At 32.9% G+C, this 144,179-nt stretch overlaps 5 protein-coding genes across 19 annotated transcripts; 3 read left to right on the forward strand and 2 right to left on the reverse strand.

Annotated features, from left to right (window-relative positions):
• Positions 1-4,324: 4,324 nt before the first annotated feature.
• LOC143085164 (uncharacterized) lies at positions 4,325-21,459 on the forward strand. Of its 2 annotated transcripts, none has more exons than XR_012981257.1 (4): positions 4,325-4,493; positions 6,752-6,826; positions 9,093-9,253; positions 13,484-13,583. XR_012981257.1 is itself a non-coding variant. In XM_076261369.1 (4 exons), the coding sequence occupies exons 2-4, from the start codon at positions 13,515-13,517 to the stop codon at positions 21,186-21,188; spliced, it is 276 nt and encodes a 91-aa protein (XP_076117484.1). In that variant the 5' UTR covers positions 9,099-9,253; positions 13,484-13,514; the 3' UTR covers positions 21,189-21,459. The 2 variants fall into 2 exon arrangements, 1 of the variants encoding a protein (XP_076117484.1); XM_076261369.1 differs by lacking the exons at positions 4,325-4,493; positions 6,752-6,826 and adding exons at positions 20,003-20,110; positions 21,090-21,459 and having other exon boundaries at positions 9,099-9,253.
• A 21,044-nt stretch (positions 21,460-42,503) lies between these two features.
• Positions 42,504-66,502, reverse strand: LOC143085165 (protein meiotic P26-like). 4 transcript variants are annotated; one of them, XM_076261372.1, is made up of 12 exons: positions 66,360-66,502; positions 64,234-64,692; positions 63,647-63,757; positions 57,842-58,102; positions 57,059-57,370; positions 55,767-56,202; positions 55,283-55,531; positions 54,775-54,877; positions 54,331-54,491; positions 53,584-53,772; positions 51,695-51,846; positions 42,504-51,221 (listed from the first exon to the last, which is right to left on the reverse strand). In XM_076261372.1, exons 2-12 carry the CDS (start codon positions 64,669-64,671, stop codon positions 50,913-50,915), a joined length of 2,721 nt encoding a protein of 906 aa, XP_076117487.1. In that variant the 5' UTR covers positions 64,672-64,692; positions 66,360-66,502; the 3' UTR covers positions 42,504-50,912. The 4 variants fall into 4 exon arrangements, with proteins under 4 accessions (XP_076117487.1, XP_076117485.1, XP_076117486.1 ...); XM_076261370.1 differs by having other exon boundaries at positions 55,283-55,540; positions 66,360-66,501; XM_076261371.1 differs by lacking the exon at positions 66,360-66,502 and adding an exon at positions 65,638-65,737 and having other exon boundaries at positions 55,283-55,540.
• An 8,696-nt stretch (positions 66,503-75,198) lies between these two features.
• Positions 75,199-86,376, reverse strand: LOC143085167 (protein zwilch homolog). The gene is made up of 2 exons (XM_076261374.1): positions 85,363-86,376; positions 75,199-78,450 (listed from the first exon to the last, which is right to left on the reverse strand). The coding sequence occupies exons 1-2, from the start codon at positions 86,306-86,308 to the stop codon at positions 77,477-77,479; spliced, it is 1,920 nt and encodes a 639-aa protein (XP_076117489.1). The 5' UTR covers positions 86,309-86,376; the 3' UTR covers positions 75,199-77,476.
• Positions 86,377-91,231: 4,855 nt separating this feature from the next.
• On the forward strand, positions 91,232-102,244 carry LOC143085168 (exosome complex component RRP43-like). 3 transcript variants are annotated; one of them, XM_076261378.1, is made up of 13 exons: positions 91,246-91,268; positions 92,594-92,627; positions 93,503-93,539; positions 94,257-94,320; positions 95,356-95,429; positions 96,900-96,945; positions 97,935-98,005; positions 98,123-98,157; positions 98,505-98,550; positions 99,123-99,219; positions 100,896-101,016; positions 101,816-101,919; positions 102,111-102,244. In XM_076261378.1, exons 2-13 carry the CDS (start codon positions 92,599-92,601, stop codon positions 102,221-102,223), a joined length of 837 nt encoding a protein of 278 aa, XP_076117493.1. In that variant the 5' UTR covers positions 91,246-91,268; positions 92,594-92,598; the 3' UTR covers positions 102,224-102,244. The 3 variants fall into 3 exon arrangements, with proteins under 3 accessions (XP_076117494.1, XP_076117493.1, XP_076117492.1); XM_076261377.1 differs by lacking the exon at positions 98,123-98,157 and having other exon boundaries at positions 97,935-98,040; XM_076261379.1 differs by lacking the exons at positions 92,594-92,627; positions 98,123-98,157 and having other exon boundaries at positions 91,232-91,268; positions 97,935-98,040.
• Positions 102,245-113,228: 10,984 nt separating this feature from the next.
• LOC143085169 (uncharacterized) lies at positions 113,229-142,483 on the forward strand. Of its 9 annotated transcripts, none has more exons than XM_076261380.1 (14): positions 113,229-113,269; positions 124,345-124,411; positions 126,637-126,725; positions 129,615-129,680; positions 132,139-132,210; positions 135,039-135,095; positions 136,280-136,333; positions 137,834-137,875; positions 138,848-138,922; positions 139,996-140,058; positions 140,268-140,481; positions 141,020-141,085; positions 141,512-141,604; positions 142,012-142,483. In XM_076261380.1, the coding sequence occupies exons 1-14, from the start codon at positions 113,244-113,246 to the stop codon at positions 142,294-142,296; spliced, it is 1,269 nt and encodes a 422-aa protein (XP_076117495.1). In that variant the 5' UTR covers positions 113,229-113,243; the 3' UTR covers positions 142,297-142,483. The 9 variants fall into 9 exon arrangements, with proteins under 9 accessions (XP_076117495.1, XP_076117496.1, XP_076117498.1 ...); XM_076261381.1 differs by having other exon boundaries at positions 135,042-135,095; XM_076261385.1 differs by lacking the exon at positions 113,229-113,269 and adding an exon at positions 121,624-121,709.
• The last annotated feature ends 1,696 nt before the right edge of the window (positions 142,484-144,179 follow it).

Below are 144,179 nucleotides of genomic sequence, written 5' to 3' on the forward strand. Positions count from 1 at the left end.
ATACACAAACATACAAACATATATATATATCATACCAATTTCATGAACATTATATGAGGAGGTGGTACCACAAAGTTTTTTAGTGCTTAATAAAGCATTTCTAGAAATGTACATGTCGCTTATAAATTTAACAATAATTCTAATTATATCAGTTTCAACACGCGTATACAAAAATTTAAATCTTGCTTCATTAGTCATATTTGAAAAAGAGGGAACTATTTCACTAATTTTGGAAAACAGTTGGTCTCTAATTATATTTAGTTTTGTACATTTTAAAGTGAAATGAAATGCATCTTCTACTTCTAAGAGGCACAAAGGACAAATTCTTTCTTCTACAGTGGTTTTAGTGTGACGCCCTTGTTCAATTCTAAGAACACTATTACTAATACGAATTTTAGCAAAATGCCCTATTACTTTTCTGTCTATATTTAACAATAAATAGGTTTCCAATTTATAATTTTCTTTAAGCTGTCTATATGTTCTCAGCTTATTACCATGTACTGATTTATTATCACAAAATATATTTTCTTTCCAATAATTAAGATATCTATCATTAAGTTTGGTATGAATTGCATATAATAAACGCCTTTTTGAAATAGTATCATGATTTTTCCAAACATGTGAAAAATTTAATGTAGCAAGTAACTGTTCAATCTTTTTCGCAAATCCATTGGTTAATTGCAGGTTGGAAAAATATACATCTTTTAGTAAACAATTGTTATCAAATTTGATCACATGCAACCAGAAGCCAATTGATAGTTTTAAAGCTTCTATAAAAACTGGATACATAATGATACATGATGATGTCACAAAAAGATATCGGATATTAAGACATTGTTTGACAGGAGCAATATGACGGGTGTCTGTTACCTTACAAATACCCCTGTTTTTCGAGGGTTTCGTATTGCTTGACATGCTTATTCTTCTGTATAGTTTTTTTGAGAAAAATATCAACGTTTTTTGGTAGGACAGGATGTTTTGTCTGTGTTTCTTCTACCAATGGTTTTTATTGTTACCTAATATATCCCCCCACTTTTATAACACTATATTTGGGCGGCTAATGAAGTAAGAAGGTTGGTCTAAATTCTTGTTAAGGTGAACTATTTTTTTTAACGAAGTCGCTAATTAAAAACTTTAAACTTGTGATGATCAATTACAACGGATTTCATTTGAGGGTCTGAACTTGCTTACGTTTTAGTGCAACTATAAAATTATAGCGCTTGAATTCATTGCGGTTTTTGTTGAGCTATTTTTTCACAATCTGTTGTTCGTGAACTAAGATTTGACTTATCGGTTTCTCTTTTGGACAGATAATTGTTTTGTTTTTCGTCGACTTATTGTGTGCATGATTGTTCGTTGCAACAAGCATTTCATGTTCTCTGATTTTTTTTTACCTATATACCATATTGTTATATCAACGAATACAGTTATTTTTTTCAGATGGAAGTGTCTATAGCTTGTTAGTATCTTCTGCTATACTTGTAGCCGCCGGACTATTTGTGAAGTCAAACTGACATAAAAAAAAATCCACTAAAGTTAAAACATATACCTTCCGACTACACTGTTTATATATAATTTATCAATACGACTTGTAACATTATGTTGAAAGATTGCATGTAGATTTTACTCTTTTTGGTGTATTAATGATCCTAACTATTGGTACTAGTTATTTCGTCTGTTTTCTTAATAACTTACACTATGAACTAATAGGTTGCAACTTCATACATTTTAAAAATAATTGAATTCAGATAGGAAGAATTAGCATTGATGCTGCACATAATAATGTACTTACCTTTATTTCTTCAGTCTTATAATCAGATATATAGTCATTGTTTTGAGAGAGAAAAAAACTCATTTATGTTTTGGACAATAGAACTTCTTCCTTGATGTAGAGAGGTTAAACTAGTATATTATAATTTGACGTATCTTCTTCAAAAGTTTGAATAAGTGTTACAGTTGGTGAATTTTTGTAAATGATTCACTATCAGTTTATACGATTTTAATCCACACAACTAGCACTTGGTTGCATAAATATAAATCGCCTTACAAAATGTATAATACTATACCCCGGGTATTACGACTGGAAAAATGCCGGTCAATGTCCCCGGAGATAATTACCCGTTATTTTGAAGCTGTAGGGGTTAAAGACGGGACACTATTTGAATAACTGGTTTTTCTCTCTATTCACTTAACTGTAGAAATCTTTTCTTTTTCTCACAGTAGGGTTGTTATTTTGAAAGGTATGAATCTTATTTGCATCATGATAATATGTTTAGTCTTGGGGTTTTATTAGCATGAGTGCGAAAATTTAAATATCTAATAACTCGAAATTTTGAAGATTTTTTTTAAATACATATATTCATAAGACCAATAATTTTAATATCATTACAATAATTGAATAGAATTTTCCTTAAATGGACATTTAGCTGCTGGATATATATTTTGATAACGTTTTGAAATATGAATTATTTGTAGAACTTTATATCATTTATGAAAAACCTTTGTAACCTTGCTTTTTTAATATCAAGCTATATATTATTATTAAAATGTTTACATACAATAACTGTTCATAATTATTTATATGATCCTGAATTCTATATTTTGATATGAGCTATACTAGTCTTTGAATGGATAAATACTTGGTTAACAATGTAAAGACACAATTATAAGTAAATAATAAACTATGTATGACCCTATTACATGTACAGAGTATTTAATGTTTTTAAACTAAATTATACTAAGGAGGAATGTGCTGCATCGGATGGTGTGGTTTTTTTTTATCTTAAAACTATTAATGTTTGATTTCAGTCAAATTTCATGAACAAAAATAAATAATAAAGTGCTCCAAAAAAGAGAGATATCCGAAATAATGTTTTGCTCTTGTATGTAATTGAAGAAAGAGTTTTTGATTTCAAGTAGAAAACTGTCCAGAAGATAATATTCCCTACCCTTTACACAAGCTCACACATAAGATGAATAGTCGGTGCCAGCCTAGTTGCACATCCAAATAGACCCATCATTTAAGAACATGTATCATGTTCTTGCCGATGTGTTATAGAAGTCTCCGTTTATTAAAATGCTGGGTGTTTTAATATTATATCAAATATAAAAGAAGGTTTACCAGGGACTTTCCATTCAGGATCCTACTTCGTCAAAATTATCTCCCCATTATGCCAGTTCATTTTCACAATCGTAAAAATGGAAGCCATTGTAGCGATGACGCGCTACCAATTTTGCTCTTGGAAACCGATAAATTTATCCACATTGCACCAATACGATCCTTATATGTCAGTTATATTTTAAAAGACAAATGTATCAACTAGCTAATGAGCATCAGTTAATGATCTTGTCTGCATTGATTCAACTTAAAACTATTGTCTGATCGGTTGTTAGGTGGAATTTTCGAAAAATCATAAACATTTAAAAAAAATCTAATTAAATATTTCGTGGAAGGGCAGACTAGATTTTTTTAGTGGTTGAAGACTATAAACCCTAGTTATCACACACAAAAAATTAGAATTTTTCGAAGATATGCATTTTCATCATCCAACTTGTAAGACTGTCGTCAAGTACTTTCAGTAAAAAAATAGCTATTCGAACACACCTTCCCTGTTTGTGTGACTCATTAGATAGGTATTTCACTTGACCCATATATTTCATCTTTTAGTACTGTTATTTTTTTGTGTTATAAAGTCAACCTGTAGCTTTAATTTATAAAAATGATAGAATCTGAAGCGAGACGATGTATGAAATATTCTTACTTTGAACGATATCAAGACAAAATACTCAACTCAAACACGCCCTAACATAAAAAGGTGCACTCGATTTTCTCTTTTCGATACAATTGTTACCTATTTTTTGGAATTTTTTCTTCAGTCACATAATGGAAGGGCAGACACGAAAATTACTGAACTAATAGATCAATTTGATATCTTTTCCGTCCGTGGTAATTTTTTCAAAAAAATCGGAGGTTATGCATTTTTGTCATCCAACTTGAAAGATACCCATGTCGTCGACTTGATATCTAATTGTTTTGCTTAACTATGTACTAGATAAATTGAAAACTTATGCAAATGGTGTTTTTGAAATAAAACACCTCGTAATTGAGAAGAAAATTGCAGTTTTGTTTGTTTCTATTAACTTTTTAAAAATTTGTCACTATAGTAAACAATACAGTAAACATTTATCACCTTCTCTAATAGAGAGCTTCGATTCTTTTGTTCTATTTCAACCTGGTTTCCGACTGTTTCTGTATACAAATCCTTGATTGTGCTTAATTTCCGGAACGCACCCATAATTGAACGGATTTGGTCCCGATGTTTTAATTGTACACTCATTTCCGGCTGAAGAAATGCATGTGCAATATTTTGTAAATATTCTTCAAAATGTCAATATATCACGACGAAGTTGAAATTGAAGATTTTGAATACGACGAAGACACAGAAACATATTATTATCCTTGCCCTTGTGGTGACAAATTTCAAATAACAAAGGTAAATAGCTGGTAAAGAAACACAGAGGACTGGCAAATGAATTTTAATCCTGAGTCTTAGAAGTGTTATAAATGTAATTCATATTTCTAAAAAAAAGTAAACCTTCCTCTTTTGATTATATATTGCACAATTATGTTTTAGAAGCAGTAAATATTTAGGCGTAACTATAAGCCATGATCTTGATTGGGAAACACATATAAACAATATTACCTGTAAGGCAAATAAAACCTTAGGTTTTCTTCGTAGGAACTTGAAAAACTGCACACGTAAAAACCTTACGTACACATCACTTGTCCATCCAGTCGTCCAATACTCTTCCCTTGTCTGGGATCCGTACAAAAAACAACACATCACTCAGGTTGAGCAGGTACAGCGTATTTAGGCAGCCAGGTTTGTCTTCAATGATTATAAAGACAGATCACCTGGAGCAGTTACAAATTTAATTAAATCTTTGGAATGGGAAAATTTAGAATTAAGAAGGAAAAAAGCTAGATTAACTATGATGTATAAAATAAATTGGGGGTTAGTTGAAATTCCTAAGGACAATTTAACAATATCTGATAGACGTACTAGGGGGAAACATAAATTTAGGCAAATATCAACAAATAAAGATTTCTATAAATTTTCATTCTATTCTCGCACTATTTCGGACTGGAACTCACTACCTGAATCAATAGGTATGTCTGACACCCTGGAATCCTTCAAAAGTGGCATATCCACTCTAACATTTGAAGGATCCACAGCAACTTATTATAAACCACAAAGCCACTGTACATAATGTATATATGTTATTGTTAACGATTTTTCTTTGTCATATTATTTTTAAATTAAGTCCATATGTACATGTACATAGCACACAAGTTCCGGGAAGTTTTACACTCCTAACTAGGAGTCTACTCCCGTATTCGGAAGAAGGAAGAAGACAGGCACTTGTTTCTATCCATAGGAAGGTCGACTATCCATATAAATAAATCTTCTATTTATATGGATAGTCGACCTTCCTATGGATAGAAACAAGTGCTGTTTCTATCCATAGGAAGGTCGACTATCCATATGAATAAATCTTCTATTTATATGGATAGTCGACCTTCCTATGGATAGAAACAAGTGCCTGTGTAAAGAAAGGAAGATTTTTTTATTTTTTTTACATCAACAAGAAATAAGAACAAAGATATCATCGAAGAGTTTTCACTATAAAGTCATAAGAAACTGTTCAAACATTATTACACTAGTAGCCTTGGTGGCCGAGTGGTCTAATTAGTTACTACTGTAATCACTAGCCAGTCAACACTGAAGTTGTGAGTTTAATAAGAACCCCGCTTGTGCAGGTGCACTCGACTCAAATCTTAATTGAGTAGGGTTGTCAGTTTCCCTATTGAAGGTTGGTGGTTTTATCCGGGTACTCCAGCTTTCTCCAACAACAAAAACTGGCTGCTTCGAAATAGCCCAAAAGTGGCCCTTAAAAGTTGTTTAAAAACACCAAAAATTAATCAATCAATCAATACACTGGAAACACGTAAATAAATCAATCTTCGACATTTAAAAGGGTGAACATCACAAAGCCAAAATATTATATTATTGACCACTTTAACATGTTTCTGCTGTAAAATATAAAACACATTGTGAAGGTTCACCTCATGGACTGTATAGAATCAAGCGAAATCCTATAGTAGTCAAGGGTTAGAATCCAGTCCCATACGGACTGAAACATTTCAGATACATGCCAATAGAATCTATACAAAATATTACAAAAATGAGGGTCTAGTCTAGCTGCATAAACATAAATGTTGTATTTATGTTCATGATGTTCATTGGTAAGCTAAAAGTGTATGCTATTGAATTGCAGAACTGCATGCAAAAGATTTTTTCATATACACATGATACATGTATTTGTGTTTGGCCAAATACATGTAACTATCAAATCTTTTTTTGAGACCGATCTTAAATTTCAGAATTCTGAACATACAATTGTGATAATTTCAGATAATCAGGAGTTTTATTGTTTAAAATTTTATATTATACTAGAATTAGTTTATGATATGGAATTTTGTCTTAGCAACTTAGCCAATTTAATGTCTGTAAGCTAGCCACACTTCAAATACTTTTGTTTGTGTTTAAAAGTGAACAATGCTACCATATGTTGAAAACTACACATGTCTTGAACAGTTATAAAATATAACATAAACAATAAGGCTTGTACATGTACATGTACTGTCTCAAATCTAAAGACAATGATTATATATGTTTAATTCATGTAGGAAGAATTACAAAGTGGTGAAGATGTAGCAAAGTGTCCTAGCTGTTCACTAATGGTAAAAGTTATATATGATATAGTAAGTATAATTGTCAGAAAAATTCTGATAAACATGGAAAGGAGTAGGTCCGGTAAGACCTCTTTTTGGCCCCAAAATATAGCAGTTTTACAAAATTGTTAAAATGTAAACTTTTTGTTATTTATTGGACAGTAGAATGTTTCTGCTACATAAATATGGGCTGTTTTTGACAATGCAATGCACATATATCGGGTACTAGCACCATTAAGTCGTGCTAAATTACTGAAATCTTCACAATTCCATCATTTTAGTTAAAATTTAGACGGTTTTTCGGGTTAAACGAAAGTGGCCGCATTCGTGTTCATCCTTAATATTGAAATGTAAGTTGTATTTTATGATAAGACATAACATATATAAAGGTTAAGGATGAACACGGATGCGGCCACTTTCATTTTTGACAAAAAACATCAGAAAAGTGACATTTTTCGGCATATTTGGTAGATTTTTTATATTTGAGCTTGAATCAGATCGAGTTTAATGACTAAATCAGTTAAAATCTTTCACATACACTTATTGATTCAAATGAAATAGACACTTAAGTGTTTAAAAAGTGGTCAAAATCTTTCGTCAGATGAACCTGAAATTTGAGGCCAAAATCGGTCCTTACCGGACCTACTCCTTTGAAATATCTTGTCACTGAAAACTAAAGCATCACATCCATAACATACATGTATATAAAAAAAGAAGATGTGGTACAATGTATGGTTGCCAATGAGACAACTCTTCACAATAAACCAAATGACACAGAAATTAACGACTATGGGTCACAGCACAGCCTTCAACAGTGAACAATGAGCAATGCCCACACTGCATAGTCGGCTATAAAAGGCCCTAAAATGACCAATATAAAACAATTCAAACGAGAAAACCAACTGCCTAATTTATGTACAAAAAAATGAACAAAAAACAAATATGTAACACATCAACTTGAAGATAGAAGGAGAAGCACACGACTATCAATGCTGTATAAGATCAGCAATCAGAAGGTAAATGTTGCAGCAAGCCACAAACTCATTCCACAGGACAGGATCTCAAGAAATATAGGCACAAACTCTTTTCAGGTCCCACAATGTAACATGACAACAAGGGAAGAGTCATTTTACCCAAGGACCATCAGGGATTGGAATGCCATACCCTCCTCAGTTACATCTGTCAGCAGCCTTGAATCATTCAAGAGGATCCTGACAAACAAATAAAGTAAAAGCCCTTGTTTTTAATTCCCACTGTTAAATATTTGTATAGCTCCTTTTTGTTTTTGTTTGATATTTTAATCAAAATTATTTTTGCGCACACCCAAAAGTGACAGAATAGTCAACATGATGACGGTGGTCACTAACCGGTAGAAGAAGAAGTAGAAACAAACGACAACCACTAAATTACAGGTTCCTATAAACTTGGGACTATAATCTATAATAAATCCAATTCAGATAGCATCAATTGATAAAATATAGCATCACATTAAAAAAATATAGCATCACATTACCATGATGCTAAAAGACTTTGGGAGAGAATACTGCTACATTCACCCTTTGTTTGTCTATTGATAGACATTAAGGGGAAGAGATGAGATTTAGTAAAAAAACTAAAAGCTTTTTATGTTGCTTATGTTTGAAAAGTTCTTGTCTCAATGTAAGGTGATCAATCTTTAGGAGTAATTCATATTTTGTATAAATTTATAAGAAATGATGCATCTAAGATGTCTAACTGAAGAGTTAACTTGAAGTGTATTTATACTCAGGGTTTCCCCTGGGGTCAATTATTTTTTTCGCCACCTCTTTCGCCAAAACAATATATTTTTCGCCACTTTATTATTTTTTTCGCCAAGTTACACAGATATATTTTTCTTTTAAAATTTTCCTTTTTTCCAGCCCCCCCCCTCCCTAAATAAGAAGTGGTTTTTACAACAAAACGAGGCATCTAATCACTTGGAATTGATCCCTAGTGTAAGGTCAAAAATCTGTCAAAATCTTAACGAGTTCAAGGTGAATTCCGAGTATTGTCTGATCGGTAAAGTCAGAGAAACCCGAAAAAAAGTAAATAAACAAGATGGATGAAAATAAATCGGTACATATATTTCTTTCGCCAAATTCTTTCGCCAATGACGAATTTTAATCGCCACAATTATTGTTTTTTCGCAAATTGCGAAAATGGCAACCGCCAGCGGAAACCCTGATACTGTATAAAGGGTTTTTCATTATACATGTAGTCAATTTGTAGTTAAGTTTAAAAGAAAATTATTTTAATCAATGAATTTCATTTCTTTCAGGATGAATTTCTTGAAGAAGAAGAAGTTATACCTCTTACCACAAAAGTTGAACTTCAAAAAGCCTAAATTGTGTGAAATCATTCATCTTAACAATTTTAAGAACATTGATTTTGTGATATAACCTTGGCAGATTTATACTACAAGTCTTTCAGTATTTAAGCGTAAGCTATTTACATGTACTATATGGTGGATTTGAAGGTTTTTGCTAATTTTTTGCATTACTCAAACAAAAGAAGGATATATTCTAAATTTACACACATTTGTCAAACTTGCTTTTCTAGCAAAAAAATTTGAGACATGTTTGATGATGAAGACAAATTTTCTAATTAAAATTTGTTGTTTGTGTTTCTGTCTATTGTGGTTGGTCTTTTCATTGTGATGATTGAAACAGTGTTGTATATCAATAACTTGGTAGAAACTTCCAAATACAAACTAAATTTATCAAATATCTATTGTGTTTAACTTTCTCCCTGGAGTCGGTTTCACAAAAAAAACTTATGACTAAGATTGGTCTTAAGTCATGAACAATGCAGTAAATTTACGATCAATCTTAGTCGTAAGTTTTTTTGTGAAACCGACTCCTAATCTGACTGTAAGTAATATGATGTGGCCAATTTATATCTTCTTTTTGTATTTTTGTCCAAATGAAGTGTGGTCATCTTTTGCCATCACTTGTCTTTGTCACTCCGGTGTAAACTATTTCAAACATCTTCTCCTGAAACTACTGAACCATTTCAAACCAAACTTAAGCTGAATGATCCTTAGGGTATCTAGAATAAAGTTTGTATTTTATTTTCTGTTTTGGCAAAAAACATGGCAAAAAATAGAACATGTTGGTATAATAATGTTTTTGGCTCTTAACTCAAAAACCAAAGCTTTTAGCGGAAAGCTGACGTGGGGTCAAATTGTTCATTAGGTCAAGTTCTATCAGCCATGAAATTTTCAGATGAATCTAACAACCCACTGTGTCAATTGGTAATTTTAAGGAAATTTTGCAGTTTTGGGTTATTATTTTGAATATAACAAATGATAAGATAAACTGAAAACATAAAAAATGTTCAGTAAAGTAAGATCTACAAATAAGTGTATACTACCAAAATTGTCAATTGACTCCTTAAGGAGTTATTGCCCTTTAAAGACAATTTTTCACAATTTGTTCATCTAGTTTGCTTTCTTTAAAAAATCTTCTCCTTTGAAACTGTTGAATCTGTTTCAGCCAAACTTGGGCTGAATGAGTTTCAGAGTAAATACTATAAATTTTGTATTTCATTTCCTTGTATGTCAAGCAACATAGCCACTTTGGCTAAAATGGAACATAGGGATAAAATGCATTTTTTGCTTTTGAATAAAATATGACAGGTACATAGAATATTTAAATGGATTTTTTTAGCCACTCATTAATATATATTGAAAAGCAAAAATAATCATTGATGAAAGATTTAAGCAAAAAATTACAGGTGATCGGATTCAGGTTCTTGAGAGCCTCTTGTTTTTGTCTTGTTTTCTTTATGTATTTTTAAAATGGACTTGAATTAAAGACAATTTATTATTTTGAATATAACAAATGATAAGATAAACTGAAAACATAAAAAATGTTCCATTTTAGCCAAAGTGGCTATGTTGTTTGACATACAAGGAAATGAAATACAAAATTTACAGTATTTACTCTGAAACTCATTTAGCCCAAGTTTGGCTGTAACAGATTCAACAGTTTCAAAGGAGAAGATATTTTAAAGAAAGCAAACTAGATGAATAAATTGTGAAACAATTATGAAAAGCCTATTGATTTGTGAAATAATAGTTTTATTAATATTATTGAATAGTGATTTGAGTAAAAAAGAATTTAAGATAAATCTTTGGCCTGAAAATCATTTTGAATTCAATTGGTTTAATTAGAATTTACCATCATATAGAGCAGTGCATTCAAATTGTAAAATCCCCTTCCCTTAGAAACTAGCTAATATTTGTACATTTAACAGTAATTATAAAATCCCCTTCCCTTAGAAACTAGCTAATATTTGTACATTTAACAGTACTTGTATTTTATAATTTATTTCCATTAGTAATGATTACAGAATGAAGGAGATTTACCTAAATTTTACAATCTTTTTTTATTCTCTTTGAAGTTTAGTATATATGACCAATAAAAAAATCAACAAAATACTGTGATTGTGCAGTTTCTCTTTGAGGATCAAAACGGGTATAAGCTTGGAAAAAAGTTTTACATTTAATGGAAATTATGAATATTATCTTTGAACTGCAGTGCATTTATGCCTTTTTACATGAACCATAAACAATAACAACTTTTCATTTATCAAAGAAGAAAATATGGAAAAAGTTTGCACAAAATAACCTTTGTCCTATGGTGGAGTCTTCTGTCTGATAAATCGGAATTTAACTGTAACATCTCACTTATAGAAAAATGAAGTGATATTTATTACACATTAAACGTTACTTCTATAGACTTAATTATAATTTTTGCAGACTTATAGACCACTTTACAATATCTGTGTAAATATGAAATTGTAGCTTAATTGATTTAGTTACGCTGCATAAATTGAATTTTGTTTAATCAGTGATGTAATAAATTATAAAGAAAAATTTATGATCAAATTATGATTTGTAATTTTTTTTGTAGTAAATGTTTGAAATATAGGTCAATTATATTAAACTCAAAATTCACAGTAAATTTTCTGCACTTAACATATTTTACATGTGTACAGTTGAATAGAGTTGTCAGTTTTTTAAGTATTTCTGTTAAATTGTAATAAGGTCAATTTGATTTATAATGTTATTTATTGTACAATGTTGTCAACATCCATTTGCAGTTTATTTGGTATACAGGTATATGTTCAATTCATGTTGATCAATCTTTATAAAAAGTTAATATTGTTCATTTTATCCGATGAAGAAAGAGCTTTTATAGGTAATTGCTATAACACTATTCCTTTCCTCTTTCGAAAGTAGTGTAAAACATGTTGAAAAGGACACAAAATCTTGTGGTTGTGTTTTTAGCCCGAAGGGCCAAGTGAGCTTTTCCCATCACTTTGCGTCCGGCGTCTGGCATCGTCCGTAAACTTTTACAAAAATCTTCTCCTCTGAAACTACTGGGCCAAATTAAACCAAACTTGGCCGCAATCATCAGTGGGGTATCTTGTTTGAAAAATGTGTCCGATGACCAACCAAGATGGCCGCCATGGCTAAAAATAGAACATAAAGGTAAAATGAAGTATTTTGCTAATAACTCAAAAACCAAAGCATTTAGAGCAAATCTGACATGAGTAAAATTGTTTATCAGGTCAAAATTTATCTATTTTCAGATGAATCGGACAATCCGTTGTTGGGTTGCTGCCCCTAAATTGGTAATTTTAAGGAAATTTTGCAGTTTTTGGTTATTATCTTGAATATAATTATAGATAGATATAAACTGTAAACAGCAATAATGTTCAGCAAAGTAAGATTTACAAATAAGTCAACATGACCAAAATTGTCAGTTGACCCCTTAAGGAGTTATTGCCCTTTATAGTAGTTTTTTTAACAATTTTCATAAATTTTTGTAAATTTTTAGAATATATTTTCCACTGTAATTACTGGGCCAAGTTCATAATAGATAGATATAATTGTAGCAAGAAGAATGTCCAGTAAAGTAAGATCTACAAACACATCATGATCACCAAAACATAATTTTGTCATTAATATCTGTGTCCTTTGTTTAATATGCACATAGACAAAGGTGAGCGACACAGGCTCTTGAGAGCCTCTAGTTAATTTATATTTTTAATTCCCCACTTTAGAGCACTATGTCTGTGCATCTGTTCATTCATCTGTTCGTTCCTCAAATAAAGAATAGATCTCCTTATTCAAATAAATTGGTTTGCTATTGGATTTCAACATTGAAATTCTCTGATCTTAAAAAGTAAATAAAAATTTACAAAATAAACAGGATAACTGTTTACACATTATTTAAAAAATGCACTTATACATTACTGGGCACATATTGTAAAGAAATATGAACATTGACTAAAAATGTGCAATGCATTATCTGAAAATTTAGAAAAAGTGTCTATAAAGACTACATGTAAAATTCCGACTAAACACAAAAAAGCAGATAACAGCTGAAGGCCACCAATGGGTCTTCAATGCAGCCAGAAAATATTGCACCCAGAGGTGTGCTTAATGCTACAAGTAAATATATCAGGCTCTAATGATTATGAATTTAATATTATGATGTTATAAAAACATTTCAAATGGAAATTTTAAATAATTTGTACATTTATATGGAAAAATGCAAAAAAAGTCAATCAGACATAGGCTTCCCTGAAAATACCAGTAATGTAGCCTTGTTCAAGGGTAGAAGTTGTTAATGTCATACTGTATTTTGTGTTTAACAGGTATATTTGCAGTGAGTATTATAACTTTGAAATGGAACCAAAGAGTACAGAAAACACACAACAGAATTGTTCCTCGGGGAAAGATCCTATGAAACAGAAGGTAATATTCAGCTTTTTTTTTTATCAGAAAATTAAGATATATGTGAGTCTGATTAATTCAATATATTGTACTCATCATGGTAATGATTTTAAATATATGTGTACCTGGAGAACTTAACTTTAAATGTTTACCCTACATGCTTGCAACACTATACATGCTTGAATAAACATGCTATCTGTCTTCATTAGAGAAAGATGGTACCCATACTCATAGAGTGGGTGGTAAACTGCAATGATCTTGTAATATCCCTGTCTTTTTTACATTTGAGTTACATATGTATACCATATAAGGGGTTTTCAAATCTGATGGCAGTCACTTTCTGATTGACTATAATTAAGAAGTTTTATTATATAGATATAAGAAGATGTGGTATGAGTGCTAATGAGACGACACTCCATGCAAGTCACAATTTTTAAAAGTAAACCATTATAGGTCAAAGTATAGTCTTCAACAGTGGTCTCCCTAGCCCAAAATAGAAGGGCGCCGCGCCCTGGGTGCCCTCAGCCGCGCCCTGGTGCCTTCATCCGCGCCCTTCTGCCCTGACGTCTTTTTCCAAAATTCTCTTGTGCCGTTTTGGTAAAATTGCCTTTTGTTTCATCGATTTCTGATCTCCAAGTTAATTACATATATGACACCTGTGTGATTGCCCCCAGGTTAATCATGTCATTACAATCAATTACAATGATAAAGACTTCAAAGGTGTTAATATCTAGGTAATTTAATTAGGACAATGTATCTTTTTGTCATACATTTGATGAATGTGTCAGCGAGTTTAGCTTGGGTCGGCATTTTCGATTTCCAAGTCACAATGGAAGAGTGTATAAATGAAGACTTCATGACTTTAGAATTGAATTTAAGTCATCAAAATAAAACTATGCCTTCACAGAAATGCCTTCCATCTCAACTTGTTAGCGACAAGCACAGTTTTTAATTAACGCAAACGTGTTGGAAATTAATTTTGGAGTTACTTCCCCTGTTTTAGCTTATTACAAATTAGTGCTCTAAAAATATTATCTAGTTTCAAAAAAAGGAATAAAGAACCAATTGAATATATAATAACATAATAATGTTACCTTAAGGATATTAACTGTCTTTGAACATATTAAAAAAAATATATTGCAATTTCTGTTTGATAATTATACTTTTAGCAATCCATGTTCTAAACACACTGGCGTAGCACACGGTACGGTTGGTACGGTTCCGACCGTACCAATTTTTACTGCAGGTACGGAAAACCGTACCAAAAAAATCAAAATACATGTATTAAAAAAAAATATGCTAGAATAGTATGCAAAATTCCATACAATAAATGTTTTACATTTACCCCTGCCTGTTTCTTAAAGAAAGAAAAAAACGTCTTTCAACGTTAAAAGTACTGAGCATGTCAATGTACGTAACCGCAGTACCGTAATAAGTTTATTGATTACCAATTAATGATTAATTAATCGAAATTGTTAAAGATGCTGTTGCGGATAATGTTGGGTGTTGTTATTGGTTCATGTGCCAATCTGACACAGACTGAATAAACTGAAACGGATGGATAATCTGAAGAATGCTATAGCCAGCAACAATCGCCAGCTAATTCGGAAAATCTCCACATGATGTTACTAGCTCTTTAAGTTTAACGCATCAGTTTGGAAACATTTTCAAGGCCGAAGAAGCCAGCAGTTTGGTTTTTTTTCGATTAATTGTTGTAAGTTTTGATTCCAGATGATGTAGATATAAATCTCAAAACAATTGGAAATAGTAATATTATTGTTTGCACAATGCCATATCCTTAGGGTTGCAGGTAAACGATATATGTAATGATTTCACTCTTTTTTTTTTCTTTTTTTTTTAATAAAACCAGCACAAGTCAAGTTCAAAATCAGTTGATTGATTGTTTATTTTCTTAACGTACAGTTGCAAATATTTCGAGCATAATGTCAATTGAAATCAGAGGTGAGGGCTTTTTTAGCTCACCTGGCCCAAAGGGCCAAGTGAGCTTTTCCCATCACTTGGCGTCCGTCGTCCGTCGTCGTTAACTTTTACAAAAATCTTCTCCTCTGAAACTACTGGGCCAAATTAAACCAAACTTGGCCACAATCATCATTGGGGTATCTAGTTTATAAAATGTGTGGCGTGACCCGGCCAACCAACCAAGATGGCTGCCATGGCTAAAAATAGAACATAGGGGTAAAATGCAGTTTTTGGCTTATAACTCAAAAACCAAAGCATTTAGAGTAAAATTGTTTATCAGGTCAAGATCTATCTGCCCTCAAATTTTCAGATGAATCGGACAACCTGTTATTGGGTTGCTGCCCCTGAACTGGTAATTTTAGGGAATTTTTGCTGTTTTTGGCTATTATCTTGAATATTATTATAGATAGAGATAAACTGTAAACAGCAATAATGTTCAGCAAAGTAAGATTTACAAATAAGTCAACATGACCAAAATGGTCAGTTGACCCCTGAAGGAGTTATTGACCTTTATAGTCAATTTTTAACCATTTTTCGTAAATCTTAGTAATCTTTTACAAAAATCTTCTCCTCTAAAACTACTGGGCCAAATTAATCCAAACTTGGGCACAATCATCTTTGGGATACTTAGTTTAAAAATTGTGTGGCGTGACCCGGCCAACCAACCAAGATGGCTACCATGGCTAAAAATAGAACATAGGGGTAAAATGCAGTTTTTGGCTTATAACTCAAAAACCAAAGCATTTAAAGCAATCTGACATGCAGTTAAAGTGTTTATCAGGTCAAGATCTATCTGTCCTGAAATTTTCAGATGAATTGGACAACCTGTTGTTGGGTTGCTGCCCCTGAATTGGTAATTTTAAGGAAATTTTGCTGTTTTTGGTTATTATCTTGAATATTATTATAGATAGAGATAAACTGTAAACAGCAATAATGTTCAGCAAAGTAAGATTTACAAATAAGTCAACATGACCAAAATGGTCAGTTGACCCCTGAAGGAGTTATTGCCCTTTTTAGTCAATTTTTAACCATTTTTTCGTAAATCTTAGTAATCTTTTACAAAAATCTTCTTCTCTGAAACTACTGGGCCAAATTAAACTAAACTTGGCCACAATCATCATTGGGGTAACTTGTTTAAAAAATGTGTGGCGTGACCTGGCCAATCAACCAAAATGGCTGCCACGGCTAATAATAGAACATAGGGGTAAAATGCAGTTTTTGGCTTATAACTCAAAAACCGAAGCATTAAGAGAAAATCTGACAGGGTTTAATTGTTTATCAGGTCAAGATCTATCTGCCCTGATGTTTTCAGATGAATTGTACAACCCGTTGTTGGGTTGCTGCCTCTGAATTGGTAATTTTAAGGAAATTTTGCCGTTTTTGGTTATTATCTTGAATATTATTATAGATACAATGTAGAGATAAACTGTAAACAGCAATAATGTTCAGCAAAGTAAGATTTACAAATAAGTCAGCATGACCAAAATGGTCAGTTGACCCCTTAAGGAGTTATTGCCCTTTATAGTTAATTTTTAACATTTTTCATAAATTTTTGTAAATTTTTAGAAAATATTTTCCACTAATTACTGGGCCAAGTTCATTATAGATAGAGATAATTGTAGCAACAAGAATGTTCAGTAAAGTAGGATCTACAAACACATCACTATCAACAAAACACAATTATGTCATGAATTTATCCGTGTCCATTGTTTAATATGCACAAGACCAAGGTGAGCGACACAGGCTCTTTAGAGCCTCTAGTTTTATAATGTAAGATACCGTATTGCAAAAGGGGATATAATCTTTATCTGGACTCCGGAATTGTTCATTAAAAGTCGGGATTGGTTATGTTCGGGACTTCGTAAGACCTCTAAGGCTTCATACCCCTTTCTGCACTGTGCTTTTCTTTGAGTGCCCTTCCGTAACACAAAACCCGAACAAAAAATCACCATTATTTCACATATATATACTTCACCAGGAGGCGGTTTTCGTGAGACCGCCGATTTATTCTTTCCATTGTTTATTACAATTATTTAGAAAACCTGTAGGAATGGTGTAGAATTTATGTAGAAAGTACACTGTATTTTTAAAAAAGAATCGCGATCAAGGGACAAAAGACAAACCAGAGAACAAATAAGACACACAAGGACAACCAACACCATTCAACATTGAAAACTATATAATCAAATTAGAAACACGGACCCCTAAAAAAAAACTGGTGCAACTAAATGTGCTCCAGAAGCGTAAGCAGGTCCTTCTTGCAAGACAACCGGTGTCCAAAAAATCACGGTAATTGCGACAGGCTCTCTAATAAATGTGCATATGTATGAAAAAATCGTACACAATACATATAAACAAGTTACAAATTATCAAGAACACAGTGATTTATTTCAGTTCTACATCTTGATAGTCGATGCATGATCATTTAAAATATTTATATCCTACCAGGTCAAGATGACCCCCTAGTGTCGACTTAAGTGATTGTCTTAAACGTTCACATTAAAACATTTAACATGTTAACCCTGCCGCAATTTTGCGCCTGTCCCAAGTCAGGAACCTCTGGCCTTTTTTTTTTCTTGTTTGTTTTCAATTTTTGTTCTTTCGTGTGTTATGGGGTCTAGAAAAGTGTGCACCCCCAAAGCACGTTGTTTCTGCACCGGCAATCCTATAATAAAAGACTTCTGAGGTTCATATCATTTACACTCAACGTTTTTTATCATGTATTTTTTTACTATCAATGTTTAACCAGAGTTGGGGTTTGATAGTAAAAAAAAAAATAGATACTATCCGAATTCGGGTTCAACATTGATAGTATTAAAAAAAATATCCGCTAAAAAACGTTGAATGTAAATGATATGAACCTCGGAAGTCTTATATTATAGGACTACCAGACCGGCTGCAGCTTATCGTGTGAGGATTGTCATAGTTTTTTTACCCATTCCCGATCCTCATTCATTTTTCTATTCACTATAGCTCTAAAAATGCTAGCCGCACTTTGATTGTTTTATTTTAAACATTAAAAATAATAATATTAAGATCTTATAATAAATAAACTGACAGATATCACTTGTAAATCATGAATTTTGCACAATGATTTGTCGCGAGGTATAGTATGGCAGTGTTGTTCTCATTCACCAATCTTGCTATGTAAATGACACAAAAATAGAAAACAAACTACAAAACCTGCTAGACACAGACATGCATTCATTTTTTTTCAAATTGTCTTGTAAAAAATGCTGCTGCTCAAAAACATTTGTTAGTGCCAGGAAACACTCAGAATGCAGGATTTAAACGCTATAAACCCCAGAGCTTCTGGGGGCCTTGAGCGGCCCCCATACCCCCTGCCGTAATGCAGCCTCGCTATGCGAGGCTGGATGGACCACTTCGTGTCCCATATGTCTTTTTTGCAGAAACCGTACCATTATTTTTCGGCATGCTACGCCTATGAAACATTGATAAATTAATAATACACAAAAACTTAGACATATTAGGTATAAAAAGCTGAAATTCTTATATAGATAAAAAAAAAAATTCTTTGACAATGGTGAAGTTAAACTATAAAAACACAATATGTTTATGAAGATATACTATATAATTCATAACTACACAAACAATGAAATAAAGACTATAGTTAAAATGCATCTTTATTTAAAAACAACAACATATACAGTAAAAAAAAAGAGATTCCTTAACTCGTGATACACACAGAAACGTAGACAAAAAAATTAGCAGTGCCTTTTCTTATCATAAAAAGTGCCCTGCCCTCCACTGACACCCTGCCCCTTTTGATTTCTAGCTAGAGACTGTTCAACATGAAGCCTTCGCTCACTCCAAGCAGCAATATACCCATATTATGGAATAACTTTTATCTGGTAACCTTGATACTTTAAAATGTGTATAAATAAAATCTGAAAGTGCCTTAACAAAACTTGCAAACAGTTACAAAAGACTTAACCTTGTAATCTCAGTTTTTATGTACATTAACATTATATATAAAATTGGACATTTAAAGGCAAAATGATTCCTTTAAATCATGCCAGTATCAAGCACAGACAACAGGTAGGACAGTACCCTTTATAGAGACTTATAGTTCACCACCATTTATTCCAATCATAGGCAACATATTGATAGTATAAATAACGCCAATTTCATTTGTGTTATAGTGCAACAAAACTAACTGAAAACATATTTGAATCATCATTAGTACTGTACACCAGAGAACATAATTTTACATTATTGCTTTTCAGACTGTATTATTTCAAATTATTTAAACTTAAAGAATGAGCCATTATTATACATGGAGAAAGACCCTGAAATAAATCATCACTGATATACCAGTTAACATTAACTAGAGATTCTCCAGGAATTTGGTATGCTCACCTGGTATCTATTTTATTTTCAGTTATAACCAGTTTTTGGTTTACACCATTTTAATAATGTTTTGGAGCATATGTTTATAGGTAAAATCAGAATCTACAGTTAGTAAACAAGACAGTGATATACAAGGAGGAACAACAGAGCTTCTCAATCCCAGTGTGTTAGAAGAAGTATTAGCAGAAAAGAAACTGGTAATTTATTTAAAGGTCTATGGGGAGATAACTCCACCTCAGTTCTGAACAATGGGTATCACTATCTATATGTTTGAGTTTTGTAAAAGTATGAACAAGTGGCAATGTATAGTCTATGGAAATTTGCTTCCTTTATAATATTTGACTTATATCAGATTTTTCATTCATGTGTGACATTAATCATTTGAAATTGTCCATTTTGAAGAATATCCTGATAACTGGCTCATAACTCAAGCCATATTGTTAAAAAAAGAACAGCAAGCTTGACACATCTTATGATAACTTAAGTTTACTTAATTTTGTATAATTCTAACTTGATTTATCCTTTCCTGACCAGTTGATTATTACCATTTATTAATCAACGTATGGTTCTTTTGATCTCAGCTCTTCATTAGTCAAAATTTGTTTATGACGTCAATTTGTCTTGGTTTCCTCTGAAATTCCTATTGTAACATCATGAAAAAAGGCAACCATGCCTGATGAACTCATGTAAAAAGAACACATCTTTTTGAAGGTGCATTATTACAAACTGTTTGCTAATTATTTATTCTTTAATCTGCTACTACTATGACATTGTTGTATATTTTGTGACTTTAAAGATATTGGAGATGAATTCCTCTATGTAATGAAGTGTAAATTTATGGCTACAGAAAGACAAAAGTATATTGCTAAAAAGTATATTGATTATCCAAACATAATTAAATTTAAGGATGTTATGAATACGACAAAACAATCATATTTAAAAAAGCTATGTACATTTATAAGGCATATTTATTCATGCGTGTGTTCTCCTGGCTAAACTTTACTTGTATTTGTAAATAGTGTACATATTATGTTTTTCTCTAATTTATAACTGCTATTTATTACATGTAACTTTTGTATACCATTGTATTGACGAAGGTTTGTCAGAATAAAGATATATATCTATTTGGATATATACACACAGATATGTAAATGATTTGTTTGTTTTGTCTAACAGGCTTTAATGAGGTCACCAGAAGTGATGAAGTTTTTACAGTCACAACAATTAGAACTGGCAAAACAAAGCAAAGATCCAAACAAAGACGATGATGATTAATTACAATTATATAATCGAATCTTGCACTGTTTAATGTAGCTGACATACTGTATAAATATAGGGTGTGATCGTCCCTTCACAATCTTGGATTGAATGGAATTTAATTTATAAAATGTAACAAAAGGATTTTTGTTTTTTAAACTTTTTAATCATTGGCATGTTATTTGTTGCTAAAACCATTTTCAAAATATTATTTTGAAATACCTCGTATTATGCTTTTTATCAATAACAATTTGTTTTAATTTATGTAAATAATAAAGGGTACCTTGCATTCCTGTGTCGTGCTTGCCCCTACTGCAATCTGTGTAAAAGTGTAATATTGACTGTCCAAAAATTGAGTGAATTTATAAAAAACAAGAATGTGTCCAAAGTACACGGATGCCCAACTCAATCATTGTCCATGGACTGTGAAATAGGGTAAAAATCTAATTTGGCATTAAAATTAGAAGGATTATACTATAGGGAACATGTGTACTAAGTTTCAAGTTGATTTGACTTCAATTTCATCAAAAACTACCTTGACCAAAAACTTTAACCTGAAACTTCCATTTTCATTTTCTATGTTAAGTGGACCGTGAAATTGGGGTCAAAAGTCTAATTTGGGTTTAAAATTAGAAAGATCATATCATAAGCAACAAGTGTACCAAGTTATAAGTTGATTGGACTTCAGCTTCATCAAAAACTACCTTGACCAAAAACTTTAACCTGAAACTCCCACTTTAATTTTCTATGTTCAATGGACCGTGAAATTGGGGTCAAAAGTCTAATTTGGCTTTAAAATTAGAAAGATCATATCATAAGCAACAAGTGTACCAAGTTATAAGTTGATTGGACTTCAGCTTCATCAAAAACTACCTTGACCAAAAACTTTAACCTGAAACTCCCTCTTTCATTTTCTATGTCCAATGGACCGTGAAATTGGGGTCAAAAGTCTAATTTGGGTTTAAAATTAGAAAGATCATATCATAAGCAACAAGTGTACCAAGTTATAAGTTGATTGGACTTCAGCTTCATCAAAAACTACCTTGACCAAAAACTTTAACCTGAAACTCCCTCTTTCATTTTCTATGTCCAATGGACCGTGAAATTGGGGTCAAAAGTATAATTTGGCTTTAAAATTAGAAAGATCATATCATAAGCAACAAGTGTACCAAGTTATAAGTTGATTGGACTTCAGCTTCATCAAAAACTACCTTGACCAAAAACTTTAACCTGAAGCAGGACGAACGAATGAACGAACGAACAGACGAACAGAGCCACAGACCAGAAAACATAATGCCCCTCTACTATCGTAGGTGGGGCATAAAAAGAATGGACAAATAAGTGAGAAAAATCAAAATTTAGCCCAGCAGATCTTTTAATTATTAAGAAGCTTCTGTCAAAGTTTTGTAAATTCCACAATGGTTTGGCAATTCTTAACTTTGAAAATTGCAGTCTGTTGTATGCCAATTAAATGTATCATATATCGAATGTGCTTACATCATTAATGACCCAAACCCCTGTTCACAAATTTAATTTCACTTCTTACCTTTTCTCATTTCAAGGATTACATCTAGGAATAGAGGGATTATGCCTTGTTAATCCTAAATGTTTCCACTTGTTTAATGCTTGTATTTACACAACAACAAAAAACAGTCATATTCAGGCTGGGATGAGGAATACCTTTGGAAAGAATTGATAAACATGTATCATAATATGTCATGTAGGTTTCCATTCCTAAGACTACAATCAACCTAAATATGCATGAACTATTTGCCACTGGACATTAATCAACCAACAATCAATCAAATCTTAGACTACAAAATCACCCTGTCATTGAGTCAACAGACTTTAAATTCAATGTATTACTGCCTAGAGTCATTTCCAAAACTCCTCTGATACATAGTTTTTGTCTTGACTGCAACAAAAGTTGCAGAAGTTCTAAAGGAACTACTTGTGACAGATCATAGATGTTTAATATGAAGTTGTATTACTATTAGTACATGTCAGGTTGACAGATCATAGATATTTGATATAAAGTTACATAACTATTAGTACATATCAGGTTGATGCCTATTTCAAGGCCCTGTCCCCTAGATCATGATCCTGCAACTTTCAATAAATTAGCACTTTTCTGTGATAAGTTTTCTGCTCAAATTAGTTTGATGGAAATACATCAACAATTGTTTAGTATTCTGCTTAAGTAACTGTAAATTCAGTAATTATTGCATACATTTATTATTGTGATTTTGTCATTTTCGTCTAAAATGCAATTTTAATTTGTGCAATATTGAGAAAAATCTTTTATAACAAATTTCAAAATGTGAGTTAAAACTATTGTGATTATAACCCTGTCACATTTTTTGTAATAATAAATACATCACAATAACTTGTGATTTTACAGTAGTATGATAGGAACTACTTGATAGACCATAGATATTTAATATGAAGTTGTATTACTATTAGTACATATCAGGTTGACAGATCATAGATGTTTAATATAAAGTTACATAACTATTAGTACATATCAGGTTAATGCCTATTTCAAGGCCCTGCTCCCTAGATCATGATCCTGCAACTTTCAATAAATCAGCAACTTTCTGTCATAAGTTTTCTGCTCAAATTAGTTTGATGGAAATACTTTATAGTGTCTTTAAAGTGAGACATCAATCTGATACCTACAGAGGACCTGCCCCATAGGTCACGATCCAGTGGCTTTGAATTAATTAGCTATTTCCATTGAACTACTTGTGATAGGTCATTGATATTCCATAATTATTTGCATTGCTATCTGTACATATCAGCTTGGACAACTATTGCAAAGCTCCCTGCCTTGTAAAGCATGATCATGTGACTTGGAATTAATTAGCCACTTTCAGTGATAAGTTTTCTGCTTAAGTTAGTTTCTATAAAGTTGCATTACTGTAAGTACATATTAGCTTGACACATGTCAGTTCATATCAGGTTGATGCCTTCAGAGGACCTGTCCAATAGGTCACGATCCAGTGAATTTGAATTAATAAGCTATTTCCATTGAACTATTCATCATTGATATTTGAAATTTGAAATAAATTTGCATTGCTATCTGTACATATCAGCTTGATGACTATTTAAAAGCCCTGTCACATACTGGATGTTCCTGTGACTTTCAATCACTGTAAATTCAGTTATTAATGCAAGGATTTTTATTATTGCGAAAAATGCAAACGAGTTGTAAACGCATTAATTTAAACTCACATTTTGAAATATTTTATATGAATTAAACAGGATTTTTCTCAAAATCATAAAAACTAAAATCTCATTTAAGACTAGAATGACAAAATCGCAATAATAAATGCACGCACTAAATTCTGAATTTACAGAAGATACCAATTTTCACTCTTAAGTTTTCAGCTTAAAGTTAGTTAGGATACAAGAGAAAAATTTGGGTTTATCCAGTATGTCATAAAATGTACGAGAGGAAACAAATGAGCTTCTTCATTATGTCATAACATGTACGAGAGGAAACCAATGAGTTCTTTCATTATGTCATAACATGTACGAGAGGAAACAAATGAGCTCTTTCATTATGTCATAAAATGTACGAGAGGAAACCAATGAGCTCTTTCATTATGTCATAACATGTACGAGAGGAAACAAATGAGTTCTTCCATTATGTCATAACATGTACGAGAGGAAACAATTAAGCTCTTTCATTATGTCATAACATGTACGAGAGGAAACAAATGAGCTCTTTCATTATGTCATAACATGTACGAGAGGAAACAAATGAGCTCTTTCATTATGTCATAAAATGTACGAGAGGAAACAAATGAGCTCTTTCATTATGTCATAAAATGTACGAGAGGAAACAAATGAGCTCTTTCATTATGTCATAACATGTACGAGAGGAAACAAATGAGCTCTTTCATTATGTCATAAAATGTACGAGAGGAAACAAATGAGCTCTTTCATTATGTCATAAAATGTACGAGAGGAAACAAATGAGCTCTTTCATTATGCCATAACATGTACGAGAGGAAACAAATGAGCTCTTTCATTATGTCATAACATGTACGAGAGGAAACAAATGAGTTCTTCCATTATGTCATAAAATGTACGAGAGGAAACAAATGAGCTCTTTCATTATGCCATAACATGTACGAGAGGAAACCAATGAGCTCTTTCATTATGTCATAACATGTACGAGAGGAAACAAATGAGCTCTTTCATTATGTCATAAAATGTACGAGAGGAAACAATTAAGCTCTTTCATTATGTCATAACATGTACGAGAGGAAACCAATGAGCTCTTTCATTATGTCATAACATGTACGAGAGGAAACAAATGAGCTCTTTCATTATGTCATAACATGTACGAGAGGAAACAAATGAGCTCTTTCATTATGTCATAAAATGTACGAGAGGAAACCAATGAGCTCTTTCATTATGTCATAACATGTACAAGAGGAAACAAATGAGTTCTTTCATTATGTCATAACATGTACGAGAGGAAACCAATGAGCTCTTTCATTATGTCATAAAATGTACGAGAGGAAACAAATGAGCTTCTTCATTATGTCATAACATGTACAAGAGGAAACAAATGAGCTCTTTCATTATGTCATAACATGTACAAGAGGAAACAATTAAGCTCTTTCATTATGTCATAACATGTACGAGAGGAAACAAATGAGCTTCTTCATTATGTCATAAAATGTACAAGAGGAAACAATTAAGCTCTTTCATTATGTCATAACATGTACGAGAGGAAACAAATGAGCTCTTTCATTATGTCATAACATGTACGAGAGGAAACAAATGAGCTCTCTCATTATGTCATAACATGTACGAGAGGAAACAAATGAGCTCTTTCATTATGTCATAACATGTACGAGAGGAAACAAATGAGCTCGTTCATTATGTCATAACATGTACGAGAGGAAACAAATGAGCTCTTTCATTATGTCATAAAATGTACGAGAGGAAACCAATGAGCTCTTTCATTATGTCATAAAATGTACGAGAGGAAACAAATGAGCTTCTTCATTATGTCATAACATGTACGAGAGGAAACAAATGAGCTCTTTCATTATGTCATAAAATGTTTAGAGAGGAAACAAATGAGCTTCTTCATTATGTCATAACATGTACGAGAGGAAACCAATGAGCTCTTTCATTATGTCATAAGATGTACAAGAGGAAACAAATGAGCTCTTTCATTATGTCATAACATGTCCGAGAGGAAACAAATGAGCTCTTTCATTATGTCATAACATGTACGAGAGGAAACAAATGAGCTCTTTCATTATGTCATAACATGTACGAGAGGAAACAAATGAGCTCTTTCATTATGTCATAACATGTACGAGAGGAAACAAATGAGCTCTTCCATTATGTCATAAAATGTACGAGAGGAAACAAATGAGGTCTTTCATTATGTCATAAAATGTACGAGAGGAAACAAATGAGCTCTTCCATTATGTCATAACATGTCCGAGAGGAAACAAATGAGCTCTTTCATTATGTCATAAGATGTACAAGAGGAAACAAATAAGTTCTTCTATTATGTCATAACATGTACGAGAGGAAACAAATGAGCTTCTTCATTATGTCATAAAATGTACGAGAGGAAACAAATGAGCTCTTTCATTATGTCATAAAATGTACGAGAGGAAACAAATGAGCTCTTCCATTATGTCATAAAATGTACGAGAGGAAACAAATGAGCTCTTTCATTATGTCATAACATGTACAAGAGGAAACAAATGAGCTCTTTCATTATGTCATAACATGTACGAGAGGAAACAAATGAGTTCTTCCATTATGTCATAACATGTACAAGAGGAAACCAATTAGCTCTCTCAGTATGTCATAACATGTACGAGAGGAAACAAATGAGCTTCTTCATTATGTCATAACATGTACGAGAGGAAACAAATGAGCTCTTTCATTATGTCATAACATGTACGAGAGGAAACAAATGAGCTCTTTCATTATGTCATAACATGTACGAGAGGAAACAAATGAGTTCTTTCATTATGTCATAACATGTACGAGAGGAAACAAATGAGTTCTTCCATTATGTCATAACATGTACGAGAGGAAACAAATGAGCTTCTTCATTATATCATAACATGTACGAGAGGAAACAAATGAGTTCTTCCATTATGTCATAACATGTACGAGAGGAAACAAATGAGTTCTTCCATTATGTCATAACATGTACGAGAGGAAACAAATGAGCTTCTTCATTATGTCATAACATGTACGAGAGGAAACAAATGAGCTCTTCCATTATGTCATAACATGTACAAGAGGAAACAAATGAGCTCTTTCATTATGTCATAAGATGTACGAGAGGAAACAAATGAGCTCTTTCATTATGTCATAAAATGTACAGGAGGAACCAAATGAGCTCTTTCATTATGTCATAACATGTACGAGAGAAAACAAATGAGTTCTTCCATTATGTCATAACATGTACAAGAGGAAACAAATGAGCTCTTCCAATATGTCATAAAATGTACGAGAGGAACCAAATGAGCTCTTTCATTATGTCATAACATGTACGAGAGGAAACAAATGAGCTCTTTCATTATGTCATAACATGTACGAGAGGAAACAAATGAGCTCTTTCATTATGTCATAAGATGTACAAGAGGAAACAAATGAGCTCTTTCATTATGTCATAACATGTACGAGAGGAAACAAATGAGTTCTTCCATTATGTCATAACATGTACGAGAGGAAACAAATGAGCTCTTTCATAATGTCATAACATGTACGAGAGGAAACAAATACATGTGTAAGTTCTTTCATTATGTCATAACATGTACGAGAGGAAACCAATTAGCTCTTTCATTATGTCATAACATGTACGAGAGGAAACAAATGAGCTCTTTCATTATGTCATAACATGTACGAGAGGAAACAATTAAGCTCTTTCATTATGTCATAACATGTACGAGAGGAAACAAATGAGTTCTTCCATTATGTCATAACATGTACAAGAGGAAACCAATGAGCTCTTTCATTATGTCATAAAATGTACGAGAGGAACCAAATGAGTTCTTCCATTATGTCATAACATGTACGAGAGGAAACAAATGAGCTCTTTAATTATGTCATAACATGTACGAGAGGAAACAAATAAGTTCTTTCATTATGTCATAACATGTACGAGAGGAAACCAATTAGCTCTTTCATTATGTCATAACATGTACGAGAGGAAACAAATGAGCTCTTTCATTATGTCATAACATGTACGAGAGGAAACAATTAAGCTCTTTCATTATGTCATAACATGTACGAGAGGAAACAAATGAGTTCTTCCATTATGTCATAACATGTACAAGAGGATACAAATGAGCTCTTTCATTATGTCATAACATGTACGAGAGGAAACAAATGAGCTCTTTCATTATGTCATAACATGTACAAGAGGAAACAAATGAGCTCTTTCATTATGTCATAACATGTACGAGAGGAAACAAATGAGCTCTTTCATTATGTCATAACATGTACAAGAGGAAACAAATGAGCTCTTTCATTATGTCATAACATGTACGAGAGGAAACAAATTAGTTCTTTCATTATGTCATAAGATGTACAAGAGGAAACAAATGAGCTCTTTCATTATGTCATAACATGTCCGAGAGGAAACAAATGAGCTCTTTCATTATTCATAAGATGTACAAGAGGAAACAAATAAGTTCTTCCATTATGTCATAACATGTACGAGAGGAAACAAATGAGCTCTTTCATTATGTCATAAAATGTACGAGAGGAAACAAATGAGCTCTTTCATTATGTCATAAGATGTACAAGAGGAAACAAATGAGCTCTTTCATTATGTCATAACATGTCCGAGAGGAAACAAATGAGCTCTTTCATTATTCATAAGATGTACAAGAGGAAACAAATAAGTTCTTCCATTATGTCATAACATGTACGAGAGGAAACAAATGAGCTTCTTCATTATGTCATGAAATGTACGAGAGGAAACCAATGAGCTCTTTCATTATGTCATAAAATGTACGAGAGGAAACAAATGAGTTCTTCCATTATGTCATAACATGTACGACAGGAAACAAATGAGCTCTTTCATTATGTCATAACATGTACGAGAGGAAACAAATGAGCTCTCATTATGTCATAACATGTACGAGAGCAAACAAATGAGCTCTTTCATTATGTCATAACATGTACGAGAGGAAACAAATGAGGTCTTTCATTATGTCATAAAATGTACGAGAGGAAACAAATGAGCTCTTCCATTATGTCATAACATGTCCGAGAGGAAACAAATGAGCTCTTTCATTATGTCATAAGATGTACAAGAGGAAACAAATAAGTTCTTCTATTATGTCATAACATGTACGAGAGGAAACAAATGAGCTTCTTCATTATGTCATAAAATGTACGAGAGGAAACAAATGAGCTCTTTCATTATGTCATAAAATGTACGAGAGGAAACAAATGAGCTCTTCCATTATGTCATAAAATGTACGAGAGGAAACAAATGAGCTCTTTCATTATGTCATAACATGTACAAGAGGAAACAAATGAGCTCTTTCATTATGTCATAACATGTACGAGAGGAAACAAATGAGTTCTTCCATTATGTCATAACATTTACAAGAGGAAACCAATTAGCTCTCTCAGTATGTCATAACATGTACGAGAGGAAACAAATGAGCTTCTTCATTATGTCATAACATGTACGAGAGGAAACAAATGAGCTCTTTCATTATGTCATAACATGTACGAGAGGAAACAAATGAGTTCTTTCATTATGTCATAACATGTACGAGAGGAAACAAATGAGTTCTTCCATTATGTCATAACATGTACGAGAGGAAACAAATGAGCTTCTTCATTATGTCATAACATGTACGAGAGGAAACAAATGAGTTCTTCCATTATGTCATAACATGTACGAGAGGAAACAAATGAGTTCTTCCATTATGTCATAACATGTACGAGAGGAAACAAATGAGCTTCTTCATTATGTCATAACATGTACGAGAGGAAACAAATGAGCTCTTCCATTATGTCATAACATGTACAAGAGGAAACAAATGAGCTCTTTCATTATGTCATAAGATGTACGAGAGGAAACAAATGAGCTCTTTCATTATGTCATAAAATGTACGGGAGGAACCAAATGAGCTCTTTCATTATGTCATAACATGTACGAGAGGAAACAAATGAGTTCTCTCATTATGTCATAAAATGTACAAGAGAAAACAAATGAGTTCTTCCATTATGTCATAACATGTACAAGAGGAAACAAATGAGCTCTTCCAATATGTCATAAAATGTACGAGAGGAACCAAATGAGCTCTTTCATTATGTCATAACATGTACGAGAGGAAACAAATGAGCTCTTTCATTATGTCATAACATGTACGAGAGGAAACAAATGAGCTCTTTCATTATGTCATAACATGTACAAGAGGAAACAAATGAGCTCTTTCATTATGTCATAAGATGTACAAGAGGAAACAAATAAGTTCTTCTATTATGTCATAACATGTACGAGAGGAAACAAATGAGCTTCTTCATTATGTCATAAAATGTACGAGAGGAAACAAATGAGCTCTTTCATTATGTCATAAAATGTACGAGAGGAAACAAATGAGCTCTTCCATTATGTCATAAAATGTACGAGAGGAAACAAATGAGCTGTTTCATTATGTCATAACATGTACAAGAGGAAACAAATGAGCTCTTTCATTATGTCATAACATGTACGAGAGGAAACAAATGAGTTCTTCCATTATGTCATAACATGTACAAGAGGAAACCAATTAGCTCTCTCAGTATGTCATAACATGTACGAGAGGAAACAAATGAGCTTCTTCATTATGTCATAACATGTACGAGAGGAAACAAATGAGCTCTTTCATTATGTCATAACATGTACGAGAGGAAACAAATGAGTTCTTTCATTATGTCATAACATGTACGAGAGGAAACAAATGAGTTCTTCCATTATGTCATAACATGTACGAGAGGAAACAAATGAGCTTCTTCATTATGTCATAACATGTACGAGAGGAAACAAATGAGTTCTTTCATTATGTCATAACATGTACGAGAGGAAACAAATGAGCTCTTTCATTATGTCATAACATGTACGAGAGGAAACAATTAAGCTCTTTCATTATGTCATAACATGTACGAGAGGAAACAAATGAGTTCTTCCATTATGTCATAACATGTACAAGAGGAAACAAATGAGCTCTTTCATTATGTCATAACATGTACGAGAGGAAACAAATGAGCTCTTTCATTATGTCATAACATGTACAAGAGGAAACAAATGAGCTCTTTCATTATGTCATAACATGTACGAGAGGAAACAAATGAGCTCTTTCATTATGTCATAACATGTACAAGAGGAAACAAATGAGCTCTTTCATTATGTCATAACATGTACGAGAGGAAACAAATTAGTTCTTTCATTATGTCATAAGATGTACAAGAGGAAACAAATGAGCTCATTCATTATGTCATAACATGTACGAGAGGAAACAAATGAGTTCTTTCATTATGTCATAAGATGTACAAGAGGAAACAAATGAGCTCTTTCATTATGTCATAAGATGTACAAGAGGAAACAAATGAGTTCTTCCATTATGTCATAAGATGTACAAGAGGAAACCAATGAGCTCTTTCATTATGTCATAAGATGTACAAGAGGAAACAAATGAGTTCTTCCATTATGTCATAAGATGTACAAGAGGAAACAAATGAGCTCTTCCATTATGTCATAACATGTACGAGAGGAAACAAATGAGCTCTTTCATCATGTCATAACATGTACAAGAGGAAACAAATGAGCTCTTTCATTATGTCATAACATGTACGAGAGGAAACAAATGAGCTCTTTCATTATGTCATAACATGTACAAGAGGAAACAAATGAGCTCTTTCATTATGTCATGACATGTACAAGAGGAAACAAATGAGCTCTTTCATTATGTCATAACATGTACAAGAGGAAACAAATGAGCTCTTTCATTATGTCATAACATGTACAAGAGGAAACAAATGAGCTCTTTCATTATGTCATAACATGTACAAGAGGAAACAAATGAGTTCTTTCATTATGTCATAAGATGTACAAGAGGAAACAAATGAGCTCTTTCATTATGTCATAAGATGTACAAGAGGAAACAAATGAGTTCTTCCATTATGTCATAAGATGTACAAGAGGAAACAAATGAGTTCTTCCATTATGTCATAACATGTACGAGAGGAAACAAATGAGCTCTTTCATTATGTCATGACATGTACAAGAGGAAACAAATGAGCTCTTCCATTATGTCATAACATGTACAAGAGGAAACAAATGAGCTCTTTCATTATGTCATAAGATGTACAAGAGGAAACAAATGAGTTCTTCCATTATGTCATAACATGTACGAGAGGAAACAAATGAGCTCTTCCATTATGTCATAAGATGTACAAGAGGAAACAAATGAGCTCTTTCATTATGTCATAAAATGTTCAAGAGGAAACAAATGAGCTCTACCATTATGTCATAATTTGTACGAGAGGAAACAAATGAGTTCTTTCATTATGTCATAAGATGTACAAGAGGAAACAAATGAGCTCTTTCATTATGTCATAAGATGTACAAGAGGAAACAAAATGAGTTCTTCCATTGTGTCATAACATGTACGAGAGGAAACAAATGAGTTCTTTCATTATGTCATAAGATGTACAAGAGGAAACAAATGAGTTCTTTCATTATGTCATAAAATGTACAAGAGGAAACAAATGAGTTCTTCCATTATGTCATAACATGTACCAGTGGAAACAAATGAGTTCTTTCATTATGTCATAAGATGTACAAGAGGAAACAAATGAGCTCTTCCATTATGTCATGACATGTACAAGAGGAAACAAATGAGCTCTTTCATTATGTCATAAGATGTACAAGAGGAAACAAATGAGTTCTTTCATTATGTCATAAGATGTACAAGAGGAAACAAATGAGCTCTTTCATTATGTCATAAAATGTTCAAGAGGAAACAAATGAGCTCTACCATTATGTCATAATTTGTACGAGAGGAAACAAATGAGTTCTTTCATTATGTCATAAGATGTACAAGAGGAAACAAATGAGCTCTTTCATTATGTCATAAGATGTACAAGAGGAAACAAAATGAGTTCTTCCATTGTGTCATAACATGTACGAGAGGAAACAAATGAGTTCTTCCATTATGTCATAACATGTACCAGTGGAAACAAATGAGTTCTTTCATTATGTCATAAGATGTACAAGAGGAAACAAATGAGCTCTTCCATTATGTCATGACATGTACAAGAGGAAACAAATGAGCTCTTTCATTATGTCATAAGATGTACAAGAGGAAACAAATGAGTTCTTTCATTATGTCATAAGATGTACAAGAGGAAACAAATGAGCTCTTCCATTATGTCATAACATGTACGAGAGGAAACAAATGAGTTCTTCCATTATGTCATAACATGTACAAGAGGAAACAAATGAGTTCTTTCATTATGTCATGACATGTACAAGAGGAAACAAATGAGCTCTTTCATTATGTCATAACATGTACGAGAGGAAACAAATGAGCTCTTTCATTATGTCATAAAATGTACAAGAGGAAACAAATGAGTTCTTCCATTATGTCATAAGATGTACAAGAGGAAACAAATGAGTTCTTTCATTATGTCATAAGATGTACAAGAGGAAACAAATGAGTTCTTCCATTATGTCATAACATGTACAAGAGGAAACAAATGAGCTCTTTCATTATGTCATAAGATGTACAAGAGGAAACAAATGAGCTCTTTCATTATGTCATGACATGTACAAGAGGAAACAAATGAGTTCTTCCATTATGTCATAAGATGTACAAGAGGAAACAAATGAGCTCTTCCATTATGTCATAACATGTACGAGAGGAAACAAATGAGCTCTTTCATTATGTCATAAGATGTACAAGAGGAAACAAATGAGTTCTTTCATTATGTCATAAGATGTACAAGAGGAAACAAATGAGCTCTTCCATTATGTCATAACATGTACGAGAGGAAACAAATGAGTTCTTCCATTATGTCATAACATGTACGAGAGGAAACAAATGAGTTCTTCCATTATGTCATAAAATGTATAAGAGGAAACAAATGAGCTCTTCCATTATGTCATAAGATGTACAAGAGGAAACAAATGAGCTCTTTCATTATGTCATAAGATGTACGAGAGGAAACAAATGAGTTCTTTCATTATGTCATAAGATGTACAAGAGGAAACAAATGAGCTCTTCCATTATGTCATAAGATGTACAAGAGGAAACAAATGAGCTCTTTCATTATGTCATGACATGTACAAGAGGAAACAAATGAGCTCTTTCATTATGTCATAAGATGTACGAGAGGAAACAAATGAGTTCTTTCATTATGTCATAAGATGTACAAGAGGAAACAAATGAGCTCTTTCATTATGTCATAACATGTACAAGAGGAAACAAATGAGCTCTTTCATTATGTCATGACATGTACAAGAGGAAACAAATGAGCTCTTTCATTATGTCATAAGATGTACGAGAGGAAACAAATGAGCTCTTCCATTATGTCATAAAATGTACAAGAGGAAACAAATGAGCTCTTCCATTATGTCATAACATGTACAAGAGGAAACAAATGAGCTCTTTCATTATGTCATAAGATGTACGAGAGGAAACAAATGAGTTCTTTCATTATGTCATAAGATGTACAAGAGGAAACAAATGAGCTCTTCCATTATGTCATAAGATGTACGAGAGGAAACAAATGAGCTCTTTCATTATGTCATGACATGTACGAGAGGAAACAAATGAGCTCTTTCATTATGTCATAAGATGTACGAGAGGAAACAAATGAGTTCTTTCATTATGTCATAAGATGTACAAGAGGAAACAAATGAGCTCTTTCATTATGTCATAACATGTACGAGAGGAAACAAATGAGCTCTTTCATTATGTCATAACATGTACGAGAGGAAACAAATGAGTTCTTCCATTATGTCATAACATGTACAAGAGGAAACAAATGAGCTCTTCCATTATGTCATAACATGTACGAGAGGAAACAAATGAGCTCTTTCATTATGTCATAACATGTACGAGAGGAAACAAATGAGTTCTTTCATTATGTCATAACATGTACGAGAGGAAACAAATGAGTTCTTTCATTATGTCATAACATGTACGAGAGGAAACAAATGAGTTCTTCCATTATGTCATAACATGTACAAGAGGAAACAAATGAGTTCTTTCATTATGTCATAAGATGTACAAGAGGAAACAAATGAGCTCTTTCATTATGTCATAAGATGTACAAGAGGAAACAAATGAGCTCTTTCATTATGTCATAACATGTACAAGAGAAAACAAATGAGCTCTTTCATTATGTCATAACATGTACAAGAGGAAACAAATGAGTTCTTTCATTATGTCATAAGATGTACAAGAGGAAACAAATGAGCTCTTTCATTATGTCATAAGATGTACAAGAGGAAACAAATGAGCTCTTCCATTATGTCATAAGATGTACAAGAGGAAACCAATGAGCTCTTTCATTATGTCATAAGATGTACAAGAGGAAACAAATGAGTTCTTCCATTATGTCATAAGATGTACAAGAGGAAACAAATGAGCTCTTCCATTATGTCATAACATGTACGAGAGGAAACAAATGAGCTCTTTCATCATGTCATAACATGTACAAGAGGAAACAAATGAGCTCTTTCATTATGTCATAATATGTACGAGAGGAAACAAATGAGCTCTTTCATTATGTCATGACATGTACAAGAGGAAACAAATGAGCTCTTTCATTATGTCATGACATGTACAAGAGGAAACAAATGAGCTCTTTCATTATGTCATAACATGTACAAGAGGAAACAAATGAGCTCTTTCATTATGTCATAACATGTACAAGAGGAAACAACTGAGCTCTTTCATTATGTCATAACATGTACAAGAGGAAACAAATGAGTTCTTTTATTATGTCATAAGATGTACAAGAGGAAACAAATGAGCTCTTTCATTATGTCATAAGATGTACAAGAGGAAACAAATGAGTTCTTCCATTATGTCATAAGATGTACAAGAGGAAACCAATGAGCTCTTTCATTATGTCATAAGATGTACAAGAGGAAACAAATGAGCTCTTCCATTATGTCATAAGATGTACAAGAGGAAACAAATGAGCTCTTTCATTATGTCATAACATGTACGAGAGGAAACAAATGAGCTCTTTCATTATGTCATAACATGTACGAGAGGAAACAAATGAGCTCTTTCATTATGTCATAACATGTACGAGAGGAAACAAATTGGCTCTTTCATTATGTCATAACATGTACGAGAGGAAACAAATGAGCTCTTTCATTATGTCATAACATGTACGAGAGGAAACAAATGATCTCTTTCATTATGTCATAACATGTACGAGAGGAAACAAATGAGCTCTTTCATTATGTCATAACATGTACGAGAGGAAACAAATGAGCTCTTTCATTATGTCATAACATGTACAAGAGGAAACAAATGAGCTCTTTCATTATGTCATGACATGTACAAGAGGAAACAAATGAGCTCTTCCATTATGTCATAACATGTACAAGAGGAAACAAATGAGCTCTTCCATTATGTCATAAGATGTACAAGAGGAAACAAATGAGTTCTTCCATTATGTCATAACATGTACGAGAGGAAACAAATGAGCTCTTCCATTATGTCATAAGATGTACAAGAGGAAACAAATGAGCTCTTTCATTATGTCATAAAATGTTCAAGAGGAAACAAATGAGCTCTACCATTATGTCATAATTTGTACGAGAGGAAACAAATGAGTTCTTTCATTATGTCATAAGATGTACAAGAGGAAACAAATGAGTTCTTTCATTATGTCATAAGATGTACAAGAGGAAACAAAATGAGTTCTTCCATTGTGTCATAACATGTACGAGAGGAAACAAATGAGTTCTTTCATAATGTCATAAGATGTACAAGAGGAAACAAATGAGTTCTTTCATTATGTCATAACATGTACAAGAGGAAACAAATGAGTTCTTCCATTATGTCATAACATGTACGAGTGGAAACAAATGAGTTCTTTCATTATGTCATAAGATGTACAAGAGGAAACAAATGAGCTCTTCCATTATGTCATGACATGTACAAGAGGAAACAAATGAGCTCTTTCATTATGTCATAAGATGTACAAGAGGAAACAAATGAGTTCTTTCATTATGTCATAAGATGTACAAGAGGAAACAAATGAGCTCTTCCATTATGTCATAACATGTACGAGAGGAAACAAATGAGTTCTTCCATTATGTCATAACATGTACAAGAGGAAACAAATGAGTTCTTTCATTATGTCATGACATGTACAAGAGGAAACAAATGAGCTCTTTCATTATGTCATAACATGTACGAGAGGAAACAAATGAGCTCTTTCATTATGTCATAAAATGTACAAGAGGAAACAAATGAGTTCTTCCATTATGTCATAAGATGTACAAGAGGAAACAAATGAGTTCTTTCATTATGTCATAAGATGTACAAGAGGAAACAAATGAGTTCTTCCATTATGTCATAACATGTACAAGAGGAAACAAATGAGCTCTTTCATTATGTCATAAGATGTACAAGAGGAAACAAATGAGCTCTTTCATTATGTCATGACATGTACAAGAGGAAACAAATGAGTTCTTCCATTATGTCATAAGATGTACAAGAGGAAACAAATGAGCTCTTCCATTATGTCATAACATGTACGAGAGGAAACAAATGAGCTCTTTCATTATGTCATAAGATGTACAAGAGGAAACAAATGAGTTCTTTCATTATGTCATAAGATGTACAAGAGGAAACAAATGAGCTCTTCCATTATGTCATAACATGTACGAGAGGAAACAAATGAGTTCTTCCATTATGTCATAACATGTACGAGAGGAAACAAATGAGCTCTTTCATTATGTCATAACATGTACAAGAGGAAACAAATGAGTTCTTCCATTATGTCATAAAATGTACAAGAGGAAACAAATGAGCTCTTCCATTATGTCATAACATGTACAAGAGGAAACAAATGAGCTCTTTCATTATGTCATAAGATGTACAAGAGGAAACAAATGAGTTCTTCCATTATGTCATAAAATGTACAAGAGGAAACAAATGAGCTCTTCCATTATGTCATAACATGTACAAGAGGAAACAAATGAGCTCTTTCATTATGTCATAAGATGTACGAGAGGAAACAAATGAGTTCTTTCATTATGTCATAAGATGTACAAGAGGAAACAAATGAGCTGTTCCATTATGTCATAAGATGTACAAGAGGAAACAAATGAGCTCTTTCATTATGTCATAAGATGTACGAGAGGAAACAAATGAGCTCTTCCATTATGTCATAAAATGTACAAGAGGAAACAAATGAGCTCTTCCATTATGTCATAACATGTACAAGAGGAAACAAATGAGCTCTTTCATTATGTCATGACATGTACAAGAGGAAACAAATGAGCTCTTTCATTATGTCATAAGATGTACGAGAGGAAACAAATGAGTTCTTTCATTATGTCATAAGATGTACAAGAGGAAACAAATGAGCTCTTTCATTATGTCATAACATGTACAAGAGGAAACAAATGAGGTCTTTCATTATGTCATGACATGTACAAGAGGAAACAAATGAGCTCTTTCATTATGTCATAAGATGTACAAGAGGAAACAAATGAGCTCTCTCATTATGTCATGACATTTACAAGAGGAAACAAATGAGCTCTTTCATTATGTCATAACATGTACAAGAGGAAACAAATGAGCTCTTTCATTATGTCATAACATGTACAAGAGGAAACAAATGAGCTCTTTCATTATGTCATGACATGTACAAGAGGAAACAAATGAGCTCTTTCATTATGTCATAAGATGTACAAGAGGAAACAAATGAGCTCTCTCATTTTGTCATGACATTTACAAGAGGAAACAAATGAGCTCTCTCAGTATGTCATGAAATGTAACAGAGGATACAAATGAGCTACTCCAGTATGTCATGACATACAAGAGGAAACAAATGCGCTCTTTTAGTATGTCATAAAATGTACAAAAGGAAACAAATGAGCTATTCCAGTATGTCATGACATGTAACAGAGGAAACAAATGAGCTACTCCACTACTACGCTGATGAATAGAATTTCAACTTCTGCTATTGGTCAAGAAAGATGTAAAAGTAATTTGAATGAGCTTGACTTCTATCTACTGGCTGATGGCACAGTATTGTAATCGCAAATATTTCCATGGCAGAAGATCATGTTTTCTATTGGTTAATAGTTGTGCACTTAATACAGATTGATAATTAGGTCTTTAATACAAGATTTTTTTTACAAGTTGTAATGTCTCATGCATTCAAACTGAAAGTGCATTAGGAGACACAAAATTTGATATACCGGGGGAAACATGTCAGCATTTTTGCTATTCCTTATGGTTCTGGAAATAAAAGGCTTATCTTTGGAAAGGATTGTTATGTGTGAATACTAAAGTGAAAAAATTCATTATGAAACACATGCATGACAAAAAGTGGCCCTGCACAAGCACGACATATCGTAAAGGAATGCACTGGGCTGCTGCAGGTTAATGAAACAAGGATTCCTAAAAGTAAAACAATGTATAATATATTAACATTTTAATGGGTCAAATATTGCTTAATTTATAGTTTTCATAGCATTGTTTTGTGGATTATTTGTCTTTCATCAGGTCTCCCCTTTCGCCCTAAAATACAAACAATCCTGTATTTTAATCTGTAAATGGTCTGGTTTTCTGGTTACATTTATCAAAAGTGAAAGTCAGTAGAGATCATTCTTAAAAAATCAAAATTTATATGTGGTTTTGGTCAACAGTAGATCCATTTACAGATCATAATACAGGATTGTTTGTATTGTCAACAGTTGATCCATTTTCAGATCATAATACAGGATTGTTTGTATTTTAGGGCGAAAGGGGAGACCTGATGAAAGACAAACAATCCACCTGGTAAATTATAAATATTTGAAAATATATTGGATAAATTATTTATTTTATTTTTTAATAAAGAAACTAGAGGCTCTCAAGAGCCTGTATCGCTCACCTGACTCTACTTGGGTTTTTGAAATCATATAAAAACAGATTAAATTTGGCTACAAAGTAACAACACCTGGCCAGCACCTCATAAAGAAAGGACTATTCATGTTATGTTTGATTTCATTCAATTCCGTGGTTCTCTAGAAGAAGACTTTTGTATGCTTTTCACTTAGGGTCCTATGTTAAACTAAGCCCCCCGCTGGCAGCCATCTTGGATGATGGATCGTAGACAAAGTAACAACACATGGTCAGCATCTCATAAGGAACGTTCATGCTTTGTTTGGTTTCATTCCATTCTATGGTTCTCTCAAAAATGTCATTTGTATGCATTTCCCATAAGGTCCTATGTTAAACTAAGTCGCCCCGCTGGCGACCATCTTGGATGATGGATCAGCTACAAAGTAACAACACTTGGTCAGCACCTCATAAGGAACATTTATGTCATGTTTGGTTTCATTCCATTCAGTGGTTCTCTAGAAGGAGTCATTTGCATGCATTTCCCATAAGGTCCTATGTTAAACTAAGTCCCCCACTGGCAGCCATCTTGGATGATGGATCGGCTACAAAGTAACAACATTTGGTCAGCACCTCATAAGGAAAATTCATGCCATGTTTAGGTACATTCAATTCAGTGGTTCTCTAGAAGAAGTCTTTTGTATGCATTTCCCATAGGGTCCTATGTTAAACTAAGTCCCCCGCTGGCGGCCATCTTGGATGATGGATCGGCTACAAAGTAACAACACTTGGTCAGCACCTCATAAGGAACATTCATGCCATGTTTGGTTTCAGTCTATCCTTCGGGCCAGGTGAGCTAAAAAGGTTCTGATCTTATATCTACAATATACTAGATATAACCAGTTGACAGTATAACTACTCGTTCGGAAATATGAAAAGGAGCAGAACTTCCTTCTTGAACAAAATACTAAACTTGTAAATGGTGAATGTACTACTGTGGACATTGAAATTTTACCTGCATGTTATGCTGACCTTTTTATTTTTTATTATGGCTTTGCTTTCGATCAACAGGTATTCCTTAATTATTTGCGGAAAAGTAATAAATTATTTTTTCTGGAATAGTTACTTTTTGCACGGAAAAGTAAGATATATATTTGCAGAAACATAAACTTTATTTTCCGGAAACATTTTTTTCCCAGGAAAAGTAATGCCAATTTGCGGAAACATAAAATGCCGCTTCAATACTTTCTAATTTTAAAATCAAGGCTAATTAGTTGTTGGACAGCTGAAATCTACCTGTTCAGGTGACAGGTAAGCTATTTCCAGTACCAGACATCGTATAAATTGATCGGTCTATTCACAATTAATTTCTTACATTTCAGCGGTTTGTACCTATTGATTTAGTTCAAAAGATAAAAATTATAAAAAATTCATTTATAAACATGATTTGATGAAAAATTTAAAAAGGTTTTAAAAATCTTCAGAACTATGTTGTATGAACTAGAACATGTGTGCGCCTGTGCTCAGGTGGGAAATTTAATTATGCATCCTACATTTCTTCAAAAATGCTAAAATTATCATTGATACCTGTATTTAACGTTCATTTCAAGTATTTTGTTGAAGAAATAAAGTGGAAAGAGCTTCTTCACTCAGTGGTGCTTTGTAAATGTACATGCATTTGAAGTATCTGTTTATGGTCCATATTTTACCATTGATTTAAAAAACTAAAGTTTTTGACGTCATTTTGCACAAATAAAGAGTCTAAGGCAGATATGAGCACGCTGATGTGCACACTTTGAAAGATGCACTGCCAATTTAACACTTTACATCAGAACATCAAATCAATATCAAAGTAAAGTTTGATATCGTTTTTTTTTTAATCTAATGTCAATCATTGGAATGGACATCTTAAGGGATTAAAATCGGGATTAGATATAAAATGTCTGGCTGGCTCAAATATTTTTTGGAAGCCCTGATACAACCCAGACCACCAAACTACAGCAGCAAGACCATCAAAAAAGTCAACTAGAACAGACACGAGATTTAATTATATATGCCATTCACAGCTTTCAGTCAACCAATGCAACCCAACCTCAATTTTCCTACAAAACTTTGATGTGGTTTCTCAAAATAATGTAATTGTCAAGATCAGCAACATGTACAAATCTATTAAGTTTTGTGTATGCTGTCATCCTTCGTTTTATGAAACTTATCATCACTATTTGCCAATTAATAACAAAGCATATTAATGTAACACCTTTATTCCAATTGCATACAATTTCCTGGACATAAACAATAGGAAATTATAAAATGATTTTTTTGTAATTTTTCATTCAAAAAATATTAATTAAATATGTCAATACTTGTGTAAACATTCACAATTATTCCCTTTAGGTTGGATTCAATAACTAATATAATGCTGAGTATACATACATATATTTCATGCACCATACATGGATATGAAATAAATTCTTCAAATAAAAAGCATTAATCCCAGAACTGATTGTAAAAAAATATCTATATATATATATATATAATAGTTTTCTATCTGTCGGTTTGAATATCATTTTGGATACAGATGCTTGTTTAGATATCAGAAGATATACATGTATATTTGAATATGTTATTGCATTTATAGTTATTTATAAAAATAAACAATTTCCTTAGAACCAATATTCCTTCATCAAAAGACAATTTTAATTTGCTAAGAATGTTTTTGTACATAATAGTAAAATGTTTCAAATATTCTAAACATAAATATAATGAATATTTTATGTTTCTTTGGTAATTTAAATAAATTTGAAACAAAAATGTCATTTATTTTCATTCTGCAATTGAAAATTTTTAATGGATGGTTAATCAAAAATGCATTCTGTAAGGTGCTTGTATAAATGCAACATTTTTAATCTTATTTTCAATAGTAAACAATGCATTATTTGAATAAAAATTTCAGAAAAACCCTGATAAAATAGGTATAATGTATTAAAAACTTATTCCTGTCGCTAGCTGTCATGTTTAGATATCACATTTAGGGATGTAAACTACTTTTCAAATAATTAATTTCTTCACATGCAAGTTTAATATACCAAAACAGAAAGCAAAGTCAATACAGCAAGTTTACAATATGAGATCAAATAATGAGAATAATAGATAAGTTATCTACCTTTAAACTGAGGGAGGGCAGAAAAATACTTTTAGCCAAATGAAAATAGATAAAATTTAAACTGATGTCAGTTTTAGGCAACTTTGTTCAGTAGGTAACAAAATTTTTTCACTGCACATTTCATAAATTCATTTTGTACATTAAAATGGTGATATAATAAACCACAAAAGTAAGACAAATTTTGAAGTTGTTTTTTCATATTCAAGAAAATCTGTATTGAAAATGATTCGCTATTAATGTAAGTATTTGGTGAAAAAAATATAAATTAATAAAAACTAAGAAAAAACTTTCTTAATAAACATGAAACAATAAAATCCAACATATATCAAAAGTAAACAACGAATCAGCAACAAAAATATTCTACTAAAACAAGAATCTGAAACCATCTTGTTTCGCTAATGAATATTATTGGTGCTGTTTTCACCTAATAAAAAAATAAATATTGGCACTTTTTCTGAAGTAAAACAATATCTGATATTATTTTTAACTAAGCAATTATACAAACCCTTGATTGCATAAAAATTTTGAAACTAGAATCCCATTAAACTTTAATATACAGTAAAAAGTGAACAATTGAAAACGTTCCTTCTAACTTGAAAGTTAAATAGCATTTTTTTCATGCAAAAATAATAATCTTCCTTATCTTTTGAAATCTTCAGCTATAAAGGAAGTTCTTCCTTTTTCAGTTTTTTTTTTACATAATGAAAAAATTTTCTTTTTATAATTAACATCTGGATTTCTAATAAAAATGTATAAAATATACCCTGAATTTGTTTTAAATCCCTACAGTTCCAATCAAAATCATTGGTTTTTTTTACCTACTACTATCATGTATATAGATCAGTCCTCAAACCTGCACTAAGGCAATCATAAAACTTAATATTACTAATTTCTCATCTTTTCTATTGTATTTAAATGCTTAACACACTTGTGCATTATATCATATTGGGTCTCAGTCTAAAGCAAGTTAAACTTCCCTACAATAGAAGGATATAAGATATATTTTCTGGATTAACTTCAATTTAAAATTTAAAGATAAGATTGCTTGCTGTTTTAATAGTTTATAAAAGTTAACATATGGCAAGTTTTGAGTGGCTTTAAAATTCCACATTGATATAAAAATTAACAAAATACTTTTTATTAAGTATTGCATTTCTTGTTTTAATATTTGTCTGTAAATGGGACAAAATTTTGTCTTCTCTCTTTTACATGTTACCTCAAACGAGGCAGTACCTATATATTTTTTTTACCTTAAGAACATGGCAAAAATGCATACATGTAGATCAGAAAAATATTGAGGTTGCTGAATATAACAACAATACATGTGAAAAATACAGTGTATATATACATGGAATGAATACTGTTAAAAGCTAAATAGAATCCTGATATGGTCCATGAAAAATATCACATCAGTATAGTAAATACCTAAACATATAACAAAATAGGTCCAAACATGCTATTCTACTAATCTCAGAACTGTGTGGTAGTTATCAGCATTTTATACAAATGCACACTTGTCAAAATGGATGTAGAGTATGTCAGCAGAGAATAAATTCATTTTTGTTTCAAACAAGTAAAATAGGTCAGTAACGGAAAATTTGACTTAACATAGATTTGGAAATTTTTTTTTGAATCCTCAAATAGTCTTTATTTTGATGACAATGTGTACAAAAAGAGTTTTGTGTTTATTGAAAATATTTAAGCTGTTCGACCTCACTTATGTTAACTTTAGAATAGCATGTTTAGAACAATTACCACTGAGCAATTTATCCAACATTGTAAATCTACCTTGAAGTTGATTCAAAGCCTGTATGGTGTTTCCCTGCATATCTTCCTTATTAAAATTTTACAAAACTGTTTTTCGTGTGCAATGTGTACATAAATATTTACTTCAAATGTTAATTGGGATGTGCAATATATGTACAATTCAGCATAGTATTAGTTGTATATCTATATATGTTTATACAGCAACCAGCCAGGAATAATGTGCAGAGAAAAAAGTAAATGTATAATATAATTAAACATGAATCAACTTGTATATAATTGCAAAAGTCATTTACAAAATTAAACAAAAAACTAGGAATGACAAAAAAATAAAAGCACATTGTTATAAATTGTTTTTAAGATTGGATTATACTTGTAAACTTATAAATTTAAATTTCCCTAAAACAGGTAATTATTTCTTGGATAAATAAATAATTGATAAAACTTCAAATCAACCATTATATTGCAACATTGGCATTTAGATTTTCATTTGTCGATGTGCTACTGAAAATGTACAGGTACATAAACACCATGCTGTATAGTTTCCAGTTACTTTTCTAATTTGTTTGACAGTCACTAGAAGGTTAAAATTCAAAAAAAGAAAACATTCAACAATTTTCAGAATGCAAGTTCAACAGCCATTCAATGTTTTAGAATATCTAAATTTAATATGAGGATTTGTCTCATGTGGTAAATCTCCTTATTTTTATACTGCTGCAAATGAAACCTATTCTTATAATTCAAATACCTTTCAAGTTTGAATGATATAAAATTAATTAGAATGTAACAGATAAACTCTTAAAATTTTGATAAATTTTCTTTTAGTACAAAATGTTACATAGAAAGTAAATGCTTGTAAAGAAATTGTATATTTGATGCAAATAAAAACTTGGAAAAGTAACTGGAACTACTCTAACAAACACACAATCTGCTCATGGTTGTGTATTGATTAAAATTTCATACCGATAATTAAAACAGTTAACATTGGGGGGAAATGAAAAACACACATTGCAAATAATGATTAAACATATATTTTTCTGTATATGAAAAGTGTAATTAATAGTAAAGTTTTTCAAAAATAATAAAGAAAAATAATACCAAAAAACAAAAGTAAAACACTCTTGTTCTCAAGTATATATAAATATATATATCTTGCCCAAGCATTTGAAAATCTGCACTAAATACTGATTAACAAGCTATTAAAAACATAACCAACCAAAAATATTAATAAACCTGCTTCATCTAGATCAATGAATCAACAAAAAAAATTAATAAAGTTATTAAGTGAACATATAAGTGGACACGGATTAATTAAACTCAAAATGAATGACTAAAGCAAAATGTAATAAAACAGAAAAGTTGCTATAAATACAAGACTAAAATAAAATGAATTATAATAATAATAATCTGTTTAGGGAAATTTGTTGAAAAACACATGTAAATATGTAACATTACAATACAAGGAAAATAAGCACCAATTTAATATATGCTAACTGTACAACATAATTCCCAACCCCCAAAAGACTTACTACTGATATTAATAAGTCTCTTTTCCAAGTTTTGTAGCAAAACAAGACTGTTACAGTTATTTCTGCTGTTAATTATTTACTATCTACTTAAACATCATACAAAAAACAATAAAATTTTGATCACATGTGAATTTGAGACAGAAAAAAACATGTATTTACAAACTTATACAATATCATTTAGGTGTACTTGAACACAGTATAAAATAGAATATACCTATTATGCAGAACTGCCATCATAATTTAAAGGAGTATTGAAAATCAACAAAAATTATAATTTATATTCTTAATTCTTAACCACTTTATTGGGCAACACCATCCAAAACAAAACCAAGTGTTATAACGACTATATATACTTAGATAACTCTGCAGAAGTGGCAGAAAAAAGCACTTTCCATGGATAGACATTTATTGTATAGCAAAGTGTCCTGTATAGATAAACCAGACCCATCACCTGTCTGCAAACTTTATATTTTAGGCTAATCAAACTTTCTTAACAGTACCATGCATTGGTATTTTTAAATGAACAACTGCCCTATAAGAGATAATTGAACTGCCATGTTTCATTTTGAAATTATTATCAAGTTTCAAATAGATACCTCTCCAAAAGAACGTGGTATTTAAGAGTAACTGCACTAATCTGCTTAGAATCAAAACCGTGTAAGAATCTGGGGTGACACATCTCACTTTAACTCAATTAACATATTTCAATTATGACTAGCCTCATAAACTAATGAATTACAATTTAGATATAAACAAAATGAAATGGAAAATTTCATTCAAAGACAATAATGTTGTATTATAAAACTTCTAAACAATAAGATGCAGATAATTTTGTTATCAGACACATTCTTAATTATATTATTATTTTCCATTATTCCAATACATTAGTCTAACAGATGTCAAATTTGAAATTTGATATCAAAAGAATGCTCGTTTTAAGTTTTAAGATTATGTTATGTAACAACTGTGCTAGGAGCACAAGGGACACCTAGAATTCCTGAAAATTGTTCCACAAATTAATTGGCTTTATTTAGGAAGGCGTTAAATCAGAAGTCTGAAAATGGCTGGAAAACTAAATGGAGGTTTTTCTTAGGTAGAAATAATTTGATAAAAAAATACTGATGGTTCAAGCCTGAGAACTCTTGAATAATATGCAAGAAAATTTCAAAAATTGTTTAAAAAAAAAATACATTTAACAACCATCCGAAACAGCTTAAAATTTAAAGTAAATCCACCAAAGCATAATCATCTTCAACTTAAATCAGACAGCTTAAAATTTTAAAAATGCAAAGAGATATTATTCCATCCATTTAACTCTTTCATATCAGCTTTCATGAAATTTGATGAGAGCATTCTCTATCTTTGAAGGACCTGTGGACGGACAATGGTATATATATCAAAAACAGCCAGTCTCTGACCGGCATGAAAAATAAGTTTCCTTAAAGAAAACTAAATTTAAGAGATATGACTTGTATTCTCAAACTTTTCAATTCCTGAACCTATTGAATAACAATTCTGAAAAAAGGCAACTTGTCTCTTGATTTAAAAAATGTAAAATAAATTCACAAGATTGAAAAAAGTCAACTAGAGTTATCGCATAATATATACGGATGGACAGAAAGACAACAATATATTGTAATGCATCCATTGACAAGTTTATGAAATTTAAAGTCTTTCATTATATCTTAAACTACAACTATAAAGCAAACTTATAAGCAATTTTTGCTTTTAATGTTTCAAATGAGGTGATAATCTTTTGATTGAAAGTGATTTAATCCCCATTTGATTATTTGTAGGGGAAAACTTGAATCAAGACAACCAGCAAATGTTCTTGTGCTAAAGGAAACTTTATCTGCATTAAAAAAAAATCTTGCATATAAAACATTAGAAAAACTTTCAACTGCCCCTTATCATGGCTTCCCTTCTGTGCTTGGTAAGTTCTACAGGCAAAACAAAAGCTTATTTATAAATGTTTATAATATCTATCCTGTAACAGTCTTGTTCTGGTATTAATAAAAGATGGCACTCAAAAGTAAAAAAAAATAAAATTGCTTCATAGGATCATCAGCCATACAGAGTTTACTTCCACATAAAATATAAAGGATGTGAAAATGAACCATGTAAATTACCCTAAACCCTATAGTTGTACATCTTATCTATGAAAGATTCTTGGCATAGACATTCAACTTATTCACAGTAACATTTTAACAATTAAGAAAAAAAATGAACAATCAAAATATTTTAAATGCAAACAGTCAAAATTTGAAAGCATTGAAATATTAAAAATATTTTCAAAACATCATATATTTTTATACATTTTTTTGTTGTTGAGGTTATTCAAATCAGTAAATAACATTCTTTAATAGGTTAATCTCTTGTACCCATTGAAAATTTTCCACAAATAAAATAACAACACTGTTTTGGATAACCTCAAAATATTATTTTATTATTTTTTTTATTTTTTTTTAAATACATTTTTCTAACATTGGAACATGAAAACATATTTTTAACGGACTAAAATCAGTCAGTGTTAATAATGAATAATGAAAAGCTCGTTGTAACCACTAAAACTAGATTGTCATTATAATGAAAAGTGAAAATATGAGACTAAATAAGTAGCTTTTAAAAATGGACTCAAAAGGGAGCCTCATTTTTAATAGTTTCTTTTCAAACTTTTCCAGAAAAAAGAAAAAATATACTGAATAAAATATACATTATTAGAATACATAAAGAAATATTTCTGTAAATGAAATGTATATAATCCTAGACACTAGCCCCTATACATACTTTTATTTGTTTGATTTTTTTTTTAAATAGTGTATTTGTAAAGTACAATTACACCAACAATTTTTAGCAGCATGCTATAGATGGTGGGTAAGACATTTCTACAATTTTGTTAAATGAATGATCAACGAAAAATGACTTATGAGCAATCTGGTTCTAAACAATAAAATATAAGAACATGTTTTAAAAAATACAACTAATAATAATACAATGTAAGTGTAAATATATAGATATATATATCTTTTTAATATGTGTAAATGATCAACATCACCAGTCACAAAATATGATATCAATTTGTAAAGCCATCAATTAGAATGAACACAGAAAAAAAATAATTAAAAATCAAATCCCTTTGTAAGGCACAGCAAAAACTGGTCATGTTAAATATAATCTGAGTATGTGACTAGAGTTAATACAAAAACACTTCTGCATAAAAATTCTACAGCATTACAATTTTTATGCATCTTTTTTGCACTTATATTCTATGGTAAAAATTTCATTATAAAGCATGCACTACATGCAAAGATTAACTTTTCACTTGATTTTTAAGTGACATTTCATCTTTTGAATTGTATTCTGAATGTATGGTCAATCAAAAATAAATAAAAAATTCCTGAGAATAAAAATTTCTTGTCTTGCAATATCTGACAAACATTTTATGTTATCAAATAGGATCTACATCAACGAGATAATCACATATAATGTAGATTTAGACAGAGTCTCTTACTTGTAACATCAACGCATATGTACAATTAGTTATTCCTTACACAATTTGTATTTAATATTATTTTCAGATGTGGGAATTCATTATATGCATATGTTTTGGTATAACCAGGTACTATTATTAATCAGTTTAAAACAGTAAAAATGACAAGTAAGAGACTCTGGTTTTTTCAAATTTATTTTAATCATCTAAAATATTAGTATATTTTAATATCATTAAATCAGAAGCTTAGCTCTTGGATAAAAAATAGTGCAGATGATAATTTCACTTATTTTCATTATTGGATAACCATCTACTACTACTACAGAGAGTCCATTTTAAATGTATATTAATATACAAGTTGCATTATGATAGGTAAACAACATTTGCTATAAAATAAAATTATGTAAATTCTTATTAGTATTAATCTGTGTATAAAAATTGCAACTAAAAGAAAAACAAAGAAAAAAATAAAGTATATTAACACAGTGGCTACAACAAGGCCCTGTATAGCCCTTTTATAATATGTATATAAAACGTATATAAATGACCACCAAGGTGTAATCTTTAAATACAAGAAGCTTCAACTGCTTTCCATATTTTCAAAAGCACTGCTAAACAGTAAAATAAACTAAGCACTTTTTAACATATGTATTTTCAAAAATATTCTCTTTTTTTACATTCTCTTGCTCCTTTTCTCCATTGAGCTGATTAAACTATGTATAAGGTATTAAGTACCAGCACATGGTGATTGTTTTTAGCGAGAGTGACTACATATCCTTCTGATGTAATCTTTAATCCACAGCAACGGCTAACTTTCACGTAAGGGCATTCAAACTCTCCAATCAATGATCCATCCCTCTGGAATACAGCAACATGGAATCTGTTACCATGGCTATCTCCGATCAACACATCCCCAGCATCACTGATATCAATACCATTAGGGTAGTTGGTGATGTTCTCACATCCAATTCTCCTGATGAAATGACCTTCTTCATTGAAAACAACAACACAATGACCCTAAAAAAAAATCAAAAATACTGTCAAGTTGCCTTCCCCATCTTTATGTTAATAGTAAATTTTGGTCAAGATCAAGGTTGGTGCAGGGAATATACATTTATGTTGCCTCTAAAAACTATTCCAACATCAGATCATTGTGCCAGACAGTAAATTGATCACTTATATTTATCAAGGCAAATCTTTTTATTGATGATATAAAGCATATGTACTGTTAGTTCATCATTGATTTGTTGTGTTTGTGCCATGATAGGTTACAGATGTCCTTGCAGTATAAAAAGGGTGGAAAGAAGCTATCAATGAGCATCTCCTATGAAGTAATAGACTTAAGAGGTATCACTGAGAAAGCAAATAAAAATATCCATGTATTCAATGCCCAATAATATTCCCTCAATAACTACAAATTGTGAATAACAAATCAACATTTCAAAAACAAAATGCTATAAAACAATGAGTGTACTGATATTTAGATTTACCTTGAAATCACACACAAAATAGTCTTTTCCACTGATGGCTATATCTGATGGCTCTCTCATGTAATCACTACAGTCAAACCACTTGAGAAGGTCTCCAGCCTCAGTTATACAGAATACAGTAGGAGAAACACTGTCAACTGCTACAATGTGTCCTACAATAAAACATATACAGTTTAGCCTAAAAAAAGAATCGTGTTTCAGGTAACATCATTTTGAAAAATAGGGTTGGTGGGTCTGAATTCTTTTTTTATTGACATTGTAAACGAAATCCGGTAAATTATCATGGTTTTTCCAAGTCCAGGTCCTTAATTAGTTTCAAATACCAGAAGTGCAGCCAGTTGAAATGTTTTTGAAGCACCTGCTGTGCAAATTTCTTTGATTTTAACCTTTTGACATTAATGAAATGTTTTACTGGCTTTCTGTGCCAGTAAAAGCAAGTTGGATAAATTATTATGTCGATCAACAGAAGCCTGTGTCAAAAACAGGATCAGTTGATACCATTTTTTTTGAAGATCCAATAAAAAAATTGGAAACTGAGAATTTTTTTTCTCTGCCTTTTACAGAATACAGTAGGAGATACACTGCCAACTGCTACAATGTGTCCTACAATAAGACACATAGTCATATCAACAGAGCTGGTGACCATATGGTACATACAGGTTTTAAGATAATTTCTGATTAATAAATTCCTGATCATTTTTTCAATAAATATTACTTTGATTTATTTAATTTCTAATTTCCAAATTAAATAAAGGGCTGCGCTTTAGCGCATGATACGCCCGTTGCTCTTTTAACTTGTCTCTTATGCTTTAAATGAATTTATATGATCAACTAGAAATATATATACAAATCAAAAGGGATGTTACATTAATATTTTCACCAAAGTTTCATAAAATTCCCCTTTTTTAAGTATAAAAATTCATTACTTAAGAAAACGTAAAATCTAAAATTTATAAAAATGGAAAGGGAGCTTATGTCAATAGATATAAACAATTTATCAAAGTTGCATAAAATTTTGTGAAAGTGTTGGTTATTGTCCCAAAATTGGAAAATCCCCCCTTTTTTAGCACAAAAATTCATAACACGGAAATGTAAAATCTGAAATTTATAAAAATTGAAAGGGAGCTTACATCAATAGATATAAACAATTCACCAAAGTTTCATGGACATTAGTGAAAGCCTTTTTGAGTTATTGTCCAAAGTGTTGAAAATCCCCCTTTTTTTTATGAATAAAGCCCCATAAATCCAAAACTTAAAATCTGAAATTTATAAGAATTGAAAGGGAGCTTACATCAATAGATATAAACAATTCACCAAAGTTTCATGGACATTGGTGAAAGCATTTTTGAGTTATTGTCCGAAGTGTTGAAAATCCCCCCTTTTTTTATGAATAAAGCCCCATAAATCCAAAACTTAAAATCTGAAATTTATAAAAATTAAAAGGGAGCTTACATCAATAGATATAAACAATTCACCAAAGTTTCATGGACATTGGTGAAAGCCTTTTTGAGTTATTGTCCGAAGTGTTGAAAATCCCCCCTTTTTTATGAATAAAGCCCCATAAATCCAAAACTTAAAATCTGAAATTAAAAAAAAACGAAAGGGAGCTTACATCAATAGATATAAACAATTCACTTAAGTTTCATGGAAATTGGTGAAAGTGTTTTTGAGTTATTGTCCGAAGTGTGGACGACGGACGGACAACGGTATACCATAATAAGTCCCGTCTAAAAGACGACGGGCGTATAAAAAGACAACAAAGTAATAAATCAAGGAAAAGTATTCTCATTTTTGAACAACTTCCAAATATTACGTAAATTTATAGTCATTAGCATCAACTACATCATGTACAATCAACAAGTGATTTGGAGGTAACAATCAATAAATACCTTGTTGAGTAATAGCTAAGCCAGCAACAATGTCTATGTATCTTATGGCAATTTTCTTCACAAAATGACCATTTTTAGTGAAGATCTGCATTCTTGATCTTTCATTTCCACGGTCACAGACAACAAACTTTCCAGAATTTCTCATCACTGCCACTTTTCTTGGATACCACAGCTGTCCTTCTTCTCTGCCTATAAATACATATGCCTCTGTCTTAACAATACTTGAACTTTAAGAGCAATGCTACCTCAATTGGAATTTGCTTGAACATGTAATGCTAGTATTACACCTTGCAGTGAATTTTTTCTACCACTTATTGCATGTCTTGAAGAATTAAAAAAAGGCAAACATTTTGAACATGAAAAAAAAGCAAATGTTCTGCATACTTCCATGTCTGTCAAAAATGTAACTATGTCATTTCATGATGCCAATGCAGCACATGGAATAAATCAAGGATTTGCACACAATGTGTTTTACATAGAATTGACCATTGAACAGTTTATCAGACATTGATGAAAACTTCTATTCAGTGTTCTCAATAATCTTTAATCACACAAGTGAACTTTTGAAAATGAATTTTGGACAGACAAATTTTCCATGACATTTACAAAGAGGAAACAATTGCCAGCAATACTTTTTCATCTGCTTCTTTAGGACGGATCCTTTTAAAACTGTTGAGTAAGAGCGCAGAAAGAAGATTCCGCGAGTAGGAAACCAAGTTTTGGCAACTTGAAAATTAAATAAATTACCTGGAATTCCAAACTGATACTGAAATTCACCAGTTTTCTCAAAACACTGAATTCTGTGGTTGTTAGTATCTGCCACTACAATGTTTTCTTCCTGTCCAAGACAAAATCCATGTGGTGAATTAAACTGTCCTTTGCCAGGTCCAAGCTGTCCAAATTTACACCTGCAAAAAATATTCCAGTATTATAAACTACACACAAAATATATAGATTTCTACTTGGATTGCCCACTACAAGCTTTCACAGGCTCAACAAAAGTCAACCTATAATGTTGATATCATCACTTTATTTCTTCCAACATTTACGATGGTAAATTAGAAAAAAGTGGTCTGCATGATTTCAATCTTTTTTTAGCATGCCCCCTCACCCATCCCCTATATATATTATTCCTACATTTTGTTTATTTTTAGATCTTCTTATCAAAGTTTGAATTGTACTGTATCGTACCTGATCTGCATGGCACTGGTTTTGTTACTCCTCCTGACAGGTGGATATTGTCCAATACTACTTCCTGGACTGTTCATTCCACTTCCACTTGTTAAACTTCCAGCTAAAAATAAAATCACTTTATCATATCTAGAATTACCCATTCTTTCTACTTTTTTATCATTTTAAAATCTAATTCTTAGAAGATCCTCCAAAAAACATTTCTATATTTTGGTTATCTATAGCTTTCTCAAAAAATTCAATGTAAATCAAAGTTTTCATGTATATAACTGTGAAAACAGGTTTTTATATAGTAATATTTCTATCAGTTATGTGTTCTTTTTTACTAACTGATGTTGGTCATGCAAATTTTAAAGATAATTTTTTCAAACAATTAATCCTAAGGATGATTGTGGCAATGCGGTTTTAGAAGGTTTTTTTTTTTTAATCTGATTGATGGGCACAGACAGTAAGTGATGACAAATCTTACATGACAAGGGAGCTTAAAAGTAGCAGAAATATTTCTTACTAGAACTTGTCATTATGTTGCTGAGACTGGTCATGTTAGAAGAAGATCCTATTGGTCCAATGTTGCTACCAATAGTTCCCACACTACTCATCCCTGCTCCAATAGTTCCAATGGGAGGCTGAGGGTTGTTTTGTACCAGTCTGTCGAGAGCATCCAGATTAGGTGTCTGTGATCTTGGTGTAGGTGGATTCAGCAGATTGTGTTGAATATCAGGACTACTAGTAATCGGTGTCACTGAATGGCTACCACCTAAATCATCTATAGAAACATAAGTCATCGAAAATGAAGACAAACATTGACAATTTGTAAAAAGTGGATGTTAATTATTTTTTAGTTCGTTAGAAATGATGAGGCCTTGGACTTTGTCTTGCATTGTTTCTATTTATTTATTATCTAATTGTAAAATTGCTAAGAATATGTGTCCATTCATTTTTTAATAATCAGATCTATAAATTCACAAAGCTCTTATTACATATAAACTTACTAGGACCACCAAAGCCTCCAACTGATCCCATCTGAGCTAAGGCTGCTATATTATTAAACATTGGCTGTACACTGGAACCACTGTTGTTACTGGCAGCATCAACAGATATTCCACTGTCAGACATTGCAGGGCTATGAGAGCTTCTAGACAGACTGGACCCTTCAACCATTGACTGGGTACCACCGGTAATTGCACCATGCATCGGAGGATTCATAGATGAGCCAATATTATGGAAATTTCCCACATTTGTCAGGCCAAGTCCCATGTTGTTTGCCTCAGTTTCTTGTAGTAGATTGTTTGACATATTGTTGGACATATAGCTGGCACTTGACATTGGTGGTGGCATCATACTGTGGTCATTCATCATATGTGGTGGCATATTAAAACCTTCATTCTCAAAAGAGGAATGCAGTGAAGAGGATGGTCGCTCTGGTTGCTGAAAAACAATACACCAGTTTATGATGGTCAACCATGTGTAAATCATTTTCATTAGTACACGAGTGACATTCATATAGGAAACAAATAGAAAACATTTAGGAGCAAATACATGTAATCAATGAATCATCAACACTTTAGCCAGCCAACGTGCTGTGCATGTTAATTAATATTACCTTTAGGCCACATTTAAAAGAATGTCTGTTTCCTCTCCCCTGGGTCTACACTTTGTAAACAGACCAGGAAGGCAGGTTCTTTTTTTTTTTTTTTTTTTTTTTTTTTTTTTTAACTAGATGTGATTATCATAGCATGGTCACATGAATGGTTTGACTGGTCCAGTCCAGGCCACTTATCAGTTGTTTGTGCTCAATTTGAGTGTATTTATTTAGATTATCAATCCTTCTGCTTTCAAGCACTTTCCAAAAATGGAAACAAATTATTTTCAGGAAAAAAATAATTTGGTTTTTTTTGTGGAAAATAATTTTTTGACCCGGGTGGGGGGAGGGGAAACAAACATATTTTTAATTTTCGCCTTATTCATCTATTTTTCACAAGCGATTTTTTCAAAACAGTGAACAGAAGCTCTCAATTTTACAATCGAAAAGGGTATCAGTCTTCACGATGAACTGTTAAATCTACAGGCCCAGAGCTCAATTTTTGAAATTTTTTAGTTAGATTCTTTTGGCTGTAGATATGATTTTTACCAGCCCGAGAGCAATTTTACAAGCCTGGGCTGCCACTCAGCGTGAAGACTAGGGTAAACAAGCAACTTGGTTGTCAATTAAGTTAGTGCTGACTACTTGTAAAACTGACCATGTCAAGGGTATACATGTTCAATAATGATGAGACTTTATTACCTTAGGAGTTTCCTTGGTAAATGAACCGAAAGAATTCACTACTGCATCTTGGAAGACTTTGCCATCAGTGTGAAACTCAATGTTAACGTTAACATCGGCTTTTGGAGTATTGTTGATGAGTTTCAGCAACTGTGACATAATCATTTTCTTCATCATCAATAGTTGTAAACCATTTCCATGCTTCAGAACTCTTTCAGCAAAAGTGCAACAGTCCTCAATTTTTTCTGAAGTTTTCTCAACATTATGGAACAATTCCATTATGGCAAGTTCTTGGCAAGAATGACGATTTTCTAGTTCTTCCAACATCTTTTCCTGAAAACAAAAGAACTCAAAATATTAAAATCATACTATGTAATTACTTGTGGCTCATTTTTCATCTGCTTCTCAGATTTCAACAAATAGTTCCCCATACATATTGATTCTTTAATTGAACTAACTTGGTGATGTTTATATTCTCAGTCATAGAAATTGGGGTTAGGCATTTATTGGACAGAATATATTTTAAGACATGCCCTGTCCTTTCTGTGCCAATTTCAAAGACTGTTTTCTTTGCAGGTTTCAACAACTATTTATAACAATCTTCTTATTTCAATATACATATTTAGTGAGAGAAATCCAGAAAAAATGCTTAAAAACGAGAACATACCCAACTTTCTTTGTTATCTATCATAATCTGTTGAAAAGACTTTCTTTATAGTGTTAATACTCAATTTCAGTAGTGAACCTTTGTTAACGACTATTCAGTATTTTATCTGGAAAGTTATGCTGATTAAAAATTCATACCTTTTGTATTTCAAGTACAGTTCTGTATGTCTGGAATGTTTCTTGAATTAGCCCTTTAGCGTCATCTCTCTGCATCTGCAGGTCTGACAGAGAATTTTCTAGGGAAGATGATGCTTCATTACATGCCGACACCTTACTCTTACACTCTGTTATAAGCACATCAAAATCACTTCTTTGAGACTCCTCAATGTCAGTTATTCTCTCATAATGGTGATTTGGTTGCTTATGGTCTGCTAACATACACTCGTTACAAATCGGTACCTGAAAATATATAGAATTGATAAATTTATTTTTCCATTTTTTTTAAAAATAGCTACTAAATTACAAGTCTACTTAGTTATTCATATATTAATTTCATACCGGTACTATTACTACTACAACTAGAGTGGACATACTCGAAGTCTGATTTTTTTTTTTAATTATAACTGAATGTGTAATATTCAAGGTCTTGTAAAATCTATCGAACAAATATTAATCACTGAACCACAAGATAAAGTCAAATAACTCTTTCTAAAAGACATGTTCACATTACAATGACATTGATTCAACATATCAACATATCAAGAAGAGTTGGCATATTACATATAAAACCTGAAACAAACCGCAGGGAAAAAAATTAACGGTTGCTCAGTCGCCAATGGCGACCAGAAATTGACCTGGGCGATCTTTTTACTCAGTTGTGGTAGCCCAGGTGGCGAATTGAAAACAAGTTCTTGACTGACTGAAATCCGCCATTTACAGTGACTCCAAGTACTGGCTACTTCACGGACAAAATTTAAATTCAAAAAGAAGAATCTTTTTAAAATGTATTGCATCAAAGTCGCGGTCGCGATAAACAAGGATGTCAAATCAGTGTTTACCTGTGACTAAATATAGTTCACGTTAATTCAGGTCACTGATTGGTCATCTATTTAAAGTCGGAATGTATCGTATGCTTCCAATGATAACAAGAGAGGTGTTCCGATTGTCATTAACAATATGAAGCAATCACGGTTTTGGCTTCAAGAAAGCAAAGAAAGTCAGGGAAGATGACAATAGCATGTCATGAAGTAATATCAGTCAAATAAAAGAAAGTATATATATAATGCTGTTAAAAATCTGGAAAACAATGCTGTTAAAAATCTGGAAAACAGTACCTTTTGTAGTTACATTTTCAAAGCCCACGTGGTGTACAGAGAATGAAGGTAAAAAACGAAAGTAGAGCATTGTCGACCACAATAAATGACAGGGGTCACCACACCAGGCGAAGTGAGCGACTTTGTCGCTCTAGGTCTCCCCACTTCGCTCTAGAGAAGCTCCAGGGAGAAGTTTATGTCGCCCTCGATTTTCAGTAAAATTCCCCAATGTCGCCTCATGATTTTTGAGAAATTCTCGATTCAAACGTAAACGACCGATAGGTATTGAAATACAAAGCATGTTTCCCCAAAGTCAGAACTGATTTCTCCGCGATAGTATCATACATCAACGTAAAAATTGCATGCCCGGGTGTACTATAAGCAAGCAAAAAGAAAAATCTCGATTTTGTTATGATTGTTTATTGTCCGCCATCTTTGTTATTGAAAATTGTAGATGGCGCCATTTCATCTTTTCATCTCTCATCATTTACCTTATCCATATTAAAATGCACTATTAATTTTGATTTTCTTATATTTACTGACACAATGTGATGTCCCATAAAAAATTTCAGATTTCTTTTAAAAAACGGAATATTATCAACTGGTATTCGCTTGTATTTTTACTATGTATGTAGTTAGTACACTGCCAGGAACCAGCACAACAATTATAAACTACAAAACGCAGTCGGTTTTTTGTTCAGGATTTTGTTTTACAGACTGATACATGTGCTTTGTTTCAGCTAAAGGTCCTTTAAACAGTATTTTAATGAATATCTGCTCATTAATTTGATAAGGAACGGCAATATTTACTTCCAAAGTCGTATATTTTTGAAAAATATAAAGTAAGAATTTTTGACGTGGATCGCACCGTATTTGTTTTCGATTTACAAGTACCTATTCAATTCCGGTTATGAAAAATACGACTTTTCCGATGTTACTTTTTGTGATTTAGTTCTATTTAAAAACTTGATGACTCGTGAAGTGTTTTAGAATCAATAACATACATTTCTAACGGCAACTTGATTTTGGAAATCGGCATTTCCATGAAAATACCGCAAATGTGTGCGATTACATGTACACGCTTTGAAATTAACAGTTTTACTTTACGTTTTCAACACATGTATGTCAAACAGTTTTCTCTCTGAACACATGCATTTTGAATCATGATCTTAGCTATGAAACCGTATTTTAACTTTTCTTGATTATCATTTTTGTTTTAAAAGGTTCTTGGACTTGGTTTAGTTTTAAAATCTTTGAAATGCAGCATAATTTGATCCAGGTCAAATCTTCAATTCATTCAGACCTATCAGAATAAACATAGCTCTTATGCCACTAACTTATGGTCCTTATGTAATGATATTTTTTGACAATTTGCATAGGACCACATATAAATAAAAAAGTATTTCAGACTACAAGCATGGCAAGACAAGGACTTACAAAATGTACTTCTTTAGCAATTGTCATGAAAAAATGATTAGAAAAGTAACAAAAAATTTTATTAAAAAAAGTATAAACGTGATCTGTCGATTTACCCTGAACATGCTGAAGTCTCCCTGTTGGGCCTTCACTTCTCCCTGAAGTCTCCCTGTTGGGTCTTCACTTCTCCCTGTTTGGCTGCCAGGGAGAAGTGACTTCTCCCTATAATTTTGAAGTGTGGTGACCCCTGAATGACATTTATAGTTAGAAATGATTTATGTTTCTTACTAACTGAACAGTTTACAAAAAAAAAAGAAAATCAGAGAAGATATCAAGTTCATGACAACGCTTTTGGAATACGTGAAATAGTTGAGAAAAAAGGGGGGTCATTTGTTTACAAATGAACGTAGTTTAACCCTTTCACCGATTGCTGCCCAGACTGAAGCTACTCTGAGACGATGGCTTCCCTGGCTGCTATAACTTAAGTTGGAGATCTTCATAATAAATGTCAATAAAAACTTGTTTGTAGTTATTTGTGTATTTATTTCTTTCACTAACACTATGTTCACAGTTTTGTTCATGTTTTGATAATTTTTTCTTCATAAAATATTCAAATTTTCAAATTTTCGGCATTATTGTGGTGAAATTCTCAAAATTCTGCTCTTTGACCCCAAATCGTAATTTTTTAACCCAAAACGTCAAAATTTTGAAAAATTTTATGAGGCTGTACAAATTCCTCACCCTGAACGATGTCCATTCCAAGTGTTTTGTACATAAAACGACATTTTATGTCAAAAAAGTATACTAGTTTGGCTTCAAATCTTCCATATTCTTTCAAAAAAAATGTTCCCTCATTTCAAATTCTCGTAAATTCCGTAAATTTCCTCTGATTTTGACACGGTTTTCAACAAACGGAAGCACCATGTTTACACTTTCATCCGGGTATTCATCAAAGAAAGATAACTCACGTTTGCACTGTTTAGAGCGGGAAATATAAAAGAGGTATTCCGATCCCGGTAAAACGGGACTCATCGTCAGCTGTCTGAAGCGTGAATCCCGGTAAACCGGGACTCATCGGCGAAAGGGTTAACACGCAAAAAGAATCGACCAATATATTTAGTAAATTAGATTATTATTTATAGAAATAAAATGAAATATTTCATCTATCATCTCCATGTATTCCAAAACAGAGAATTCTTTAGTTGTCTTTTAAAGATATGTAAAAAAATCTTGTACACAGGGCATGAAGATTCCCATTTTGCAAATGATTTTTATTTTTTAAATGAAATTTGATTGAAGTCAACAACAAAGATAAGAAAAAAATAACTTTTTCCCAGGCATCTAAATCACCTCCAGGTATGCTCAGAATGCAGGATTTTGAGTCTAAAATTTAAAAATTTTCTTGGGTGGGGGGGGGGGGGGAACCCCCCCAAACCCTCCTAGGAAGTTCCACCCGCTATGCGGGCTTCACCGGTGATAGTAAAATTATGTGGGCTACTGGCCTTCATGAAGTTGAACAATGATCAGGGGTTAAGAAATCCACTAGCCTGACGCCCGGGACTATAACATTTAAACCTCGGGCAACCAAAACTTGTAACCCAATATGCCCGACGGACTAGTAAGAAAAGTGGAAATCCCCTCATCACTTTTCTATCTTAGCCAATCAGATTCGACTACATCATCCGGGATTCCCAGAATTTAAACTGATTTTGTACAAGTTTTTAAATAGAACAAATAACTCTGGGTGGATCCCGTACTTTCAATATCGATGTGTCTGTACAGGGGGTGGTATTATACATTGCTTATGCAACCTGATTGTACCTCCTTCTGATTAATTTATTGCAATATAAATGTGAATCCCTTTTGACAGCAGAAACCTGACTTTGATATCATTTTGTTTTTGTTTACATACTGTGAAGAAGCCCCAAGAATGGTGAACCATGACCTAAACATTAACAGTCTTCAGAAAACTTAAACTTGATGCAATAATATTTCATCAATCATGATTATCTTCATTGATATATATTCAAATGAATTCGATTTTTAAAGAAATAAAATTTATAACAAATACAGTTTCAGTTTAGGGACTGTGCTCAGGTTGTAATCTATTTATAGCCCACGATTAGCTTACCTGTGTTAAATGTAAATATTGACAGTACTGTACGTCATTTATAAAACAATTATAAAAGACTCAAACTATGGATGGTGATATTTATGTAAAGGTCATTAAATTTATTTTAATAAATAGAATTTTAAAACTGAAAACAAATATGAGCATTACATAATTAACCAGCTGATAATTCTTTTACACAAATGTGATGATGTACAAAAGTGTACCTGATAAAAACCCCTTCAATCCTAGCTTTAATATACCCATGTATAGCAGTGGTCAAGCAAGACTTGTATCATCTCCGGATTTGGTCAACTCATTATATCAGAATATTCAGTGAATATTCAATTATCGATTAATTGAATATATCTGCTAATGGGATATTTTTTGCTGACATAAGTTTTGGGTATCCAATTTGCAAAAATCTACTGTACAATGGATACAAATTGTTAAGTTTATAGAATTCATTGTTATTGCAGCAAACTCTGAATTTGTAAGGCATTCTAGGGCTAGCAGGTCAGTTTTGTTGGGCTTGTAGTTCTTCCAACAGGGCTAGTAAAATCCTGCTACCAATAAGCCCTGGCTGGGGCAGTGGGCTAGTGAGCCATAACAAAATTTCTTAACCCCTGAATGATTCATGAAATAAGGTCAGAGGGAATCAACTGCTAAATTGTTCAAAAGTCTGCTTCTACAGAAGAGGCAGATGTAGTGAAATATTTTATTATGAAATGCACCCAATGAATACACAACAAAAGACCTAATTTGTTCATTAATTTCAGATTTATGTTCAGCAACCAACTCTGAAGTTTCCTTCTCTATCAGTATCAAACCAATTATGGTACTTCAAATTTCAAAGTTGGTCCAAATTCCAAATATGATTTTTCGAGAAGTTATATGGAAACTTTTCTGCATGGACTAACTTCTTTGTCATTTTGTCTCTTGTTAATAGTTGTTTTATTGACAGTCGCACCACATCTTTCTTTTTATATCTGGAAACCCTTTTCTGAACAGACATGTCTTGTGTTCAGTATCCGTGACCTTGAACTTGCATGTGTAATAATCAATAGGGAGCCTCCATTCATAATAATTGATCATGTTACCAATAATTTGATTGAGTTATTTGGAATCTGTTAAGGAGGGTGATACAAGAGTATTTTTACATACCTGACAAGACATGCAGAAAAATTTCATTTTTTCTGTTGGATGACTGGCACAGAATATTGGCTTATGAAAGGAAACTGTCTCTGTATCCTGCATGTCATCAAACTTCACAACCTACAAACATATTCGATATTTTATAGATAAATACTAAGAACAAGAGGTGTATTCATTTGAAACAATATATTTTTCTTTCAAGTAGGTTTCTTCACCAAAGCAGAACTTCCTTCAATGACTGCAGTTACTGTTTGTATAAACTTAACATGAAAAATAATGTTCTACTAGAAATAAATAGTTATATATATGTCAAATTGCATTTTAATGGTCATTTTTAGACCATACAACAAGTTCTTTAGATAACTTTATTCATTTCAGTACGAAATTAAAATTTACACTTTTTACAAAGGCCATCAAACTGATTTTCATGTTTTCAAAAACTACAATATCAAAAGAAATATATGTGTTTAGAATCAAGATAAAAATGTAATTTTGAAACTGTTTGCAATAAAAACAGTAAATTAGTAGTACCGTAATATGTTGTATCTAAAATCTGTGTATTGACATGAGATATAATACCATTTGCTTTTGTTTACCTTATGATTATCGAAACATCTCATAAACTGGTGTGCAGTGACACAGTTCTCGCACAGATAACTTGCACAATCACAGCATCTTGCAACAGCCTTCTCCTTAGCTTTACAGCTGGTGCAGACAAGTTTCATCTCATTCATAGCTGACATCTCCAGTAGATCTATTGTCACATGGTCAATCGGCAACTCTTGGATCCCTTTCTTGGGAATAATTGTTTCCTGCTTACATTTAGGACAAACAATAACATCTTTTGGTTCATTTTCTTCTTTCTCTTCAATTTCCTTTTCCAAACAGGATTGACAGAACACATGCAGACAGGTCAAGATCTTAGGTTGATTAAATGTGGACCCACATTTACTGCATGAGTTTTCATCATTTTCCAGGCTGCATGTAAGTGAATCAATTGGAGACTCCCTAGGAGAATTTTCCTTCGAGGACATCTTCAACTCTATTTTTGCCAACTGCAAGAAAAGAATTTAAAATTGTTACAGCCTGTAACTTGTTTGAGCAAAGTTCAAATTGAAAGGCAATTTACACACAATTAAGAAGGGTCAGAAAGGTTTCATGTGAAGCTTACTACCAAATTAGAGGACTGTTGTTGTTTCTGATTATCGAGCCCATTACAGACTTTGAGAAAAACCAGCCATCCTGACTGTCAAAATATCAAAGAGCAGGGTGTCATACCACACCAAAACCTCGAGCAGGAAATACTCTTTACTTAAATTAATGCATACATGTATATAATACACATATCGTTTTATATTTTCCTCCAAAGCTTGTTATTATTTGCATATTTCCTATTATTTTAGGTGGGTCTGAGTAAAATAATATATAAAAACATGTTCCATGACATGAACATTAAAAGATCAGAGCAAGATTGATGGTCCAGATAGTAATTTATTAATGACTACAAAATATACAATTGGTATCCTCGTAGCGACATTGCGTAATAAGTAAATGTCCTGAAGGTTTGTGTGTGACATTCCCGGAATAATCGCAGATTTTAAAAACTTGAAATATTAATATTTGTTAAGACAAAAAAATTCCAATTATGGTTTGTCAGGACACAAATTTTCCACCCCATTTTATCTTTATTAAAATCACTCTCCCCCTCCCCAGATACATGTATTTTAACTAGTCTGGGTACTAATTAACTGAAAACAACATCCCTACAAAATATTGATTATGTGTCGTTTATCATGTTCAAACTGTGAAAATGAAGTGTTGTATAATCAATTTCATCTGTAGCAATGATTTTTGTTATACATCATTTGAACAGGAAAAAGATTAAAAACCACAGTAATCTGATTAAAATAAAATTGTCTTGGCGACACCACTTCCTGGTCCACAGGATTAATGAACATTTGTGTACCATAGAGTAAATCAGATATTCACATTGTATATACCTTATTGTTTTCTCTGCCAGTCTGTTTTCACATGTTGGCTCATAAGTTGGCACTTTGGTATCAATATTTTAGAATGCATACCATATCAACAAATACTGGCAATTTGTACATTGACCTTCACCTTTGAAACATTATGTTACATATATTTTCTAACTTAAAAATGCATGGTAAATGAATTGCAATAAATGCAATTACTAGTTAGTATGCTAAATCTGAAATGAAGGGATTGAATAACATATATTAATAAAACTTACTTTCGATTTTCCATGTAGAAGAAATAATTTCATATTATTATGTGCACACATGCGCGATATTCAACAAATGGCTGCCGAGATGGAATATTTTATGTTTTATTTCTACTTTCGTTATATTAATACAAATACTTAAACGACCATGCAAACCAAGTTATCATGTGCTGCAAACAAATTAATCATAAATGTTTACTTTATCAGCTGTTTATAGCAGCACGTGAGCACGTGCGTCAACACTGAAATTTTTACTTCCTTTCAAGACTCTTTCGTTTGCGATTTCAATAGATATTTCGCACACTTTCAAAACAAATGTATCACGCACATTTTTCATACAATTATGACACAATTTCTTTATTAGCCACAAATGCCATAAATCAGAACAAGTGCAACCAGTCTGGTCGAGGAAAATTTGAAGGTCAAACAAATGTTCATCTGATAATAAAATCGAGAGAAATGTGAAATCATACATACCTGGAATGTCAATTATTAAATATTCTTCGTTTTTAATGTTCCATCTGCGATCAGAAGGTCTTTAATTTGCGATTATTTCTCCCTGGAAGTCAGTCGTCTTCCCGCCATGTAAAATACTTAGAAAATGATTTGTTCGGTATTGTTTACACATGCGTCAAAATACAGCGCGAAAATACAAATTCCATAAGTTACAAAAAACTAAGCACTGAAACTTTGTCATTTTTTTTACAAGAGACAAGATGATTTGATTCAATGAGTACTTTCTTAAATAATTGAAGCAGAGATATATCATATGTTTCTGATTGAAGCATGCGTTAAAGATAAAAAAAAACAAAAAAAAAACAAAAAAAAAAACTCCAAATCATTATCATATGGACACCAAAATATAAAACAATGATGCTCTGTCAGATTTATACAAAGCCATGGGACTTTGGACGAAAGTCAACGAAAAAGTGTGAGGAAATCGAGTTGGTGATTCATAATTATTCAATTCGGGAACCATAATTGAAAATTGAAAGTTTGTGTGTTAATTCTTATGATTCAGTTTTCTAGCTACAATTAAGGCCCTTCGCATTTTCCTCCAAGGTTTAACAGGATCAAAACATCAGAAATCTACACAATGACATTCATATCTCTGTGGTATGATTTCCTAAAGGGGTTTCATTTAATCATCAGAAATATACACAATGAGATTCATATCATAGCTCTGCACTGGTACGATTGCCTAAAGGGGTTCCATTCAATCGTCAGAAATATACAGAATGACATTCATGTATAGCTCTGCGGTACGATTTCCTAAAGGGGTCAGAAATAAACAGAATGACATTTATATATAGCTCCAAGCTGGTACGATTTCCTAGAGGGGTTCCATTCCAGTGGCGGATCCCAAAAAGGGGGGTCCGGGGCTTGAAACCCCCTTTTTTGGGGACGATCAATGCATTTGAATGGGAACATGTAGTTGGAACACCCCTTTTTGTCCTGGGTTAGGACCCCCCTTTTTTAAATGACTGGATCCGCCCCTGCATGATTCAACTGCCGGCGACGCCGTGCGATCAGCACAAAGTTATCCAGTCTCACCAATCCGACGGGCCCTTGCGGACCCGACTGGTTTTGATCTAATAAACGCGCTCTTTCCGCGAGGTCAGAGCCGTGCTTCATGTATTAGCTCTAAAATTACCACAGTTATCCAAGTAGGATTGTACGATCAAGCATATGACTACTGGCAGGATCAACCAGATAAGTACCCGCAACCTTTTTTTTGTTGTTTTTCTCCGTATCGGTATCGACCGAAAAGCCGAGGTGCCGTGGGAGGTAAAAGTCGGAGCCATGCACGCCGGAATGGGCCTACTACGCTCTACACTTCATCAAATGTTAATCCTCCCCTGGGTGAGAACGGCCCACAAGTAAGGGGTCGGATGGGTAGTGGGGATCGTCGGATCGACGGGCGACCGTCCCTGCCCCGGCTGGGGGTTCCATTCAATCATCAGAAATATACACAAAGACATTCTTATATAGCTCTGTGGTACGATTTCCTAAAGGGTTCCATTCAATCATCAGAAATATACATAATGACATTCTTATATAGCGCTGGGGTACGATTTCCTAAAGGGGTTCCATTCAATCCTCAGAAATATACACAATGACATGCATATATAGCTCTGTGGTACGATTTCCTGAAGGGGTTCCATTCAATGCTCAGAAATATACAGAATGACCTTTATATATAGCTCGGGGTACGATTTCCTAATACCGCAGTCCCACTAGGCCACGATCGCACTACGATCTGTGAAAAAAAAATGCAAATTTTGATGATCGTAATCGATCGTGTAGATCGCAGTAAGGTCGTATCACGGTCGTGGTGAGGTCTTAAAGATCGTGAAGAGCGTGGCCAACTTTGAACATGTTCAAAACAATCGTGGTGCGATCGTGGCGAAATCCGATCGTAGTAGAAGCGTAGTGAGAGCGCACTAAGATCGTAGTAAGATCGCTGTACAATCGTAGCGAGAGCGTGGGTCTGTTCGGAGAGATTGTGCTACGATCTCACCGCGACGTTATCACGACCTCACTACGACCATTGCGTTCTCACCGCGACCCAACTGCGCTTCCACTACGACTATACCACGCTGTTCAAGACCATAGTACGATTCCAGCACGCTCTTGCCGTTTTCAACACGCTCTTCTTACGACTTGACTACGTTCACACTACGACCACCATTCTTATTGTCATTTTCACATAAAATAAAAATAAAAAAAGCTCCCTACATTTTGTTTGTATAATTGTAATTATCCATTTGCTCTAACGGCTCAACCATGCTTCTTGTTTTTATATAGATTAGACCGTTGGTTTTCCCTTTTAAATGGTTTTTACACTAGTATTTTTTGGGCCCTTTATAGCGTGCTGTTCGGTGTGAGCCAAGGCTCCGTTTTGAAGGCCGTACCTTGACCTATAATTGTTTACTTTTATAAATTGTTACTTGGATGGAGAGTTGTCTCATTGGAACTCATACCACATCTTCCTATATCTATTGACACATCTGTGTCATCTCTGCTATCGTCCACTAAAATATCGTCATTTGAGCTTTATGGACCAGCAATAGGTGGATTGGTCGGTCCGACATCTCTGCTTGATCAGGATTCGTTACTTTGCTACCTCTGCCTCTACATCAACCCCTACCACCACGCCCACGTGTTCTAGTAGATTTTGGTGGCATGACTGTATTGTTTCCGAGAAATATACGTATTAATCAGAAATAGAAGGAATGAAACTGTATTGATATGGAACACGATGTTGACGTTATTGCTGAGAACGTACTTAAGATCGCGGTATGAACGTATAGTATAATCGTGGTAAGTGACCCGCAGAATACGGGTCAGTTGACAGGTATTGGTAAGAACGTGCTATAATCGCAGTAAGATCGTATTGCAATCGGATAACTCATGGTATGGTCGTAGTGAGAACGTGAAGAGCATAGAAAGATCTTGATAAGCGTAGTGAGGTCGCAGAATAAGCGCGGTGAGAACGTGGTATAATCGTAACGGGATCGTTGTAGAAGCGTAATGAGGACGTAGTAGCATCGTGAGAGCAACGAAAATTTACATTTAAATCTCGGGTCACACCCGCAGAATACGGGTCAGTTGACAGGTATTGGTAAGAACGTGCTATAATCGCAGTAAGATCGTATTGCAATCAAATAACTCATGGTATGGTCGTAGTGAGAACGTGAAGAGCATAGGAAGATCTTGATAAGCGTAGTGAGGTCGCAGAATAAGCGCGGTGAGAACGTGGTATAATCGTAGCGGGATCGTTGTAGAAGCGTAATGAGGACGTAGTAGCATCGTGAGAGCAACGAAAATTTACATTTCCATGCCGCTCATACTGCAACCTCACCACGATCTGAATTTATTTTAGATCGTGGTGAGCGTGGTGCGATCGTGGTCTACTGAGACTGGGGCTTAAAGGGGTTCCTTTCAATCATCAGAAATATACACGATGGCATTCTTATATCGCTCTGTGGTACGATTTCCTCAAGGGGTTCCATTCAATCCATAGAAATATACATGATACAAGTACACACCCGTGATATCGCGGGTCCGTGACTGAATTAAAGTATATATATAACTATGCCTAAGCCTTATTTTAGTAATTGGTATTGTCATCTGATAAGTCAAGTCGATTATAAGATACACAGTTTTCTCTGCTTTCAAATCTTTCTGTTTGAACCCGTCGACCTGGAACTTATCAGTTATTGGAAATATTAATTATTTGGAAAACAAAAGGTCCTGGCTATCCAGGAATGGAGTATTTTTTAATCAACAGCATTGTCCTATATTAGTTATCTTAGAAAGTCTTGCTGATTGCTGAATAAAACTACAATAGGGAACAATTTGACAATGATTGAATTTAGTAGTGTCAGTCCTTTGATTATGACCCGTGTGTATAGCAAAATCCTAAATACACCGTTTGGTGGTGCGCCTGTCAAATGCGGAACGTACAGATAAGGTACTAGCTGAATATACTATTTGTATCGGTATCGGATTCGACCCGGAACTTGTTAATTATTGGCAATATTAATTATGCTGAAAACAAAAGGGTCTGGAGTGGTGTAATTTTTAATCTACACCATTGTCCTATATTAGTTATATATAGAGTTGAATTCTTTGATCTGTCGTTTTTACCCGATGACGGCTGACAAATTGGACCTCGCAATTTTAGTATTATAGATTGTTAAGTCAATTGTTAAATACTGGTATAGATTTGAAAATCTTCAATCTGATGATAGATGCTTATATATGCAGCCAAGAGCTTCACAAATCTAAGTACATTCATATATTATATGTAGCTCTGTGGTACGATTTCCTAAAGAAGTTCCGTTCAACCCTCACAAATATACACAATGACATTCATATATAGCTCCCGCGTACGATTTCAAGTATGTCTGTCAGTTTACTTTCATTTATTTTGCGTCAAGTCAAATTCTCGGAACTTATATATACCAACCAACCAGGGAGTTCTTGGTTTTCAAAGGATTTTCGAAATTTTTTCTTGTCTTAAGCTTTAATTCCACCAACTGAAATGTCTAGCCTACTTTACTGACCATAATTGAAAATTGTATAAATGTTGAAAAAAATTGATAAATGTTGAAAAAAAATTGAGAATGGAAATGGGGAATCTGTCAAAGAGACAACAACCCGACCATAGAGAAGTCTTTAAAATACAAGTTTTACTACAAGTAGCAGATCATTTTAACATTATCGATGACCCATGAAATCAAATGAATCCTGCCAACAAACTTTTTTAGATTGCATCATTCTATTCACAAAAACATAGTTGACCTATTGCAATTTATAATCTTATAGAAACGGGTCAAATTATATAAATTTAACACTGACCAATGAACCATGAAAATGAGGGCAAGGTTAGATTATGTACAACAAATGGAAGTTTTAACGACCTTGACTGGCTATACAGCCCTTGCACGGTCGGTGATAGATAATGTATGCCAGATGGACAGGTGCACCCTTGTAATCACGCCATGCACCAAATACTGTTGACCTATTGCTTATATTATCTGAGAAACTTACCAACTTGACCATGTTGACCATGAAAACTTAATATTGAAAATTGCAAATTGAACAGATTAAGTCACTGGACCATGCCATAGCTCATTATATATATGTATTATTGATATGTATGTAATTCAAATGTGCACATATAGTTTGTATAGGATATATACTGAGACAAGTGCCAAAATTTTACTGCAATAGTGTACATCATAGGCTATAAAAATTCAACTTTCATCTAGAAAATGCGGGTTTGCCATGTTCGGCTTTAAATAAAGTCTAAACGAAAATATCCCTCTATAGAAGGATAATAATTCAATATAGATAAATTCAACATAAAGAGGGTTTGTTCCCAACCTGTTAAATATGGTCGTTAGTTTTCGCGTTTGAAGTGATTTTCATTTTTAATTCATGTCGATGCATTTTATAGCCAGCTGTACGGTACGGTCTTATAGTTGAAGGCCGCACGATGGCACATATGTTTATATCTTTTGCATTTGAACATTTAAGTGGGGTAATTTTAATTGTCCTTATCTATTTGCCTTGTCCGTCGGTCCGTTCGTCAAACACCGAACAGTTTCCGTCACAACTTTTATAAATCTATGTTGCTATATCGATTGCACATACAAACATGCTTGTTCATTTTGAAATAATTAGTGTAAAAAACTTGAAGGAAAGGGAATGTTATTACTTTTGTTTTAAAAAACTTATTAAACATGGGGTTTATTTTTATCCTTTCAGCTCCAAGAGAGGAATGGTGTACTGAGTAAAGTCTGTCTGTCAGTCTTTCCACCTAAGACGACGAGCTCGCCGAGTTACACATATTATGATAGTCTAATTCTAGTTCTGGAAATACGATCTTTGTATCAGATTATCTCTGTGACTGTTGTGTGTAGAGAGAGCAACATGAATCCAGTTGAACTATCCGATCTCTAGATCCTACGCATCTTTTTATTCTTTACAATAAATATATTAATAGTGTTGACACAGAATACGTAATTACTGAAGGACATGTCTAACTTTGCAATGAATATGAGGTCATTGACAAGAGAACAAAATCAAGCTGTGATATGAACGTATCATTAGCAATCTCGTTGATGGAAGTTTTAATCAAGACTATTTCCGAATTTCGTTTTACAGCCGATTTCACTGAGTGTGTAGGCAAAGGTAATATATTTGGTTAGCTGAACCGTTGAGTCATCATTATGTCAGATATAAAACCCTCCTTTCGTAAAAGCCTAGTCCAACTGACAGATAGATAAGTTATCTGTCGGGCTAGTCTACTCTTAAAGGAGGGTAGTTTACCTAACCTTACAATGACTTTGCGGATCAGCTAACAAGCAAGCTAACCAAAGATATTACCTATGCCTACACACTCAGTGAAATCAGCTGTAATAATACCTACTGTTTTTTGGATACTCTTGCAGTGATATACCTCGAATTATATTGCAGTTAACCTGAACAGAATTTAGCCACTCTGTGACCGTCGACAAATAATTCCCATGATTTAAACCATTTAGAGTACAGCAACTTAACATTTCAATTTGTTTTGTTGATAATTTTGTACCAATCCTCTGGTAAAGTTTTCAAACGTATTGGACTATAGTTTCATATATTTTTTTGGGGGAAACTGCCCATCAGAATCAACGAGATTGCCTCTGGGTGGGGTGGGGGTCATATGTTTTAATTTCCGTTTGAACTAGACAAGGGAACATGGGAAGAGGGCTTCCCGACATCGTTCCTTTCCTTTTAAGATTGGAAAACATTGCCTTTTATTACCAAGACACTAGCTAGTAGATTCATCTGGTTTCAAAGAGAACTCTGTTTTATCATCTCCATCATCCAATCAACTGTACCAACAATGTGCTATTTTCAATGAAAATTGAATATACATCTCTTAATCTGATTAATCAGACAAGCTGGATACATGATCTGTATTTTAATCAATTTAACTTTTTCTTGTAAAAGTGTAGACACGGTTTAAACAAGATGATTTGGAAACCTTGTAAAGACAGTTGTTACCACTACATTGTTATGATTGCTGTTAATGGACATGTCATATATAAGACAGAATTCTTTACTACACTCATCAGTAGTTTTTTTTCTTGAACTCAAAAAGAGGGTTCTTAACAGTGACATTGAAGTGAGTCATCACATTGAAAGTTTTATGGTTGCCATCATGACCGTTTTTTAAATCTCAGATGTTTCATGAGTGAACTGACATTCTAATATCTTTTTATCATGCTTATATGACTTATATCACATCACCCAAGTTAACTCTTGCTGTTTGATATGGTTTAATTTTCAGTTTCTGTCATTGATATTACGTTAATTGTTCTAAATATAAAGCTTTATTACAACTGTCACATAAACTTAACATTAACCAAGAAAACTAAACATTGACCAATGAACCATGAAAATGAGGTCAAGGTCAGATGAACCCTGCCAGACAGACATATACAGCTAACAATTCTTCCTTACAACTCTTATAGTTGACCTATTGCTTATAAATTAAGAAAAACAGACCAAAACACACATACTTAACACTTAGCAATGAACCATGAAAATGAGGTCAAGGTCAAATAAAACCGGCACCACTTGACATATAGATCATTAAATGTTTCCATACACCAAATAAAGTAGACCTTTTGCATACAGTATAAGAAAAACAGACCAAAACACAAAAACATAACTAACCACTAAACCATAAAAATGAGGTCAAGGTCAGATGACTCCTACCAGTTGGACATTTACACCTTACAATCATTCCATATGCCAAATATACTAGACCTGTTGCTTATAGTATCTGAGATATGGGCTTGACCACCAAAACTTAATATTGCTCACTGATCCATGAAATGAGGTGGAGGTCAAGTGAATACTGTCTGATGGCCAGGAGGACTTAGCAATGTACACACATACTAATTAATAGTTATCCTATTACCCTGGTACTCATTATAATGATGAAATTAACATTACAAAAATTATTAACTTTTTTTCCAAGTAGGCACTGAACCATGAAAATGAGGTCAAGGACAATGAACATGTGACAGAAGGAAACTATGTAACATAAGGGATATATATACAAAGTATGAAGCATCCAGGCGTTCCACCTTCTAAAATATATAGCTTTTGAGAAGTAAGTAAACACCGCTGCTGGCGGAGCACTATCCCTATGTTGAGTTTTCTGCAACAAGTAGCAGGCTTGACAAAAAATTATGTAAGATTCTGTGCTGGAATTTAGGCATTTATAAATGCACTTCTTTACATGTAACACATTACAGGTGTTCAAATATGGTGTGTAAAAATGAAAACAATTGTTTTATTTACAGACAAAAATATGTATAAACCAGCAACTATTCAGCTGTGTTTCTTCTGTTCATGATACTAGTTAGGCAGTGTTTTGAATTTAATATGTTCTACTTCAAACACATGTTAAATTATCAAGTAAACTACTGGTAAGAAATGAAACAAACTGAAAGTATCCACTTTGATATATGCATGTAAGTACAATGTAAAACTGTCTTTAATTTTCAAGTCATATATACAAAACAATGAAGAATTCTTGGTAAAGTAAAACTCTTCATTTCTTTTAATTAGCTGATTGATTAAATGTATTTATCTTCTGTGTAGGATTAAAGGAGGCATAGTGTATTCTATTCAGTCAGTACTATTAAACATGTTTTGATCAAGTAATTTTATATACATGAATGTGATTTCCACGAAGCTGTGGCCACATCAACTTGAAACATACATGACAAAGAACAATGTACACATGATCATTATACATGTATTTAATGTAAATTTTAAAAAATACACTGTATATGTATATATGCCAAATTTGGACCCAGATTTGCAGTTCCCTATTTTAAACAATAGTGTGAATTCAGAAATTATTGCGGTCTTTCAAGAATGGACAAAAATGGACTCTTTAAATGAAGGCTGAAAACTCTGAATAAATATTCCATCATCAAATTGAATAATGAAAATGTGATGATTTTTCTTTGACCACCTCAAAAATGTAGTCATGTAGTAATAACATTCTGATATTAATTCAAATGACAAAAAAGTAGAATGTGTATGAGGAGTCAAGTAATTTTTTTAGATTAAATGGGAAATAACTCTAATAGAACGGTAAGTGACTAACTGCCAAAATTAAAACTGTCTGCGAGGTAAATAGTTCTAAACATTGAGTTTCATAAAATTTGGAATAGGAAATCTAGAGTGGAAATAAATATGTGACTGATGGACACTTAATGCTCCCTTAAAAAAATAAATTGTACACTACATACTGGTATGTACATGTACATACTCAATTGATCAGAACATCATGACTGGTTTTATACCATCTGGATTGTAACTTTGTACATTGTACTATTAGTTGACAATTTATTTTAATTAACTAACATTAGTAACATGACTAATTCTATTTGGCCAGGCTATTTAAATCAATCAATTTGAAAGAAATAATCTTAATACTCATTATTCCAAATATTAAAGTATTCAGAAATTATTGCATGCATTTTTTATTACGATTTTGTCATTGTTATATAATTAATTCACAAAAATGATTCATATGAAAAAAAAATTCATTTGAATTTTAAATTATTGCGATTTTATCCCTGTAGCATTTTTCACAATAATAAAAACATCGCAATAATTACTGAATGTATGTTTCTTTCCTTAATGTCATGTGCCTGCACAACACCGTGATCATATCATTAATATACATGAACATGTTATGCAAAACCAACAGATTGAAATTTAATAGTGATGGCTCAGGCAAAATAAAAAAAGGTGTGTGTTCCCTATTACTCTACCCTCCCTATTTTTCAAGCTAAAAGATAGCCTACCATAAAGTTTTTTTGTCATTTTTCAGTATAAAGCACTGTTAAAAGTCAGAATGTTCCTCCCATAGACTCAATGTAAAAAAAAATGAAATTTTTATCCCCTACCCTAAAGTTTTTTGGCCATTTTTGATTAAGCACTGTTAAAATCACAATGCTGTTCCCATATGCATAGACTCAATGGGAAAAAAATCCCATATCATTTTATGTTGGCCTTAGATTAAATCTAACATTCAAACTACATGTAAGTTATAAGTTACAACAAAAGGTCAAAGTTAAAGGCTTTTATGTTTTTCACTTGTGAGAGTAAATTTTATGAAAAAGTTAAGAAAGAAGGTGTATGGTAATGTTCATTGTACGTATGTGTGATAATGTTCAGAATATCTGAGTTTAGTTCAAGAAGTAATGTTTTTATACAAATAAAAATATGACCTCTGTTTGCCTAAAATATAACTACAACAAAGTCAATGAAATGAAGGCATTGTAAACATGGTAAATAAATTATACATAATATACATTTAGAACAAGAATGTGTCCAAAGTACACGGATGCCCAACTCGCACTATCCTTTTCCATGTTCCATGGACCGTGATATTGGGTAATAATCTAATTTGGCATTAAAATTAGAAAGATTATACTATAGGGAACATATGTACTAAGTTTCAAGTTGATTGGACTTCAATTTTATCAAAAACTACCTTGACCAAAAAACTTTAACCTGAAACTCCCACTTTCATTTTCTATGTTTAGTGGACCGTGAAATTGGGGTCAAAAGTCTAATTTGGCTTTAAAATTAGAAAGATCATATCATAAGCAACAAGTGTACTAAGTTTCAAGTTGATTGGACTTCAGCTTCATCAAAAACTACCTTGACCAAAAACTTTAACCTGAAACTCCCACTTTCATTTTCTATGTTCAGTGGACCATGAAATTGGGGTCAAAAGTCTAATTTGGCTTTAAAATTAGAAAGATCATATCATAAGCAACAAGTGTACTAAGTTTCAAGTTGATTGGACTTCAGCTTCATCAAAAACTACCTTGACCAAAAACTTTAACCTGAACGGACAGATGAACGGAACCACAGACAGACAGACGGACGAACGGAGCCACAGACCAGAAAACATAATGCCCCTCTACTATCATAGGTGGGGCATAATAAAAATAGTCTTATTAATTTGTTACAAATATTAATAATTATGTATTGTAAAGTTAAATTAACACACTGACACATTCTAATTTGTTCACCAGGAAATAAGGTCTTTTCATTTTCTCAGCACAAACTGTATCATCAATTTTGGTGTCATTTTCATTTACATCTTCTTTCAGGTTCATATTCGTATCATTTACAGGTAAATGTTTGAAAGGTGGGTCTGAGGTCAGTAAATAGGTCATTGTTTCTTTCATGTTTTCTACTAGCTTTGTTGATGCTAGCTGCCAGGTTGATGGTGGACAACCTTCAAGATCTTTGATAACAGAACTTGTAGGAACAATGAATTTGAAAATATGTTGATTAGAAATTTGATTTCTTTCATAATAGTGAATCATTTCTCTAGCTATGGCACTGAGACTTGAAAGAGGGATCTGTAAAAAGAACTGAAACATTGCAATCATCTCAATCACAGAGTGCATCTTCTCAAGCTGGACAAGCTGTGTACTAAAATCACTAGACGATTTTAAAAATGGCTCCAGATTTTCACGGGTAGCCAGATCCTTGGACAAGAATGCATAAGTGTAATCCTGTCGTAGCTTTTCAATTCCTATTTCTACAAGAAGCTCAACAGGATATAGGCCAGCCAGGTTTGGGATACGTAACTTCCCTGAGAATGAATCACGCACCAGTTGAGCTACCATAGTGTTGTTACCTCTATGTACCATGGGTTGTAATTCTCCATTACTTAATGCTGTAAATATATACCTAAAGGGATCAATGAGCTCTTGGTATGATGTGCAGTTGGAGAGTATCTTCCATAGGTAATCTGTAAAGTCAAAATTATCTCTTTCATTCAGTACAAATTTACTGGATACTTCATTTAGATCACTGTCAGTGTTGGTAGATTGTTTGTCAGATTCTTTGGAATAAGCATCTCCTTGTTTCAACTTATCAAACAACTCCTTAACAGATAACATTATATGGACCTTTCTCTCTTCCTCTGGAATCCAGGTGATCTGTGACGACTGTAAACCTGAAATGGAATTTTGATAAGAGTAAGCCACAATTTTTTTTTTATATAAAATACTGTGAACTAAATAAAAGATATTAACACAATGTTGTCCTACAAATGTATATATATATATACACTGTATCAACACATAATTACCATTATACTTTATTAATACAAAATGATACTTTAACCCCTTTCCTCCATAACGATGCATTTTGAAGCCTGTGTAGTATCTTAGATGAAATGCTTTCACTATGAAATGTCTCACTCTGCATAATTAGACTACTTTATCAAATTTGTATCCAATATGAAGGATATTGGTAAGTAAGTAATCTTTATTGGTTTTATATCCAAAATTACAGGATTGATACCAAGACAATACAAAACATACAAACATATATCATACCATGTTCATAAACATTGTATATTTATACGGAGGTGGTACCGTACCACAAAGTTATTTAGTACTTAATAAAGCATTTCTAGACAAGAGGCTGTCACAACGACAGCAAACCGGATTTATTAACATTTATTTGTGTCCTGGCAATATCACAAGAACCATAACTGATGAATGCTGAAAGTGAAAATCGTCAATATCAAATTTGACCTCCATTTTGTAGTCAGTATCAACATATTAAAATTTGAAAAGCTTAGATTGAATGGTTCATTAGTAAATGCAACAACGTGAATGGAAACGCAATTTTACGATCTTTCAAGAACCACAACTCCAGAACGGTAAAAGTCAAAATCGTCATTATTGAACTTGACCTCTATTTTGTCATCAGTAACAACATATAAAAGTTTCAAAAGCTTTGGTTGAATGGTTTATGAGAAAATGCACGGACATGACTGGACATGACTGGAAACACCATTTTTCAATCTTTCAAGAACCATAACTCCTGAACGGTAAAAGTCAAAATCGTCATTATTTAACTTGACCTCCATTTTGTCATCAGTAACAATATATTAAAATTTGGGAAGCTTTGGTAGAACAGTTCATGCGTAAATGCACGGACATGATTGGAAACTCCATTTTTCAATCTTTCAAGAACCATAACTCCTGAACCGTACAAGTCAAAAACGTCATTATTGAACTTGACCTCCATTTTGTCATTGGTAACAACATATTAAAATTTGGGAAGCTTTGGTAGAACAGTTCATGCGTAAATGCACGGACACGACTGGAAACTCCATTTTTCAATCTTTCAAGAACCATAACTCCTGAACGGTAAAAGTCAAAATCGCCATTATTGAACTTGACCTTCATTTAGTGGTCAGTAACATGTTAAAATTTTAAAAGCTTTGGTTGAAAGGTTCATGAGTTAATGCACGGACAACATTTGATTGCCGCCCGCCCGACCGGCCGCCCGCCGTACATCCCCAAATCAATAACCGACATCACAAAAATCCGGTTAAAAATCTGAAATGTACATGTCGCTTAAAAATTTAACAATAATTCTAACTATATCAGTCTCACCACACATATATACAAAAATTTAAATCTTGCTTCATTAGTCATATTTAAACTAGAGGCTCTCAAGAGCCTGTGTTGCTCACCTTGGTCTATGTGCATATTAACAATGGACACAGATAAATTTATGACAAAATGGTGTTTTGGTGATGGTGATGTGTTTGTAGATCTTTCTTTACTGAACATTCTTGTTGCTACAATTATCTCTATCTATAATGAACTTGGCCCAGTAATTACAGTGGAAAATATTTTTTAAAAATTTACAATAATTTACAAAAATTTATGAAAATTGTTAACAATTGACTATAAAGGGCAATAACTCCTTAAGGGGTCAATTGACATTTTGGTCATGTTGACTTATTTGTAGAACTTATTTTTCTGAACATTATTGCTGTTTACAGTTTATCTCTATCTATAATAATATTCAAGATAATAACCAAAATCTGCAAAATTTCTTTAAAATTACTAATTCAGGGGCAGCAACCCAACATTAGGTTGTCTGATTTGTCTAAAAATTTCAGGGCAGATACATTTTGACCTGATAATCAATTTTACCCCCGTGTCAGATTTGCTCTAAATGCTTTTGTTTCAGAGATATAAGCCAAAATCTACATTTCACCCCTATGTTCTATTTTTAGCCATGGCAGTCATCTTGGTTGGTTGGCCGGGTCACGCCACACATTTTTTAAATTAGATACCCCAAAGATGATTGTGGCCAAGTTTGGATTACTTTGGCCAAGTAGTTTCAGAGGAGAAGATTTTTGTAATAAATTACTAAGATTTACGAAAAATGGTCAAAAATTGACTATAAAAGGCAATAACTCCTAAAGGGATCAACTGACCATTTCCATCATGCTGACTTATTTGTAAATCTTACTTTGCTGAACATTATAGCTGTTTACAGTCTATCTCTATCTATAATAATATTCAAGATAATAACCAAAAACAGCAAAAATACCTTAAAATTACCAACTCAGAGGCAGCAACCCAACAACGGATTGTCCGATTCATCTGAAAATTGTACAGCAGATAGATCTTGACCTGATAATCAATTTTACCCCCGTGTCAGATTTGCTCTAAATGCTTTGGTTTTTGAGTTATAAGCCAAAAACTGCATTTTACCCCTATGTTCTATTTTTAGCCACGGCGGCCATCTTGGTTGGTTGGCGGGGTCACGCCACACATTTTTTAAACTAGATACCCCAATGATGATTGTGGCCAAGTTTGGTTTAATTTGGCCCAGTAGTTTCAGAGGAGAAGATTTTTGTAAAAGTTAACGACGATGGACACCCAGTGATGGGAAAAGCTCACTTGGCCCTATATATATGGGCCAGGTGAGCTAAAAAGGTGGAACTATTTCTCTTATTTTGGAAAAGAATTGGTCCCTTATTATATTTAGTTTTATTGATAAGAATTTTTGACTTAAATTTATTTGATGAAATAACAATGCTGTAATACATTTAATACTTTAAAGCATATTTTTAGCATTATATTGAAAAGTTTTATAACATGAAGTGGTCCATTGTTCAGGACTTCCGTTGACTCATTCATTGTCATGCTTGAATTATTAGAAAAATTTTGTGCCAATAATACATTGCAAATTGATAAAGTATTAAATAACAAGGCTTGCATAGAAGCGATAATTGCTACTTGTATCATTTTGTTGACCAGGTCAACATGCAAAAAAAGTACAGTATACATGTTAAATACTGGTCAATCAAAATACAATAATATAACAACCAATCCTTACTTGGAATATGACTTGGTAAATGGACATTGAATTGTTTTACATCTGTTATCGTGAGGGTCTAATTCTTTTATAGCTGACTATGCAGTATGGGCTTTGCTCATTATTTAAGGCCGTTCAGTGACCTATACCGGTAGTTGTTAAATTTGTGTCATTTAAATTAGGTCTATTGAGAAGAGTTGTCTCATTGGCAATCATACCACATCTTTTTTTTCATATTAGTCACAAAACAGTCACTCAATAATTTCTTGGGCCATTAAAAGGTCACAATTTATAAGTTAACAAGTGTTTGATGATACATGTATTAATCAGGTCCAGTATTTCCACACACCTACATATAAGACTTTTGCAAATTCAAAAAAACAGTTATATGATAATCATGAATGCATGATAACATTGTGAGACATACTTTAAATTTCATGAAATCTTCTTAATCATATTAAGTACAATGTATGATCTCAAACTTAAGATTTTGTGTTGTGTGTCCAATATAAGGGAAATTAACTCCTGTTTAGACAACTCTTCAAATGTCAAATGATTTCTTGCATACAATCTAAACAAATAATCCAATTTTGAATTAAAAAGGATTTTATACTCTGAAAAATGGTGCCGTTTAAACAAACACTGTCAATGATATACATTTAGTGGATTTCACCGTACCTAAATTTTACCTGTATAAATACAATTTAGATACATAATAATGTTACATTTTCGATTTCGTTACATACATGTTCAGTGTAAACGTAGTATAATTTGTATCCCATCCGATGAAATAAGCCTTTTACAACTGATTTTAATAGTTGGTTCTCATGTTGTATTGTTAGGCCAAATAAATTAAAAATATGTGGTTCCAGTAACCCTACCGTCCCTACTTTTTTGGCTTAAAAATAGCCTACCCTAAAGATTTTATTGTCATTTTTCATTAAGCACTGTGAAAGTCAGAATGTTGCTCCCATAGACTCAATGTAAAAAAAAACATTAAAATGAAAAAAAATCCCTACCTACCTACCCTTACTTTTTTTCAGATGTAGCTGGAACCACACATACTTTTTTATTTGGCCTTACACCACTTTCCCAGGTTAGGGGAGGGTTGGGATATCGTAACATGTTTAACCCTGCCGCATTCTGTGTATATATGCCTGTCCCACATTATTTCCCAAGTCAAGAGCCTGTAATTCTGTCCAATTGTATATTGTTAGCTTTTTTCAAAACTACCTCTACCCTTTTTTAATGGGAAAATATGCGTCATTTTTATCAAATTGGGAAATTTAGAATAAACCATGAATTTTACTGAAACTTCAATTTGCAGACCCCCCTTTCAAGAGTCAAACCCTGCTTTGAAATAAGACCCCTTATTGTCAGTAATGATACATAAATAAACCCTCAAATCTGCACCTATAGTCATTTTAGGCATAAAAATGTATAAAATGAGTGTTTTTCAGTTTGTATTCATGCAAAATTACGACTGAGACTACACTCTTTGGGAAAAAAGTGGTCTTTTTGGGAATAATTTAAAGCCATTTTTTGTTCAAATTCATTATTGGGATTCTTCTCCAGGGGAAAAAGCCTTCATTCTCCAAAAATTTAGACAAACAATATCACTGTCAGTTTTCTTGTTGGAATTGTTGGTCATTGGCAAGTGAGCCCCTGCTAATTTCAAACCTTGCAGATATTACATATGGACCATAATTTGCTATTGGGCTCCGTTTCCTATAACTATAGAAAAGTGATAAAATTTGAATTACTGTAAGAAAAATTGTAACTACATCTAAAGATGCCATTATTTTTATTAACATACAAGTGAATGCTACTCTTCCCTAGAAAAAAAATTGAAATATACGAATTTCAAAGATTCTACAACCGTATTTTTGTGTCGTTTCTCGCGTTACTTTTTGCTTCCGAAGAGCATAACGCTGACTGATTTATAGATAATCGTCACCGGCAAATTCGTAACTTTTGCTTTCAAATAACAAAGAACATCGACCAATAAGAATAGTGAGAAGAAAATGCCGAGAACTATAAGTATTTATGTAGCAGATGTAAGAACAGTGGCGTGATTTTTGTGTCCGATTTCGTAACGCAAATTTTAGATGATGTAATCTGCTTTGTTGTAATAGAATTCTTAAAAACAATATGCAAATATGAACTCTCGCGAGATGTTCAAACAGGTAAATCAGAGATGATTTACATTCTTGTTTTGATCTTCGTAATAATTAAGTAAGAAAATGACGTTATCGTTATGCGTTACATTTCACACGAAACAGAAGTCCAGTTATTTATTAAAATTGTTTTTGTCCTTAGTTTTAATCATTTCCGGTCATACGTGAAACATGTGACTAACATGTGATCACGCCCTTACAGCCGGACATACGATATACTAGTTCTAAACATTGTTTTTGTTTCCAACGGGATGTTAGCAAACATAATCTGTAGACTTGTTTCGACTTGTTTAAAAAAGGAAAATACAATTTTCAAAGAGATTGCGCCTGGGGTCTATTATTATTCCTATGTGCATAATGTTACATACGATCTTGTGTGAAAATAAATGCCCAATGACTTGACAAAATCGATTTCAAATTTGACCGACGTTTAAACACACTACCACTACGTTTCCCAATAACGATGTAAAGGGTCCTTGGAAAATTCAATCGAAATTACGTCTCTTATCATGGTGCCGATGTTCGTTGGATTGATTTTGCTTCAGCAGTAAATATTACTGAATATTTTAGGTGAATAAAGATAATTAAATGAAAAATGCATGTTAATATACCGTTACACTAGGAATGTACAAAGTTGGTAACTTTGTCACAATTTTTAATTATTTTTTTTTATTCATGTTCTGCAAACACTTTTCAGAAACGCAATAAACTTGTCAAAGGAAAAGTAAACTTTTACCAGGCATGACTTGAAAGGAAGTACTTTATTGATTTTAGCCCACTAAAGTAGGTTAAAATGTGGAAACCATGTAGATGGTGTACAGGTCACAAATATAACATGGTGCCTATTTTAAAGATTTTAATTTCAAGTTAAAAGTTTTTTTCTTTACTGGATTTAAAGAATTTTACATTGCCAATGATTTGGAATAAATTTTATATAACTGGAATTTCAAAATCAAATATAAATATATTTTTTTGGCCAAAACATCAAGATACAACGATTATGGTATCCTGTATCAATGAAGAAAATATGGAAAATTCTGAATAAATTGTACTAATTGTTTTCAAAACAAGCACATATTTAGGAGTTTTATAATACTGTTACATTTAAGATGGATTTTAAGAAAAAGTATAACTGTTCAGATTATTTTAAGCAGATTTTGAAATAAAATAAAACTAAAAAAATGCTTTCGGTTTCTTATGGTTTCCTGTCACGTTTAAAAAAAACTTTAATATAACATTGAAAATAGATTTTAAATATTAACATGAAGCAAGTAACATTAGTAATGGTGTTTATTTATGCCTTTTGAATTATATTGTGCAAAATAAAGAAAATAAAGATTGGTTTCCTGTTTGGTTTCCTGTCACGTAAACGGTGAATCAAAATGTATTAATTTTTTCTAGAAAAACTCAATTGTTCCATTCATACTATTCTAACACCAACACAACCCACAAAATAAAAGTTAAAATTTTAGAACTTATAAAAAAGGATACAAAAAGAAACCAAAGGCCGAATACCAAATTATGGTCCATATTCATCATTGTGTACATGTATATACCTTCTATAAGATTTCTTAACACAGACAATTCTTGGTAGAGTGAATAAGCTGCACTTATCATACTTCCAGGTATTACATTGGCTTTCACTGTGGTTGTGGCCTCTGGAGGTGGTGGTTGCAACAAATCAAGATGGGGAACTGATCTTGACCAGGATACATCCAACATCAATGATCCTCTGTATCTGTAATTGGCTTTAATATCAAGCTGATTTTCCTCTCTTGTATCATTTAAAATGTCATATGTAGCCTTGCATGTAACTTGACATCTGGAAAAATCTTCTTTCTTCAAACTTGGCAGATGTGTATTATTCTGTACTGGGTCAACTATTTTGATAATGGAGGATTTTAGTCCAATATATTCTTTGTTTTCAGAATATAATTTTTGAGTGTATACACATCCAGTTCTCTTTCTGTCACTACCATCACAAAAACAAAGAAAAGCATGATACAGGTTGCTATTTGATGATGGTACACTCTTCATTGAAGAATTTACTACCATATTGAAAATGTTTGTCAACTTCCTGGCTACTTTTAAAGGAATCCCAAACTTCAAATCTTCAGGGTCGATGGTGACATCATACTTAGGTGTTGTACAGTCAAAAGAACTGACGTCAAAGGCTGAAAAATCTGCATATGTTTGAAGTTTAAGAGGTGACCCTTCTACATCACCATAGGAAGGCTTTTTGGTAGGTTTCTCTTTGTAGATTGTGTCTTCAAAGAATGTACTCTGTTCTGGTTTGACAGGATTTTTATTGAAAGGCTTGTGTGCAACAATGACGGGAAAATGTATTGGAAGCAAATCTTTCAAAATACTGAGATTTGGGAAATCTGATGAATTATTTTTTATGTAGGTTAGCATGACATCTTGAACAAGGCACTCTCCATTTTCAGACGTAATTATAGTCTCAATGCTTTTCTTGAAAACATCTATTTCAAACGAATCCATGTCAGCTGTTATTTTTCTATTTTTTTTGTTTACAAAATTCCCGCTTTTCAATTCTTATTACACAAAAGTTAAATGTATTTTGATTAGTTAAAAGTAAAATATGGACCAATGAAAATTAGTCTTTCAAAGTCGATTTGGTGGCTTTCACGTCGATCCGGCCCCACGTCGATCCGGCCCAAGTCGATCCGTCCCACGTCGATCCGGCCCCACGTCGATCCGGCCCAAATGTAAAGTCGATCCGGCCCCAATAAAAAAAAATATTTATAAGGAATAAAAATAAAGATATATATTAAAGTAATTCATAAATGTTAATGATTTTTATTATAATGTTAAAGGTGTACGGTAAAAAAAAAAAAAAAAAAAAATATTTTCTTCAGATGAGTATAAAACAACTAGGTTGATTATGTTTTTATTACAAGTTTTCAAGATTATTGGGTATAATTATATTAAAACAATTCAGACATCAACATTAATCAGCAGTAATTAGCGTTTTCTTTCAATTGACTGTGATCCTAACAAGTCTTTCATCTTGTGTAATAACAAATAGTTACATACACAACGGTACAAGCCGATCCCCAAGCTGATACACACAAATTTTGCTTTTCTTTTAAGTTCTTAAAATTTCTCAAATTGCAGTGGCGGATGCAGGAATTTTCGAAAGGGGGGGTGCTAGCCCAGGGCAAAGGGGGGGTGCAAAACATATGTCCCGATTGTCCCGATTCAAATGCATTGATCGGCCAAAATAAAGGGGGGGTGCGTACCCCCGGAACCCCCCCTCTGGATCCGCCACTGAATTGAGAAATTTTGTTTGATTTGCCGAATCCTATCTATAAAAGAGAAGACAGAATGCGATTGATTTTAATATCACCATGGCTTTTCCTTGTGTGGTTTGTGATTATTGAAAGTTATAGAGACTAGTGCTATCTCAAAATTAAAAGCTCTCTTAATAAATCATAAGAATAAAATTGATCTACAATTGATGTCAACAAAATATTGTATTGCTATATATTGTTTGCTTCCGTATATTTATGTATTTTTACGAAAGGTCACTGTACTGCCTTTGACATTGAGCATAATCAATACCGCATAGTCAGCTATGAAAAAACGGGAAAAAGCTGCACTTCAACAAGATTGTACCAGCACTAATCAAAGAAGCCAAGACTGTCTCCAGACAAGTTCGCCTCGTAGATGAACAGAGTCTTGCCCGTTGGCAGCGCACAAAGTTAAGTACCAACGTTCACAGGGACGCCTGTTTTCGCTATGGGAGCAGCTACAAGACGGTACCATTACCACCTCCTTCTTCCTTCGTGCCGTCGGCCACATGTATGACATCCCTGTGCCAGATCCAGAACCAGAAGAAGACACAGACAGTGACTGATTACCGATTAACATTTGTTTGAACTGTATGAAGTGTATTGTATTATGCGACTACAATCTATATGTTTTTATAACATTTATTTATTATTCTTGATGAGCAAATATTATACATGTATATGTGTAGAATGATATAGTGCATTTGTTTTTTGATGAGCAAATATTACATATGTACGGCGTATGAAAGTTGCTGTATATCATGTTATTGTAGTGCTGCAAGTGTGACCCCTTTAAGTAAGTGACAGTGTAAAACTGTTAGTGTAAATGATTTAAAAGTTATATATATTTATGTGAGTGTCAGAGATAGTAACAAACAAAATATCAATCTATATATATAAAGACCTTGTTGATATTATGAAAAAACAAACATTGTCAAGTAAATAGAAGCCTGTGATGTTACCTGAAAAAAATACAATTTATAATTATTATATACACCAACCTAAACCAGAAGATCAATTAATCAGGATTTGATTTAATTAAGTGATTACAAGTGGCATTACCTTAGTTCACAATCATCAGGCAATTGTTGAATAAACAAACCAATTATAGACTAATGATTTGATTAATCAAGTCATTATGATGAGTTAAATTTAATAGGTTCCAGTGGACTGTAAATATTTATTTAGATATTCTGTGTATGAACAAAAAGAAAATGAAATCGCCATGAGTTAAAGTTAAAGTTATCATGGAAAATAACTTCATATTTTAAAATATGTTGAAGCTGCTATACAACCAACGACACAATAACAATCATTTTCGTATCGATTTAAAATAGTTCTTTAACAGGTCGGGACCACTACCTTATATGGAAATGCATAAATTAGCATACTTATGTTCTCGCACATGTAATTGTTTATTTACATGTGACGCAATTTATTTTTACCTAGGTTTTTGACCAATCCACTAAATGAGTCACAATGCATGATGGACTACTACGTGTTTACAATCAACCAAGAACACGTGTTATTTACTGAAATACAACACATTTTTTCGTGCAATGCGGGATTCACAATTTCGCTAAGTTTTTCATTTTGTGTATCCTCATTTATAGTTCGTGATATAAAGTATTACTTCCATGCTCAGATTAACGAAGAGTTGTTTCTATGTGAAGAAAAAAGGGTTTGAATTACCCGATATATAGCCATTAACATGTTTGATGATGGCACAGAGATTTCATGTATTTCTCCACCAGAAGCAACGAAACAACAGCGAAAAAACACAATTTCCCATGAGACAAACTTACTGGTGTAAAGTAAGCCGTCGATAACAGCCGGTGCTGATATTCAAGAGTACAGCAATGTTCGTATAGATAATTAAAGGCAAATGTGGGATCCTTGAATTTTGTGTTCGTAAAAAAGGCGAAGAAATATTTACATACATGGCAGTGTTAACAAAATTTATAAGTATTTTTGTTGGTCACATTTCAGTATATGGGACTTCCAAACTGTTCCCTTTTTTGTTGAAGGTAGCGAAGTCAGCAACTGTAGTTTCAGTTTGTTCGTTTTTTAACGGGCTCGGACATTTGCCAAACTGAATAAAATCATTACAGCTGATTTCTTAAACCTGCAAAGTAAAACTTTGGTTGGCTTGCTTGCTTTGTTTGTATAGTTGTTTATACAAGCTTTGAAAACAAGATTGACATCTTTAAACAATATATATATATAGGCATAGTTTAACTTGTATATTTTATATTTTGTACAATATACAAACAAGTAAGCAAGCTAACCAAAGTTTTGCTCCACATGCATAAGAAATAAGCTGTAATGATTTTATCAATATGTATGTGCGACAAGGTGGAAAATTTGATATGTTTTGTGAAAATTGCAGCGTTGGATCTATAATAAAAAAAGAAGATGTGGTATGATTGCCAATGAGACAGCTGTCCACAAGAGACCAAAATGACACAGAAATTAACATTTATAGATCACCGTACGGCCTTCAACAATGAGCAAAGCCCATACCGCATAGTCAGCTATAAAAGTCCCCGATATGACAATGTAAAACAATTCAAACGAGAAAACTAACGGCCTTAATTATATAAAAAAAAATGAACGAAAAACAAATATGTAACACATAAACAAACGACAACCACTGAAATACAGGCTCCTATACAATATATTTTTTTTGATGGGATAGATTTCTTGTTCTTTTATATATTTAATTGGGCCGGTTTTTTTTGTTTTTTTTTTGTTTGGATTGTTTTACACAAGTAATTTTTGGGTCATTTATAGCTTACTTTTCAGCATTTGACTGCTTACTTTACTAAATTATGTCTTTGTTGGAAAGATGTCTCATTTGGCACTCATACCTCATCTTCTTATTTCTATATACAAAGCACGTTTTAGAAAAAAAATAATACTAGTAGGTAATATGGCACTCACTATGATCCAGAGACTTTTAATATTGGAGATATTTTACATATGTCAACAGGACAGCAGCCGAACGATAAAAAAACCTCTGAGGTATATTTTGTGATAAAATTAGCAACAAACGGATATTATCGATGGATGAATTTAAACTATAAAAAATGTATTGAGTTATATACCGTACCCGCTCAGTGGCGGATCCAGGGGGCGGGGGTTCCGGGGGATGGACCCCCTTTTTTTGGACGATTAGTGCATTTGGATGGGGACATGTAGTTGGAACCCCTCCCCTTTTGTCCAGGGTTAGGACCCCCTTTTTAAAATGGCTGGACCCGCCCCTGCCGCTTTCATAACACTTCTTTTTAGCATACTGAATATTATGATGTTCTTACTATTAGTTCAGGTCCTGATAAAAAAAAATACACATTCAGTACAGAAAGAAGTGTTTCAATGAAAGTTTCGTGTTTTTCTAGGTAGAAATGATTTTGCAATGACATTATACAGGTTTAAAAGAGCTCAAATGATTTTCTTACTGGACAGTGGTCACTTCATTGGATATTTCACTGTGTCATGTCGTGAAATTAATGCAGGTTCAATTTATAACAATGCACAAAACCGGTTCAACTACTTTTGCAAGGCGAAAAAGAAAGTCGAATCGTGAAGCCAATAAACAATATTTTTTTAATCTGAGCATGCAAATTGAAGATTACGTTATATATTTTACATTAAATATATTTGCAGAATAAAAACTTTGGTAATGAGAGTCCCAGACAATATATTAATTGACTGTTTTCCCACTAATTCCACGTGTTTTAAGTAGTAGTTTACTCGTAGTAGCCCACAATGCATTGTAGTTCATTGAGTCGATTGGTCAGTTTTTCAAGGCCATATTGGCCTTGTGTTTTGGAAATTACTATGCAAATATATTCTGACGTCAGAAAATCTAGAGTTCTCGACCTGTTTAACTGGTACTCCAATACTTCACTTACCTGTTGTCATCCATCATCGGACACTTTTTGCAAATTCCATTTATACTGTGTCACAAATTCCTCCAAGATCAATATAGTTATTTCTTATTTTATTATGGGGCCGGATCGACTTGGGGCCGGATCGACGTGGGCCGGATCGACTTGGGGCCGGATTGACTTGGGGCCGGATCGGTTTGGGGCCGGAACGACCGGATACCGATTTGGTGAAGTTGACAATATGGCGACAGACTTCAAGTGAGCACATGAGATGAAAAACAAATACTCTTGTCTGCTAATCATAAGCAAAAAAATAATTACAAATAAGCAAAAACCACAACCCCCTAAAATGACCTTTAAAAAGCCTGTTTGTCAGAGCACAGACATTTATACAGTTGGCAACATTACACTCACTCCAAAATGTAAACAGAACGACAAGAAAATAATTTCTAAATCTAGTCACGTCGGCACCGGTTCAGTCAATTCGGCACGTAGTCAAATTGGCCCTTGGTTAATTCGCACCAGAGGAAATAATTTCAACACTCATAATTAACATTTTAATGTACAAATTAACCTCTAGTTTTTTATATTGGGGAGTGTCTGTGCGGACTCGCAGCCAAAGTTGGCCTTCGTACGCTATGCGTATCCGCAACCAATTTTTATTTTTTCAGACCTATATTGCGACTCGGGGATCAGGTGTTTTTAAGCTCAGAATTTCAGGATTGATCCTTTCAGCATCCAGGAACTCTTTTTCAAAATTTTTCAGGATGTCAAGATTTTAATATTTAGGGGGTCAAGGCCCATCCAACCCCCCCTTTTCCGTCAGATAATGGCAAATAATATTTTTGAATTAATGTTCATGTATTAGAGAGAAATATAGAAATTGAATATAAATGCACATAAAAAGAATAAAATTATACTGAATTTGAATAAATATATGAATATAAGTTAAAAAAACTCAAGTGTGAAAGTTATTTTCGAAACAGATTTGTTTTTTTAAAAGATCTAAAACAACAAAAAGTAAAGTTTGACATTGTTTGAGTGTAAACACAATTTTAAAGTAATACGATAAAATTCCATATATCTAAAACTTGATGCATTTGATAATTATATATCCTTTCAGAACTCTGAATTTATTGTTTGCTTCTTCTTATGTTGCACCTGAAATATTTTAAAATATTCATGTTTTCATATATAGGTTAAAATGAAAATTAAGTGTTATGTATGATGAATAAATTTATATATATGAATAGATAATCTATTTTATTTATAATCATTAATGTTAAGAAATTAAAATGTTCTTATTTGGTTTCAGTTTTTCTCACTTGTAATGCCTTAATTAATTTTAATTTGACTCTCATCTTAAAAAATATCATATATTCCATTATTACTTAATATCAAAAATTATAATTAATATTTAAAGAAAAATATTCAAAAAAAAAACAGAATCATTTCTATGAAACCGCATTAGGGACATAATTATAAGTAAAAATAAAACTGGTATTGAACTTAACATCTCTGTGAGTAATCAATTTTTTTCACCTATTGCGATAATTTCCAGATTCATTCACATTTTATTCCAGATCTGATGACATTAAATTATAAAGCCGGAGGCAGGTATGTGTAGCCTATGAAGGCCATTTTGGCTATGTGTACCTGCATGTTGGTACGCGCAGACACTGCCTTTATATTATCACTGAAGGTGTCAATTAACCTATAGGCTATACTTGTTAGGCTGACAGCAGTTCTAATGGAAACTCTTTAAACTAATATCTTTGGACATACTTTTATGTTTTAACAATCCAATGCTGAAGACAATATGATTATTGCGCTTTAGGTTCTCATATTAAAGTAACTATATATATATATCTAGCAAGTGGTACAACTCATGTAAACATAAGCCAAACAATCTAGCAAGTGGTATATATATTCTTGTGTAACTTCACCTTTTAAACTAAATTTGAACAGGTGAAAATGTATCATTTTTTTTTTAATGTAACAGTTTTCTTTGCTTAGGCCAAAAAAATATATGTCTGTTTCCTGTTGCCAAGGCAAATAAATCGGGGTTGGTTAACATGGTAAAGGTCAGGATTTTTTTTTTTTTTTTTTTATAATTTTTTTCAGCACTCTGTTAGATTTGCAGTCGGTTCAGTGTCATATTTGGTCCTGTACCCCAAAATGAATTAATGTCTTTAAAGAAGCTTTAATTGACTTCTCCAGTGCTGACATTTTTTAAACCTTAATTGTAGCACATTTGTACAGAGAGCAGCCATTTTGATTGTTTGGGCATGGTAAGATACGGATCTGGATCGGACCGGAAACAATTTTTTTTTCTTCAAAATTTAAAGAAAAAAAACTAAGGTCAGAGTTTTCAGTCAAGGTCGGCCGGGAACAGGAAACAGACATATTTTTTTTTGGCCTTATGTACTTTTAAGGAACACTTTTGTCTATTAAAATATGCAGCTTACGAAAATAACAAAATTTAATTTCAGAACTGCAAGACCGGTTGAATATTACAGAAAATATTTAGTAAGTATTATATGATATTGTACATATTTATTTACAGAACTTGGTATTAAATATGATTTAAAATTTTTCATGATTTTTAGTCGGTTTTTTTAAAAGTATAATAAAACCAGGCAATAGGTGACTAACAGAAAAAGACACAACAATTACAACTTCTTAAATATGAAATCACTCTTCAGTAGAAAGGCAGAAATTTATGACACATTTAAGTTCATTCATCATATTGAAAAAATTGAAGTATGACTGTATGATCTAACAGGAAGTAGGTATCAGACAGAACTGAAACATGTCACAAAACTTATAACTGATAACTGTTAAGCTGCTGAACAATATCAAGTCATTCTAATTAGTTTCTGAGAAAAGTGTGACAGGAATATTTGTGGAGAGATGGGCAATAGAGGTATATAGTATACTTCATCTACATTATTTTGAAATTGAATTAAAAAAAAGTGTAATATGCTAATTGACATATGATGTGAAGCGAAACATAAATTCCTATTGGAATACCCTGTCCATACTTATCTTATGACTGTGCTTTATTAAGTTAAAAAAAAAAGAATAATTAACTTCAGTAAGTGACAGTAAAGTGAAGATATTGCCATCATTGGTAACAGACTTTTCACGTCAGGTTTAACCTTTATAGCCCCATCTATATAAATATGATATAGAAATCTGTAAAGGGTGTATTTGATGTTTTTGATGTATGGTTGTTTTCCTTAGGAACAAGATGTTAGACCTGATGGAAGAGATCTTGGAGAATTTAGAAGAACTGTACTAAACATTGGTTTGTAAATTATATCATTTGTTGTAATACTATTGTAATAATATTCATCATACATCTTTTACATTTCTGATGGGGTATTGCATAAAACACATATTATTTGAGGATGGCTATGGGGGGTTGAAGGTATGTTTTATATAAGACCTATGACATGTATGAAGTCATGACCGTTTTTGAAATCTTCAAAAGTTATTTGTATTGTGAAAACTATTAGGACCTCAATCATCCTTGTTTTATTAAAACTAGTACATGGCTGTTCCAAAGGACAGGTTTTTTTCTAGAATAGCTCTCAGTACTTTTTGGTATACATGAACTTGCTTACTTCTTACAATTGCAATCATTCATGGTTTAAATAGTGCAAGGTCATGTAAATTTTTACCTTGTTTTATTGTTAGTTTCAAATTAAATTTATACCACAAGTACAGAGTGAAAGTCATATGAAACAAGTGACCGGTGAAAAATAATCTTTATCCAATTCTTGAACCAACACATGTATATATCATAAACTGAGTCTTCTGTGCACGATTGTATCTTTTTTTACGCAACCTTCTTGTATAATCGTCAATTTTTTTCTCTATCTGTCTGTAATGAAGTGAAAATATGGCAGCTACTTAAATGTCGTGTTTAGAAGCCAAAGTTTATCGATTGACAACTTATAGTAAACAATCAACAATTAAAAGTGGATATTGAGCATGTGTTTAACATATACAATCAGATAATAGTTTATTTTAAGGACAGATCATTGCGTATTACGATCACCGAATTTTTACAATAGGGTCACGCTGAGGTAACTATGCATACGGAAAATATATCGGGGAATTGCTTTCTGGAAACATGCAATTAAAATAAAGTAAACTTCTTCTAAATATGAACAAAATCAAGAATGTTCTTCAAAAAAAAGTATATGTACGTGTACATAAGTTTTTTAATGAAAACTATCTATTTAGTTATAAAAATCATATGCATTATTTTTTTTTAATTTGAGGTCTTATATGACTTTAATCTTGATTCCTGTATTGTGATATTTTGATACTTTAGGATGTGTGACAACAGCGGATGGATCTGCACTGGTCAAGCTGGGCAATACTACAGTAATGTGTGGTATTAAAGCTGTAAGTACAGAATGAACCAAACATTTTACTTGTTATTAAGCTAATCAGAATTAAACATCACATTCAAGATAGGTAGGTAAGAAAAATAATCATAGTTAGTCTGTATGGTTTGTTTTGTCTGCACAAGTAACGACTGGGAATATAAAAAATGGGAGAGTTTTCTAATTAATAATTGTCAGAATATGTGACTTTTGAAATTAGACCACTGAGTGTTATTTCAATTTACTGGTATTTATGAATCATTTATGATGTTGGGTAAATGCCATAAGACAACAACCCAATCACACATGTATTGAAAACAAGATATTTTCGGGTCAGTATCTGGTCCTAACCAATACACATATGTCCATAGTGATGATAAATCTCTAATTCATTAATATGATTAGTTATAAGCAAGCTTCTCATAGAATGAAACGTTTTTATTTTGTGTACAGTGTATACAACCTAAATAATTATCAAAGGTACCAGGCTTATAATTTGATAAGCCAGACACACGTTTCCTATATAAATAAGACTTATTAGTGACGCTCAGATCAAAATAATTATAAAGCCAAACAAGTACAAAGATGAAGAGCATGAAGGACCCTTACATAATTAAACGTTGCAGTTCTTTGATTTTTCATATTTTTAGCTCACCTGACCTAAAAGGTCAAGTAAGCTTTTGTCATCACACTTGGTGTCTGTCGTCCGTAAACTTTTACAAAAATCTTCTCCTCTGAAACTACTTGGCCAAATTTAACCAAACTTGGCCACAATCATCATTGGGGTATCTAGTTTAAAAAATGTGTGGTGTGACCCTGCCAACCAACCAAGATGGCCACCATGGCTAAAAATAGAACATAGGGGTAAAATGTAAATTTTGCCTTATTACTCTAAAACCAAAGCATTTAGAGCAAATCTGACATGGGGTAAATTTGTCTATAAGGTCAATATATATCTGCCCTCAAATTTTCAGACAAATCGGACAACCCGTTGTTGGGTTGCTGCCCATGAATTAGTAATTTTAAGGAAATTTTGCAGTTTTTGGTTATTATCTTGAATATTATTATAGATAGAGATAAACTGTAAACAGCAATAATGTTCAGCAAAATGGTCAGTTTACCCCTTAAGGAGTTATTGCCCTATATAGTCATTTTTTAACAATTTTCATAAATTTTTGTAAATTTTTGTAAATTTTTAGAAAATATTTTCCACTGTAATTACTGGGCCAAGTTCATTATAGATAGAGATAATTGTAGCAAGAAGAATGTCTAGTAAAGTAAGATCTACAACACATGATCACCAAAACACAATTTTATCATGAATTTATCTGTGTTTATTGTTGAATATGCACATAGACCAAGGTGAGTGACACAGGCTCTTGAGAGCCTCTAGTTTTGGATAGAAATGCAATAAAATGAATGTTGAAAGGAATGTACAAATTTGTATCTAAAATTCATGTTGTATATAATTGATTTATTTGTTTTGCAGGAACTTTGCAAGCCAAAAACAGAAACTCCTAAATGTGGTTATATAGGTAATTCTTTGCAATGTTGTATAAGACAGTATAAAAAAATGCCGCAGTCTAAAATGGTAACAATAGAAATATAAAGAATACTGAGAGCTGTGGTGTAGTGGTTAGTGCATCGCACTACTAACAAGGGTTCCTGGTTCGATCCCTGTTCCTTATCTGTCACTATATTTTCTTACTGTTTCTTTGTTTGAGAAAAAAAGTCACTGTTTCTAGTTAACATTATTTTACATTTGTGATAACCACCTCTGTTGGATCAACTGAAAATTTGTACACAAGACAAAACACATACTTTGAATAAGGGTTGTTGACCATGAAATCGATAATAGTCTGCATGTATATATCATAGATAAGATTAATTCACAATAGATAATAACATGATAGGTGTCCATATGTGGCCTTCAGCTGTTGTCTGATCTTTGTTCGGGTCGTTGTCTCTTTGACACATTCCCTTATTTCCATTCTCAATTTTACACATGAAAAAAAAACTAAGAAAACACAAAGGAGCAATCAAATAACACAATTCAAAGAAAGGCCCCACCACGACTATTAGAGAAACGACAATCAACAATCAACAACATCCCTGGGTTTCATGTTTTATGCAACAGCTCATTATTTTTATATTGAGTAGAGAATGAAATGTGAAAACTGTTCCAATGCAGGGTTAAAGTCAAACAAACAAAGCAGTGTAACATGATTATATTTTCCAGGTAGCTATTTACAAAATTTAATTTTAACTGACAGGTGTCATGGAAATTGTCTATTCTGTAATAAATGTTAATAGAGTGCCATTACTACTCTGATGAGTTGAGTTGCTAAAAAAATAATTCTTTGCCAAATTAAGTATTATACATTTTAGGTGTTTATTCGTTCTGCCTCTTATGAATAGAAGGAGCTAGTATATATAGATCAGTTGATTTTAAGTATTTGTTCTATGCTTTAAGTGAATGTTAATAACTTAATATTTTACACTGATATCCATTCTTATTTTTCAGTACCAAATGTTGAATTATCTCCCCTTTGTTCTCCACATTTTCGCTCTGGGCCTCCAGGAGAACAAGCACAAGTGATGAGTCAGTTTATGTTAGAAATTGTTAATCAGTGAGTAGATATTTTAAATGTTGAATTATCTCCCCTTTGTTCTCCATATTTTCGCTCTGGGCCTCCAGGAGAACAAGCTCAGGTGATGAGTCAGTTTATGTTAGAAGTTGATAATCAGTGAGTTGATCTTTTAAATGTTTAGATATATATTATGATTGTTATAATGTTTGCACCTCTCCTTTGTTGTCATTGATTCTTTTTCCATGTGCTGAAGGAAATAAATATTTTCATCACACATTTGTCCAGTTTTACATCACATATATATTTGGTCAGCATGTTGACAGTGAGGTGTAATGTATTAGAGCTTTTCTGATCTATCAGACACACACTTCCTGTTTACCAAGTCATTGACTATAAAGTAAGGGTATAATTAGCATGATAGTATGTGCAACCTCATGTTTTGTCATTATTTTAATTTAAAAAAAAAAATGGTTTGAAAATAATAAGGGTATTTTTATTTTTAGCTCAAAATGTGTTGATTTGGAATCATTATGTATTACACCAGGCAAGGTTAGTATCTTTAGAAGTGATTTGTATCTAAGGTAATTTTGCTATGTCAATATTTCCACAACCTAGGAATCTGTTAGAATATTTGCTAATCTGCTTTGCATTAAACAACAATACTAAATTAGTGTTCATGCCATGGCTGGCTAGACCCTAGCTAGGAATTTCAACAGCAGTTGATAGATAGAATAATAAATATGCTAATAAAAATTGTTTCTCAATGTCAAAATAGTAGTTATAACTTGATTATTGTTAAAAAAAATGATAAATTTTGGTAAACATCTGTTTTTGCTAGGATTTCAAAGAAAATTGATATGTAGGTATAATTTTCCATTACAAATTATTTCTTGTGTAAAAAATATTGGCTGCCCACCATTTACAAAAGTGCAAATCCAAAACTATAGTGTCTGGATTTTAACAAAATTTATAGTTATTGAGAACCCATCTTGAACTAATTATTAGTGTCAATTTTTAGGGAAATTTGACTTCCTATGAAAATGACTTGTTTTGTATGCATCAGCCTTACACAAAAATGTGAAAGCAGGCCCTTACTGACATGTCAGATTTGTATATTACAGTTGGTGTGGGTATTGTACTGTGACTTGCTATGCTTGGACTATGATGGTAATGTGACAGACGCTTGTGTGTTAGCATTGTTAGCTGCACTCAAAAATGGTAAATAAACAAAAGTTCTAACATTACAAAATTATTTTTTTTTATAAATAAAAAAAAGACTAGTAATAGGTCATATTTGAAAATTTTGTTTACAACCAACTAAGACTAGGAGATTTAGGGCTTTTTATCAAGTGTTTGCACCTTTCCATTGTCGTGGCAGTATTCCCGATCCCTAGATCTCTATTAAACCTGAAGTTGAGCATCAACAATCAGTCGATCTTATTTGTTTTTTGGGTAATTGAAGTTCATAAGTATTCTAAATAATATTCAAGTCACATCTCAATTAGAAATCTCTTTGTAATTTTTAGTTATTATAGAAATAAGAATATGTGGTATGATTGCCAATGTAACTATTCACCAGAGACCAAATGACATAGAAGTAAGCATCTATACATCACGAAATGGCCTTCAACAATGAGCAAAACCCATACTGCAAAGCAAGCCATTAAAGTCCAGAAATGTCAAATGTTAATAAATTCAAACAAGAAATTTTAGTAGCCTGATTAAGGAACAAAACAATAAACTAAAAACAAATTTGATGGACAACCACTGAATTACAGACTCCTGACTTGTTTTAAGGAATGACTGAAATATTTTTTCTGTCTATGAAGAAATAACATAACAAATTTGGTGCAGACTGAATAACCCGCATAGCGGGTTATTTAAAGTGTGCACAACATTTTTTATGTTATTTCGAATCAGAAAAAATATTACAGTCATTTCTTATAATTTAATTCCTAAATCCATTTTAAACCGGAGTAAATAATGAAAAAAACGTTGATGACGCGTCACGGTAACATGACAAAAGTATGTCTATGGGCTGATAAGGCCCAAAAAAAATATATGTCTGTTTCCTGCATCCAAGGCAAATAAATCAGGGTCGGTAGGTCGGGATTTTTTTTTTTTTTTTTTTTTTTTTTTTTTTTTTGCAGGTGGTTTAAATGTCATGTTTGGTGAGGGTCCTGTACCTCAAAATGATTGAATCCCTTTAAAGAAGCTTTAATTGAATAATCCTCCCAGTGCTGACATTTTTTAAACCTTAATTGTAGCACATTTGTGCTGTGAGCAGCCATTTTGATTGTTTGGGCATAGTTAAATACGGATCTGGATCGGACCGGAAACGATTTTTTTCCGGATTTGAATAAAAAGATCTAGGGTCGTGGGGTTTGAGTCAGGGTCGGTCGGGAAACAGGAAACAGACATATATTTTTTTTTTGCCTAAACAAAACGATGTCAGCCAATCAGAAGATGTGTTACATCAAAAATTAAATTATACTCTAATGAATGCCTTGAAGACAATTAGAAAATTTTAAATAGTAGCTACATTTAACAATTCTGATCAAGAAGAAGCTTATTCAGTTAGGGTAAATGGAGTATACGCATATATGTACATTTGGGATGATTGGACGCATGATCATCTATTCATGAGATCAGAAACTCAACAACACACAAAAAACCTACAAATAAACCTTTCCTTAACAATTTGTGGTAGTATTGACTATTGTAGGTAGAAATTGTATATTGACATTTCTTATTGTAGTGACAAAACATAATTTTATCATCATGCAAAGAAAAAAGAAATTGAAATACATCAATGATAAGTTACTACCTCTAATAAAAAGCATAGTGTGGAATTTTATATCTGTTCATTGTTTTTCATTCCATTTTATATTTAGTATGTTTACCAACTATCAGTATAAATGAAGAAACAGACAATCCTGAGACAGACCTAACAAAGAGAGTACCATTACCTATATCATCACAGCCTGTATCATCTACATACGCTATATTTGATGAGTAAGTGATAAATAGGTTCATGTTATTCAAGTGTGTTATAAATTGAAAGATTATTAGGTGTTGTTTCTTTAGATTGTTCCTTTAAATAAATTGAAAGATTTAAACTATATTGCTGGTTGTCAAACAGATTATCCTTATGATGTTCCTTTAAAAAAAAACTATTGTGATTTCTAGGGTTAACCATCTGGAGTCAAACTTGTTCACGAGGTTTTATTTTTGTGTTTTTCTTTTTCCCGAGTCTTATCTTCCTTAAGAAAAAATCACTTCATCTCAAAGTTAGCAAAAATAAACTCCTCTCGAGTCGCGATGGATTCCAACTTTTCATTACACATTTTAGAAAAACTTAAACTTTACCTATGACATAATTGGTAAACAGAACAGATCTCTTTTTTCTTTTTCAACTATGACCTCAAAAGTATGCTGTGACTTCAGTTTGGAAGTTAATATATAAAACTATCAATTGCTGTTTCAACATTTAGGAGAAATTTTATTTATTGTTGCATTTGTAATAATTTAACAATGGCAATGCTATGAGACATGACATCACGTTAGCCTGTGTTAGGAATAAGTTCGATTGATTGATTGATGATGTTTTAACGCTTTTTTTGGGGGGGGGAGTTTTTATTGGTGGAGGAAATACAGAGAAAACCAGCGATCTTCAATAGGAACATTAGGAATTAGAAATGTGACAGATAATTAGATTTAAAGAAAGATTTTGTATATCTATTTCTTGAAGTTGCTATTGTAATAGATCAGATAGTTGTATGTTAGTACTTTATTTTTGATTTATTAATTTCAGTAACATCCTGTTTGTTGATCCCACAGCTGAAGAAGAGAACTTAGCAACTGGTATTGTAACCATAGTAACAACAGATGATAAATTATGTCTAGTACACAAACCAGGTAATTAACTTACATGTAACCATCAACCATTTTACTGATTTTGAAAGCTTAAAATGAAAATTCTAAAATAAATTGATGAAATTTGTACATATGTATTTGAAAATTTCATATTTACACCAGACACGTTTTATTAAAGGTTTCCTTCTATAAACATGTGAGCTGTTTCTAAATATGACTATTTCCATTTGTAGGTGGCAGTCCATTACGTCCTGAACAGCTGACCAACTGTTTTGACAGATCATTTGACAGAAATAAAGAAATTAGTAGACTTATTGATGAAACAATACACAGTATAGATAGATGAAATAAAATAGTTGTGTTTCTACATGTACTTTTTTTAAAATTACGTTTTGAAGGAAACTCTACATTGGAGGATGTACTGTGGATTTATTTATTTTCGTGTGTACCAATTTTCATGGATTGAGGAGCAATGGTATATTCGTGGATATTTGATTTTGTGGTTTTGCCAATATCTGCCTACATTCTTATAGAAATTTGTAGTGGTTGTACTTGAAAATTCCAGGTTCCTGGGTAACAATAAAATCTACTTAAATTGGTATCCAACGATTAATAATGAATCCACATTGTTTGTTGTTGTAAGTTAAATGTTGGAGGCAAATATTTCATGCATATTCAGGATGATGGCAAACTCAATCATCCATCTTTTTATTGTATAAAATATTAAAGAAAGAAAAAGCATATTGATTCGTAACTGCAATTATACAAAGTTGATCCCAATTAGTTATTTTAGTTACTTTGTAGTATTTAAAAGCTTGCTCGCATTGAGTTCAAATGGTGTGTATGCTAAATCTCTAAAATTACGAGTAGGACTTGAATGCAATTATGTAGAGATTATGTATAACTATATTTGGTATATGTGTTCCTTGTACAGACAGGGTCCACCTGACCTCATCCTCATTTCATGGATCATTGATCACAGTTATAGTTATATAATTAGGTATACTGTGGATTCATGTATTTTCGTGGGTTGCTGAAAACGGCTATTGAAAATATGTTATTTGTTGTTGGTTCACCTGTACCAACAAAACCCTTGAAAATTGGTATCCAATGAATTATAATGAATCCACAGTATTTCTCAAATACTATAAGCAGTAGGTCAACTATATGTGGTATATGAAACGATTGTAGGTGGTACATGCCAGTCTGACATGTTTCCTTATCCTCATACTCATGGTTCATTGGTCAATGTTCAGTTTTTGTGTTTTGATCTGTTTTTCAAATACCATATACAATATAGGTCAACTATATTTGGTGTATGGAATAATTGTAAAGTATACATGTCTGTAGGGCATGTAGGGAAGATTTCATCTGGATGATAATATGTTGGGTTGATGCTGTTAGTAAAATGTTTTATCTTAAAGGCTTTAAACATAAAATCAATGATTAGAATAATTGTTGGTGTTTTAACGCCACTTTTGGGTTATTTTGTTGCAGCAGTTTTTTTAGGTAGAGGAAGCAGTAGTGCCAAGAGAAAACCACTGACCTTCGATAGGAAAACTGACAATCCTAGTCAAAGACGATTGGAGACAAGTGCACGGGCACGAGGGGGTTTGAATTCACAACCTCACTGGCTAGTGATTACAGTAGTAGAACTACTAAGGCCACTTGGCCATCAAGGCCCCTCAATGATTAGTAAAGCAGGCAACCATTTCTGTGTTTACCTTCTTGTTCTTAATTACCTTGTAATAACAATTTTATGAACCATCATTTTGAGCTAGGATTTAAACAAAAGGTGATATATAAGTTTATTATATTTTAATTGATTCCCAGTTAAAAATTTTATCCTTTAGCAGTGAAAAATATTAACATTCTTAGTTATCTCGTATGATTCATTAGAAAATGCAGATTTCCAGAAATTACATGAGACCAATTTAATCAACTTCATTGGTATAAATTCTCACAGAATTAGAGAACATGATATATCCTCGATTAGTATTTGGTTTCAAAATTTGTTTATCAGTAACCATTTTCAAAACGACTGCAAGAATATACCATGGAATCCACCAAAGAACATGTGTTGCTTTGGTTGCATCAGTATCAGTCTCGTTTTCTATATATATGTAAACCGTCACATTCTCTGAATTTAAATCAATCTGTTCTAACCATTCATTATAAAACAACTATCTTTAACAAAACTTGTGTTTGGAATGGACTGGAAAATTATAATTGATTAAACAAAATATTTGAATAGCATTCTATTCAATTTTGTATACAAGTCGTGTAAGATTTTATTTACACACTTTTCATCATATTATACTTGTGCATGATGTATAGTATTGAGGAGGAATTAATTACTTCACATACAGCTTCATAAATACAGATTACTCTACACTAGGAACATAATTAGTATGTATTTGTTCATTTACAGAGAGATTTCAAAAGGTTTCTGTAAAAAAATACAGATACTTTTTTGATTATCATAATTGAAAACAGGGCCGTAACTACATTAAGGCAAATGAGGCAAATGCCTCATGCTGGAAATTTCCAAAAAAAAAAATGAAAAAAAGATTGTCTTTATATCAGATTGTTTTCACGGAAAGTGTCTTGCAAGAAGCAAGTTCTCTTCACTCCCTGATGTCACCCCTGCAATTTTTTCGTGATCTATGTTTCTATTTTACTTTTTGTTTATTGTTTGTACTTCTGTGTCTCGGGTTTGTCTTTTGTTCTTTTATTGTCCTACTTTATGACTATAGTCTGAGTGTTGTTTTTCATTTGTAAACGTGTGCAATGTTGCATGTCCACCGATGTCCAGATATTGTGTGGGAAACTATTTTAAGAATATACTCTCGTTTTTTATATAGATTAGACCGTTGATTTTCCCGTTTGAATGGTTTTACACTAGTAATTTTGGGCCCTTTATAGCTTTTTGTTCGGTGTGAGCCAAGGCTCCGCGTTGAAGGCCGTACATTGACTTATAATGGTTTACTTTCATAAATTGTTATTTGGATGGAGAGTTGTCTCTTTGGCACTCACACCACATCTTCCTATAAATATCTACGATGCTATACTGGACACAGAAAAATTGTCGTTTCTGTATGGATAATTGAACTTGATATCAAAGAATACAAATATTTTTTTGTCTTTTTTTTCCGTTGATTAAGATATTCAATTTTCTATTTAATAATACATATCTATCACTTTTGTGCATGTCTCACCTAGTTTCGAGTGATTTAAACGACACAGAGAAAATACCGGCAATTTTTCTTAGTATGGATTGTAAAATTGGGTATTTTCTTTGAGTCGTTTAAATCACTCGAAACTAGCTATATATAGGTGAGACATGCACAGAAGTGATAGATATGTATTATAAATATAGAAAATTTACTATTTTAATCAACAACAAAAAAATCAAAAAAAATATCTGTATCATATACCCAAGCTCCTGTGGGTAAAACTACATAGCTGACATGGTTTAGATTAAAGAAAGACCACCAATTTCCCGGTATCAAATCATTTGAAAAAAACAATGTATTGCCATATGAGCTTTTACATTGAAGGGTTAAACTTGCATTATGTCGTGTTAAAGAGAGAAAATAAAGGAATATGGAGTAAATGTGCACGGGACCTAATCGCACACAAAGTCAATGCATAGAAAAAATACAAATGATCAATGTTCAAAGTTTTGCACAATACAAGACAAGAGCAGACAGACAGACCCAGTATTAATGATTATGAGAAATACGATTTTTACTTTATCCTACATATCGGTCTTTTAATGTTGCCCCTGAAACCTAAAAGTCTTAAATTACAATAAATCTATTTTTGCTTTGAGACCAGAATATTGTCAAAATAATAGCTAAAGATTACTTGCGTTTCAATGTAAGAACGAGTCCGTGGAACGCTCAGAATGCATGATTTTGCGTTATTTTTCTCAGAGCTTCTGGGGGCCTTGAGCGGCCCCCCTCGCCAAATTTTTTGTTTTGCCTCACTATTAAAAGAGGCTAGTTACGGCCCTGGAAAATATTAATAAAAAAATCTAACATTTTCAACAATTTGTCGATTTTTCGATAATTAAGAATCCAAACATCACTACAAGAGCAAAACATAAAACATCTTTTTCAGTGTGCATTGTAAAGTATTTGACCAATTCTATCAGAAGGAGTGGACTTTCTTTTATTTGTACCTGTATAGCCAAATAAAAAAATACAACTGATGTCACATGTTCCAACTGATGTCACATGTTCCTTGAAAAGTTTTGATCTGGCATGCTCTTGACCAGAAGTTCTGGAAGCTTTATCAGGCATGCCCTAGACCAGAAGTTTTAGAAGCTTTATCAAGCATGCCCTATACCAGAAGTTTTGGAAGCTTTATCAAGCACGCCCTAGACCAGAAGTTCAGAAAGCTTTATCCGGCATGCCCTAGACCAGAAGTTCAGGAAGCTTTATCCGGCATGTCCTAGAGCAGAAGTTTTGGAAGCTTTATCAGGCATTCCCTAGACCAGAAGTTTTGGAAGCTTTATCAAGCATGCCCTAGACCAGAAGTTCAGGAAGCTTTATCCGGCTAGCCCTAGACCAGAAGTTTTTGAAGCTTTATCAAGCATGATCTAGACCAAAAGTTCTGGAAGCTTTATCAGGCATGATCTAGAGTAAAATTTCTGGATGCTTTATCAGGCATGATCTAGACCAAAATTTCTGGATGCTTTATTGGGCATGATCTAGACCAAAATTTCTGGATACTTTATCAGGCATGATCTAGACCCAAATTTCTGGATGCTTTATCAGGCATGATCTGGAACAATAGTTCTGAAAGACATTTTGAGCAGTCTAAAGCAAGTTGGCCAAAACAGAACAGTCAAATTAATGTAAGATCATCTCTGAGGACAATTGCTTGGGGCATGGACTTCGTTAAAATCTCGAATGTCCCTTAAGGCCAAGTGAGCTATTCTCATCATATGGTGTCTCTTTTACAAACAAACTTCTTCTCTGAAACTACTGGGATTAATTTAATAATAGTTAGCCACAATTATCTTTGGGTTTTTAAGAACTTGTCTGAAGGTCAAATATTCCGAGCATCTTAAGTTGACTCCTTAAATGACAAATCTAACTGGACAAACAATACGGAAGATCGAAAGAAACTGAATAGTAAAAAATAACAGGAGTACAAGATCAACAAAAAAGTGCTTTTAGAAATGAATTGTATTCTAGTCTTCATTGTTGGAGAGAATCCATTGTTGAAGAAGCACATAGATATAGGTGAGCTATACATGCCATTTAAAGAATCTATTACATTTTTTTTGCTTCAAATTTATCTTTTGTAAATATTCTTTAAAATTTCAACTGCCGAATTCTGATCAGCTTAAACAAGTTATTAACAGATGTCAAATAAAAAAGAGATCTTAATATGCGTTCATGCATTGAATAGTGAGTGATTCGTATTCAGTCGGAGTTTAAGTTTATATAAAAGTTTAAGCCACTGAGGAGTGAACATAAAAAAAAATCCAGATAACTGAGTAAATGAAATAATATACAAACCACCAACATAAATGAATAAAAATCTTTTTTATTTGAGAACAAGTCCTGATCTAGATAAGTTTTACAGCGCCATCATGAGTTGATGACCGTTTTGGAATGTATCTTTCACATCGCAGATGACGGATATGTTCCAATTGTTATCTTAATCCCGTTCCTAATTTCCTCGAATCTGAGTTACCGAATTAGACTTGTCACCGGTTTGTACTTGCATGCACCACGCGACGAGTACCATATGTGGAGCAGAATCAGCTTGCCTTTCCGAAGCACCCGAGATAACCCCAGTTGTTGGCGGGGTTCATGTTGCTTAAGTCTTTAGTTTCATGTGTAGTGTTTTGTGTACTGTTGTTTTTCAGTCCTTGTGTTGTCAGTTTATTCTCGTCTTATTAGTTCGAAAGTCCCTTTTGTATCTTTCGCTTCTCTTTGATAATATATTGTACATTACATGTCAAGGGTGAACGTATTTTCCTACCTCGGAGAAAATTTTAATAGAGGAACAGCATGTATGAACTATATTTTACAGTTATTGTACAAAAGAGTACAACATATGAAGTGAGTAAAAAACTCAAATGCAAAAACATTGAAAACAAGGGAACTTTTAGCTCAAGAAAATAAGTTATGAACAGCAAATTTAGCAGCAAATACGTTAAATATAAATGATTTCAATGTTGAAGCATTAATGTCACTGTGTTCTGATTGAACAGTGTGCATACTTGGAAATACAATCAATCAATATAAAAATAAGGAGATGTGGTATAATTGCCAATGAAACAACTTTCCACCAAAGTTCAGATTTAGCGGATGTAGGCAATTATTGGGAACCGGACGGCCTTTAACAATGTGAAACACCAATACCGTGTTGTCTTCTATAAAAGTCACCGACATGAAAAATATTTAATATCCCCATTTTTTGCTTTGAGTTTTTGGTACATAATTTATTCTCTAGTCGTTGTCTTGTAAGTAATATAACATAGTTTCATAGGCTTCTACAATTAATTATCTTGTTTATCAATGCAGTGGCGGATCCAGGCGGGTTCACGGGGAGGAGAGGGGGTTCGGGGTTAGAACCACAATTTTTTTGGACGACCAATGCATTTGAATGGGGACATATGGTTGGAAATACCCCACCCCTTCATCCTGGGTTGGGAACCCCCTTTTGAAAATGGATGGATCTGACGCTGCACTGTCTGATAGAACAATTATAGATTAAAGATATCTGTCTTTGTTTTAAATGATTCTTTAAATGACATGATACCGATATATTAAGTCGGCATAAGGAAAACAATTAAAATCTCAAGAAAAGTGTCTTATTGTGTCAGTTATAGATGTAATTTTAGCTAACAGTATTGTTAGAGTTTATGAACTATCATGAACAATATCATTAAATTCCAAATACAACATCACCGTGTATCATCAGTACAGCGGATATAGGTACTATAAACCAAGCGGGCATGATCGATTTTGACCTTACACGGTAACGAAAATCTTTGTTTTGCTAATTACCAATACTCAATGTACATTTCTCAACATTTAAAATTCCTGCTCCCAAATAATTTTCGCATCGATTTTTTCCTATTCATAAAACAACTTTGATATTCTAATAAGAACAATTAACTTGTACATGCGCAAATAGTTGTTAATGTCAACACCGTACGGCGGTTTTGTGAAAAATTGTGCACATCCTGCTACAAGCATGAAATTTGGCATAGACCTTCCTCAACTATTTCTCTTTTATTTCAGATAGGGAGGCATTTGAAAAAAATGTCTCACTTCCGGTAAAATCTAAAATGGCGGACATCATACTTAAATTAGCCCTATATCGAAGGCTAGTATGTGAAAAGGTGTTATTAGCATGCTACTATCATAACATTTGGTACAGACCTTTGTTATGTACTACTTTTGGAAATATGATATAGATTAGATGTCTTCAAAAACCCTACTTCCGGTTAAATTCAACATGGTGGACATTGTACTAAAATAAGCTTATTTTTAGAGAGGGTAATTGAAATGTGTTTTAAAGTATTGCTACTATCATTATATTGTGCAAGAACCTTTCTTTGGTGCTTCTCATGGATACAATGTATAAGTCATATGTCTTTAAAACCCTTACTTCCGGTAATATCCAACATGGCGGACATAGAAATATTGTTAATTTTCATTTAAATATCAATTTTTTTCAAAGTGTAAATAAAATGTTTTTTTTAGCTGGTCATTAATAGACTTTTGGCTTTAAGTAATCCTCAAAACCATTAATTCTATTCAGCGTTATATGTTTAAATACAAACTGAAAGTCAACACTTCCGGTAAAATAAAACAATATGACGTAAACTACAAAGATGAGTCCTCAATCCATATCTTCGATGTAGAGTTTTGGATAAATTAATTAAAACAAAAAAAATAACTTAAGTTCTTAAACATCTTTAGAATGACCTATTTATGGCCGCAAATTCATGTTTATTCACAATCGGAGAGCTTATTTTCCAAATTTACAAATATCGTGGTTATATATTGTTTCTTACATCTATAATGTACAAGCTCCTGATAAGATGAAGAAGCCTCACAAAGAGTTGTCCAAAAGGTTCCCATGGATCATATTTTTCCCTTCGCCATTCATAAGCGATGGACTAGTTAGCATAGGAACCAATACCAAGCTTGTTACTTATTCGCACCCGCCATGGTATATTGCTCGTTTTACTTGCTGAAAAAGATTATATAAAGACCGAGTCGTAGGAACAGCCTCAATAAGTATTTCCTCTTCCAAAAACACATGTTTTCTTGCTTCGTAAACCCCATCTGATAATTTTGTTCGATCTTACAACAAAACCATATATCGTTCTATCAATGACATTGTGAAATCCATATCTGGTAATGTTGGCTGATCAATCATCATTCTAAATGATAGAGTCACATCTTTAAACAACATCCATGTCACCAACGCAGTTCCTTTTCCAGCAAATGTGTAATCTCTCAATGCCTAGTGTATATGAAAGGTCATGGATAGATATATATCTGAAGCTTTTACCAATTCCAAATGCAAGCCAAAGTTTGTATGCCCCTATGTCACTGAAAAGAGAAACAGCAATGACAGCAACATCAGTATCGACTGTTCGAGTCATGACTCAATTAAGTCTTAGTTTCACTGCATCAGAAACATGCATCTTGATTCAAGTGTCAGCCTCTTCACGTGAACATGGTGATAAGCTTGAAACATCATCATGTGGTGGATAACACAGAACATCATGAGCAATTATTGCTACAACTACCTTTTCCTCAAAATCTATTGAGCAAGCTGTTGCGAATGAAAACTTAAAAGTTCTTTCTTATTAGCGTCATCTTGTTTTGACTCTGGATTCGTCTGTGTATTTCCTTTTCCCTATGTAGCTCAGGATATTCTATCTTATCTACCTCGAGATTTCAAGTTTATCACCGTGTTCTCATTTAAAGGCTGACAATAGAATCATGGTGCATGTGTTTGATGCAATGAAACACGAACTTGCACGAGTCATGATTCGAATAGTCGTTACTGATGCTGCTGTCATTACTGTTTCGCTATTCCGTGACATGGGTAGACGAACTATGGATTGTGTTTGGGAGGGCAAAAATCTTTGGATAAATATATATCTAAAACCTTCCAAATGCACCTGGCAATGAATAATTACACACACTTATTGTGATCCATGTCTTACCAGTTATGATAAGGTTCCCTGGTGGCTTGAAAAGGAAATAAAAGACATTGATGGCATTTAGAGATGTGACTTTAACATAGAGAATGATGATTGATCAGTCTAAATCATCGAGGTTTAACTGTAAGATCACACAAACTTATCAGATGGGGTTAACATGGTTAACGAATCAAGAAAATAACTATTTGCGCAAAAAGGAAGACTAATTGAGGGTATTTCCTCAACTTGGTCTAGTCTTTTCCAGTATGTAAAACATGCAATATACTAAGGCAGGTGTTTAGGGGAACGAGCATGGAATTGGCTGTTATGCTACCCAGTTCAGGCGCTAATGGGTGGCGAATGAACAAAGATAATCACCTTTAAAAAACTCTTTCTAAGGCCTCATCATTTTGTTAGAAGCTTGTACATTGTGGATGTACTGGGGAATGCGTTTCAATGCCAAAAAATGCTACATCCTAAGCATCAGAAACAAAAGCCATAAAATCTACAGTTTAAATGGACTGTACTGTACATACTACAATAAGTCAAGCATAACCCGTACCTAGGCCTACAAATTTCGGAAGACCACAAATGAACCACCCACATATTAAAAAGAAAGCAAATTCAACACTAGGCTTTCAAAGAATAAACTTGAAATACTTTCCACATGATTGCCAAAAATCAGCTTACATCTCGCTCGTTCATCAACGATGGAATAAGGAGCCATAGTATGGGACCCCTACACGGTAACAAACATAAATAAGCTAGAAAGGATACAACGTCAAGCGGCAAGATTTATCACCATAGATTACAAGTCAAGAGAGGACGGGTGTGTCTCCAATATTCTTGCTCAACTGAAACTACAAGACCTCCAGACAATTGCAAAACGAACAAACTAGAAGTCGATATTTATGTACAAAGTGGTTTAGGGGCTGATTCCCGCTATTGAACCAGACGGATTTCTAAAAAAAAACACATCCTAAGAGAAACATAACTGCCAAGAGGTTCGAAGAATACCATGCAACAAATATTGTGGAAATGCAAGTAAACTATCACTCTAAGTGTTTTGACATTACACTAAGCAAAACACCACAATACTCAAACTCATTCTTTGTTAAGACAGTGATCGCATCGAATCAGTGAGACGACACTGTAGTGTACGCATCAAGCAAAGAGAGCGTCAAATCTGCTCTTACGCCTCGTCAATAAATCGGCGGCGCTCTCTCAAACCGTTATATTAAAGCCAGAATTGGTATCGACAAGGTATTCATACAGATACAGATACAGAGGATGTTGCGGTTGTTGTTAATGTGGAAACTCGGGTCTCCCGTGCACTGCTTTGTTTGCATGTGGTGGTGACTGTGAATAAACATGTTTTTTTAGCCAAAAAGCAGTAATTTGAAAATTGTTTTAGTACTTCAGTAATTTTATTTTGTTTTAATCAATCTATCTAAAACTTTAAATCAAAGATATGGATTGAGGACTCATTTTTGAAATTTACCCTATATTATTTTTGCTTTGTCTTTTTACCGGAAGTGTTATTAAAAAATTTACAACAGAATTGAATTAGTGGTTTTGACGATATCTAGAAGCCAATAGTTTAATGACAAGCAAACAAAACAAAGAAAAAAAAAAAACATTTTCTTTACATTTTGAAAAAAGTTGAATATTCAAATAGACAATTGATATTTCTATGTCCGCCATTTTAGATGTCAACGGAAGTAAGGTTTTTAATGAGATATGTCTTATACAGTGTATCTGTGAGAAGCACAAAAGAAAGGTTCCTGTACAATGTAATGATAGTAGCAATACATTAAAACACACTTCAATTACCCTCCCGATAAATAAGCTTATTCTAGTACTATGTCCGTCATGTTGGATTTTTACCGGAAGAAGGGTTTTTGAAGACATCTTATCTATATCATATATCCAAAAGTAGTATACAACAAAGGTTGGTACCAAATATTATCTTAGTAGCATGATAATAACACCTTTTCACATACTAGCCTTCGATATAGGGCTGATTTAAGTATGATGTCCACCATTTTGGATTTTACCGGAAGTGAGACATTTTTTTCAAATACCTCCCTTTCTGAAATAAAAGAGTAAGAGTTGAGGAAGGTCTATGCCAAATTTCATGCTTGTAGCAGGATGTGCACAATTCGTCTGAAATATGCTTGAAGCCGCCGGACTAACAGGGTAAACGTAATAGTTACCAATCATAAACATACCTGTGATTACTCATTCCTTGAAACTTTTTGGGTAATAAACGAGTATGAAAATAAAGTTTTTGTGTACGGTGTACAACAACTTAACTATGCACCGTACATAAGGATTTATGTGGTCAGCTACACAACGCTTCTTTCGGGATAAAATATAGAAAAATAACATATGTATGAAAGATTTTAATGCCAATTATTCATGTTATTGAAACAGCTATACTTATTACACACACACAGTGGCCTTCTATCAGAAAAAGAGTTGCAAGGATATAGAATTATATCGGATGAGACGAGGGCAAACTTCTTTGACAAGTATTTGCACATGTTTTTAGTAATCGTTCTTGTTTTAGGAAAATAATGAGACATCTCTAATCATCAGCCTACGACCAAATCATTTCTTAAAACAGCAATTATGTTTAGATTGAAGTAAACATTGATATTATGTGAACAAAACAAATATTTTCGTTACCGTGCAAGATCAAAATCGCTCACGCCCGCTTGGTTAGTACCTATATCCGCTGTACGATGATACACGGTGAACATGTACAACTGAACCCATGCATCTTTAGGTAAAGCCTGACAACCCAATAATTGCAAATTGAAATATCACAAACTATTTCTTTTATTATCCATTTATCAGTATAAAACATCAGATTGGTTGATGTTTGTTTTCTGTCCAGTGACACATATTTCAATCGAGTTCAGGACGAGTATAAAAATAAGGAGTGTTGTTTGATGGCTAGCGAGACAAAATTATCCACCATAGTTCAAATAAAGTGAATATAAACAATAACGACCGTTGACGATAAGAAAACAAAACCACAAACCGTATGTATACCAGTAGTCGGCTTAACTGAAGATGCCGCAACATCGACAAATGTAAAACAAGAAAACTAACGGCCAAATTCATAACGGGCTCTAGTCCAAATAATTATGACGTCTTGAAAGGCTATTATGCTATTATATTTTTTTTCTTTGACGCCTTACTCAAAGAAAAAAAATATAATAACCTTCCAAGACGTCATAATTATTTGGACTAAGTAAGGCGTCAAAGAAAAAAAATATATAATAGCCTTTCAAGACGTCATAATCATTTGGACTAAACGGGCTCATATGAATAATGTAGAGGGGGTTAAACATAATTCATTTTTGTACGCTAAAAAAGGAACGTCAGACTCAATTACGAGTAACAATTAGTTTTAAGTAGACAAATACCGGCGCCACTTTGATCCGAGCTTTGATCATGCCTATAAAAAGATCCTAATATGAGGGGGGCAAGGGGTTTAACTGTTATGCTGTTATGGGGCAATTTAATTCTTTGTTATCTGTTATTTTGAAAATATATTTGCTGTTAGCTGTTATTGTCTTATTCTTTGTTAGCTGTAATTGGGCTTTTAGTTTTTTTGTTATCTGTTATTGTGATAATGTATTTGCTGTTAACTGTTATTGAAAATTGGAATGTTAGCATTTTTTTTGACAGTCAATATTCGGTGTAAATTGAAGATCATTGGCCATTGGGGTCTACCACTACTAATATGTTTGTCCCGTATTCAGAGAAGGATTCCATTAACATATACCCATCACAGAAGTGAGGTCCAGGACAATTCAAGTATATCTTATGATTATCCTTTGTAATAAATTCCATTTTTTTTATGAATGTGTATTTAGAATTATCTTAATTTTTTGTATGAGAATAATGTTCCTTCTTTTCCGTACGGACATATTAAATTAAAACAATTCTTAATATGACAAAAAGGAAAACATATGGCCAGGAATATCTGACAAGGATCTCAATTAAGGACTAGGTCCTAACAACCACTTAACCTTTTATATAATATGGTACATAGACTCAGCTCTGTTCTTTTCAAAGCAGAACCAAATGCATTGTACAATGAAAGTTCCAACCATGTACTTGGGTCCGAAGCTGCACATAACTCATTACAAACAAAGATCTATTTCGTTTCAAGCCATTGTTTCCCTACTAAACTATGTATTCTACTTACTAGTACACTTGGTGCAATCAAAAACCTCAGCTGATAAAAAATTGTTCAAATAAGGCCTTTGAATAGTGGAATAAATTGCTTTTAGAGTGTCAAAATTCGTTCGAAGTACTTGATAAATTGCATGCTTATAATTGGTGCTTTTATTTTTCTACCCTATATACCACTTTGCCTCATAGTTTTATTAAGAAAAATTCACACACCTCATTAAATGGTCATTTAGAAAAAGTCAGAATATTCAAACTCTTTTAGGTCACTTTTTTGATTAGCAACAAAGGGAGCTTCAGTCAATATATATAAAAAATACACCAACGTTTCATGAGAAGTGCTGAAAACATTTTTGTGTTAATGTCTGAAAACTGGAAAATCACCCCTTTTTAATTAATAAAACCCGTTAACTCGGAAACGTAAAATCTAAAATTTATAAAAATTGAAAGTTACCTCATGTTAATAGATATAAACAATTCACCAAAATTCCTTGCTTTGTGAAAGCATTTTTGAGATATTATCAGAAAACTGAAAAAAAAACACCAATTTTATTGAATAAAAACCCATTACCCAGAAACTTAAAATCTAAAATTTATAAAAAAAAAAAAAAAAAAAAAAAGGGGAGCTCACGTCAATAGATATAAACAATTTCCCAAAGTTTAATGCAAATGGTTAAAGAGTTTTTGAGTTAATGTCCGACATGTTGACAACAGACGGACAACAGTATGCCATAATACGTTCCGTAAACGAGCTATAAAAAATATTATAATATATTGAGTAGTAATTTAAACACATTCTAGATACATAAATTAATACTAAAAACATAGTCATAAAAAATGGAATGCATTACAAAGGATTATATCCGTAATAAGAAATACTGATTTGTCAAAGACCGAATTATTTTAATATTTCATTTACTGTTATCTGTTTTTGTCCATTTTAATTCCTTGTTATCTGTTATGAGCCAAATCAATTCCCTGTTTTGCTGTTATTGGGACCCCCCTTGCCCCCTCTAATATATACGAATTCCATATACTAGGCTTATCAAAATAAAATAAATCTCATCTACAACATGTGTTTATAAGTTAAACATCTGTAAAAAGGTCAACAATTGTAAAACAAATATCACATTAAAATAGTGTTTCTTGGAATCTATTTGAATGTCTAAGTTTACATCTAGTGTGACAAAAATGCAGTTTAGGCATAAGACAATATTTGTAATTTATCGTTGAATTATAATCGATAATTAATTACCCGTTTGAACAATGCGTTAACGAAAAATACATATAAAATCAGTCTTTTATCCTTGGTTGTTATGAGACGCGTTAATTGTTGCTAGGGTGCTCTCTTCGAGGTCCGCGCTCTTGGTATATAAAGACACCGATTCATTGCAAGTCGCTCACATTCCATCATTCACATTCACGTCTCAGTCATTACAGCTGAACGGACGTGCTGGGCCAGCTCTCCTTTACCCGCTATCTTCGATGAGGGTTTACAGTTAGATATCAACGACTTACTAATTAAGATGACAGAAACCAATCCATGCCGTACAGATAGACGTAGTAGTTGGCGTACCCGCGTTAACATGCACTCCAAAACCATTGTATCATGGGGAGTGTTATGCCGTTTAACGTCCGAGGGCTGTATCCTAGGCTGTTGGGTGATACGACCTTCATTTCACTGCCTCACGGCTTCGGTCCTGATAACGCTTCCTGTCATCTTTCGAACTACGTCCGAGATCATCTACCAGTACTCCATCATCGAGGCTAGCGGGCTGCCAAGCTGACCAAACTGGCCCTGAAAGCAGCCGTTAGTGAAGAAATAACATCAAAATAGTAAACAAAGAAAAATCTACTCACCAAAACCAAGATGGCGGCCTCCATTCGGCGTCCTCTACTACCAGTTCCTGACCCACGGCAGAAAATATTTAAACGCTCATCAATCGCCTTCGGGCACCGAGCCGACCGTGCGAGGGCTGTATAGCCAGTCAAGGTCGTTAAACACTTCCATTTGTTGCAAGTCGCTCTTTTATTAATTGGCCGTCGACGGATGAACATCGGAAAGTGAATACCAGCCAATAAAGTAGTTTAAAAGGAAAGTTTATAAACCTAGTTTGAGTTGAAAGCTTGTGGTTTTGAAGCAATCGGTTTTTGAAGTCTTTACAATTATTGCAAGCTACCGCGTTGTTCCGAAACTGTAATTTCTCTCGGGAATGGTCGCAGTCCCTCGAACAGATAGCTTGTAATAATCTGGTGACTTAGGTGCTCCGGGGACTAGGTGCTTCAAAACTAGTTGTCTCAGGAACTAGGTGCTTCAGAGACTAGTTGTCTCAGAGACTGGGTGTCTCAGAACTAGGTGTTTCAGGAACCTAGGATTTTTGAAGCTTATTCTTAAGTTTAATATAATTGTTTGTCAAATCAGTTGGGACCTCGGAGTCAGTGAAAGGATCAAGGATAAATTGAGGTTCTAGTTTTCAGACTACTTTTTGATACAAAGTTATTTGTGTAAATAGTGTTATTTCTATATTATGTTTCAAAGTTGGTCTTGTAGTTTTAAGTAAAGCCTCCAAGTTGTAGTTGGGTTTTTGAGTTAATTAAAAGATTGATATTGGAGTGTCTCAGATTCTGTGAAAACGGATACGAACATATAGTTCATAAGCCAAACACGTTACAAAATTGGTGGCAGCGGTGGGATCTGAGAAACTTCAGTATTATATGTAAATAATCACATTGTTTTTTTGTCATTATTTCCTATTTGTCCTTAATTGCAAGAAGCAACACACTGTTTTGTAAATACATTGATTGTCAAATTGTTTAATAAAATATATTTGGAAAATTGTTTAATTTATTCTTCAAAATATGTCCCGAACATACAAAGAAGATAAAATGTTGTATGACCCTTACAGTGTCGAAACAAGAAATTTGACCAGGGAGTTAGATAGATTAAACAAGGAAATAGAGTGCTTAAGATCTAAGAGTTTTGAGAATGCCCCAGACTTTTCTCAGTCAACTTCTATCAATCAAGCAACATGGCCAAGACAATCTGACTCTCGATTTCGTACTTCCATTATTCCAGACCCCGACTTTGGTACAGGCAGCAATATACTCCAAAGTTCAAATGTTGGGAAAGGGGCGGCTAAGTCAAAAGTTATGCCACAGCCTGCAATACCTGATAAACATATCCTAGCTTCGATAAAGTTAGCTCCAGAGATGAAAAATTATTCAGACTCTGTTTTTGAGACAAATTTTGTTACTGAAAGGTTAAAGAAAAATTTGCCAAAACCACAAGATAAATTAGGTGCATATAGGGGAGACAACAAAAGCAAAAATATCATAAGGCCCGCTACGTTTGACGGCCAAGGATCATTGATAGATTACAAGTCTCATTTTGATGCCTGTTCGCGTATAAATGGCTGGACAGAGTCAGAAAAGGGTTTATATTTGGCAGTCTCATTGAGAGGACAGGCCCAGGGGGTACTAGGAAATCTACCCACAGATAAAAGACAAGATTTTAAAGAGCTTGTCATGTCTCTTGAAGAGAGATTTTCGCCTGCCAATCAAACGGAATTGTACCGAACACAATTACGGGAGCGTCGTCAAAAGGCTTCAGAAAGCCTTCCGGAATTAGGTCAGGACATAAGACGCTTAGCGAACCTTTCATATCCAACAGCCCCAAATGACGTTAGGGAAACACTTGCTAAAGAGCAGTTTATAGACGGACTCATGAGTGTAGACATGAGGCTAAGGATAAAACAAGCTAGACCTGCTGACTTGAACGACGCGATTCGACACGCTGTTGAACTTGAAGCTTTTAATAAGGCCGAAATTAAGCAAGATAATGGGAAGGGCTATTCAAGGGCTATAACTAGAGACGGGACCAACAGTGACGCTAGCGACAAAACAGTAGAGCTACTTAAAAACATGCAGACAGCTTTGACTGATCTGCAGCAAGAAGTTAGAGCTTTAAAGCAGACTCGGGCGCAATACCAGAATCACAAGAATCGAGGATGTTTCAATTGTGGAAAATTCGGACACTTCAAGAAAGATTGTCCCGATAGTAGTGTGAAAAGAGGACATCCAAACTCCCAAAACCTACCCGAAGTTTCACATGAAAAACAGAACAGTGTAATAGGAGTTAACAAATTAGCAAATGAGGCTGGTATGTTTATAGAGGCTAAGGTCAATGGTTGTAAAGCAAAGATGCTTATAGACACAGGGGCGACAGTATCCCTTATTTCAAAAAAGATGTTTGACAGTATGAAATCTCAGGTTCTGTCACCAATGGACAGAGAGATACTGACTGCAAATGGTTCTCCCTTAATTCTGTTTGGGAAAACTATAATTGACATTGACTTAAATGGACATGTTTGTTCAAACATTGCTGTAGTAGCAGACCTAAACGTAGATGGTATATTGGGAATAGACTTTCAAAGAAGCCAAAATTGTGTAATAAATATTACTAAAGGTAGCATTTGGGTAAACGGAAGAGAGAACCGTTACATTTTGAAGGTCAGATAGGCTGCTACAGGGTAGATGTTGCAACAACTATAAAACTGCCTCCTACTAGTGAAGTAATGGTGTCTAGAAACATAAAAAACCTATTATACCAAAGCCAGAAGTTGGTATTATAATTATAAATAAAGATCAAGAGAAGAGCAAGTTGATATGCTACCAGTGTAACAGACGGTATAAAAAGACAGCATATCATAGACGTCATATGACAAGGTGTCACCAGGGTAATGGTGCTGAAAACTTTGAGCTACCAAAAGATCAAGATGAAACACACGACAGTGGAAAAGAGATGTCAGATCTTGTAGAGTTGAAGAACTTGGCCAATAATGACGAAAACAGTCTGATACAAGAAAAAGTTGTTAGAGAGCCCAAAACAGATGTGGAGACTGTTAATAAAATGTGTCTTAAAACGAGGAGCACAATAAGGCCGTCAGGACCAGTGAAATTTGTGGCTCCAAGAAATGAAAAATCACTTGATCTTTTGAAATTTCTCGAAACTGTTAATAGATATATTGGAAATAATAAAGAATTAAAACACACAGTTCAGGAAGAATTTTCTATATGTTGTTGAGTTTTAATTGGTTATTGAGATAGCAATGTTTGGTTGTTGTTTTTTATAAAATGTTATTGTTATTGTAACTGTTGAGGTCTGTTGAAATACACTCAGCAAAGAGAAAAAAAATATATAGATATATATGTAGAGTCCGTCGGATGGGGACGTTAAATCCGAGGCCCCATGTACAGGAACATGTCACGCCCTGTGCATGTAAAAGACCCCTCCTGCAGATTTCGTTAAGAGTAGGCTCCTTGGGGCCGCTGCAGAGGCAAAATTTGTTGTGGACATTTTAAACTTATTCTTTGGCAGTAACGCTCAACATTACAGACGTAATAATAGTCAAAAAAAAAAAGTATGTTAGTCATGCGAGGACGCATGAAATCGGAGGCGTGGGTAATGTGACAAAAATGCAGTTTAGGCATAAGACAATATTTGTAATTTATCGTTGAATTATAATCGATAATTAATTACCCGTTTGAACAATGCGTTAACGAAAAATACATATAAAATCAGTCTTTTATCCTTGGTTGTTATGAGACGCGTTAATTGTTGCTAGGGTGCTCTCTTCGAGGTCCGCGCTCTTGGTATATAAAGACACCGATTCATTGCAAGTCGCTCTTTTATTAATTGGCCGTCGACGGATGAACATCGGAAAGTGAATACCAGCCAATAAAGTAGTTTAAAAGGAAAGTTTGTAAACCTAGTTTGAGTTGAAAGCTTGTGGTTTTGAAGCAAGCGGTTTTTGAAGTCTTTACAATTATTGCAAGCTACCGCGTTGTTCCGAAACTGTAATTTCTCTCGGGAATGGTCGCAGTCCCTCGAACAGATAGCTTGTAATAATCTGGTGACTTAGGTGCTCCGGGGACTAGGTGCTTCAAAACTAGTTGTCTCAGGAACTAGGTGCTTCAGAGACTAGTTGTCTCAGAGACTGGGTGTCTCAGAACTAGGTGTTTCAGGAACCTAGGATTTTTGAAACTTATTCTTAAGTTTAATATAATTGTTTGTCAAATCAGTTGGGACCTCGGAGTCAGTGAAAGGATCAAGGATAAATTGAGGTTCTAGTTTTCAGACTACTTTTTGATACAAAGTTATTTGTGTAAATAGTGTTATTTCTATATTATGTTTCAAAGTTGGTCTTGTAGTTTTAAGTAAAGCCTCCAAGTTGTAGTTGGGTTTTTGAGTTAATTAAAAGATTGATATTGGAGTGTCTCAGATTCTGTGAAAACGGATACGAACATATAGTTCATAAGCCAAACACGTTACACTAGTTTATAGTTTCTATATATATAAAATATGATCTATGTTTAGACCAGGAAGTGATATGTGATTGAAAGTTATTAACAAACAAACATGATATGAAAGGTAAGCATTGACCTTTGATTGTGAATTCATTCATAACAAATCCATTAGCTGTTCTTTCATGTCTTCGTCAACCATGTTTAATACCATTCATCTTCATTTTTAGTTTTCGTTTTATTTTCCATCTTTCCTTTTGTAGTGTAATGGCGGAGAAACTTTCTAAACAATATGGGGTAATGTATTTTCACTTCTCTCCTTTGGTAGTCTTGTATGTTTTTTTAAATTGTAGTCCATTTTCATTGACCTAGTACTTACACATTTTGTTAAAGGGTCAGCTGAAGCCCGCTCCTTGGTGCGGGAATTTCTTGCTGTGTTGAAAGTCAGAAAGACCCATAATCATGTTAATTGGTGGCCTTAGGTGTTTTCAGCTCTTTGTATGGTCGTTGTCTCTATGACATATTCCCCATTTCCATTCTCAATTTTACACATTTCTGTGTTTTAACTTTATGTATTGGGCTGCATACACTGGCGGATCTAGACATTTTCGTAAGTGAGGGCCCACTGACTGCCTAAGAGGGGACCCGCTCCAGTCACGCTTCAGTGATTCCCTATACAAGCAACAAAATTTTTTTCCAAAAAGGGGGGGCGGGCCCCCTGCCCCCCCTTAAATCCGCCTTTGGCATAGAGTTTCTCAAATGGCTTACACATCTGATATAATTATTATAAGATGATATATATGATGATGATGATTATATCAGATGGTTGAGTAACGTAAAGCGGCAAATTACATGGATATAGGGGCCTATATAGGCAAAAAGCTTTGCAGAGCTTGTGTTTGTAATGTTTCATATAAACTCGACTTAAAAATAAATTTTCTATTCTATCCTATTTTCTATATTTCTTGTGAGAATAAAACATGTTAACGAATTGTTCGGTCTGTGCTGCCGTTCTTTCGTCTGTTCGTTCTTCCGACCGTTCTTTCGTCCGTTCTTCCGTCTGTCCCGCTTTAGGTTAAAGTGTTTGGTCAAAGTTTTATCACGGTCCACTAAACATAGAAAATGATAGTGCGGGTGGGGCATCCGTGTACTATGCATACATTATTGTTAACGTGCTAATTCACAAAGTACCTGGTTATATTATAAGAGCATTGCTTATTAGGATGGGGTTGTTGTCGCAAGTCTGCATGGAGTAATTCACTGGTTATATAGTTTATAGGCAACTGGTTATTGTTATTTCATTTCTGTCATAATTTATTTTGTTAATTATATCATTATAAATAAGGCCATTCCTTTTTCTCGTTTTTGACATTTCGTCATGTCGGGACCTATAAAAACTGACTATCTAAACGGTTTGCATGGGTTTTGCTTATTGCTGAAGACATCCAGGTGACCTTTTATTGCTTAAATCAACTTCTTTGAAATTCTGGTGGAAAATTGTCTCACTTTCAACCATGCCATGATTCCTTATTCGTATAGTATGTATAATACGATAAGTACGTCTGAACCAGTGACAACTTTGCAACAGATTTATCCATCGGATCACCAGCAGTGATGGTGACCGATACATGACTCTGTACATTCTGTATATATACAACTCATCTAAACATCAACCCAACAATGTTAGATCTGTAAATTTGCTTCCGCTATTTTTTTGTTCTTTCCTCACCGGGATTCGAACCCATGCTACTGAGATATCGTGACACCAAATCGCCTGGACTGTAACCTGTTGCGCTAGACCACACGACCACCTGGGCTTCATAAAATTGAAGTTTTCCGGGTGGCCGTGTGTTACCTTTCCACGTCAGTTTTAATCTAGCGTCGTACTACAGTACATGATATATATAAGGCATGAAGATGTTATTTTTACGGATCAGCTAAATTATCTATAATAAAGGATACTACAAATTAATATAAGATACAGTCGCAGAAATATTTATATTTATAAGTATACGTCTGAACCAGTGACAACTCTACAACAGATTTATTCATCGGATCACCAGCAGTGATGGTGATACATGGCTGTGTACATTCTGTATATATACAACTCGTCTAAACATCAACCCAACAATGTTAGATCTGTAAATTTGCTTTCGCAAATTTTTTGTTCTTCCCTCGCCGGGATTCGAACCCATGCTACTGAGATACATGTACACATTTGTTTTATGTGATGACAATTTGATTTTCTGAGGGCCTAAACCATACTAAAGGTCATTATCTTTTATATTTTGACGACAGTAGTATTAACATAGTTTGTGTCATAAATCAAAGAACATTTGTAAAAAAAGATTGATACCGAGTCCTGACAAATTTGCTTAATACACGGGCCTATGGCTTACATGTATAAAAAAGAAGATGTGGTATGAATGCCAAAGAGACAACTCTCCACAAAAGGCCAAAATAACACAGAAATTAACAACTATAGGTCACCGTACGGCCTTCAACAATGAGCAAAGCCAATATCGCGTAGTCAGCTTTAAAAGGCCCCGAAATGACAATGTAAAACAATTCAAACGAGAAAACTAACGGCCTAATTTATGTAAAAATTGAACAAAAAATAAATACGCAACACATATATACATACAAACGACGGCCACTGAATTACATGCATGCAGAGAATTTCCTTCTCCCCACAGAGATAATGTGACGCGGTTAAACATGTTTGTAAGCGCTCAACTTATGATTACTTTCTTTAATTTTAGGAAACATAAATCTAATCACCACCAAGCCCAAAAACAGACGATAACCAGGGATAAAGATAACAGAATGGTAAAGGCTATATATCGAGCAAACTTTGTAAAACTTTGTAACGTAGATCTATCCGCAGTCGCTTGAATTTTAGTGATATATGTATGAAAAAAAAAATACTGTTATATGTATAATATATTCAAGCGACTGTGATCTTATGCCACGATTAATTTTCAAATGCTTCTAGAACTAGACTAAATAAAAATATTCATTTTCATCAGTCTGCAGAAGAACGTTTTAATTCAAATGAACTGATTTTTACTTGAAAAACTCGGGTTATATGGGAAAGGGAGACGGCTGTAATACGATCCTTGTTTGGCATTAACTTTTCTTGTTTAGTTCAAAATATGTTCATTATATAAACATCAGTGGGCATCATATTTGTCAATTTCTTTAGTTGAACTTTTGATTGAAAACATAATGCTTACTCATGTTGAAATAACACCTGCATAGAGCATGTAATAGTATGCATAAGAAGATTGTGATGATTTTTTTTTTCGTCAAAGCGAACCTTTTTGATTCCGGCAAACATTCTGATTTGATAAAGCAAATATTTTATATGAATCAACGGTTTCACGATAAAAAGTGTACACATACACGTTTACTTTCAAATCATGACTCTTATTTCAAGTATTACAATGCTTTTGTAGTAAAAAGTTATCTATCGTCCATTATAATAGGAGCACCTGCAGAACTCTGATTCCTTGTCATTGTTTGGCTTAACTTAATTTCATAGAGGACAGCATGCATCAGCAAAATGTCTATGTTGATCAAAATATTGAAACAATTGTTATGACACGCATGTGCACCACCCCTTGACTTATATAATTGTTTAAAATTCTTATTTGACCCACTTCATTTTAATTTTGGTTTAAAAAAAAAAGGTTTTAATAAAATATAGACTTATAAATACATTTTTCCAACAGTGAACATTTCATTTCAATTTTGGACAAGCGTTTATTGAATGCTGTTAAAATGATATGATGACTATAAGCACAGTTATGTTATGATTCTAGAATAGGCAAACATACAAAACTTTGGAAATCAAGTAAAATAAGGTTAAAATCATAATTTATAGTATAAGATATCATTAGATACTATAATAATATCTAAGATAATAGCAAAAATCTGCAAAATTTCCATAAAATTACTAACTGACGGGCAGCAACCCAACAACTGGTTGTCGGATTTGTCAGAAAATTTCAGTGCAGATATTTCTAAATCTGATAAACATTTTTGACACCAGTCAGATTTGTTCTAAATACTTCAGTTTCAGAGCTATAAACCAAAAACTGCATTTTACCCTATGTACTATTTTTAGCCATGTCTGTCATCTTGGTTCGCGAGCAGGGTCATCGGACACATTTTCTTAACAAGACACTCTTATGATGATTGTGGACAAGTTTGGTTACATTTTGTATTAGTAGTTTCAGTGGAGAAGATGTATGTGAAATAAGAAAACATGGTAAAATTATTATAAAGGGCAATAACTCCCGAAGAGTTCAACTGGCCATTTTGGTCACTTGACTAATTTGTAGAACTTACTTTGCTGAACATTATTGCTGTTTACAGTTTATCTCTATCTATAATAATATTGAAGATAATAACAAAAAACGGCAAAATTTCATTAAAATTACAAATTAAGGGGTAGCAACCCAACAACGGGTTCTCCGATTCATCTGAAAATTTCAGAGCAGATAGATCTTGACCTGATAAAGAATTTTACTTCCATGTCAGATTGGCTCTAAATGCTTTGGTTTCAGATTTATAAGCCAAAATCTACATTTTACCCCTATGTTATATTTTTAGCCATGGCGGCCATCTTGGTTGGTATTTATTAAACTAGATACCCCAATGATGATTGTGGCCAGGTTTGGTTTAATTTGGCTCAGTAGTTTCAGAGGAGAAGATTTTTGTAAAAGTTTTAACGACGACGACGACGACGGACGAAGGACGCCAAGTGACGAGAAAAGCTCATTTGACCCTTCGGGCCAGGTGAGCTAAAAAGGCACAAAGAAAACAGCCAAATTCGTCTCTGATCAAATTTACTGGAGGGAGTAATAACCTAGAATTTAACATCGAAAAGAAGTAACAAACAAAACGAGTCAATAAAGTTATCGAAGCACTGGCTTTATCGATGACGGTTATTTCAAAAACCTATGCGGTTTTCGCACTGTATTGAAATTACATGTTTATAATAACTGCAATTGGTGTTTGTTGTAAACTTAATGTTTTGTTTTATTTAGAGTAATGAAAGTCTAATATTATCCATAGAAGAAGACCATGAAACAAACCTAGAGAGGTGGAAAAAAGCCCTTCAGAATGTACATATAAAGTACGTATAACTGATCAATTTGTCATTCTACACATAGATACGGTTGTAATACTTTATTTGATTGTAAAATTTTAAGAAAATGTACAGTCTACTAGTCCAGTGTGGCACACACCATTTAGCTCGAAGCTGTTGTGGATTTTCGGTTTTAATTTTCGATTAATTGTGTGTTTATTTCGGTATAGTAATCCTGCATGTTTTGGTCATTAACACCAGAGATGACTGGCTAAGGTACCAAGAAGTCAGTTTATATTTGGAATCATTTCCGACTTTCGGCTGTGTATTTCTATGTTAAGTAATAGTGGCCGGTCTTAAAATACTTTTTTATTTAGGCATGGGGAAAAAGGGAATCATGTGTGTATAGATTTAACTGTAGTGTTTATGACGGAAGTGAATTCAACGATGAATTAGGCAATACGTGTTTCAAAATATAAATGAAAGGCGCCAATGCAAATTGATATTGGTTGAATTTAAAACAAAAAGATTCTATGCTAGAGAAGGTATGCAATTCGATTAACAAAGATTGACTGAAAAAGCTAAATTCATATGCTCTTAATATGTAACGCTTATACGGAAATAAAGTGATATGCAATTGGGTATACAATGACGTGGCTCGGTACTGGTGCATCCCATCATTGTGTTATTGTTCTATGATACTTCTCGTATTCTTATCTTTCATTTTTGCTGATGTGCTTTGTCTATATGCCTTTTGGTATTTCTTTAATACATATGACGTGGCTCTGTACTTATAAATCCCGTTATTGTGCTATTGTAAAACAATTTTGTGTTCTTGTCCTTCATTTTTGCTTAATATGTGCCAAAAAGATATAGGAAGATGTGGTGTGAGTGCCAATTCAATGTCTATATGTCTTTTAATGTTTCTCTGCTACATATGTGACGTGGCTCTGTTCTTATACATTCCGTCATTGTGTTATTGTACTATGGTTTAAATTTGTGTATTCTCGCATTTAATCTTTTCTAATATTCTAGGTTTATATGGCATTATGTGCTTCTTAGTTACATATTTGTAATTTTTTTAGTTATCAAGATTATAACACAATGCTGACTGCTTTTTAGTTCACCTGCCCTAAAAGGCCAAGTGAGCTTTTTTCATCACTTGGCGTCATACGTCCGTCTCCGTCGTCGTCGTCGTCCGTCGTCCATCGTCCGTCGTCGTTAACTTTTACAAAAATCATCTCCTCTGAAACTACTGGGCCAAATTTAACCAAACTTGGCCAACTATCATCATTGGGGTATCTAGTTTAAAAAATGTGTCCGGTAACCCGGTCAACCAACCAAGATTGCCGCCATAGCTAAAAATAGAACATATGGGGTAAAATGTAGTTTTTGGCTTGTAACTCTGAAACCAAAGCGTTTAGAGAAAATTGGACATGGGCTTAAATTGTTTATCGAGTCAAGATCTATCTGCCCTGACATTTTCAGATGAATGGAGCAACTGGTTGTTGGGTTGCTGCCCTGAATTGGTAATTTTTAAGGAAATTTTGCCGTTATTGGTTATTTTCTTGAATATTATTATAGATAGAGATAAACTGTAAACAGCAATAATGTTCAGCAAAGTAAGATCTACAAATAAGTTAACATGACCAAAATGGTCAGTTGACCCCTTAAGGAGTAATTGCTCTTTATAGTCAATTTTTAACAATTTTCATAAATTTTGTAAATTTATGTTAATTTTTAACAAAATATTTTCCTCTGTAAATAATGGGTCAAGTTCATTATAGATAGAGATAATTGTAAGTAGCAAGAATGTTCAGTAAAGTAAGATCTACAAACACATCACCATCACCAAAAAACAATTTTGTCATTAATCCATCTGTGTCTTTTGTTAAATATGCACATAGATCAAGGTGAGCGACACAGGCTCTTAAGAGCCTTTAGTTACCTTTTTTGTCTGTTTGTTTTGTTAAAAGATCGTTGTCAATATAATGGCATTTGATGCGACTGTCATACAAGTGAGAAGTTTAGCTAGCATTAAAACAAGGTTTAATCCACCATTTTCTACATAAGTAAATGCCTGTACCAAGTCTGGAATTTGACAGTCGTTATCCATTTGTTTGATGTGTTTGAGCTTATGATTTTGTCATTTGATTAGGGACTTTCCTTTTTGATTTTTTCCTCGAAGTTCAGTATTTTTGTGATTTTATTTTTTATGAGCTACAAACTGAAACCGAGGGAAACACATCAAATTTTAGAGGAGAAATACGACACAAAAGAAACACAACACTAAAATGTTACACACAGAGAAACGAACTATGATATAACAATGACCATTTTCCTGACTTGGTATTGGACCTTTAAGAAAAAAATGGTGGGATAAATCTGGTTTTGAGGCTGGCCAAACCTCGCACTTTATGGCAATGTTAAATAAAACACTAAAAATGACAACATTACATGACAGGAATACCTTATAAATAAATACAAGAACATTCAGAACAGAGAATTACGCAAATAAAAAATACAATCTATAGTACATTTCGACCTCGAAACAACGGAAACGCTGAAGTGAACAAAAAACCCAAACGACAATGCAATTCACATGAAAACAAACTATACGATAATAATTCAATTTTCCTGACTTGGTACAGGACATTTTTCTTTATAAAAAATGGTTGATTGACCATTTTTTTGTATTTTTTTATGTTGACCATAGCATATTTTGTATTTTCTCATTTCAATCAATTTAGCCATTTAAAACCAAACCGGAATCATAAAAAAGTCCAAACATGACAGTCATATGCCAAGTTTTCTTTTCTGGTCTTTTTGTAATGTGTTTAATATTGATATATTAACATAGTAAAGTTGGTGTTTTAAATATTTATATTTTTCTCAATTTTAATGGAAAATAAATGTATTGAAAATGTTATATTGTAGATGGGTTTTGATTGAACCTTTTCGAAGACTTTTGGAACGGCTGCTGTTAACATTTCCACGCCTCAGGTATCACAATTTTGTATTTTAGAGTATAAAAACGTTAAGTCTGTTAAGCAACACACGAAAAATATTCTTTTCCAAGTTGTTGTTTGCATTAACACAGTTAAGTCACGCTTGTCGTTAGTGCCTCTTTCTAATTTTCTGTCTCTAACAGCTTTGATGGCACAACATAGCTTTGTTCATAAACAAATCATCTTCAAAACTATCACAGTGACGTCCCATAATAGTTCGATCATGGAACCATTTTCAAAGTCCTCAGTATATATAGGATATACACAATGATAACAATATTATAGTATTGATAAATACTGTAATTTTTAAGTCTTACTTGTTTTGGTTGCAGGTTTGTTGCATATATACACAAATTAAGACCCAGTGAACATCTTCCTAATTAGTTTCACAAATACCCACGAGAGACGGTTAAATGATAACTTTCTACCAATCTTTATTAAGAAAGAAGCACGAATAATATTTCTTCAATAAAATACTTAATTTTCTAGGCCAATTGCAAACAGTCTTTTCCAATTTTTTTTATTTTTTTTATTGAACTGACATTATATATTATACAGATGGAGAATTTTAAAAATTAGAAAACGAAACCCGACTACTCCATTTTGTTCCATTTCTGATTGTATAGAAGAGACATTAATACATTTCTTAGAGAAAGCATACACATAGGTTTTATTAGGTCAACCCCATTTCACATATGATTCATTGACGTGTTTTACGTCGTTAGATGAACGAATTCTCAAAGATATTCCGCTGATTGTCATCAACAGATTACCATCAACAAATTAATATTGTTATATAAATTAGATCTATCGAACGACAAACGGATAAAGCATATTACTTTTGTCTCGCTGTGTAAAAAAAAACGTCTATGTAAAACTTGTTTGTTTTGTGTGTATCCGAATGAACAATGCCATAGTTGTTTTACATTTCACAAGCATTTAAAAAAAAAACCGCGACGAATCTATATATGATGATTTTTTCAATATTCCATCTAGGATCTAGTCTTGTATTCGCAACTCCCCTAGACTACTTTTGACTATTTATTGTCACTTTATCACAACTGTAACCATGTAATGTTATTGTGCACCTTTTTGATTTCGATCCAAATCCCTCAAGTATGGACTTTGCTTTATTTTTGAGATCTACCTTCCAACACATTTCTTCAATTTATTGAAACTATCACAATCGTAATTGTAACTGGTATTCACCTCCTATTTTGTTTACGATCTAGATACGTTTGGGGTTTCCAATACCAAAGCATGGACTTTGCAATGATCGGTGGAATCATTGTGCGAGCTTTGCTCACAGCGCTTGAATTTCAAATTAAGATGTCAATTTTCAGTGACTCTTGAAATGACCGCTTCGTTTTATTTATTTTTGTTGATAATTTGAGTCACGATTTATTTTGTTGATCTGAAATCACGGCGGAAAGTGTAAGTTTTATGGTTTATTACTAACTTCTAACGGATCAATAGAGGGTTAGTAAAAATTAAAATGCATAGGGGTGAGGCAGAAGACCAAACGATTATACTTACCCTCTATTGATCCGTAGTGAACCATTCATAACGAATACATCGCACTTAGAACTTTTCTGCCGATATTTGCATAAAAATAGACATTTGCATAAAAATAAACAATTTTGAATATAATAACATTAATAGATGGGACTTCACCATCTATACAGGGCCACAACGTGATGGCGTTAATCCAATCAGAACGTCACTCATTTACTTGAGGTGCAATAGAACACATGCTGTATTTCATAAAACTTTGCATTAAATTTTTGTAAATTAAAGTCATCAGGTTGCATCCCAATAAGAACTATTCACCAGCGCCAGCATTATAACAAATAACAATGAAATGTTTTTTTCATTGCATGTTTCTGACGTAATCTTTAAATCAGCAGGTATGTTCGAGCCCAAACATTTGGAAATTCAAATGTGTCATGTATGTGGAACGAGTAAAAAGAGAAAATAAAAAAAAAAAAAACAACATAAAAGCAGAACAGCTTATAGCTCAGTCTATTCTAGCTTTGCCTTGGAACTGCAGCATGAGTTTAGTAAAATGACATAATTTGCAAATAACAATCAAAATGTATTATTCTGATAACGCCATTGAAAAAGCAGATGCACGGTCTGGTACCAGAAGGTTACAGAAAAAAACAGTTGTATGTCTTGGAAACATTAGATGCGGTTTTTTATATTTTAATTTCGATAAACATTCATAGTAGTATTTTGTAAAATTGACATGTCCTAGAAAACAGGAAGACATGGGGACAATAACTTGAAGTGCTCACATCGTTTCCAGTTTTTTTTTTATGATAGATAGTTTTAAACATAACTTATCATGGTATTTGGAATTTTAAATGATTTGTAATTGACAAATAAGTAGTGTAAGAATTACTGTAACGCAGTTTGTACAATGTAGTAAAACTTAAAACACTATTTTGTAGGAAATTAGGAAGATGTTTATTAAGTTGCTGTAAATGTGTTTTAGACCTTTTTGGCTTTTCTAATTGGACAAGGTAAACTCTATTCCACTGTGCATGTACATCCCTCGAATCATTCATTTTCTACTATGTGCTTCGTTCTTCCTTTTCCGAAAAATCTTTTGCTTATGATATTTTTTCTTTCCACTTGTATTAAAATTCGGACATTAGTAAGGAACAAAGAACCTTTATTTTTTTACCAGTATGTGACAAGGAACAGTTTATTTTCGCAAAGATGTAATTAACTATGTGAAATCATATCTTTGGCAATCAAATAAAAGGGGCATTAGCTACGACATAAAAAGGAATTTATTTGTTTTGGTCCAATCATTAATGAAAGTAAAACAATGAACTAACAACCCGCTTTTAACACACAGTTAGATTCAGTTTTGTAAAAATAAGCAAAGAAACATCGCTAATAAATGTATTTACTTGTAAGTGAATAATTCGACCTCATTGAATCCGTGTTTATGTGAGCCTTACTTGATTCCTATAGAAAGAGACAGGTAACATATAGTAAATGGAAAATAATATAAATATCAAAAGTGAAACAAGGTTAAATAAAGTCAACAGTAGTATACCGCTGTTCGAAAGTCATAAATCAATTGAGAGAAAACAAAGCTGGGCTACAAACTAAAACTGAGGTAAACACATCAGCTATAAGAGGAAAACAACGAAACAACAGAAACACTGAAGTGCAACAAAAAAACAAAAAACGACAAAGTAACACACACAGAAACGAACTATATGATAACAACTGCCAGTTTCCTGACTTGTTACAGGACATAAAAGTGTGCGGCTAGCCAAACCTTGCACTGTTATGGCAATGTTAAATATAACAACTAAAATGACGACATTACATGACAGGACTACAGTACAAATAAATACAAGAACATTGAGGACATAGAAATACACAAATAAACATTACAATAGTACATTTCGACATGCTAATAGGTATCAAAGGTACAAGGCTTACACACTATACGTGTGTTTCGTCTATATAAGACTCACCAGTGTCGCTCAGATCAAAATAGTAAAGAAAGCCAAACAAGATCAAAGTTTGTACTTAAAAGATGGCAAACTACAATCTAAGACGTGGTAAAAATGTCATTATTTAGTTTAGATAGAGACACATCGTATGGATCAACCAATTCGTGATGGTGTTCTTAAAATTTACGGAGTGTCATTTTTAATCGCTCCTCCTCATAACTTTGTTGGAGCAGTTTCTGCCTTAGGATCACACTCTTGTATATGAAGACCGTATTTTGTAAACATGCACGAGCATAACGTATCAACTGAGATGGTGTAAACACCATACAAAGAGGCAGATAATATGTTACTGATGAGAAATGGGAAATTGATAATTGGGAAGCTGAAATCGTCCCGTTTGTCATAGATTTTAGTGTGACGCCGTTCATCTGTGTCAATATTGAAAAAAAGGTCAAGGTATGAAGCAGTCCTTCTAGTATCAGTAGTATCCTTAATTTCAAATTCACTGGGAAATATGAGATGCAAGTGTTGGCTGAAATATGGGTTATTCAGTGAAAGGACATCATCAATTTATCTGAAAGTAAAATTTAAGAATTTCGAAAAGTGCTTTTTCTTTTTGTTTTTTAGAAGGTTCTGAATGCATTCTGCTTCATACGAGTACAAAAACAAATTGGCCAGTAGGGGTGCACAATTAGTACCCATTGGAATACCGAATGTCTGTTGACATATTAACCCTCAAAATAGATTGTCGATCAAAAAGTGCAGCATTTGGATAATATCATCTTCAGTATATTTTCTGGTAGTTTCAGTGTGGTTCTTCACAAAGTAAGAATTATTATATCCCAAGACAAGAGATTTGTATCACGATTCGCATTTTTATAGAAAAAACTCTGTTTGATGAGATGGTGAAGTTATGAGGAATAAAAGTGTAAAGCGTAGAATTATCAAAGTTCTTAATGTTGCTTCACAATTGCAGAGATTGTGATCTAAGATTAATCAGTAGATCTTTAGAATTTTTGAGAATCCACATCTGGTTAACCATGTTAACACCACTGGTATATATATTTCATCACGATATTTTTTAAAGGCCACCTTTCACTCTAGAAAGAATAATAGTCAGTACTTTAGAAAGATGTTTGTCGAACACTTTGCTGATCCAGCTATGTATCGTTCTTTCTATGGAGTTTTGTGATGTTTTGGTATCCAGTATAATGACGGTAAATTTTCTTCGTTTTCTTTGATACCAACAGAAAGAAGAACAGATTTGTGATTTTGTAAAATTCATCCGTTGACAATGATGCATTATTTGATTGACAGAATCGATCTAGAATTTCTAATTCGTATACAGGTTAAAACGATTATAAACATGTTATGATAACCTATTATATAAAATCAAACAGACCTAGAAAAAAATCATTGAACGAGTAGAAATCTGTTTATATCTATGTTTATGTTTTTATTGGATTAAAGAACCGTCAGCAGTGTTCGGAGGTCACCTCGCTGATTTTGAATTAGATGGCGTTTAGACTAATTGTTTATTTTATACTTTTTAAATCAAGGAAATGCGTTATAGTGTGTTATAATTCTAATATAAGCATTTGAGTCAAATCGGTGATCATGAATTTGACAGCTAATGCCCCTTTAAGAGTTATTACTGTTCCATTAGCATATTCCGTAATTGTTCTAGCTTTTAACGGTCGTAATGGATTATGCATGTTAGGATACTGTTTAACATCTGTTAAAGAACATAAACACGGCAATAGCATGAACAAATACGTAAGAAAAGGGATGATTATATAAATGTAGTATATTTTGAATTGACGAATATGAACTTTTAAAAGTCAACTATTACAACGTCTTTATGGGTAATTCAGTAGGAAAAGATCACAACCAACGTACAGCGAAAGCGATGACGACCCTCTACTAAATCCGTAAGTATGTTGCAATGGTAGTTTAAATTTATGTCGATTAATGATAGCCACTTGATAAAAAATCCGATTTGATTGGTGTACCATAATAAGTAAACAAAAAGATGCGGTATGATTGCCAATGAGACAACACACCATCAAAGACAAAATGACATATAAATAAGCAAAAAGATTAAGTGTTTTTTTCGAGAAAGTTGAAACGAGTAAAAGGGTCCGCTTTTACCTTCTTGTACTCCTTTGTTTAAAAAAAAATGTAATATAGTATCGAATTGGTTTCTCTGTCCCAGGTGTGATAAAAACAATTCTTACATCACTCTAAATATGCTGAAACGCACACACCGTTAACGCCATGGCATAAAAACGAAAAACGACCGACAGACAAACAACCGTCTACAAAAAACAAAAAAACAACAATAAACACTGAGAAATACGAACCCCACAAAAATCGGGGATGATCTCATTTTATGCACACGGGTTAGAAGATCTTGCTCCACATGTGACAACTGTAGGGACACGAAAGGATGTTTGTTATGATATCTCCAATTCGTTCGCTCATTAATAAGATGTAGAGGTATTCTACTTTTGAATTTTTGAAAAAAACTAAGTCTTTTATACCTCAGGAATAGATTACCTTAGCTGTATTTAACAAAACGTTTAGGAATTTTGGTCCTCAATGCTCTTCCACTTCGTACTTTATTTTGCCTTTTAAACTCTTTTGGATTCGAGCGTCACTGATTAGTATTTTGTAAACGTCATTAAAAAATTTAACCCTGGTACCTATGATGAGTTTATCTTCAATGAAAACCAACCCAACGACACAAACAACAAAAAGAACATAAAAAAAAACAAGAATGAACAGCTAAAACCACTCATGGCAAAATTTTAACAAAACTAGATGTTACCATAGAAGAGTATGATAATATTATTTATTAGGTTATTTACCATGTTTACCTTTAAGATAACAAAAAATGCCATTTCGGATGCACTAGTTACTGAGCAAATTGTAATGACCGGCTAACAAATCACTTGATGCAATTATTCGTAATACTAACCTACATCTGATTTATTTCTCCATTTTTCATCCAATATCAAGAGAAATTTTTGCCAGCCGAGCGATAACTATTTGTTTTTTTCCTTCTTTTATCTGTTGTTTACACATATTTATTCTTTCGGTTGTATAATTTTAGTTCGGAGGCAAAGAGACAGAGGCTAGAAAATCAGATAGGAATTTTGCAGACACAGTAAGCTGATTTGTTTGAACTGTGTACTAATGCTCCAACATTTTATACTTTCCAATCTTTTTTGTGCACATATTGAGAGGCGTATTAAGGGGGTGGTATGGTGCAAAAATTAGGTAGATTATTTCGGGAATCACTTAAGCATAACTGGAGCCCAACTTATGAAAATTTCTGGAACCGCCACTTATATTGACCTGTGTTACCTATAGCATCGATGAGTACCGATACCTAGTTATACGTTATGTTTGATGCTATAAAATATTTTCATATAAAATTCTAGAGATTTGAATTTCAAACATTAAAAAATCAAAACTACTAAATTTCAGTAGAAAAATAAGTCTTTGTGGTTAAATTTTCCAAATATATGCATCTCTTAATGCTCTATATATAATCTGCCACGGAACGTTAGCTGTCGTCCATCATCATCTATGTATAAGGATGCTAACTATAACATAATCAGATAAGAGATAAGATATATTTCATTACCAATTAAGGACCCACAAGGGGCATATAGAGAATACAAGTATAAGGAAAAAGAACATCTCGTTTTTATATAGATTAGACCGTTGGTTTTCCCGTTTGTATGGTTGTACATTTCTATTTTTTGGGGCCCTTAATAGCTTGCTGTTCGTTGTGATCCAAGGCTTTGTGTTGAAAGCCGTACCTTGACCAATACTGGTTTACTTTTATGAATCGTTATTTAGATGGAGAGTTGTCTCATTGGCACTCATACCACATCTTCCTATATCTATCTAAGTCATTTTGGTCTCTTGTTAAGTGTCTCATTGGTAATCATACCACATCTTCTTTTGTACATCTAAATCATTTTGACTTAAATAAATTTTCCAACAGCATTAAGAACCTGATTGTCTTCACAGCTTAATAAATATATATATTTCTGCTGATTGTTTAGTAAAGAAAAGTCATGCATTTTATGGCAAACAAGGTCAAAGAGAGCATCTCTATCAGACTAAAATTTTCACAAGGAGTTAAAAATAGATTTCACCTTTAACTGTCAGAGGAGCAGTTTTTTGGCAAATTCTCTTCATTTCGTGGAATATTAGAATTAGAAAAACGACCAAATTCAATTTGAAGCTTATGAGCGGATATACGCAATTTACAAATAGCTCTTCTAAAATCTAACTTCTTAACCAAAGAGAGATAATTCTTATAGCCAACATTTTGTTTAATTGTTTAAATTATAAATAAATTGAAAAATTTCCCATCAGATGCATTTGTTTTGCTCACAAACCAATTGTTAATATATTTATTGGAATTAATTTGTGAGATATCTTCCAAACTTTATATTGTACAAAATGCTTTACTTCATGTTTAATTTCAAAAATATAATATTTTGCGAAAAGTTTGATATTATGTTTAACCGTATTAGTAGATTTCTATTTATAGCAACACTCCATTAGAGTATCATTAATGTTTTATTTTACCAAAGTCTTACTTTTGATAATCGCAATTTTGATTAAGCATCCACACTCTTGTTTTCAGACTGGGTGAACTCACGAGACAAAATGAGGGACTTTGTAACAGGTAAAGGAAACTTGAAATCTTTTGATAACACTTCTCTACTGATATTGTTACAAAATAAAAGGAGAGTATACGCTTTCATGTTATGAAGTTTAACAACCATGTGCTTTTGTTCTTCTTAGTGGATATTCTTGTATTCTCTATCAAAATGTTTAATCACCGGAAATGGTCGACAACAATGAAAACTAAGTATAATGTAATGAGACATTTTGATGTTTAGTTCTTTTAAACAAAATTTCTAGTCTATAGAATGCTGAATTCGTTTTAATCTATTCACTGTTTATATTGGGTTAAGGATAGTCTTTAACCAACTTTCATTTTGCTTTTTCTTATTTAACATTTTTGTTTTTACTCATCATGAGCATATTACTTACTTATTTACTAACTTGCGGTTTGTTACTGATACAGGCACTAGGTTCCTCTTCACCAGTCTCTCAATCTAAATCTTTATCTTTTATATTATTTTTTGATACATCATTTTTTCTTGATAAAACAATAAGAAAATGTCATATGACTGCCAAAGACAACTCTCTACAACAGTCTGAACGACAAAGAAGTTTAAAACAACTTTACGACATTGGACAAGCGTTAACAATAATCACAACGCACAAGCTTTAAGACTAAATTACTAGTAATATAAAAGCTTTATGAACTACTATTAACTTCTTATGACAAATTATATTTACATTAACATTTCATCTGTATGTAATTTCAAGAGGAAGAATGACAGATAAATGGATGTAAAAATATCAGGTTGGTTGCAATGATATGATGTTGCATCAAAACATATCTTTTATTGCAAAATCTTAGGGTAAAAATAGAACTTGGATGAATACCATTTGTTTTGTAATTACTGACTATAACCACATTCTGAAGAATTGATAAAATCCTTTTTTTCTGTCATTTTTAATCTTTATTTTATAATGAGTTTGACCAATTAGTCAAAAATAATAGTTTAAATGTAACTTTTTTCAGCCACCATGAGGAAACAACTAGAAACCAAAGAGAAATAGAACAATTACAACAATGGAATAAAAGTAACGAGTTAAGGTAACAATATTAACAAATGATACTTATGTATATAATTGAAACTGAGACATATCATAACATTAATTAAATCAAGCAAGCATTACAATGTGATATCAACGGATAATCTAAATCATTTATATACCAAACTATTTGTATGTTGTTAAACTGGCTTTTACTTTGTAAAAGTGTCAATATAGTAATGAATGTTGTTATTAACCGAAGTATTTGAAATTTTATAAAGTACTTGCTGTCCATACAAAATTACTAGATAATTCTAGATTATGAGGATACTAATAAATAAAGTGATTTACATTTCGGTAAAACTGAATAATAATAAGACCATGTTTTGATCCATTGAATTTGAAATTCAAAAAGGATTTTAAAGATGTCGACCAAAAAGATTCATGTCAGATACCACTAAAAGTTTATTAATACTAATTTTGGCAATTTTACTTCGTTTTGATATGTTCCCTTTTTATGCATGAATAAAGCAACATTTAACTAAAAAGAAGGTCATCTACAAAGTTGGAAGTTAAGAGTGGGACGGTTGCAACATGTGGAGCAGGATCTGCTTACCCTTCCGGAGCACCTAATATCACCCCTAGTTTTTGGTGGGGTTCGTGTTGCGTATTCCTTAGTTTTCTATGTTTGTTATGTCAAGTGTTCTATTGTTTGTCTGTTTGTCTTCTTTAATTCATAGCCAGGCGTTGTCAGTTTATTTTCGATTTATGAGTTTGACTTTCCCTCTGGTATCTTTCGTCCCTCTTTTAAATACCTTTTGGTATCTTTGATGGGATTTTACATGCATTTTATTTTCCATAAATCTATATATTCTATTATCTACTATGTTCTGGCTATCCCAAATGAAATTCTTCAACAAAAAAAGCACCATATGAATTCACTCAATGTTCCTTTTGAAGGTATTGAAAACAAAATGTTGTGTTTGCAACTTTAAGGGATTATTCATAGTCATTTTAAAAAAGACGTGTACTCATTTGTCTTTTCAGGAATAAATTACTTAGCAATTGGGTGTAATTTCTTTTACTCATTATATTCTCTATATGAATTTTTTCCCCACAATTATTTATTAATAGGATTACTGAATTGATTCGAGAAAGAGATGAATTGAAAAAGGCAAAAGACGAGGCACTTTCAAGGTAAAAACAAGGGAAATACAAAACCTTCTTTTGGTTTTTAGAGACAGTAATTTCAAAAGAAAAAAATGTAAATTGCTTTCCTAAGTTATGTTTTTGTTCTTTTTTTTCTCTTTGGAACATATTTCAAATTTTGAAAATGATCAAACCTTAAACATTTTTGCAAGTGCAACACTATAGCTATCATGATGGAAATAAATGCAATTTTATAGGTTAAGTGAGATGATGGGTGTAAAATTGAGAGAGAATAATCCTGCCATCACTGACTTAAATGATCCAAATCGTCCAATGAAACTTGGAGAACAGTTTAATGAGCTCTATGAAAATGAATGGACAGAAGCATTTTTAGAGCTACAAGATTTGAAAACTGACGACACTTCGTTAAATGAAGAACAGGCTGTCACAATTTTACTGAATATATTAAAGGTGAATAAATATGTAGTCAATTTCACAATTGAAAAGTTATTTGAGTATTGTTGATATGACACAATTATTTGATAAATATGTAGCATTACATCATGATTTTTTAAAAACAAAGAAACCCAATATACCAGCCGGAGTCCGAACCCATTAACAGTAACCCTCCCATCTACCAAACGAGTTAAAGGGTACCAGGAAGAACAAGTTTTATGTCTTATGATTTCAATCCGCAGGACCAAAAGTGTTTGAAGCAAGTTTATGCGTTTCGCTCAGTTTTAGTTTGTATCTTTTCTCAATCGGGATTTATGAGTTTCGAACAGCAGTATACTACTGTTGCCTTTAATTATAACACATACTTTTCATTTCAATTGAAAAAGGTATCAACTAATTTTGTATATTTAAAGAATGTATTTCATCAAAATCTAAAAAAAATAAATTCAGTTTAAATGTACATTCATTTCATTTGATATACAGGTCGACGTTTGTCGTAAATAAATACAATTCAATTTTATATTTTCAATCTACATTATGACTTTTTTCATAGGAGACAAATGAGCAGGGTATTGCAGAATTGACACTTCAATTATCTGGCTTGCTGCAGTCAGTTCAGGTCAGTTTGTATAAGTATTAGTTTTTTTTTTGGGGGGGGAGGGACCACAGAACATGCGTGATATATGCTTTCCACTGGGCCTTAAGCAAACATCAATGAATAAAACTATAACTGTACTCATGTTTTATCTATATATCGATACCATGTCATACATTGATTAATTTGTCTAGTTTACTGCAAAGCATAACGACATACTTACTTAACGACAAAATACATTAGTTTTAAGAGAGTAAAAAATATCTCCTCAAATGTAATTGCATCATTGCTCATTATTTAATTTGCATTATTGAAATTATTAGATCTGACGTTTATCACACTGAAACTAAAACTGACATTCTTCTGAAGCCATAGTTAACATAAAACAATAACAACATATATATAGATGTTTAACCTTATGTTCTAACTAATTATGTTTTATTTGTTTAGGGTCTTCCTGAAGATGATATCAAAGATTTTATCAAATCAATCAAAGATGCGTATAAAGCTAATTCAGGGAAATATGCTTCCTTAATACACAAGGTATGTTGATAGTTTTTTGAATCTTTGAGATTCAGAATTGTAATCACCCATGACTAGTGATATTTGTCGTGTCTAGGGAACAAAATCATACATCTTTTTAATAAAAAAAAAAAACCAGTATTTCAAGACCAATAATCTTAATAATATATTAAATTTCCTTATGTTAATGTTAGATAAAAATTAATTTGTCTTAGATTTTTGTTGTGCCAAATGTAGGAAGATTTTAATTTAAACTACAATATTTTAATGCTGATAAAACCGTGTTGCATAGTAATTTCAATTTTGTAAAACTCTCAATCAGAATCTTAAATTGATAGTAAGGAAGACACTTTTTAGTATGTTTAGTCGTCATAACTTGATGACTTTTTACTGTTGAATGTAAACTATGTTCTATTATTTACTTTTAGAAAATTAGTACGGACGCTCTACATTGCCCAACAGTCGTAAAGTATTTTCAATGTTGTGAGTCGTATATAGAAAACTGTGCAAAGATCTGCTACCTAGCGGCTGTACAAGATCCTCCTATGTTGCTTCATTTTGACCCAGATAATGTGTACGATAAACAAATTTTCAAAGAGTACACAACAATGGGACGCAGAGTAAAGTTTTTGGTGTGGCCTGCTTTATTTTTGCACAAAGGTGGTCCTCTTCTTTCAAAAGGGGTTGTGCAACCTTTACCAGATGTTGATTGAACCTTTATTCTTCAAGTTATTTAATCACAACGATAAATATATTATACCTAGAACCATTATTTATGTTTTCATTCAATATTATACATATTCTGATATCAGTACATGTAGGAGATATGCTTGAATATCATTAATAATTAAGGTTATGTAATATAAGGCAGGTAAATAAAATAAAAGTTTTAGTTAAAAATGAATTTCTAAGTTATTAATTTCAAACTAGTTGCAGTACCATTAAAGTCAGATTATGGGATTTAGTATTTAGTATGTCTGGTTCAATTGAAGTAAGGAAGAATACTATAGGTTTGTTGTCATAGGTAAATGCCCAAATATTTGAAAGCTAGGGATGTATAAAACACGTAAAACGTTATGAGCTTTCTGACAAAAGGGACATTCATTTAAAGTCATCATTGTATAAGAGAGTTAGAACCTTAATTTCTATGAGCTTTAATATCAAAGGGACCTTGAAAAAATAGCCGAAATGTACGATAATATTATTTATTTATGTATTTCTCTGTCTTCAGTATTCTTGCATTTATTTTCACTGTATTCCTGTCTTTTAATGTTGTCATTTTAGTGGTATTTTTATCATTGCCTTAAAGTGCGATGTTTTGCTAGCAACAAAACCAGGTTCAACCCACCATTTTTCTTGAAATGTCCTGTAACAAGTCAGGAATAGGGCAGATGTTATCTTATAGTTCGTTTCTATGTTTATTTCATTGTCGTTTGTTTTTTGTTGCACTTCAGTGTTTCTTATGTTTCGTTGTTTTCCTCTTATAGTTGATGTGTTTCCCTCGGTTTTAGTTTGTAACCCGTATTTGTTTTCTCTCAATCGATTTATGACTTTGGAACAGCGGTATATAACTGTTGCCTTTATTTATTTATTGATGTTGGAACCGTAATTTCGTAATTCGTTACCGAGATTTTTTTATGTATGTTTTAATTCATGTATGTCAGTACATCTATAAAACGTTTAACAATTCAATACAATTTCGATTATGAATAATACATTTGAATCATGTTTACTCTGAACATTAGGACACAATGTTCCATATTGACAGAAATATTGTTTTTAACTTTTTGCACTGTAGTAATACATAATCTGGAATTTGTGAGGTTTGCTTTCAAGGCGATATCTTGCTTGTCATATTACAAATGCGCGAAATAATGATTTTCGAAGGAGTAAGCGTTTTGTTGGAATGAAAACTCTACTGATAATGTGATAACGAGAATATGATATGTCCTGGCATTTATTTGCTGGATTAAGTCAATACACGACATGCATTTTACTAAATATACACTGTTATTTGGATGGAGAGTTGTCTCATTGGCACTCGCACTACATCTTCCTATATCTACTTATCCCAATACTTAAAAATAACAGAATTGAGTGTTGATGTTAAACCTTAAATAAGTGGATTTCCAATTCATAATACACCTTCGTGTACAAGTATCCACCAAACACCAAAATAAATCAGGATTTAATAGAATACAGATACCAAAGCAATTTTTTTTAAACCGATACGCCAAATTACAAGGTGTAATCGATTACGGGTTCTATATGGTTTTCAACGATTTGAAAAACCAATGTGTATAACAGGCTACAAAAGACTCTAAAATAACAGAATAGCCTGTCGTTTCATAGCTGCGTTCATTAAATGCTCTAATGGTAAATCGTGTCATAACTGGAACTATTGAATGCTATGATTGTAAGCCGTTTCAGTTGTTATCCATTCGTTCGATGTGTTTGAGCTTTTTTTTTTTGCCATTTGCATATGGACTTTCTGTTTAGAATTTTCATCCGAGCTCGTTTTAATGTTATTTTTAGTTTTGTCCTGTTTAGGTGTTTCATTGCTGGAATCATTGAATGTTCTGAAGGTTAGCTGCTT

Source organism: Mytilus galloprovincialis, chromosome 8 (genome assembly GCF_965363235.1).
Source record: "Mytilus galloprovincialis chromosome 8, xbMytGall1.hap1.1, whole genome shotgun sequence".
NCBI lineage: Eukaryota > Metazoa > Mollusca > Bivalvia > Mytilida > Mytilidae > Mytilus > Mytilus galloprovincialis.

Bases quoted from the DNA above. Each gene is read 5' to 3' on its own strand.
- LOC143085164 (XM_076261369.1), top strand. From the start codon at position 13,515: ATGGAACCAAAGAGTACAGAAAACACACAACAGAATTGTTCCTCGGGG. The intron at 13,584-20,002 runs GTAATATTCAGC...ATATGTTTATAG, and splicing joins AAGATCCTATGAAACAGAAG to GTAAAATCAGAATCTACAGT. The intron at 20,111-21,089 runs GTAATTTATTTA...TTTGTCTAACAG, and splicing joins TATTAGCAGAAAAGAAACTG to GCTTTAATGAGGTCACCAGA.
- LOC143085165 (XM_076261370.1), bottom strand. From the start codon at position 64,671: ATGTCCTCGAAGGAAAATTCTCCTAGGGAGTCTCCAATTGATTCACTT. The intron at 58,103-63,646 runs GTATGTAAAAAT...ATATATTTTCAG, and splicing joins TTTTCTGCATGTCTTGTCAG to GTACCGATTTGTAACGAGTG. The intron at 54,492-54,774 runs GTACGATACAGT...TATTTTTTGCAG, and splicing joins ACCAGTGCCATGCAGATCAG to GTGTAAATTTGGACAGCTTG.
- LOC143085167 (XM_076261374.1), bottom strand. From the start codon at position 86,308: ATGGATTCGTTTGAAATAGATGTTTTCAAGAAAAGCATTGAGACTATA. The intron at 78,451-85,362 runs GTATATACATGT...ATTCCATTTCAG, and splicing joins GTTAAGAAATCTTATAGAAG to GTTTACAGTCGTCACAGATC.
- LOC143085168 (XM_076261377.1), top strand. From the start codon at position 92,599: ATGACATTAAATTATAAAGCCGGAGGCAG. The intron at 98,041-98,504 runs GTGAGTAGATAT...TTTTATTTTTAG, and splicing joins ATGTTAGAAATTGTTAATCA to CTCAAAATGTGTTGATTTGG. The intron at 98,551-99,122 runs GTTAGTATCTTT...TGTATATTACAG, and splicing joins TATGTATTACACCAGGCAAG to TTGGTGTGGGTATTGTACTG.
- LOC143085169 (XM_076261380.1), top strand. From the start codon at position 113,244: ATGCTTGAAGCCGCCGGACTAACAGG. The intron at 140,482-141,019 runs GTGAATAAATAT...CTTTTTTCATAG, and splicing joins TTTTACTGAATATATTAAAG to GAGACAAATGAGCAGGGTAT. The intron at 141,605-142,011 runs GTATGTTGATAG...ATTTACTTTTAG, and splicing joins ATGCTTCCTTAATACACAAG to AAAATTAGTACGGACGCTCT.